This window comes from Pseudorasbora parva, chromosome 19, assembly GCF_024679245.1.
Source record: "Pseudorasbora parva isolate DD20220531a chromosome 19, ASM2467924v1, whole genome shotgun sequence".
NCBI lineage: Eukaryota > Metazoa > Chordata > Actinopteri > Cypriniformes > Gobionidae > Pseudorasbora > Pseudorasbora parva.
In genome coordinates this window covers 20413130-20557308 of record NC_090190.1, presented here as the reverse complement: position 1 = coordinate 20557308, position 144179 = coordinate 20413130, and the positions used below count along the sequence as shown (strand labels likewise).

Here is a 144179-nt window from a genome sequence, read left to right as displayed (position 1 = left end):
ATAAAGTCAAAGGAGAAGAATGGGGAGAAGCCCATAGTGAGCCAAAAGCAACGGGTCAAAACATTTAAACAACGTCGTCAAGCTCAGTCTGAGTCTGCGCAGTTGGCTCAGCCATCAGGAAGTGAGCGCTTCTAATTGACCTCACTTTCTGTCGTTGAAGTCTATGGGAACGCTCTGTCCATTTCTTTTACTGTCTATGGTCTATATCTGTGGACTCAGATTAGCAGTAGTCAGTATATTACTATCTGCGACATGGGAAATCAATTAATAAAAAGATTTGAAAACAAAATATTCTAAGAGTTATTTCATTTATAACCTGACAGAAAGTATGTGTGTTCTTACAAGTTAAATAACAATGTTTTTGCAATTCCGTTTTTCACCTTTATGAGACATTTAAATAAATAAATAAACACATTCAACATCTAGATAGGTTTGTGATAATAGACCTGAAGGATGCATACTTTCATCTCTCATTTTCATTGGCATAGAATCAAAAGTTTGCCTTCAAGTGACAAGCATATCAGTACCAGTTGCCCTGCTGGTTAATTTTAGCACACTCTCAAGATCTATTGTGTGCACACAGGGAACTTGAGTGGAGGCTTCGGGTCAGCTGGTAAAAGAGCAAGATCTTCCCAGTACAGAGGATCTCTTTTTTCAGTATGAAATTGGGATTTTTTCACATTGAATGTCACAACAGAATGTACTGAGTCGGTGCTGAACAGCCTGCATTTATTCAAGCAGAAAACTGCAGTTCCACTGAAACAATTTTCCTGGGGTATATGGCATCCTTGGCTGCAGTTAAACCACTCGGATTGATGCATATGAGATAATTTCAGCACTGGCTTCAGACTCACGTCCCAAAATGGATGGGGCCCAGGCTGCATTGGCACATCAACTGCCTCGAGATGCTGGTTGTATTGCTGGCCTTGTGGAGATTTTGGCTGTTGATCCAGGGCAAGGACAGACGTATTAGTCAGACGGACAACACAGCTATGATGGCATACACCGCTGCCCCCAGAGACTGAACAAATATGCCTTTCCCCACAGTGAGCCGGATTGCAAAGACACTGTGCAAGATCAGGGAGGACAGAGAGCAATCTTGCTAGTGGCCCTTTACTGGCCCACCCAAACTTAGTTCTCTAAGCTCACTTTCCCCATTCTTAGAGGCAGGGCACATTCTGGAACCCGTGTCTAGACCTCTGGTACATACATTTCTGGCCCCTGGATGGGATGGAACTGAGTGGGCTATTACTAGCAGTGATAGGCATCATCACTATCAGAGACCCGTCCATGAGGTATCTGTATGCTTTGGAATGACATCTTTTCGCTAACTGGTGTTTTTTCCAAGGTGAAGACCCAGCTCAGTGTTTTCTTTTCTGCAGGAAAGACTGCAGAGACCTTGAAGATGTATATGGCCACTATAGCACACCATGATGCAGTAGATGCTAATTTCTTAGGGAAGCACAACATGGTCCGTTGTTCCTCAGGGGTAAAAGGAGTTAAATCCACACCATCTCTCCATGATGCTGAAAGCCCTTCAGAGTGCTCCAGTTGAGCCTTTAGAGTCAGTTGAGCTCAGCATCCTCTCTTTGAATATGACTCACCTAGATTAAGAGGATAAGTGATCTCTGTCAATGAAACGTGTCTTGAGTTTCCCCCGGCATACTCTCACGTTGTCCTGAGACCCCGGCCCGACTATGTGCCCAAAGATCCCACTACCTCTTTTAGGGATCAAGTGGTGAACTTAGGTACAATGCATGCTTTGGGCCTTTATTTGGACCAGACAGAGTGTTTTACACAGCTGTTTTAGACAGTATTTTTTATGTTTCAGTAGATGGCAGAAGTAGAAAATGCTCTCCAAACAGAGGTTCACCCACTGGATTGTGGATGCTATTTCTTTGGCATACCAAACCCAGGGTGTGCCGTGCCCCTGGGAGTGTGAGCACTTGTGAATGGCACCTCCCTGACAGAATTCTCTAGAGTGGCTGGCTGGGCTATGCCCTTTATTTTTGTGAGAATTTATAATCTCCAAATTGACTCGTTTTTGTTTCGGATGGAACAAGGCATTGTGAACCTCCTACCACAACACTGAACTGCTAGCTTAAATGGCTGGGACATTGTCTCAGTTCCTTAGCACAAACCTGAATGCCAGCTCCTTTTACACCTGTATGTGTGAGGAAGTGGCATACAAATTCAAGTACGACCCGATTCTTCTATCAAGTACTTAAAGGGATAGTTCACCCAAAAATGACATTTTTGTAATTAATGACTCACCCTAATGTTGTTCCACACCCGTAAGACCTCCGTTCATCTTCGGAACACAGTTTAAGATATACTGACATGGACATTATAGTGTGCATACACTTAGATTTGCTGTCAGACTAAGTATAAAATATCTTAAACTGTGTTCTGACGATGAATGGAGGTCTTACAGTGTGGAAAGACATTGGGGTGAGTCATTACTGACATAAATTTCATTTTTGGGTGAACTAACCCTTTAAGGTTACAATATTAACCAAGATCTTTTTGTGGGACCATAATCTGTATATTTGATTGATAAATAAAACTTGTCAGAAACATAGAACATTCGAAAATACAACCAGGCCCAATTCCAAAGTGTGATTATTCATGTGATAAATGACCCTTTTAAGGCTTGTCAATCATGTGCAAATCATGTACAATCATTTCCATCAAAGACAAGACTTTTTGCAGCAATGTTTAATATCACTATTGCTTTTTGCAAATGGTTTACTTTAAAATCAGTGCAGGAACAGAACTCATGTGCTGGATAGTGTTTGGGGTGACTGGGTGTAACTTTCCACGGAGACGCTCAGGCTCAAAGGAATTTAAGAAATGTTTAGTCAGTCTCAAACCTTGTTCACTCTGACAGGAATTTTGTTGCTGAGTGTAAATAGGTTGCTGCAATGTTGGTTCCTATTTCTTGATGTCTTAAATGGACAGTTCACCCAAAAATGAAAATTAGCCCATGATTTACTCACTCTCAAGTCATCCTAGCTGTACATGTACATAAAATCGGAGTTATATTAAAAAATCCTGGCTAATCTAAGCTTTATAATAGCAGTAGTTGTTGCTCTGATTTTGAAGTTCATAAAAAATGCATCTGTCTGTCAAATAACATGCTCCACACAGCTCTGGGGGGTTAATAAAGGCCTTCTGACGCAAATCGATGATTTGTGTAAGAAAAATATCCATATTTAAAATTGTATAAAGTAAAGTTTAGCCAATTGCCTTCTGTATTCACTTTATGGGAAAAGTGTTGAAAGTGCCTCTGCAGTTCAAAAGGCTTACTCTACCAGTTACAGTCAGTAACATAAGCATCTTGAATTGCGAGAAACCACTTTCAACACTTTTTCCACAGAAGGCAATCGGCTGGAACTTTACTTTATAAAGTTTTAAATATGGATATTTTTACACCGATTCGCTTCAGAAGCCCTGTAACACTTTGACCCAGATAACTCGTTGAATCATGAAAATAAAGAGTGTGAAGGCGAAAAAAGTCTGTATTTCACACGTTTAATGGCAGGTACACAGACACGCGCTGCCTCATACATGAGGGATTCACTCTTTCATAGCATCACAAATAAAAGTAATCAAATATTATCACAAGAAGAGCAAGATGTATCATCTACTGTGGCTCTCATCCATAGACTGTAAAAAAATATGGACGTAGTGTCTGTGAGGTCACCCATAGGATTCCGATAAGCCGTAAAGTAGCTTAAAGTAGGGGCGAGCTTGGCGTTGCCATCTTGTGAGCGAGTCATCACGTGTCACTCCCGGATAACAGAAAATTGACAAAAAGGCGGGATGTGTGCAGAGCTGAGGTGACGCAATAACTATAGACGGCAGATAAATGGCTATCCACTTGTAACCACGCCCTTAATTATACAGAACTTTAAGGCTTTATGTAATGTAAACGAATGAGTTTTTAAAAAATTCACCCCCCTCACAGTTGTCATGAAGGTCAAAATTAGCCCTATAGGCCAAAACCACAATTTGTACCAGGCTGTAAACATGTTTTTTTCTGCTGTAAAGTGGAGAATTTTAACATGGGGCTCAATGAGATTTTGCTCCCTTATAGAGCCAGTTGTGGAATTACAGTTTACATTACTTCTGTAATTGTTGTAATTCTCCTGTAATAGTACTGGGCAACGATTAAAATGTTTAATCGTGATTAATCGCAATATGCACAAAATTCAATAATGAATACAAAAGTGCTGCTAAATAAACAAAAGTGCAATAACATATGGTTTGCAAACCCTTTAAACAAATAAAGTGCTTTTTACAGCAATTAAAAGTAAGTAACAGTTACAATATTTCTTGTAAATATCAACTTAAACATTAATTTAATCAAAATAAATTAAATTGGTGGTATACATATATTGATTCTGTAGTAATATTCTCATCAGTGTTCTGTCAGCTTTTACATAGGTCTACTTAAATCTGCATATTTGTGATATTCACCCCAGGGCGTTATTTAATTTTATAAAGGCCATTTTTTAAAATCTTATTAAATGTATGCATCATCTTTCATGTTAAATTCTTGCATTTGATTAATAAATTCAGTTATAATAGTAAAAACACTATAGGCTGTTACCAATTAAATTAAATAATTGCAAAAAATACAGCTGCAATAAATAATGTTATAAGATTGATGTTCTAAATAAAACATGCAATCATAATTTTAAACATAACCGCCAATAGGGCGTTTATTCAAATGATTCATTCAAAATGCTGAATCATTTAGTTAAAACACCGTGCTGAGTGTTGCTTTCCTCTGGAACTATTTTCATCGGTGAAATCATGGGTGAAATGGAACAAAAAAGGTTGTTTGGATCTAAAATGTAAGTAACTTAATATTAATTAGGCTACTTGTTTATTGAACTAGGCTACACCATTCATGCTACACAATTCACGATTGCAAAGTCGACTTGTGTTATTAACCAATATAAGCTTATAAGCGTGCCAAGAAAACATCCCCCACTCCATTACACCACCACCACCAGCCTGCACAGTGGTAACAAGGCATGATGGATCCATGTTCTCATTCTGTTTACATCAAATTTTGACCATCTGAATGTCTCAACAGAAATTGAGACTCATCAGACCAGGCAACATTTTTCCAGTTTTCAACTGTCCAATTTTGGTGAGCTCTTGCAAATTGTAGCCTTTTTTATTTGTAGTGGAGTTGAGTGGTACCCGGTGGGGTCTTCTGCAGTTGTAGCTCATCCGCTTTAAGGTTGTGCATCTTGTAGCTTCACAAATGCTTTGCTGCATACCTCGGTTCTAACGAGTGGTTATTTCAGTCAAAGTTGCTCTTCTATTAGCTTGAATCAGTCGGCCCATTCTCCTCTGACCTCTAGCATCAACAAGGCATTTTCACCCACAGGACTGCCGCATACTGGATGTTTTTCCCTTTTCACACCATTCTTTGTAAACCCTAGAAATGGTTGTGCGTGAAAATCCCAGTAACTGAGGAGATTGTGAAATACTCAGACCAGCCCGTCTTGCACCAACAAACATGCCATGCTCAAAATTGCTTAAATCACCTTTCTGTCCCATTCTCACACTCAGTTTGGAGTTCAGGAGATTGTCTTGACCAGGACCACACCCCTAAATGCATTGAAGCAACTGCCATGTAATTGGCTGATTAGATCATTGCATTAAAGGGGTACTTCAGTGCTGGGAAGATGAATCTGTATTTAAACTGGTTCATCAATGTAGTAGAAATGTGAAATTATTTTTGAATTTGATGCCTTCTAGACTGAGAAAAGACAGAAAATGTATTTTTGTCTCATAGGGATGAAAGACTACAATTCCCAGAATGCTTCGCTTCCCTGTGAGGCCATTCCCAAAGCCACCAACTTGATTACTGTGACTGAGTTAGAGAAGACACGATAATTAAAAACTGAACATGTCTGTTCAATATAATGAGTGAGTCACCGCACGAGTATCACAGCACTCAGCACTAACTGTAGGAGTGAGATTATGATGAGATGAGAGCTGAGGTAATCGCGACTACACTCGCGGCATATTTTTTTATTTATTTATTTTTATTTTTTTTTACATCTGGCATGTTTCAGTTCATGACTTTGCAAGCTTAACTTTCATAGAAATTAATTAGAGAAGTTAAAAGACTTACATTGCTCACCATATCTCTGTTTAAATGAGTGCCTGTAGCTGCGACCTGAGCTCTCCTGAGTGTGATCTCCATCCCCCATGCGCGGGTTCAAAACATGCGGAAATGGCTCCCTCTGCTGGCTGTAGTCTTTAGCCTTTGGGCAAACATTCCACCTATGATGCAAATATCGTCAATTTGCATCATATGAGGAATTTTTTTCAGAAATAAAATGCATAAATCTCTTGTCTCAGGGGGATATGAGGGGGGGAAGCACAATCATTTGAATATACTCCAGGGTTTCTACTGATACAAAGCCATATGCTAATCGCTGAAGTAACCCTTAATGAGAATTGAACAGGTGTTCCTAATAATCTTTTAGGTGAGTATAAATCAAAGTACCACAGTATGGCAGTATGGCAGCTTAAAGAATCTACTTGTTTACTGGAGCAAATAATCAACATGATCAGAAAAACCCTTTTGGATACAATCTTTCACATGCCTTCTTTTGTCTGATTGATAGTATATATTTTTTTAGTAATTATAAGGCATTTTTGTATAATTGTAAAACTGACAATTATTGCATATGTCAGACTTTACAGAGTTAACTGGCTTTTCTGTGAAGTATTAGGTAGAATAGCACTGTACATTTTTTGAGAAGTTTGCAGACAACATAGACCCCCGTGCCCTGTTGTACCCCATGCCTTATGTCCTTGACAGGAATCTAAGCTGTTCAATATACCTCCAGACATCTTCCCTAGCTTTATATTGGTTTTCTTTCAGTGCATTTGGAAGCAGCACCATTAGTTTCAGGCATTTCTGGATCTTTACCTCCAGCAAAGAACTAATGGATGAGTAATACTGTCACTGTGGGATGTTTACAGTGAGCTGTGTGTGGAGTCTTATTGGAGATGAATCATGCCGTGTGTTAACGGACGACAAGCTAAATTCCCCAGCACTGAATCAGGCCTCTCTGCTGCACTAAATGAGGTTAGAGAGAGTGTGTTTATATGACGGTAGACTCTACACCAGGCTACATGTGTGAAGATGAAGTAAATTCCAAAAGCTGTTATTATCTCTATTTCATCACTGACTCTGTTTATGACTGCAGGCGTCAGGCTTCGGACTGGTCTCTATGAGCTCTGCTGAAATGCTGATCTATTACCAGTGGTCCACATTCGTTTTTTTTTTATTATCAACCATAAAGAAATTAAATAAGTCCACTAGGATCAATTTAAAAGACCAAATCCAACTCCCATACTTTCTTATCTACATTAAACCTTTTTTGCTGTTATATGAATAAGAACAAAACGATAGATCTTCTTGTCGATCAAATGAAATCACCACATGTGGGTGTATGAAGAATTGTGCAAGGAGCGAAATGTCTTTAAAAGAGAAATGAGGCCTAGGAGGGGATTTCTCCAATTATATTACATGTTCCTGGCTCAACATCTTTGTTGATCCTAGGACAACATTCCAATAAATCTGATTTTGGGGAAAAGTTTACAGTTTATATCAGGTGCTTCTACATCAGTGTCATTCACCTATCATCATTTCCCTCTGAATTTGTGGATAAGTTATGGGTAGGGTTAGGTTTAGGGGTAGGGATAGCAATAGGGTTAGAACTAGCCTTACATTGCTAAACCTTCAGACTAACGGCAGAAGGTCTGGGATCTATAACAGCTTTCATCATCCAAGGACCATCCAAAGGCTGTCTGACTGACATGTAAAACAACCCATCACAGTAAACACGAACCGCATCTGAAAGGTAAAGGGGGAGGTGTTGCTGTAATTTATATAATATCCTCAGTATTACTCAGAAGTCTAGTTTCAAATATAATGCCTTTGAAGTTGTGGTGCATTATGTAACGTTATGTAGTGTAAATTATAAATCCCGTGTAATATTTGTGTTTGCTACTGTATACAGGTCACCAGGGCGCAATACAGACTTTATCAAAGAATTTGCTGATTTTCTATCAGAGTTGGTACTGGCTGCAGTTAAAGTACTAATTGTTGGTAATTTTAAAAATCCATGCAGACAATGAAAAAGGTCCCTTAAAACAGCAGCCAGAAAAATGTAGCACAGCTGGAAGAAAACAAAACTGGAGGTTTTTCGCTGTTCGTGGAAAGAGAGCATGATTGCATACAGAAATGCCATAAAAACTGCTTGATCTGCTTATTTCTCGACTCTCTTAGAAGAAAACACAACCCTAGTATTTATGCAATACAGTGGCTAAATTAACCAAAAAGAAAGTTTCATCTTCTCATGTTTGTAAACAGCACAGCAGCAATGACTTTATGAACTTATTTACTAGTAAGATTTATATATTAGGAATAAAATCACCATGCAGTTGTCTACTACAGTATCGCATTAGACAGAGCCTTGTAGTGTCACTGTGGAAAAATTACACTCATTCACTGCTATAGGAGAGGAAGAATTGGCTAAACTTGTTAAATCATCAAAATCAACAACATGTATGCTTGACCCTATACCGACTAGGCTACTAAAAGAGATGCTTCCAGAGGTCATAGATCCTCTTCTAAATATCATTAATTCATCCTTGACATTAGAATATGTACCAAAAACTTTTAAGTTGGCTATAATTAAACCACTTATTAATAAAACACAACTTGATCCTAAATAATTGGTCAATTACAGGCCAATATTAAATCTACGGTTTCTGTCAAAAATACTAGAAAAGGCTGTGTCTTCACAATTATGTTCCTTTTTAGAAATAAATGGCATATGTGAGGATTTCCAGTCAGGATTTAGACCGCATCACTACTGTCATCAGTTACCAATGATTTACTCTTATCATCTGATCGTGGTTGTATCTCTCTATTAGTGTTACTCGATCTTAGCGCTGCATTCAATACTATTAATCACAAGATTCTTCTGAATAGAATCAAAAATTATGCTTGCATTAGTGGAACTGCACTGGCATGGTTTAAATCGTACACTGTAACAAATTGCTGTAATTTTACAGTAAATTTTTACAGTAAGACCACTGTAATTTGAATTATACAGCATTACTGTATTTTGCTACATGGGAGCATGCTTTGCTGTAAATTTACAGTACCTAATACTATACTAGCCTGTAAGTTTTTAAGATTGTAATGCTTTTTCTTATGAATTCTGGGAACATGATTAAGCTGTAAATTGTTTATATCATGTATACAATTATTAGGCTATTTATTAAAAAAGAAAAAGCCAATTAACTGTTGCAAAAAGTTTGAAATAAAAGTTTGTTTTTTTTCACAAGTCAATAACACTGAAGTAGTCACCTGTAATAAATACGGCATTTTTAACGAATTAGTTACTCAATGTAGACTGTGACATTATTATATAATCTACACATCCCGAAGTTTAAAATGGTTGGCTTTTTGAAAACACACACGACTAAACATCAGCATAGTGGAGTGCATGCATGTGATGTGATTTCATCATCAGCAGCGGACACCACGCGCTGCATTTCGCGCTCAACTCCTGCACGCGGCCACACGAGCGTTTACCCGTCACCGGAGGAGAGCGAGAGAGAGACAAGGTGTGTATGCTCCAGTTTAAACATTAAATCCAGTGACATCCTATAATTGTTTAAACAGTCATCAAGATCTTTCATTGTATCTATTAGTTTTATTTCGAGACGTTGCAAAGGGGATAGTATTTGTCAAATTTTATGATACTGAATTTGCGTGGTGAGTCCAGTCACAGCTTCGAATAGGTGTTTCATCTATCATAAAAGTGTAACCGGACTGCAATAATACTTCTACATTTTCATCTGTTCGATATAAAATTATTTTAGGTGATATAACTTAGTAGTCATGTAAACTTTTAAGCATTGCAATTAAATTGCGTAGGTTTATTCATTTTCATAAAGTTCTGAGGAAGTAACAGTTAGATTCGAAATAGTTGTGCACGTTTTTATTGCTGTGAATGTATTAGCTTGTGTTTTGCAAGTTTTAATTTTATTGCAGTTAAAAATGTATGTCTGTCATTTCTGTAATAATGAGATCAGTACAATCCTGAGTTTTGTGCGGCTTGTGAAATTGCATAGAAATGTGCCTAATTCACGGTTTAGATGTGGTGTGCCTGATTGCCCACATGTTTTCGCTAAGTTTTCATCATTGAAGTCCCACATATACAGACATCACAGGGGACGTCACAAGCCTGCTAAAGAGTATCAGGCACAGATGTGTGATAAAACATTTACATGTCATGTAGACTTTTGTGAAGTTCAATGTGGGACCCTAACACAGTTTTTGTCTCATTTGAAGAGCCACATTCAGTCAGGTCTGGAGATCCGGTGCCCATTTGGTTGCAACAGGACATTTAAGGTGAGATCTAAATTCGCATCACATGTATCACGGACACATAAAATGTGCTCTGTAAACCATCTGATGGAGCCTACTATGACCATGGAAACTACAGTTTCTGATGTAGTGTCTGAGAGTGAGAGATCACAGGCTGAGGCTGTAGAGCACAATTTTCCTGAAGTTGTGGATGAATCTCTCTTTCTAAGAAATTTAACCCTCTTCTATCTGAAGCTTCAAGCTAAATTGCTATTACCTGAGTCTACTATTCAAGGCATTGTTGAAGAATTTCAAAATATCCATGACATTGGACAGTCTTATTTTCTTAGCAAACTGAGAGAAAAGCTTGCTTTTTATGCTCAAAAATTTATGTTCAACACTTGCAGAAAGGCACCAGCTTCTCCAAGCCTATTTAAGTGCTGGAAACCTCTTTCAGCTGTCTGTGCAAGTCGAGAACGGCTCAGAATTTTATTCTGATGATTATAACGAAGCGATCAAGGAATCAGTTGATCATTTTGATTTTCAGCCAGACAATACATTAGTAGCTACTGAAATCACTGTGAAAGGAACAAAATACAGGAAAGGCATGGTTGTTCTTTTGGCCAGTAGTGATGAGGGTTTGGAGGTTGGCAGAATTAAACTAATTCTTGTTCACCAGAATTCAGTGGTCTACTTTGTGTCTGAGAAACGGCATGATGTGCAGTTAGTGGATTTGGGTGCATACTGCATAACAGATGAAGACCCAAGAAATGTCTGTGTACTTCAAGAGGAGCTATTAGATTATTACCCTCTCCAGGAGTACAAAACATGTGGCTTGTCTGTAATTGTGTTACACCACTCTTTTCCATCTTTTTAAGGGATGTCCAATTTAGAGGAGATACAACTTGCCATCTGTTCTTCGTTACCTGGTCTCCCTGATGAAATGCTTAAAAAATTGCTCCATGGGCTTACTGCTATTGGTGTTGAAACTAAAGCTGACCTCCACTTTGTGAATGAAGAAGACCTTGTGGAATACCTCAGGCCTATCCAATGTCGTAAACTTCTGAACGCATGGAAAAATAAAGGTAATTTATTTGCTCTTCAAGTAGACAGAAAAAAAATACCACTGTTTACTAATGTACATTTAAAAAAAGAAAAGTCAAATGTTCTGTGTTCAAACTTCACTTTTTTTGTTTGTTGGTTATTTGTATTAGAACAAGCTGGATGCTCGACTCCCCAACAGTCATCACATCAAGATCTTTCTGATATATCAAGCCCAGGATCAGAGAGTTCTTCAAATTCTACACCATCTTGTTCTTCTGCTTGCTCTTCAGCATCTTGTGTCTGGGCTGAAACATTTAAAGTGCCTTGGGAAGTCATGCCTTCTGGAATTAGATTGGCCATCGCAAATAAAAAAAGGCCATCACCAGCTGATCGAAGGCAGCTAGTAAGGATTTTAGTGGGTAATATGCAAAAACATGAAGTGAATCCATCAAAGGCACAGTGTCAGATTATAGTGCAGAATATTGTTAAACAATACCCTGAGAGCTTTGCTGATGTTCTGGCTGATGGAACTAAAATAGGTTGTGGGTATGCTTCTTTGCTCTTGCAAGTTAAAACACGTGTTGAACACGTAAACAAACAACACATTAGCTCGTCGGAGAAAAGAAAGACTACAATCATCATGTAGAACCATAAGTCAGAGCTCAAGAAGGCCAGCTGATCGATATGGTTGTGTTAGTTGGCAGCCAGAGGAGCTTCCTGCAGGGGAAAATGACGAAACTAGAAGAGAAACGCAAGCAAATGGTACTTCTGCATTCTACTGAAGGAATGTCTGGAGCTACTAGAGGAGAACTTCACAAGTTGATGGAGGTCACATATTACCGCCAGCGCCGCGATATAAATGCCAGTCCAGCTCCGCCCCTGTCAGAACTGAAGAACTCATGGCCATACCTGTTTTCTCTCAAAGGCATCTTTTTACATTTCAATTTGCTTACTGACATCTCACTGCTCCAAAAAATCATGGAGAGTATTGAGGGGAAAGGATTCTACGATTTTTTCAAGAAAAGCCAACAAACAACGAGGTGCGTGCTGTTCTTTCAAAGTATCAAGAGGGAAATTCTCTGGTCCTGTGCATCCTGCAACTCTTAATGGCCCACTTTAAAGAGAGAACAGAATCCCTTCTAATTGAAGCTGATGTAAGTAACATTTTGATATGTTTTATGTCTTAAGGTTTGAACTGTAATGCAAAATAATTTATTTACATGTTTGTTTGTTTGTTTGTCTGTTTGTCTTTGTTTTTTAGGTAGCAGCAACTGCAGCTGACATCGAAAAAGATGGATTACCAGATTCACCTGCACTGATCATCCAAGGTAATTCACTTTACTTTGTATGTCAGTGTCTCCATAATACACACTATTCTTTGCTTTCTAGCTATTTATATGGGTACCTCTTTGTCCTGTACTGTTTTTTCTCTCACTTTTATGATCCATTTAAAAAAAATCTTTGCCACCTCTGTTTCTGTATTCTATTTTACAGTTCTATTATCACTCTTATATTCCTTCCATAGTTAGCTTTCTTAGTGCGCTGTTTTTTTGTTATTGTCTCTGAATCATTCTCTTAACACTTATTAATCTATGCCCTTCTTTTTTTTTATATATAGGTGAATCCATGACCCCAAGCAGGTGGATGATGTCAGTCGAGAGGGAAGTTGTCCTGGGCCCATGTTCAGAGGCGTTTGTTGAGGGACTGGCAGCATTGTTCGCAATCTATTATAACTTGAACCTTGCCTATCAGGGGGAAGCTGCATGCACGCTGGAATTTATTCAGAGGTATGTCAGAGCATAAACTCTTACTCAATATTTGATCATAGACATTCCTTTTTTTTTTTTTAGGTTAGGACGCTTTATTAGGATTAGATTTTTTTATTGAACGTTTTCAAACAAAAAAAGAAACAATTGGTAAGCACTGAATAGAGTACAGACTAAGTAGCCAAAATATTTTATTCACTGCTTGGTACAAAAAAAGTGCAAGGCGCATGCGGATTAAACATAGACGGGCACAACCAGACATTTCAGCAAGTTGCAAACCCTGGCCGTTTCTCTAAACCAACTATGCAAAATTCTTACTTGCGTCCTTGGTAGCTCAGACTTGACAAGTTCAACTCAGGAGAACGAAGTCCCGAGGACGCAAGTCTGGTAATTCTGCAAACGGAACAGCAATGTTCTTGATAGCGTCACTGAGCTCTCTCTGGCTACTCCGGTTATTTCTGTTTGAAAATAATTTTTGAAAAATTAAAAATGTTAAACACCACTCTACCTCTTTTTGTTTAAAAAAATAAAATAAAAATTAAACATATTAATAGCCACACAAATGTGGTTCAGGCAATGCGTACATTGATTATCTCTGCATATATATTTAGCAAAACTAAATATAAAACACAACCCTGCCTCTTTTCATTTACATTAAAAAAAAAAAAAATTAAACATTAATATGTGATTCACACAATTAGTGTGTGTGCATTTAACTGCTCCATAATCACGGCGGGCTCCCTTTAGACCAGGAGTGTTCAAAGTCGGTACTGGAGGCATTTGTCGGTACTTGATCACAGTCGGTACTTGATCACAGTCGCTGATCAAGTTCACATCTAGCAAAGTACAGTTCAAATCCCCGGATGTGTCCTTGATCATCCCCTTTTATCGAGGATGCATCGAGAGGAGACTTGTGGACTTCAGACACAAGACACACTTCTATCCCAGAATGCATCTCGCACCGAACAGCAAGCCCATTCACATAAGCGTTATCAGCTGAAGGCTCGCTCGCTACGGACGTGAGCCGTGGACCACAGTCCCTCGGCAACTTTGTACTACTGATCACCGTTTTAGAAAAGGGTTAATAATTTGGAGTAAAGCATACGTACAATTGGTAAGTGACAAGGTTTTATTGAGTTATAGTATGCAACATATACGAAAGTTGATTGAGTTATAATATAATGTCACCGCTACAGCTACTGCGATGTCTTACTGATTCAACCAGATAACAAAATATGTCTGGAAACAATTTTGAATTAAATAGGGGCAATCATAATCTATTGCAGTTAATTTTGCAATGCAGGCGTCAATGACTCGCAATACAAAATTTGTCATTCAAATACACACGATTCTTGCTGTGTTTTCCCCCACGCCGACCACGCCCCCAACTATGACTAGATGCATTCAGTTAAGATAATACATTGCCTGCACTACATTTGTGTGGCTATAATATGTTTAAATTTTTTTGTGGTGTTTTCATATATTTTGTTTTATTGTAGCCTAAAATTTACATATATAGGCCTAGACTCTTTTAGTGACGATATTAAGAACGCTGCTGTTAGCAGATCAGCCTACTTGTGTCCTGCCAGCCTCAGGAGTACGTTCTCCAGTCGAACTTGGCAAGTCTGAATTACATGGACGCAAGTCAGAAGTTCGCATAGCCTATATTGAGAAACGTATATTCTATGCTACAATAAAACAAATATGTCATAAAATACGAGCTGCTGTCTGTAAACGTGTAATGTCCTGTCTTTATAAAGTATCTTCTTATTAAACTGTTTGTACACTTACAAAGTTCTCAATGCTTCGGTTTGCATGTAGGGACCCTCATCATGCTGCCGTGTTAGTGTGAGGCTATTTTGAGCCTTGTTAGTGGTATTAACTAGCGATTTAATTTTACTACCCTGTGCCCCATAGACAAGCGCTATAAGCTAATCTGTTTTTAGAGATAAAACTCTTTACATTTGATTTTCATGAAAACGCATCCCAGAGAACAATCTACTCTGTAACCATCTGTTAATTACCCCAAGATTCATTTCTCACTGGAGTTGTCCTTTAAGAAACGGCCATTATGTGCAGGGGTTAAACGGTCGTTTAAAAATGCTAAACACAAGGAAACCCAGGATAGTTCCGTCTGTACTCAATAGGCAATGCTAAGTTCTGCACGTAATCTGTAGAATAATGACAATCGGTAAATTTTATTTATTGTTAACATGGAAGGCATGGAATTCATATTTAAATAATAGTTAAATATGACACCAACTCAAAATTAAATTAAATGTGATTTTAAAATGTCTGAGTTTTGTCTGACAAATTGTTTGAGAATGTACTTTTTTTTTTTGATAATTCGATGTTGTGGGTGTTTTTCACAGAGGAATTGTGGGCATTAACCCAGAAACCGGATCAAAAGTTGCTGCTGGAAAGCGAGACAAGAAAATGCATGGAATGAACCCACATGTATGCACACTGCTACGAAAGCTAATGGACTTTGAATGGCTTGCTATTTAAAAAAAAAAAAAAATTCCAATGGAATTGAAGTAAGAGACTCTGACCTGATTTTCAAGGTCATGGTGAAGTTAATATACATGCAACGTCTTGCGTTTTCATGGATTTGGTGATTTAAAGGTAGGCTCTGTTCAGAACATTGTAACACTATTGGGATGTGTTCCCTTTATTGTTGATGATGAAATGCTGTTCTCAGTGGTTCTTGATAAAGAAGGAAGTAGTTTCTTTGTCTTTTTTTGTATTTCCAAGGCTAATGCCTTTCATTTATTGTGTCATTTCCATTTTTTTTGTTTCTCCAAATATATTTGGAAATTTGTGCTCATGTTAAATGGCCATCATTGTACAATAAATGTGTATACATTTATGAAAACCTGTTATTTTGAAAGTTTTATTTTTTCATTGACAAAAAGGGAAAGAATACTAAAATGTACAGGTAAACATAGGTTTACACAATCACAGCAGTGAAATCTCAACTGTAGTAGAATTGAGAGAAGATTTTAACAGCAAATTCTCAAATTTATAGTAAGATGTATAGCAGGACCTCAGTTCACAGTTGCTTATATACTGCAATGCATTGTATTATTACAGTGAAATTGTAGGTAAAGATTTACAGTACTCTTGTAAATTTACAGTCTTACTGGCAACCAAAATTGCCAGTAAGGTTCTGTAATTTTACAGTAAAGCTGTAAAAAAAGGGGGGATAATTTTACAGTGCATATTCAGTAGTGTGCTGTATTTTTACAGTACAATTGTAATTAATGATTTACAGTACTCTTGTAAATTTACAGTCTTACTGGCAACCAAAATTGCCAGTAAGTTGCTGTAATTTTTACAGTAAATTTTTTACAGTGTACTTATCTGACCGTTACCAGTTTGTTGCAGTAAATGAAGAGATGTCACACCAATCACAAGTTCAGTATAGAGTACCGCAAGGCTCAGTGTTAGGACCGTTGCTTTTCACCCTGTATATGCTACCACTGAGAGATATTAGGAATTATGGCATTAGTTTTCATCATTATGCTGATGATACTCAGCTCTACCTGCTCGCTTAATTAACAGACTCCAGCTGGTCAAAAACGCAGCTCTGGTTCTTACTAGAACCAGAAAGTATGATCATATTAGGCCAGTTCTTTCAACACTGCACTGGCTCCCTATTAAACATTGTATACATTTTAAAATCTTACTTATTACTTACAAAGCACTAAATATACTCCCCAGTACTTAAACAAACCTCTTAACACATTATACTCCATCACGTCTATTGCGGTCTTAAAACTCTGGCCAGTTGATAATACCTAGAATATCTAAATCAACTGCAGGCGTTCAATCCTTTTCCTATTTTGCACCTAAACTCTGGAACAGTCTTCCTAGCATTGTTCGGGAAGCAGACACACTGTCAGTTTAAATATAGGCTAAAAATGCATCTCTTTACTATGGCATACACATAGAGCATTTTTAACTTGCAGTATTCAAATCAATTGACTGATTGTAGGGCTGCATTAACTAGGTCAGCTAGAACCGGGAACGAAATTTTCATAATACATAATGTACTTGTTGCATCATAAAAAGAGTGGCATTTACGCTAGTGTTAGTCTCTTTTTTTATCCCGAGGTTTACTGCAGTCGGTTGGATCCAGGCCGTGTCTGGATCGGATTGTGGACCTGAGTCCATGTCAATTGGCGTCTTCTCTGAATTTGCCTCAACGGCACACCATCCTTAATAAACCCTTCTTCGGCGTGATGACTCCAATCTTTTAAATATTCATATTCTTGTGTAATCGACGCCTCATCCTCAATAAACCCGTCTCTTGCGAGATAACCAGAAATTTTGAAAATTCTGATCTAATATGATTTCTGACCTGTAATGTTGCCAGAATAATAATCATGCACTGTTGAAAAATGTGACACTGCAAATATATTTGATTACATGACATACAACTTTCAATAGAAATTTAGCATTAAGTTCTGCTAATTGCATTTAATATACATTTAAACTAAACTACATTTTCATTTCATTTCAATTAAGCTGTAATTAAGTGTCAAAAAATTTGGTTTGAACCATATTCTTTTGAAGTATATTATTTCCAAAGTACGCCAAATTATATACCGTAGTGCAGTGAATTCTTTTGTCAGATTTTATTCAGATTTTTTTTTTTTTTTTGTCACAATGCATAATGGGATAATTGGATAGAGCCTTAGAATGTGGCCAAAATCATCTTTCACATGAGGAGCATGCCTAGGATGACTTAAAATGCAGCCAGCGTAGGCAGCTCACTAGGTTTTGGAACAGAGCCATGGTGTCACTACATGTGGGTGTATAAAGAATGAATGAAGGAAAGAAAGTGTGTTTAAATGAGAAAAGAGGCAGTGAGGCAGAGGATAAAAGGTGTGTGAGATAGGGAGGAAAATGATGAGAGGAGTCGATAGCTCTTCCTCAAAACTTAAGGAGCTGTGTTGCTGTCTTCCAAGGCAGCATCATAACCTTGATGGGACAACATAAGTTACTCATTTGGAATGCAGTTAATAGGCACACCACACAAGTAGTGATATTCACATGAAGCACACAAGAGACTCGACTCAAAATTGATTGTAGATTTTGGTGTCAGTTTTTAGAGAGTGAGAGGATGCCTGAGGAAAGGAGGAGAAGTGTTTTGGTGCCGATTTTTAAGAACAAGGGAAATGTGCAGAGTTGTAAAACTCTTTTTTCAAAAGTGTGTTTAACTGTTTAGATCTCCTAGAAGTGGTGAACTGCTCACTTCTCTATGGGAGATTCCAAACGCCCTTAAAAGAACACGTCTGTTTAGCTGTGCATTTACTGAATGAACTCTGAGCCACTGTATGTCCGACTGATTGCACCCTTATCTCTTTATTCTTTTTATAATTGTTTTAGTTAACCTTTTTTCTTATCTTTGCTTATTGTTATTTTATATGTTCATTTGAGTTAAATATGATGAGTGAAAACTGGGTTTGATGGAAATAGCAAGTTTGACAATAAGGTTTGAGTATGTGTAAATCTGTGGAGAGTATGATGAGTGAGAATGGGTTTAACAAGAAGGTTCCTGAGTTAAAATCAGGGAATAGTGATTAAAATGGATGTTATAAACGTTTTTGAGAAAGAAATGAAGGAGGGGTGTTCTAATAAAGATGGTACATGTATGTAGGCTGCAAACTGAACAATGTTTTATTTTTATATCAGACCATTATTGTGGATCTGACCATTTTATTTTATTTCTTATTATTCTTATTATTTTTTATTTTATTATTAATATCTTTACAACTGTTTTAACTATGCTTGTTTTAAATTTTTCGTCCACATGGTATTCTTTTTTCTCATGCATTTGTTACCACTGTTTTAATTCATTTCTATGTAAAGCACTTTGAATTGCCATTGGGTATGAAATTTGCTATACAAATAAACTTGCCTTGCCTTGCCTTGCCTAAAAACTACAGAAGTATTAAGCTGATGAGCCATACAATGAAGTTGTGGGAAAGAGTAGTAGAAGCAAGGCTAAGGGGAGAAGTGGACATTTGTGAGCAGCATGAAGCATGGTTTCATGCCAAGAAAGAGCACTACAGATGCATTATTTGCTTTGAGAACATTAATGGAGAAGTACAGCGAGGGTCAGAAAGAGCTGCATTGTGTCTTTTTAGATTTAGAGAAAGCATATGACAGAGTGCCAAGAGAGGACCTGTGGTATTGTATGAGGAGGTCTGGAGTGGCAGAGAAGTATGTTAGATTGGTGCAGGATATGTATGAGAGCAGTAGGACAGTGGTAAGGTGTGCCCTAGGTGAGACAGGGGACTTCATGGTGAAGGTGGGACTGCATTAAGGATCGGCTCTGAGCCCCTTCTTGTTTGCGGTGGTGATGGACAGGCTGACACATGAGGTCAGACAGGAATCTCCATGGACTATGATGTTTGCGGATGACATTGTGATCTGTAGTAAGAGCAGGGAGCAGGTGGAGGAAAGTCTAGAGAGGTGGAGGTTTGCTCTGGAGATAAGAGGAATGAAGGTTAGTCGCAGCAAGACAGAATACATGTGTGCGAATGAGAGGGAAACAAGTGGAACAGTGAGGTTACAGGTAGAAGAAGTAAAGAAGGTGCAGGATTTTAAGTACTTAGGGTCAACAGTCCAGAGCAATGGGGAGTGTGGAAAAGAGGTGAAGAAGCCTGTGCAGGCAGGTTGGAATGGGTGGAGAAAAGTGTCAGGTCTGTTGTGTGATAAAAGTGTACCAGCAAGAATGAAAGGAAAGGTGTACTGGACAGTAGTGAGACCAGCGATGTTGTATGGTTTGGAGACAGTTGCACTGAGGAAAAGACAGGAGGAAGAGCTAGAGGTAGCAGAGCTAAAGATGTTGAGGTTATCTTTGGGAGTGACGAGGATGGATAGGATCAGGAATGAGTACATCAGAGGGACAGCACGTGTGAGATGTATTGGAGACAAAGTTAGAGAGGCCAGGTTGAGATGGTTTGCCCTAGTGAAAAAAAAGTATACTAAGTATACTTGCGGCCAGACTCATTTTCAGTATACTTGAAGTGTGTTAATGACTAGTTAACTTGAAGTGTGCTATTTTGACACAACTAATTTTGTACTAAGTATATTTAAGTTGTAATTAAATAGTGTTAAAGCACAACTTTAAGTGTATTTAGTATACTTTTGTGTGCTAAATTGGAACAACTTTAAGTATACTTAGTACACTTTAAGTATAATGACTAATTACATGCTTTAGTGATATTAAATGTGCTTTATTTGTATTATAAGTATATTTTATTAGTGTTAAGTATATTTTATTTGTATTATAAGTATACTTTATTCATGTTATAGTACACTTTATTTGTATTATAAGTACACTTTGTGTTATAGCATACTTTATTTGTGTTTTAATAAATTACAAATTAATTACCAGTATATTCAGAACACACAAGCAATATACTATGAATATAATATGTATTTTATTTACCTTGACTCATTCAAATGACAAAAAATATACACTTTAAAGGGGGGGTGAAATGCTGTTTCATGCATACTGAGCTTTTTACACCTTTAAAGACTTGGATTCCCATCCTAAACATAGACAAAGTTTCAAAAACTAATGTTGGACGTTTGATGGAGTATTTCTGTGTTAAAAATACTCCTTCTGGTTTCTCACAAGTTTCGGCGAGTTTTTTTCGAGTATGGGTCTACTTGACGTTAAATAGAGCGGAAGGTCCTTGTATGGGCTGTACGGGCTCTTCTCCCGGAAGGGTGCGCGCGCGCGTGACTAGAGGGAGAGAGAGGAAATGCACGCTGTAAACAGTCTCTCAGGTGCAGATCCAGTCGTCCGTGAACACTTATGTCGCGCCACGCTCCACTTTATTCCTATGGGTGACGTCGAGCGACTTCAACGCTTCAGCACAGCATTCCGGGAAGGCAGCGCTGCATTTGAACCGATTTGAACGCAGAAATGACGGGAAGCTTCAAGGCATCGCTTCAGTCGCGTCGCCAAGTGGATTTCCACGGTCACTGCTGTCACAGGACTTCACCAAATCATACCAAAGAAGTGCGTTTTTGACAGAGCGGTCCTGCTTTGGAAGATGCCGGTGAGTAAATCAACTTCAAATGTCTCTGCTATTGGCTACCGTCGCATGAGTAAACATCAGTAAACGATACGATCGCGTGCTTCGTCATTCAAATGCGCTAACGGTTACTCCATTGTTGTTCTGTATAACGTTACACTATTCTGACTCTGACGTGCAAAACCGTTTTGCTTGCTACCTCTAAGGTCTAGTCACATACAATAGTCCATAAACCGAATCATGTCCTCATAAACTGCACACAAAGGCCCCTAAATACAGTACATACCACAGAGACGGACATCCTGATGTTGCCGTTTCTCCTGTTCAATTTATTTCAGCCTCAGATTTGATTGTGGATCATTATCTGTATTAGCTGAGATAGATGGGTTTCTCCACGCTTGAGGACGTCACCGCTTTGCGCGCTTGTCATTCTTTAGCTCCGCCCACACGATACGCCTCCAGGCGCTCGTTTTTTTCCGGAAAGACTCGGTACAGCCCATATTTCTTTTATAAATATGATAAAACTAAAGACTTTTCGGAGATATGAAGGATGCAATACTACTCTATAGGCACTCAAGATTGACATGAGATTGACTGAAACTGAGTGTTTCACCCCCCCTTTAACAATACAATGTGTTATTACTTAACTATACATTGTACAATATACTTTGAATTACATAATGTCACACAATACAGTATTTTAAATGTGCTACATTTTAATGAATTACTTACTGACTTACTTTCCCAATGTTGAATGCATTTGTTTTCAAGGACATTACAATAAATGAATCAAATCTAACACACATAACTAATGAAGAGACATTTCATTAATCAAGCCCAACGATTTTTATAAATTGTTTCACATGGTTTCAGCAAAGCTAAACAAAATGAACTTACTACGTTTTTCATTAAATTAACACTGGAAGTTGTTGGAAAACATATAATTGAACTAATTCCACTGACCATCTCTATACATATAAATTACACATTATATTCAATTTTCTGGTGAGCTGCTCATTACACTTGCGTCTGATGACCGCTTACACAGGGACAGTTGACAGCAAACACTCGTGAAGAACGCAATCTGTTAACAGAATATACGAGATAAGGTCCATTTTATTCCAAAAAAATGTATCGTCATCATCAAGGTCAGGCAGTGATGTGACGTAATTGAACTGGTCCGAAGAATGAGCAATGTGCTTTCCGCTATTAGTGTTTTATTAAATAATTAATGTAACGCAACATTGTACTTCACCTGCAAGGCTGCAAACCTCCCGCGAGTGAGCGTCATAAGGACGAGTACCGTCAGAAGCTCTGCCTCTGATTGGCTGCAGGCAGTGAGCAACACAATCTGATTGGTCACAGATCAATGAAGAGACATTTGAATTCCGATAAGAAACAACTATTTAACTCATATTTTCTTGCGTTGTATTTTAAGTGTGCTGTTGGATTCTTCTTTGCCAGTGTAAACTTAATAAACATATTTACACTTAAATCACAACTAAAGTTGGGCTTATAGCATACACTGCATATATTTAAAAAAGGGTTTTTTAGTCCATATAATAATTTATTTATATAATAATAATTTATTATCACTTATTTATTCATGCTTAAGCTTGAACAGTTAAGCATGAATAAATAACCTTAAACAGTATTTATAACTTTTTATACAGCTTAATGATATTAATTATGTATTTTTAAAATATGCTTTTAGTCCATTGTTAACAATGACAATTTTGAGCATACGTTTAAAATATATAAAACATATATTTTAAAGTAATGTTCAAATAAGTACACTTTACAAAAGTACACTGAACTTTCATTTAAAGTATATTTTTCTAAAATAAATTTTTAGAAAATATACTAAAATACAATTATCTTAAAGTGTGTTAAAAGTTGTATTGTGAAATATGATGCTAATATATTTTTTATATATTTAGAAATGGTACATTTTTTGTAAGTATATTTCTAATATACTATCGGAAAAGAGAATATATTTGAAATACAATAAAGTATACTTTTTTTTCACTAGGGTGGACATGTTCAGAGGAGGGAGAGTAAAAGGATGATGATGTTAGAGCTGCCAGGCAGAAGGTCAAGGGGAAGACCAAAGAGGAGGTTTATGGATGTAGTGAAGGAGGACAAGAAAGTAGTCGGCCTGAGAGAAGAGTATACAGAGGATAGGACCAGATGGAGACAGATAATCGCTGTGACGACCCCTGAAGGGAACAGCCAAAAGAACAAGAAGAAGAGGTTTCAGCATGTTGCTATCACAGTAGTACTATTCCAATATCTGGTTAGCATGCTAAATCTTTGGTGTGATTGCCTTTTAATATTATACTGCCTTTAATATTCTTTTGTTAAAATCCAAATTATTATAGGCAGCAAAGCATATTCCTTACATAGGCAATCTAGAATGTATTCCATCTAACTTAAAATAGAACTCAAAACTGCATCATGGAGTTAGCGCTATGGTAATGCTCCTCGTGAGCCAATGTCTGAAGCTAAACAGCAATCATGATTGGCCACCGCAGTCAGGTCCCAGGTAGAGCTGAAGATCTTTGCCCGAACCCGAAGGAACCTGACGGGACCCTATGGGTTCGGTCGGGTTCGGTTTTAATTTTTATCATTTTACAAGGGCTCGGGCCGGGCTCGGGCTTGTGTGGTAAATGAGCAGTCAGGTGATGCATTTTTCTTTTACTGTGAAAATGGATGCTGAGGAGTTTAAATTGAGGCTGGCCTCTGGCGATTACGTTTTGGTTGCATCGGCAAAGAAAGCAAAGTCTGAGGTGTGGAAAACATTTGACCATGTGCATAATGAGAATAATGAGCCAGGGGCATTGGGAAGTGCAAAAGATGCGCCATTCTGTTAAAGTACAACAGCAAAATGACAGGGAATTATTTGCTGATAAGGCATGTTGAACGAAGCTGTACAACACCTGCCAGTGCCCGGGATCAACCTACAATCACATCGTTCATTACAGCATCGAAACCCATCCTTGCAAAGGTGAAACAAACGGTGACGGAGAAGTGTGTCAGCTTTTGCTGTAAAGACATTGGGCCTTTTAATATTGTAAAGGAAGTTTCCCGTAAACTCTGTTATTCCACACCATGTGACAATTGCGAAAAGGTGCACTGAGATGGCAGAAGAAAAGAGGGAAGTTTTAGTACAGAAACTTAAGACTGTGTTGAAGGATGGCACAGTGGCAATGACCACAGACATGTGGACAGAGGATTATAGGAAGATTAGTTATTTGACAATCACATGCCATTTCATAAGTGAGGATATGGAACTGGTGAATAAAACCCTGACAACTACAATGTTTCCTTTGGAAGAGGCAAAGACGGGAGAAAATATCAGACGGGAGATACTGAAACTACTGGTGACAAAGTTTGGCCTTGACGCTTCCTCTCTCAGCAAAATTGTATGGGTGACCATTGAGGGTGCAAATTAGCACTGCGGCCATACGAGAGATTGGACTGCATTGACCATGTCATTAATACGGTACTGCACCATGGACTCAACATTGTCGAGTTATCCAAAGCCAATCGTGCTCCGGACATAGGAGATAACATTTCTGCTGCTAAATCATTAGTGAGGTACGTTAAACAGTCGGGGTTGGCTGCACAACTGTCAACAACATTGCAAATGGGAGACAGTCGGTTCAGTACGGTGTACCTCACACTGTCTTCTATACAGGACATTTATCATGAGCGCCATGAAAAGCTGGAGGCATGAGGGGAGAGCGTGCGCATTTAAAAAATGGCACCGGGACACACTGGGCTTTTTGATAGACTTTCTGAGGCCATTCTATAAAGCACAGCGGGAACTTGAGGGAGACAAGTATCCAACAATTAATAGTGTGTCTCTGGTGTGAGAAACTGAAACGCCACTGTCAGCCCAATGCCTTGGATTAACCCCCACCAGGCTGTCGTACATAAACGGCACGAAGACTGGCTTGCACGTAAAGTGAAGCACGTAAAGCACGTAAAGTAAAGACCTCCACAAGATCGCAACATTCCTCTTGCCAAAATTTTACCAGCTGAGAATGTTGTCACACTCAGACAGGAATGCCGTACATAATCATGTCCGCACTCTTCTGCAAGCCATGGCTGCAGGTGCACCAGATGTGGAGATTCAAGACCCAGTCCCAGAGCTCTCTGGAGTCGAACCCACTCCTCCGGCAAAAAGGGCGAATTTTGCGGAGTGGGAAAATGACAAGGTCACTACATTGAAATAGCTGCCATGGAAAATGAAATGGATGTTCTTGGCTGGTGGAAGGCCAACAAACCAACCTTCCCAAAACTTGCAAAATTAGCCAGATCAGTATTATGCATTCCGGCCAGTAGCAGTAGCAGTGAAAGGGTGTTCAGTGCTGTTGGACGCACCATCAGTGAGCGCAGGACCGCACTGGGTTCAGGTTTGCGAACCTGTCAATCAAAATGTACTTTTTCGGGCTCGGGACGAATTCTGTCGGACTCGGTCCTTGTCGGGCCTAACTTTTAAGGCCCGATTACAGCTCTAATCACAGGATCACCGGCAGAGTATAGAAGTGTTACTAGAAAAACTTCATCAGCTTCTTTGTCTTCAGGAAGCTGTTTATTTGATGTGCATGCATGGATTTCTGAACTGCTAATCTGTCTGTATCTCAAAGAAGAAGATATGGATAGAGAAAGTGTGTTTAAGAGATGTTAGAGAGGTTTCTTTCCAATCTCCATGAGGACGTGTCAAGATCATGGAGAAAACCATTCTCAGTCCAATTGCTCACAATACCAAATTTGAGCTATGCGAATATTAAGGTTGGCTGAAAATAGGTATGTGCGATTGCAAGTTATCCCTTTTGTGGCATGGCATCCTCATTGAAGGCTCCAGTACATATAAATTGGGTAGCTGGATTTTTTGTTGTTAGCGCCCTTCCCCATCATCTGTCATACCCTTGAACACAACAGGTACTGCTGCATCCGTATGTCTCTTTAGCAGTAAAGCTACACTGTTTAGAGGTAGAGTGATTGATACAATCTACTCGGTTATTTATCTCTAGGTAATATGTATATGCTTCTGTGACAGAGAGCGCTGTCACAGGCCACGACAACATCTTGGGTGATCACTAGGCTCAGCGCCATCTGGCTTCTTACAAGAAGCACACACATATTCAATCACTTCATCCCCTCATTAACCACTGAATAGCCTCTCAAAGACATCAGATAAAAACAAGATAGCTTTATTTTACTTGTGCCTTCATGTGTTGTGTTGTGTTATGTCTTGTCGTTATTTGTGTGTGTTTTTCTGTCCTTCGTTTTCAGTCTGCTGAGATGGCGGAGCATTACACAAACAAGTTCTGCATTGTTCTTATGTGTCTGGGGGAAAATGGGGATGGGGAAAAGAAAACCAGGGGGGAAGCTTCTAAAACCATTTTCCTAGTAATTTCTCCATAGGGAAATTTATTTTGTATTTAAACATATAAACTGTTAAAGGGGGGGTGAAATGCTGTTTCATGCATACTGATCTTTTTACACTGTTAAAGACTTGGAATCCCATACTAAACATAGACAAAGTTTCAAAAGTTAAGGTGGACGTTTGATGGGAGTATTTCTTTGTCAAAAATACTACTTCCGGTTAGTCATAAGTTTCGGCAAGTTTTTTGCGATCATGCGTCCCCTTTGACGTTAATGGGGGCGGAATTTCCTTGTATGGGCCTTACGGACAATTCTACCGGAAGCGCGTGAGAGAGAGAGAGAGAGAGAGAGAGAGAGAGAGGGAGAGAGCGAAAGTAACAGGCTACGCCCATCAAAGCGCTGGCTTGTAGGATGCTGGACAGGTGATGTGCACATAACAATGTCACCAAAAAAGTGTGTTTTTGATTGCCAGACCAAGACAGTCCTGCACAGATTCCCCAAAAACCCCGCGTTAAGGCAACAGTGGATGTAATTTGCTTTTCCGGATCAGCAACTGAGTTGCGCGAATGTTTATATCTGTTCGCTGCATTTCGGTGCCGACTGTTTCATAAACAAGGCCCAGCTCGACGCCGGATTTTCCCGATCGCCTAATGCTGAATGATGGAGCAGTCCCAACGTTAGAACCGCAGGCGGTGAGTGAGACTGCTTCAAATATCTGTGTTTTTGCCTATGCTCATCAAGTAGCCCAAACATGATCACGTATAGTTAATTGATCAATGGAGCATGCGATGTGTAGTGCGTAGATTTGTTTAGCTGGCCACTATATGTGTAACTTTATGTTTGTGTATTGTAAAAGCACTCCAAACAACAATACACAAAGAGGGGGGAAATATGTTGAACTAAATAAGCACGCTTCTTCATTCAAATGCGCTACTATTCCGTGTCTTTCTATGTAAACACTAACTTAGCCTGCCGTGCAAAACCAGTCCGCTTACTGTCTACACAAACCACGCGTAAACACACAAACACACGTGCACAACTGCACTTCCCACATGTACACCTTCAAAGACAAAAATACGACGATATAATTCAAGTATAAATATGTAAATAACACAAGCCGCTAAGCATATTATATAGTTAGTGTATAACTTGTACCACATAGAGACGTCCTGCTCTAGTCGTTTTTGCTGCTGCTCCTGTTCAACTGCAGCCTCTGGGTCTGATTCCGGATCATAGATGTATGGCTGTATCTGATTAAAAGCCATATTTTTATTTTGAATAAAGTTTTCCCCCCTGTTAGGGATGACACAGCTTTACGACGCACTCGACTCAACACAATAGCAGCAGCGAGCACACGTCATTATTTAGCTCCGCTCACACAATACGCCCCCACCCGCTCGGCTTTTTTCAGAAAGACTCGGAACAGCGCATCTTTCTTATATAATTATAAAAAAAATAAAGACTTTTCGGAGATATACAGGATGCAATGCTACTCTATAGGTACTCAAGATTGACATGACACTGACTGAAACTGAGTGTTTCACCCCCCCTTTAAAGATAGACCTACTGTAAGCAGATCTACTGTAACTATCCAATGCTGTTAATCAATAGTCTGTGTGTTAAAGTCATAAATTAGCTTTATTTCAACTTATATATATAAAAAAGTTATTTTTATTCCACTAACATTTATCCTAGTTATATTTTACTTTTATAATTGATTTATAATAGGCTACTAATATTTATTTCATCACACTTACTTTTAAAGGTGCTGTATGTAAGTTTTTGACTGTTCCAAAGCATAAAACACCATCATATGTTAGCAGATATGTAGTTTACATGCTACAGCCAGTTATTTTTTTACTTTGATATGTGCATTCCGTGTTGGAATGTCAGTTTTTCTTTTGGTCTGTACGATAACACGTTGCCAATTTACCCAATAGTAATTCGAGATTACAGGTTGCCAGTTGGTCGAAAACACCACAGATTGGTGCCATGGAAGCCAGTAAACTGACTGGGTCAGTGATTGCAACCCAACTTAAAAAGCCTCAGCATCTATCTAAAATGCTATGATTCATCCATCTAAAATCTCTAGGAATGGAAGCTTACTAAAATGCAGATAAATCAACTTAAATACACCTTATTTAACTCATTATGTGTACGTCTCTTCGCCTTCCATTGTCAATTGCACTCATTCCTGCTGCGTGTCCTTAAACTGGCAAAAGGGGGCGGGGCAAACTATATATTTAATTTTGAATGCAGTACCCATTTCAACCACTAGCTGTCATTCCTGCATACAGCACCTTTTAATACATTTTTAAAACTTCTGCCATTCATTTAAGTTGACATCTGCCATTTGTTTCTTATGTGTCATGTCTGATTGATGCATGTCCTCAGCCGATGTTGCATACCATTTAAAGGTTAAGTATGTAGTTTCTGTGACATTAGTGCCAGCTAGCGGAAGTACAAAAATGCAGCATATATTGCAAACATCCCTTTCACGTGTTTTGCCTCAACACAACTTAACAGCTTTTATGGGTGCTTGTAAAGGCATGTCTCAACAGGTAACTGTAAGCTACTTTCAATAAAAGGTCAAATGTATTAGGAATACTTGTTGCTGTGTTCCCACGTGTCATAAAAGTTAGCGAATGAGTAGCTCTGACCAGAGTGAATGCAAGCATCTTGCTTATTATAAACCAATTAAAAGTATTTGCATCAGGTGCTTTTTTTAAAAAACATACCACCCAGCATATCTGGTTAAAGAAGTCACTGCTCACCACTAAAATAACAAAAATAATATAATAGTATATATTGTGTATGAATGTGTATATGTTGTGTATTATTTTTAAGTTTTTCCTCAATTGTTTACACACAAATACTGCTACTTGTGACACAATGACTACAACATGTAACTCATGCACCAACCCCCGGAAACAATTCTGCTAAACTACAAGCGCAATTCCTGCTTTACATTCAAGTTGCAGTTCTAAAACACACTTTTTCCAAAACACTACACACAATTCTCTGCATTTGGCACAAATTTTCATGAAGAATATCTCTTGTTTTCACAAGGAACATGCTGCCATTCAAATATGCACACTGACTCATCACATGGGTAACACCTGTCACACAGTTTTACAATTAGTAAACAGAGCTTTAGCATAACAGGGCAACAGGTGAGCTCTTCTGTTTTGGAGCAATCGATGCCAATATTGGAATTTTTTTTTTTTACTGTAACTGTAGCTATACAGTACATTTTCTGTTGTTTTGTATGTAGACCACTGTATGTCCAACTTTGTGTTGGCTGGGATGTACACGGTGTACATTGTTTTTGCAGGGGAAATAAAATATATTATATAATGTATTTGAAATTTGTGTGCTAGTATAAAAACAATATTCATTAATATTTTACAACACACTATGCATTATGCACTAACCAAAAAAAGACCTAAGTGTTTTCCATTCATCATAGTGTTTTACATTGAGAACATCAGTGTTCACCTGGTTCTTGTAAATGCCTATTAATATAATGGTTTGTGTGTGTCATTTGAAAACAAAATACCATTTTGAGGAGAAATAACATTTTTTAAATGTAAAGCTTCATTTTGCAGGAGAATTGAGGGGGTTTGCCCATTGTGTGTGTGTGAAATCCTTGTCCTTGCGAGGACATTTTTTGGTCCCCATGAGGAAAACATCTTATAAATCATACAGAAGGAGTTTTTTTTTTTTTTGAGAAAGTAAAAATGCAGAATGTTTCCTGTGATGGTTTAGGGGGAGGGGCAGTGTAGGGGGATAGAAAATACAGTTTGTACAGTACAAAAACCATTACGCCTATGGAAAGTCCCCATAAAACATGGAAACACTATATATATATATATATATATATATATATATATACACACACACTCACCTAAATGTTTATTAGGAACACCTATTCAATTTCTCATTCATGCAATTATCTAATCAACCAACCACATGGTAGTTGCTGGTAAAGGTCACTCCAAAATGAATGTCAGAATGGGAAAGAAAGGGAATTTAAGCAATTTTGAGCATTGCATATTTGTTGGTGCCAAACGGGCTGGTCTGAGTATTTTACAATCTGCAAAGAATGGTGTGAAAAGGGAAAAACATCCAGTATGCGGCAGTCCTGTGGGCGCAAATGCCTTGTTGATGCTAAAGGTCGGAGGAGAATGGGCCAATTGATTCAAACTGATAGAAGAGCAACTTTGACTGAAATAACCACTCGTTACAACTGAGGTATGTAGCAAAGCAATTGTGAAGCCACACAACAAGCACAAACTTGAGACGGATGGGCTACAACAGCAGAAGACCCTCCCAGATGCCACTCATCTTCACTACAAATAGGAAAAAGAGGCTACAATTTGCACAAGCTCCCCAAAATTGGACAGTTGAAGACTGGAAAAATATTGCCTGGTCTGATGAGTCTCGATTTCTGTTGAGACATTCAGATGGTAGAGTCAGAATTTGGTATAAACAGAATGAGAACATGGATCCATCATGCCTTGTTACCACTGTGCAGGCTGGGGGTGGTGGTGTAATGGTGTGGGGAATGTTTTCTTGGCACACTTTAGGCCCCTAAGTGCAAATTTGGCATTGTTTAAATGCCATGGCTTACCTGAGCATTGTTTCTGACCATGTCCATCCCTTTATGACCACCATGTACCCATCCAGGATAATGCACCATGTCACAAAGCTCGAATCATTTCAAATTGGTTTCTTGAAGATGACAATGAGTTCACTGTACTAAAATGGCCCCCACAGTCGCCAGATCTCAACCCAATAAAGCATCTTTGGGATGTGGTGGAACGGGAGCTTTGTGTCCTGGATGTGCATCCCACAAATCTCCATCAACAGCAAGATAATCCTTTAGGTGAGTATATATATATTTATACATATATATATATATATATAGAGAGAGAGAGAGAGAGAGAGAGAGAGAGAGAGAGAGAGAGAGAGAGAGAGAGAGAGAGAGAGCTTGAGTCCCTGCCCCTGTAGTCATGAAAGGAAAAGTACCCTTTTTGATCATAACGCAGTGCTCCCGGAACCCAAATTCTAATTTATACCTTGATGTTATACACTTGTGGTCATGGAAGTGATTGGAACACCTGAATTCTGTTATTTGGAGGGGTATCCCAACACTTTTGGCATATAGTGTATTTCATCATATTATAAATATTTTGTGCACAATTATGGAACTGCTGGATCACAAAGACTGTCAATAATCACCCTTACACTAAACTGCTATTGCGACTGATCCATCAAATATTGTTTGGGACTGCTATTATCATCAGGCCTCATTACATGTGGTGTCAGAAGTGCCTTGTGTGTTGTGTATCGCAGGTGTGGAGTTTTATTGCTCTCGGGTCCCATTTTTCTACCTGCCGTCCATCCTAGTGCAACAAGGACGATTCAATACTGAAGTGAATGTGACAAGTTGCACATCACTTTATTGTCTGTCGTTTGTCCAGTACTAGGATTATGGAGTCTATATTGATGTGCCTCCTTGGTGGCACATAGCGGACCTACATAAAGATAATTAATTTGCCACTTTCTAATGAACTGGGTACAAGGGCAGTTTTGGTATCCTTCGTTTTTCATAAGGACAAAAGAAGGAAAGAAGAAATACATCTTTCTGTCTATTATTTCCCGTGAGATCAAAGGTGGTAGCAATTTGCTCCTTCAATTTAGATGGTACCAGGACTGCAGAGGTGTTAGCTATATGCTCCCTCTGTGCTTTAATAGGCCAGACAGGACAGGAACATCTTGATGTCACCTTCTATGGCATGGAGCTTGGAGAAACACTAAAGGGTTAGTTCACCCAAAAATGAAAATTATTTAATTAATTACTAACCCTCATGTCGTTGGTCACCCCTAAGATCTTCGTTCTTCTTCAGAACACAAATAAAGATATTTTTGTTGAAAGCTGATGGCTGAGAAAGGCTTCAGATTGTCCTCCATTGGCATTCAGTACATTCCCACTCACAAGACCCATAAAAGGCATTAAAAACATTGATACAAAGTCCATCTCACTACAGTGGCTGTACAATAATTTTAAAATGCGACGAAAATAGTTATTGTGGACACAAAAATCAAAATAACGACTTTATCCACCAAGCTGTTGCAGGAAAAATCTTCAGAGCAGAACAGTGCCGACTCAATGATAAAACACTTGAGGAGCTATTGAGAATTAGATGCAACAGTGTTGCAGTGAGTTTTGCAATGAAATGAATGATAACTGCATTTACTTTGTGTTATTTGATTACTTTGACATTAAAATAACATTGGAATAAAACTTAAATAACGTTGAGAGGGTAATTTATTTCAATTGATCATTATTTATATTTTAGAACAAAATGTAGGCCTATGCAGGGTTGAGGAGTGACTCCACTGTAAAAATTTAATCATGGGTCTGTAATTTTCACAAAAAATAAGGTGATAATTAAAAATAATAATTAATAAAATTGTGGTTCAGTGTTGTATAGAAATAAAACCAAGATATACACTTTACTATTGTTTTAAGGAAATGTAAGCAATTTTGTGGCTTGAATTGAGGAACTGATTAAGCTGAAGAAATTAAGGAAAATAAGATTACTTGTTTATTTTAAGAGAATTATGAAGTATTATTTATAGACACCATTGTTAGTTCCCAGCATGCTTTGCATATAAATAGAGATTAATTTTGAAATTAAGTGTTGTTTAATGTGTTTTTGAGTGAAGGGAAACATCTGGTAATGTATAATATTCATTTATGTTTAACATTTGAAAGAATTTCTGTTATGTTGAAGTTTTGACTGTTACCACTGTGCAGAAAAGTAGAGCTTATGGTTAGGATGTGATGTGAATAACTTATAATTATTATGAAGAATGCTGCTTTGTTCAATAAACAAAAACTTTGCTAATGCTAGTGCAATAACAATAACATTATATCAAAATCATCTTTAATTAAAAAGCACATTTCACTAATATGATTTAATTCATCATAAAACTACTGAAATATTATGCAATATTGTTACCATCATTTATTGTGTAATATGTTTACAGTGTATGTGTGTGTAATGAAATTATTAAATTACAAAATTAATGTAATTGTTGTATTACTGAGGTAAAATGTGTAAATCAATTAGTTACCAATCATAGTAAATGGAAATTGCTTTGCATTGGTAAAGTAATCCAAACCACATTTATAATGAGTAACTTATAAGGCTGTGTGTCCACCAAAGTGTTTTTAGCCAACACAAAACGCTAGGCACTCTGCTGAAAACACCTCGCTGTGAGCGCTTGAGAGCGTTTTGGCAGGCAGCGTTTTTTTTTTTTTTTCAGTTGAGACTCTTTGCTTGTTATGATACGGGAAATTCGAGGAAGTCTTTCTAATTTCACAGGTAGTTTGTTTCTTTATTGATTCTATATAAAACTGCAGATCCAATGTAAAGTATTTGCTCTGGCTTTTGTTTTAAATCATTTTGTTGCGTTATTATTGCTTGTTTCCATCTGATGACGACATGCAGAATGTGGCAGTTGGTCTGTGTTGTATTTGTCCCGCCCCTCCTCCACTGTGATTGGACGGCTGAGTAGAGAGTGACAGTGATGAGCGCTGCGTTTTACTCAAAGTTGAACATTCTTCAACTCTCGGCGACCAGTGAAAAACGCTGAGCGCTCAGCACTTGAGCGTAAAATACTCGCTCAGCGCCTCGTTGCGCTCCAGGTGTTCTAAAAACGCGGCGCTCTCATTGAAAACAATTGAAAACGTCAGCCAGCAGCATGAAAAAAACGCTTTGGTGGACACACGGCCTAACAATACGCAATTACAATTTCAAAGCAACCTTCCTACACTGAATGTACGATTCAACACATTCTTTCTGACTGTGTGGATTTTTTTTTTAAATCTTCATAAATTTAATTCTACTTCCTGTCATTCAAATTCAACTTCCTGTGGGGTGGAGTCAATTCAATTCAAATTCCAACCCATGAATTTAATGGAGGCCAATTCTGACTTTCTGATTTTTTCTTCATTTGTGCTCCGAAGATTAACGGAGGTCTTACGGGTGTCGAATGACATTAGGGTAAGTAGTTATTGATAGAATTTACTGACTGAACTGACCCTTTAAAGACCAAATCGGCATATTAGAATGATTTCTGAAGGATCATGTGACACTGAATATACTAGAGTATTGATGCTGAAAATGCAGCTTTGCCATCACAGGAATAAATAGCATTTTAAAACATTTAAGAGATTCTCCCCCACCAACAAGATCTGTGTTTGGGTCCATCTAACTGTACAATAAAGACTGTATATCTTTAAAATACATCTGTTTAACAAAAGTGTTTTTTTTTTTATGTTGTCCTTTGTCAGGATTTGTTAGTGTGACGCTGTATATTTCCTCCACAGACATGGACTAAAGCTCACAAAAGTCCAGTTTTCAATTTCATGGTTTTGTAGCCTTAGCTAACAGGGTGAAATGTCATTTACATCTTGCGTGTGCGTGCTTGTATGTGTTATTGTCCTTGTTATGTCCTGTATACAAGCACATAACAGGCGCTGATGAAATGGTATTGCTGTCCCCAGGGGCACTGGATGCCTGAAGTGAGCTGTCACTGTCACGTTACATTAGTGCCCTGTTTGAGTCTGATCTCAGAGGCAGCACCTCATCATACGACTGCCTTTTCCCTCAGTGTCCTTCCAGTTATTCCTCACATACACATAACAGTCACCGGCTCGCACGAAACCATCATCTGTAATTCTAATGCATTTTTAGAAGCTAATGGAGATTGCAGCACGAGAGAGCGTCTTCATGGCAGCTCATGGGAGCTCTTATTTCCCTTTCCGACATTTTGACATTGCTATTTTAATAATGGCACATCAGATTTGCTGTCATCTTGCATATTAAAACGAATTATGAGGCAAAGGTACCGTTGCTAAAGGTAAAGATTTTACAAAGTGTCTGAGAGATACAAACATTCACATCTGCCTGTATCACCTTGAAATTCATGACAATTATGCCTGTTAGAGAGTTTCTCCATAATCCTGAGCTTTGAACTTAAATGTGACTCATAGCATAAAACATAATGAGATGAAGCTAGCATTCATGAAATCTTATTTACAAGCAGCATAAATATAATATTAATGCATGCAATAAAGTAATGTTTAATTATTACATACAATAAGGTAGGGCATTTTATTTCTCTGTATTTAATGCCTTGTCAGTGAAGTGAAGTTTTAACCCTACAGCACAGGATAGTTATCCAGCCCTATGTAAGTAGCTTACTGAGAGTCAGCTCTGTCTGTCTGATCCTCTCGCTGCATTAGTGAGTTGCTCTGGCCTCATCCTGACACTCAGCTGAGATCTCTATAACGTGCTTGGATTAGAAATGGGCTAAACTGTTTCTACCACTATATTCATCTCTTTTTATGCAGCAAATTTATGCCTAGATGTTTTTTAGGGCATTAGACAGGCATTTAGACATCATGCAACCCAAAAAAATAAAAATTAAAAAATGGTTGCATGCATTCTAATGCAAACACAAATTTGATATAACATTATTCCTAATATTGTGTTGGCTCCCCTTTTGCTGTCAAAACCGCCTTGACCCCTCAAGGCATTGACCCTGAAGGCGTGCTGTGGTACCTGGAACCAAGAAATCAGCAGCAGATCCTTTAAGTCCTGTAAGTTGCGATGTGCTACCTCAATGGATTGGATTTTATTTGTTCAGCACATCCCACAGATGCTCAATTGGATGGAGATCTGGTGAATTTAGAGGCCAAATCAACACCACAAACTCGTTCTTGTGCTCCTCAAAACATTCCTGAACCAAAACGTAATTCATCAGACCAGCCCACATTTTTCCATTACTCCAAAGTCAAGTTCTAATGCCCACATGTCCACTGTTGGCACTTTCAGGGGTGGACAGGGGTCAGCATAGGCATCCTGACTGGTCTGCATCTATGCAGCCCCATACACAACAAACTGTGATGCACTGTATTCTGACACCTTTCTAACAGAACCAACACTAACTTCTTGTGCAATTTGAGCTACAGTAGCTTGTCTGTTTGATGACACGGACCAGCTTTTGCTCCCTACGTGTATCAGTGAGACTTGGCCACCCATGACCCTGTTGCCGGTTCACCACTCTTCCTTCCTTGGACAACTTTTAATAGATACTGACCACTGCAGACCAGGAGCAAGAGCACAGAATGGGCACAAGAGCTGATGCTCTGAGATGCTCTGACCCAGTTGTCTAGCTATCACAATTTGGCCCTTGTCAAACTCGCTCAGATCCTTATAGTCCATATATAGCCCATTTTTCCTGCTTCTAACACATCAACTTTGAGGATGTTCACTTGCTGCCTAATATATTCCATCCACTTACAGATGCAGTGATTAAGAAATAATCAGTGTTATTAATTTCACTTGTCAGTGATCATAATGTTATGCCTGATCGGTGTATAGCTGTCTGTCAGTGTGCCAATGTTTGATTGCTTTTTCAGATGTAGAATTGTTCCTGAGCAACTGACCATAGACAATGACCTTGTGTTTGTTTATGCGCCCAATGGTAGTACATGCAGTCAGCCAATTTTATTGCTTCAGGCAAGTGCCTTAAGTGAAAGTTGATCAAAGTGGTCAACACTTATGACCTCTAGCAAAACCTGATTTCTGTAGACCACTTGCCAGGCACTTCCCTGAATCATTACTAATAATATTGCTGAAAACTGCTTCCATGGTTTCACATAAGGATTTTGTAAGTCACTATCTCAAGGGGTATCTCCAAACATGCATAGTCAGCTAAATGGTGAATATTTCAGAATCTGTCAGTCTGTCAGCACTGGCAAAATAACCCTCTGTTGAAGCCATCCTCTGCAATTTCATCCACTTGGGCTGTAACAATATACAGTATATTTACTCTTGTGTTTTTTTAAAGGCCTTTGTTGATTTTGATGAGGATGGTGTTGGACACGGAAAACGCAACATGTCCTCAATCCTCATCTCACATTCTCTCTCTATCTCCTGCAGTGTCTCACATTTCAGTGGAGCTTTTTTTGTGAGTGCAGCATGCTTTTGGAGATAACCGCCCAAGCATGGAGACGTTTGAGCCTTCAGGTAACAGTGTGTGCATGTGCCAGTGCCCCCGGGGAGTAGCGGAGCTTATCTGCTTCCATGTCACACTATCAGAGTGTTGCACTGACATTGCATCACTGCTGCCCTGATCCTTGGCACTATGTAAAAAAATATAAACTGAATGTGATTGATCCGATTGGCTAAAGTGTAATCGATAGTATATCTAACAATCACATATGTAAAAAGATGTGTTATATAAAAAGTAAGTCTTTAAAGTAAGTGGAATGAAAGTGCAAGCCATGCATCAGGATTTTTTTACATGTGTAATTACTTCATAAGAAGTGATCAACTATTTAACTTTTTTTATACTTTTCAATAAATTAACCTCACTATCTGAACCTTACTACCTGAAAATCGATACCCAAACCTTCTAATCAAAAGCTTGTTACCTCAACCTCAAAAACCTTATCTCAAATTTACTTGAAAATCAGTAGGTTTTCTAATTTCATTCTTATTACCTTAACCACACCATCTTACACGTATATCCTCAACCTCACTTCCTTAAAGGACAACTCCGGCAAATTTTTACGTTTATCTTGATCGTTATACCTTTGTGAGTACAGTCTATAGAAAAAAAATGAACCGGATTGGTGCTTGCAACATGGAGTTATTACAACAGTTAATGCCCAGAGCCCCCACTCAGCTAAAATGGTAGCTTTGGGGGCATAAATGTAAAGGGTGTCTTTTTGGATCTTAAAAGACACAATATGCAATTAAAATGTCTGTTCAACATGAACAGGGCCCTTACATGACAACGAGATGCGTTTAGCCACTGTTTAAATTCACCTGTTTTAGGCGGCTAGTTGTGTCTCGCGCTGAAGTCCCGTGGGAACTTTGTTGTAGCCGGAAAAATAGTCCAGTTGGGAAGAGCATCGTTTGTATGAAGAGGCTCTGCTCATTGGCTCGTCAGTTCTCAGTATCCAACTTGTCCAAAAGAAACGGTTTTTGATTCTGTACTGCTGATCTGAGGACCGCTGATCATTCAGTTACTCGCGCATTCTCAGTATCAGCTGCTTGTGAGTTCCAAGGTGATTATAGTTTTGCTTTTTGAAATTAGTTTTTATTTTATTATCGTTTTCAATTTTGCTACAAATTTCAGTTTAGTTTGAGTTAGTTTTACAAATGGTTTTGCTAGTTTTAGTTTAGTTTTTATTTTGCAAATACATTTCTATTTAGTTTTTATTTATTTAGTTTCAGTTTTAGTTTTAGTAATTATAGTTTAGCAGAGTTACCATAATGAAGTGTAGAGACCAAATCAGGTTTTTAATTTCAGCAAAGTTTAATGTTTGCACAGATTAGAGTTTAATCTTACTAAACATCCTTAAGTGAAATAACTTGATAAACGAGCATTATTGTTTAAACCCAGGACGGTCTTACAAAACATGCATAAAGTCGGGTCTTCACCTTTGAGCAAAAAAGCTTGAGTCAAACTATGACCTATACAAACAACGATCTGGAGATAAAAATGAAATAAATTATATTTTGATATTAAAAAATTATATTTGATATTTTTGACATAGGCTAATACTCAGAGGATCTATCTTAAAGAACAAAATAAATGCAACGTAAAATATAAAAGTAAAAATTATAAATTCCAGACAAACTCATTCATAACAAAGATGAAATATTGTTAAACAATTAAAAGCTTATTTTAATTTCTTCAGTAGTACAATGTAGGCTAGCTAAAGTCATCTGAATACAGCCAACACACACTGGTGTGTGTGTGTGTGTGTGTGTGTGTGTGTGTGTGTGTGTGTGTGTGTGTGTGTGTGTGTGTGTGTGTGTGTGTGTGTGTGTGTGTGTGTGTGTGTTTGTTGTGCTATAATTGTAAAGGGGACCAATGTCCTCACTTATCTAGTAAAATATTATGATAACTGACTAGTAAGGACATTTGACTGGTCCTCACTAGTTAAAAATCCATATAAATCGGCCAAAACATGTTTTTATTTAAATCTATTGTTTTGCACGTTCTTGGGATGGGTAGGTTTAGGGATAGGGATTGGGTTAGGGTTTACAATATATCATTAACCTGATATAAAATCAATGGAAGTCCACGCAATGTCCTCACTTATATAGTGAAACAGACGTGTGTGTATGTGTCCTGGTATTCCCTACGTTGTGGGGAAATGTCTCCACACAGATAATAATATTAGTAGTAGTAAATGATTATGATAACACCTTTGAGCCTGTCAATATTATGCAAACATGAAATCTCAAACGCACAGTAGGCTAGTACTTGCTACTATTTGCTGACTTTTGCGCCTGCGTCTCTCGTCGCGTAAGACACGGCATTCTAAAACAGTGAGCTTAAGTTAAAAGAAGTTCAACGTGCATCTCATTACCTTGTGTTATTTCCCATTTCACTGCCACGGACGCATTGATTCTTTGTGAACTGCCGTTTAGGACTGGCGATGTGTTGCCTGTCTGCACGCGTCCGTCACAGGACAGCGGTTAATCTCCTCCTCAGATCACTTCACGCGCAGTTGCGCAATATACAGACACTCCCTCAACCACCACAGTCAGATTTTCCACCACATTAAAGAGAGCTTATTAATAACTAAAACGAATATTTATTTTTGCTAATAATTATTTTATTTCAGTTAGTTTTTTAGTAAGAGTAGTTAGTTTCGTTTAGTTTTAGTTTTTTATTTATTCAGATTTTTTAATTTTATTTCAGTTTACGAAAATGTTTTTTGACCATTAGTTTTAGTCTTAGTTTCAGTTTTCGTTTACGAAAATAACCTTGGTGAGTTCATCAGTTCTCTCAGCGTTTCTGCCTTTCCAAATTGTGAAAATTTACAACTAGCACTTGACTAATTTACACAGACACAACACAGCCGGGCCGGTTGAAGAAAAATGCCATTCCGTGGTTAAAGACGGGTGTAACCACTGTGGAGGTAATGTAAACTTTATTTATTATTCCATTTGGGCACACACGGCTTGAGGAAAGATGTGCAGTAATAAAATAATCGTGCTTTACACACACGATACTTCTCCCAACTGGACTGCCTTTTTTCTGGCTACCGCTGAGTTCCCACGGGACTTCAGCGCGAGATACAGCTAGCCATCTAACACACTGTTTAGATGAATTTAAACAATGGCTAAGTAGCTAAATGCATCTTGTTGTCACGTAAGGGCCCTGTTCATGTTGAACAGACATTTTAAGTGAAGTTTTTATTAACAAAATTTGGGGAGAAACATGCGCAGATAATTAAACCTTATTAAACACAAGTGGAGCACGCTCAGATAATTAAACCTAATCAAGCTAATCAACGATAAGGGGTGTGTATATATACAGCAGATTTACCTTCTTTCATTAACCATTTTCATTTTAGCATGGATGGCTTTTCCGGCTGGTCGCCTGGCCCGCCCTCGCTGTATAGATCGCTCAAACAGCTCAAAGCAATTACCTCATCTTTTCATAACTGACTAAATGCACACAAGTAGCGTTTAAAGGTTTCAGCACATTGCATCAATACTGCCGTTCTCATACCTTTATAAAAGTGGGGATTTAGCACTTACTAAAATGAATTAGTCTATTCATCTACTATGAATTAGTAGAATTAGGTTTTAAATCATATTTAATTGGTTTACACTCATTACATCAAGAATTCACTATGAATATTCACAGATTTGGAATGCTATAACTCAGTAGCGGCTCCTGGCCATAAATTTGGACTTTTAATTTAGACTTAACCAGTAAAATGAAAACTTGAAACCATTACTTGTACCATATAGTTTCAAACTCATTACCTCAACCTCACTACTAATTTTAGTCTCAATGGCCCTCATTTATCAAAAGTGCGTACACCAAATTTCCAGCGTATACCTTGCGTACACCCAAACCCACAGTGACTTTGAGATTTATCAGTATGGACGTTGGCGTACGGGACGCTCAAATCCTACGCCAGCTCAGGAGGTGGTGTACGCACGTTTGAGTTAGTGGGAAAATGCGCAGAAAAACAATTCCTAACACCACAAAACGCACTGACAAGATATGCTATATGACCCACTGTAAAAAACCACAACAACAACATTCAGTGCTTATTTTTGTGCAACATGAACGTCAATGTTTAATTTGTGTGACTTTACCAAAGCGTTTGATTTGTAGGCATATGTATTCCTCCAGTTGCGAGCTTGTGCACTTTATCTGACGTTTGTGCACTTTATCCGTACGCAGCTGCGCACGGACTGGGACTAAAATATTTCAGACTGACAAAATAATAAAAATTACCTTCTTTTTTAAAATAATAATAAAATCAATACAAACCACATTCTTCTTCTAAATAACAAGCGTCATTAAGAATAATAATCATAATAATAAGAAGAAGAATCTTACAAATTGTCATGTAATTATTAATGTGAATGAATCTTACTCCACATCACATCAGCATCACTATTGTACACCCCAATACACCCCGTGATACGAAATTAAATGCTAATTGTTTCAAAACGTGCTGTAAAATAATGCATTGTGATGGTAATTTATCATCCAAACAGCTATTTAAACGTATTTCGTAATTTGGGTCCATATTTTGTTTTTGTAGGTGCCTTTAATCCCACTCTTTAAACTCCCAAATAAAACAATTTTTTTTTTTACTTCCCTGGTGATGGTCTCGATGGGCCATCAATTATCTCACTAGTTCAGTAGTCAGGGCACTGATCAGGGAGTCAGCCCATTGACTTATGTCCTAATCAGTGCCCTGAATAGTGGACTAGTGAGATGATTGAGCGCGCCCGATCTCCACGTCGGAGAAGTTTCGCTTCTTTGCCGTCTTCTGTTTGTCCATGGCGTAAAATGAGGGCGTGGGGGAGGTGGAGACTTGAATATATAGAGGGAATGCATCGACGTCACTTTCCCGCCGTAACACGCCCCCTCAGCCGGGGCTGAGTGGCAGAAGAGCTGCTGCGTGACTGGAGTTAATGGAAGAAAACACGAGTAGAGCAAACGATCCTTACAACTTACCAAAGATTCAGTGATCCATGGATAATGATATGCAGCCAGGATTCTTGTTTTCCTGACATTTTCAGGAGCCTCATTTCGACAAGAATGTTTATAACTGTCATTCATCACATTTTTCAAATGAATCCCGCATGTATATGTGGATGGGTCAGTGTTTTGAAGCGTGTAATGGTGGTAATATACTTTATATTCACTAAAAGCTGTCACTCATTCAATAAACGCAATCTCACAAAGTTCCGCAGTGACTTTGGTATACAAAGAATCTCTTATTTTCACAAAGTCTGCACCTAAAGAGGATTGCTGCGCGTGTTTAACTGAACTCTGCCTGGACAAACGCTCGAGCGGCGAGTGATTCCAAATTGAACACCTGTGATTGGCCAATTCCGTTGTAAGTCCACAAACATGTATGTGATTGGCTATATTATTTACCGAGGCGAAAACACGTTGGAAATGTAATCATTTGACGAGTGCAAATAGAGATACACATTGGATCGTTTACTATCTCTTACTATCTACTATAGTATCTTACATTATGATAATATGCAATTATTACAGAGGATTACATAGACAAGCAGTTATGTGCAGCGTTTCACTCTAAAAGCAGAAGGTGCAGCAGTTGGCAGTGGTTTGAGTGAGAAAATTACACGCTATTATCAAGTCCGTCTCAAGCTCGGAACAGCAATGACTATGCGGTCCGTGAACAAGCCTCCCCCTACCCCCCTTCTAGCGCCGGGCCTGGTTTTGTGAGTTTTCGCTGCATTCGCGCTGTAAACCAATGCTGCCTCTCAGTCTTTCTGCCACTCAGCGGGGCGTAATCACAGTCGCTCCAGCTTACGATGACGTCCCGTGCATTACCTCTATCGACAACTTTCCCGAAATCTGACCTTTTCCATGATCGCTATGGCAACGTAGAACACGCCGGTAACGAAGTTTCGGTTTGCGTTAGTCTGTACTGTTATCAGCTAAACGCTTGGTTGTATTACGAGGATTCAGGAGTAGACTTTTACAACACCGCTTCAGGCAAAATGATCACATGTCCCAGATGGTCGCATGGATCTGACTATCTTACAAGAACTTACTAATATCAGTAGCACTAAGCGATTCACCAGAGTTATGCGGTGCACACATTTTACCACTGTGTGGTAGGCTTGGCTATTCCACGCGAGAGTTACCTTCCGTCCATGCGCCTGTAAATCGATTTTATTTTATTATAAATAAAGGTTTATTTGTTTCTAGTTATTTATTTTGTTAGATATTTCCACTTTGCGGCGGTCCCGCAAAATAATTTTATTTTCCAGCGACACGCACACAATAATATCTTGCCATTCGCATCTGCATTCACCCATCAAATATGATCCCACGCCGCACTCGGTTGTGCTGGGTCCCGTGGGAGTGCAGGTCTCTATTTAACGTTAGGCTGTTAGAGCGGTCTTGCTACACAATAAATCTGTAAATTATTGAAAACAATAAACATACCCCTTGCAAAAAATTATACAGTTGTACTGCAGTATTTTAAACAGGTTAAACTAATATATAAACTCAATAATTAAATTTACAGCAATGAAATATACATTTTTATTACAATGCACTTAAATTAATTGAGTTCATGCATCTAATTTTATGTTGATTAAAAAAAGTCTACTGACAATGTCTGACATGATTTCAACAATTACAAATATTAAAATATAAATATTACTTCTACATCACAATTCTTGAGTTTATTTGAAGCTCGTTGGGCATTGAATGGGTGCGTATGGTGCTAGGCAACATGTCAAACGGGGTCCGTTTATGTTGCATGGTTTATGGAAGCAAGTAGGTTTCTGAGGTGAGGGACCCAGGCGCTCAGCACTCATCAACCCCAGCGAGAGCAGCCTTAACTCGGCTTGTCCTTCTGACGACTGCCGCTGCCTGGCAGAAGCCCCTCCCATGACGCAAATTCGCGTCTGTTGTGTAGTGAATGAAGCGAATGGAGTCAAAATGTTCACGCGTCCATGTTCGCGCGAATAGCGCTATTTATTCGCGTCACTCGCGTCTGGTGTGAACGCAGCATAACTGTTATGTGTGCTAAACCGGAACATAGATACCGTCAACCGGAAGTATCGAGTGTCATGGCGACGCCCACTAAGACTCGCAGGAAAGTTGTGGATAGGGGCGTGTTATTCTAATGACGATCGGTTTCAGCCGCCACATTTATCAAAGGCAAGTATTGCGTACACCTGGATTGCAAGCATAATCTTACGCCAACATATACACCAGTTTCTACGCAAGATTGATAAATGAGGGCCAATAAGACCACATTACTTTTATCTTGCTACCTCAATCTCACCATTTCAACCGTGGTTCCAATTTCAACCTCATTACCTCAACCTCACTACTAATCGCAGTATCATTACCTCATCCTTATGGAAATAATTTAGTTTACGAGGCTCAACTAATCCTTTGGGCTTTGGACATTCATTTTATCTTAATGTGGCTAAGCTGCTGAAAGGTGCTTTAAGCTAATGAAGCAGTGATAATATCATTCATGATCAGTGAAAAGCTTGACATCAGAGTATTTGTTATGTGAGTTAACACACTCTTTCTCATTCAGTCCAGCTATGGGTGTTTAGGAGCATAACTGGAGACAAACTATGTAACTCTGAGGTGTCCCCTGAGGGGTCTGACTCCACTTCACATTACATGCCCACTCAATTACCGTCAATGGGATCAAGGGTCTCCCTCACAAGCACACACACAAATACACTAAAGAGTCCAGTATTCAATTACAGCTGAAACAATATCTTCAGACTGTGTCTATTGTTCACTCATTGATTTAGTACAATCATCTCCTGTACAGATAGTTTGAGACCTGAAATCTCTCTAGTCCCTATACAAATGAGCTTTTATTCTGACCGACTACAGTAAGGCCTCCATTGTCTCTGGTCTCTAATGAAAAAAGGTTAATATTGCTGCAACTGAAAATGAAGCTTAATGCTTCTCACGTCACACTCTTTTTGTGCATGGCGCTCCTATGAGGCTTGTTAAGTTGCTAGTTGTGGTATTTCAGTGGGCATTGTTGGGTTGAAGGGTGCCAGGAATACAGGCTGGGAGTGGTTGGGTTTGAAATACCACTGTGCCACTCTGGACATTGTTAGTTGCTGCATAGCATCAAGATGTTAAACAAAAGACACAAACCAACGACATTCATACCACAATGGCGTTTCATAGGCTGGAGACTGTAGGACAAAGGAAATATAAATGATTTATTAAAACACTGAATTGCCATCACACAGGAATCTGCCTTTTTGCTAAGAATAGATGCTCATTGGTAGATTTAAGTTAGACGCCCTCATGGAGTGTGTCAGCTTATTATGGAATGAGTTATGAGCTCTTGTTACTAGTCACTAAATAATACAACAATTTGTGGCTTTCTGTTTCTGTGTGGTAGCGGTATAACAGGTCTCATTTTTATTGGTAAATTTGTTCAGCCAAATTCTCCACACTCTTAAATTAAATTCAACAGTTTTGTGACATGTCAACAAAACTGTTCCAAAAATGCTGTAATTGGAAATCATTAATATCTTTTGATTTGTTTAGCCTCTTTAGTATTTTGTTTAGGTTATGTAATGTAAATCATTGTAACTAAACATTTACAAACATTCTGCAAATGGCAGGTCTTAGTGCCATTATTGCAGAATAAACTATAATTACTGTTATTCTGATGTATTATTTCATTCATTGTTTTATTAATTAGCATTTTTATCAGGCTTCTATGTTTAGGTTCAGTAATTTCACTTACTTAATATTATTAGTCAGTTATTGAAATGCCTTATTTTCAAAAATGTCCCTTTAGTCAATTCATGGGTATTGAACAAATTTAACTGATTATTTAACTTAGTCTACCTTTTTGATAATAAGTGGATTTGAAATAAAAGATTTGATAAACGTATACTATGTGCAGCGGAGAGCATTCGCCCAATATTATTATCATTTTTTTTTATTGTTTACGGCTTTTGCATCTTGCAACTCTTCATATACATACATTTAAACCACTTAACTTAGTGTTTGCTATCAGGATGTGAAGAGACTTTCAGCTCAACATAAAACGATGTTTTTCGAACAAATCACTACCCTGGCTTTAAAACAATATTTTAAGATTCATAAATCTTTCTGCTAGAAGCATGAAACATGACCAGTTATATAGGACATGTAAAGTGATGTTAAATAGGAATTTAATGTCAGTTCCCTTTCGGGGAACTCGAGCTGCGTCGAAACGCTGTGAGAACGCCTCTGCGTTAATGCGTCGTGAAGCGCCTGTAGAACCATTCCATCGGAAAAAAGATTGATCGTCGGCGTGATGACGTCATCGACCGGAAGCTATAAAGCGTCCGTGAAAACAAACAGGAACTAGCTTCTGAGCCTTCAGCAAGCGATCTGTGTGAACTTGTCTGTCTATTTGGTGTTTTTGTCTGTCTATTGAAGAGTTTTTCCACCCTTTTTGTTAAATATTGCATATATATTAACAAAACAAAGCGAAAATAAAATAGATAGAATTCTATGGCGAGTGAAAGCAGTTTTAAGAGGTGTGTTCATCCCTGCCAAGGCCGGCGTTTGCTATAGGCGAGCTAGGCGGTTGCCTAGGGCGACAATTGTGTTAGGGGCGCGAGCACACTTTAGTGCCGCACATTACTTCCCATTAAGCATAGGAACAAGCGAAATACAACATAATGTTTATTAAACATGATCATCATAGGGCGCCCCCTCAGCCACACGTTTAATTACTTATCAACCTGATTATTAGATTGAATTGATGGTGATTATTGATTATTGGTTCAGGCGTTAGGTCAGGCAAGTGCTCATTTTGCGCGTTCATCAAAAATGAGGCGTCTAAACCCGCAGATGCACAGGGACGGAACAAGAGAAAGAAAGAAAGGAAGAAGATCAAAAGAAAGCCCAGTATAGAGGTTAGTCTTCTTATCTCAGCCAATAAGTTGTCAAACAAAATAAAATTACTTAGTATTATCAATCTTATCAACTAATATTTATTTTATAAGTATTATTAATATTGTAACTAAGCTATCACTTGCTAGTTTTCTACGTATTACTACATATTGCAAACATAACTTCACTGACAATAACAATAACTTTCCTGGATGTCATTTAAATATCAAAAGTCCAGTTCATTATAAATATGGATAACGTATGCATGTTAGTTATGAAAAGTACAAACGCTCTCTACGTGGGGGTCGGAAGCAAATAAAAAGTAGGGCCTCTCGTTTTTTTTTTTTTACTGGAGTAACGATAGATGCCATATTATTTACATTAAACACATTAAATATGCTATGTTTTAGGCTACTCAAAGATTGATTTGGCCAGACAAAATTACAGAAATCACCAAATTCTCAACAGTGGCTGTAGTGTAGGGGTAAGATGCATGTCTTTAAGTTTTGACGCAAATCGATCAGAGGTTCAAATCCGCCTTTTGCCACACTCGCTCTACTCCCTTTTCCCATCACATATCAGATCGGAAAGGCATTTGTTTTCAATAAAAAGAGAGAAAATATTAGAAAAGTGGAAACAAAGCTTCTAACGTGTTTAATAATAAGTGCTTCTTGGTTAGGGGTAGGCCTAGTTAAACAGACATGTGCTGAATTAGAGACGATAAAAGGGAGTGGGGTGGGGGGCGCAAAACTCCATCGCCTAGGGCAACCAAAGAGCTAGAGCCGGCCCTGATCCCTGCCCACGTTACATCACGAGCGGGGATACACACTCTCTTTGTGTAGCCTGCTTGGGAGCGCAGCATGCCCAGGCAGCCCTCGAGGGGGCTGCTTGCGAGCATTGTGAAAAGTTACCGCTGAGAACGCTGCGCTCCCGCCGGGCACTCTTTGAGGAGGGTGCCTCGGCTCGTGTTCTCCGCGGCTCTGGTCCCGCTGCCGCCGAGGTGGAGCGGAGGCTGCAGTCGTGGGGATCACAATTGGATGTTGCAGAGGGGTTAGAGACGGGCGCTGCCTTATCTCTGCCCTCACCTGCACCATCCAGCGGCTCTTCTCGGGGCATGGAAGCACGCATGGCGGTTTCTTCCCCCCCGAGAGAGTCGCCGGTGCTTCAATTGTCCAGCTCTGAGGAGGTGGACATTGAAAGCATCGAGACTGAAGACTCGCCACTTCAGTCCCCTGCATGCGAGGAGCTCGTTGAGGTTCTGACGCGAGCTGTGGCCAGGCTTAATATCGACTGGCCAGCTGAGATATTTGAGGCAGGAAGAAAGCGTGTAAGCAAGCTAGACGAAAGATTCCTGCCTTCTCGAGCTTCAGAACCTCAGCGACGGGGCCTGCCGTTCTTCCATGATCTGCACACTGAGGTGGCGAGATCATGGAGGAGACCGGCATCATATCGTGTTTTCAGCCCGCAGACTTCGGTCTACAGTAACATCGCCGGGCTGAAACAGTATGGTTATGGGGCGATGCCAAAGGTTGAAGAGACGCTCGCGAGCCATCTCTCGCCTTCCTCGGCATCGTCCCTTAAGGCCCCGACTTTGCCCACCAGACCTCTTATAACAACGTCGGCGCTGGTGGGTAAAGCGTACTCGGCAGCGGGTCAAGCTGCTGCATGCCTGCACACTATGGCTATCGTGCAGGCATATCAGGCTGACCTGCTGAGGGATTTGGACAGTAGTGATGTCGTGGGGGGAGATATAGTAGCTGAGTTGCGTACATCTGCGGATTTAGCTCTCCGGGCCACCAAAGAGACGGCCAGATGTGTTGGCCGCTCTATGGCAGCATTGGTGGCCACGGAGAGGCATCTATGGCTAAACCCACAGACATCAAGGAGAGGGAGAAAGCTTTCCTGCTTGATGCGCCGCTTTCTCCTGGAGGCCTCTTCGGTGACGCAGTTCACACTGTCACCGAGAGGTTCCAGGAGTCGAAAAAGCAAGCTGCGGCGCTCAAGCAGTTCCTCCCTCTCCGTGTCCAGGTCCCTGGGACTGCTGCTGACATCAAGCAGCCCAAACCGAGTACGAGCGCCTCGCACAGGGCAAAACAAAAGCAGAGCGTCGCTACCCGAACTTCCCTTTCAGCGCGGGGACGAGGGGCGGCGCTCTCAGACGAGGCCTTCGAGGGGCAGGGCTGATCTGAGGACAGTCCTGATCGCCAAGAAGGCCTCGTCGAAGCGTTCCTGACGCCAGAAGCGTCAGGACGCTAAGGGTGGTTCCCCCCGTAGGGAAACGGTGTTTACCCCTGCCAACGGTACCCGTTTCCCTGCGGCACCCTCTGGGGGCCGCGCTGCCAACCCCGCCGCAATGCCGGGGCGCAGTCGGTCTCCGCGGGCCACCCGAGGGGCCCCCGAGCAGTCAAGTCAGTCGTTCCCTGCCGGTCCGCCGCTTCAGGGCACTGTGCTTGTTGCTCAAAGTACACCAGAGGCCAGCCTCGAGAGGCTGGTTGCCTTAGTAGATTTTCTAGACGAGTGGAAACGTCTATCAAATATATCTCATTGGGTCCTGCAGATAATAGAAAGGGGGTACGCCATTCAATTCAAAAGGTTATGGCACAGGAAGTACAGACACTCCTGCAAAAAGGGGCTATAGAGAGGGTTCCCCCTCCCAGCAGGGAGTCTGGGTTTTACAGCTGTTACTTCATCGTGCCGAAGAAGGATGGGGGCTTACGCCCGATATTAGATCTGCGTCTACTAAATCGCTCGGTGGCCAAGCTCAAGTTCAAGATGCACTCAGACAGATTGTGTCGCAGATCAAACGAGAGGATTGGTTTGTCACCATAGACCTCAAAGATGCGTATTTTCATGTCTCCATCCTTCCACATCACAGGAAGTTTCTCAGGTTTGCCTTCGGGGGAGAGGCATACCAATATCGAGTACTTCCTTTCGGTCTAGCACTGTCACCCCGCACATTCACCAAGTGTGTGGATGCAGCTCTGGCGCCGTTGCGTCTGCAGGGCATCCGCATACTGAATTATATCGACGACTGGCTGATTCTAGCAAATACAGAGCAGATGGCGGTTCAGCATCGAGATGCTGTTCGCGCGCAAATGTCGAAGTTGGGGTTGAGGCTGAACGCCAAGAAGAGTGTGCTTTCTCCGGCTCAGAGAACCACTTTTCTAGGTGTGAACTGGGATTCGGTAATAATGTGGGCGCAATTATCGCCAACACGCATAGCATCGATCCTGGCAGCAGTCAAAGAACAGAAGCTAGGCCGGGCCGTCACTGTGAAACAGTTCCAGAAACTGTTAGGTCTCATGGCAGCAGCGTCCAATGTAATACCTCTTGGCCTACTGTACATGAGGCCACTGCAGTGGTGGCTCAAAACAAAGGGATTCTCCCCGAGGGGAAATCCGCTCCGCACGATCACAGTCACGCGGCGATGCCTACGTGCTCTGGTCATGTGGAAAAACCAGGGGTTTTTATCTCAGGGTCCCGTGTTAGGGGCTCATGTTCGTCGCGTAACGCTAATGACAGATGCCTCTCTCACGGGCTGGGGGGCGACCATGAGTGGTCGCTCATCCCAGGGTCTATGGCAGGAACATCAGCGGCACTGGCACATAAATTGGCTAGAGATGCTCGCAGTGTTTCTTGCATTGAAACAGTTCCTGCCCGACCTCAGGGGCCACCATGTGCTAGTCAGGTCAGACAACACATCGGTGGTCGCCTATATAAATCACCAGGGGGGTCTGAGGTCCCGTCCTTTGGACAAATTGGCACATCGGATCCTCCTGTTGGCCCAAGGGAAATTGCTGTCAATCAGAGCAGTATATATCCCGGGGGTCCTGAATCAGGAAGCAGACAGCCTGTCGAGGCAGGGGCCGAGGCCCGGGGAATGGAGACTCCACCCAGAGGTGGTGGAGCTCCTATGGAAGGTATATGGGAGAGCAGAAATAGACCTATTTGCTTCGGCGGAGAATTCTCACTGCCCGCAGTGGTTTTCTCTGACCCATCCAGCCCCGCTGGGGTTGGATGCCATGGTACAGGAGTGGCCGAGGCTACCTCTGTACGCCTTCCCCCCGATTGTCTTGCTTCCAGGAGTTCTGGAGAGGGTACGCCGGGACGGGGCCCAGGTACTTCTAATGGCTCCGTACTGGCCGACCCGAGTATGGTTTTCGGACCTGATATCTCGCCTGGAAGGCTCTCCGATGGAGATTCCGACCAGGAGGGATCTACTCTCTCAGGCGGGCGGGAGATTCCTGCACCCACGCCCGGAGATGTGGAAACTGTGGGCCTGGCCTCTGAGGGGGCTAGGCTCATAGAGGAAGGTCTCTCGGCCGAGGTCGTAGAGACCATCCTTCACTCCAGAGCTCCATCCACGAGGAAGCTGTACGCTCTGAAATGGAAACTTTTCTCAGCATGGTGCAGAGAACGCCAGTGGGACCCAGTTAACTGCCCGGTTGGTACAGTGCTGGAGTTCCTGCAGGCAAGGTTCTCGGCAGGGTTGACCCCCTCCACAATAAAGGTGTATGTGGCGGCCTTGGGTGCCTTCCACGTCCCTTTCGGTGGAGTGTCTTTGGGAAGACACCCTCTAATTACACGCTTCCTCCGTGGCACTTTGAGGTTGAGGCCGGCTATGCACTCGAGGGTCCCAGCATGGGACTTGGCCATTGTCTTGAGGGGCTTGTCTGGGCCACCGTTCGAACCTTTAGTGGAGGTTTCGGACAAGTTCCTCACCCTAAAAACCATCTTTCTTTTGGCTATTTCATCTCTCAAAAGAATAGGAGATATTCAGTCCTTGTCTGTAGCACTCTCATGTTTAGAGTTTGCGCCTGGGATGGTGAAAGCCTTTCTGCATCCCAGGCCGGGTTATGTCCCCAAGGTTCCTACGAGCCCACGGGGCCCCATCACTCTCCAAGCCTTCTGTCCTCCTCCTTTCTCGACGTCAGACCAGGAAAGATTAAATCTGCTGTGCCCTGTTAGGGCGTTGGATACATATGTCCACAGAGCTGCCATGTGGAGAAAGACTGATCAGTTATTTGTCTGTTTCGGGCCCCCTAAGAAGGGGGCCCCTGTATCTAAGCAGAGGATGAGCAAGTGGGTGGTCGAGGCCATTTCACTTGCTTACGAGGCGGCCGGGCAGCCGTCTCCACTGGCTGTCCGGGCGCATTCTACCAGGGGTATGGCTGCTTCGAAAGCACTTTTGTCGGGGGCTTCCCTCCATGATATTTGCAACGCGGCCGGATGGTCGTCTCCATTAACCTTCGTCAGGTTCTACGAACTAGACCTGGCATCTACTGTTGGGGCGCAGGTACTCTCGTAACCGTGTGCGCTTCGGCTTCACACATACGAGACACTTGGTCCTATGGCGATGTGGGTATAAGCGTTCTCACAGCGTTTCGACGCAGCTCGATTTCCCCGAAAGGGAACGTCTCAGGTTACGTATGTAACCCTAGTTCCCTGAGGGAACGAGACGCTGCGTCGCTTTGCCATACTCCCGGCGTGTCCGTGATCACTTACTTCAGGCTTTATCAGAAGTTAGTTCCTGTTTGTTTTCACGGACGCTTTATAGCTTCCGGTCGATGACGTCATCACGCCGACGATCAATCTTTTTTCCGATGGAATGGTTCTACAGGCGCTTCACGACGCATTAACGCAGAGGCGTTCTCACAGCGTTTCAACGCAGCGTCTCGTTCCCTAAGGGAACTAGGGTTACATACGTAACCTGAGACGTTATCGTACATTATTGCATGATAATGGTCAAATAACATTTAATTATCCATTTTATAAAATGAACTGTAGTCTGGCACCTTTTGGAATAGGACAACGGACAAAATCAACTTGGCATAGTTAGAAGGTTCTGCATTCACTGTATGTTTTGGGCCTAAAACTTCCTCCCCACCACAGTTTGCTGTATTTAGCTGCCTCGGATCCAGTGTAAGGTGAGTGAAGGAGGAAGAATGAACTGTCCTCCTCCTCTCTGAAATGTAGGTGGCTGTGATAAAGCCATGTCATAGTCAATGATTCCTGGGAAAAGGAAAAATAGATTTTAAAAAAGATTATGTTTGACAGGAGGTTAGACAAACAGAAAGGGATCCTATGATTCTGTTTTTACCACGAATGGGCAAGCTTTATTTTTCCCAATGCTAAAAATACCAGCCAAAAATGAAAAATAAAACACACAGCCTCCCTCTGTGTCTGTTTAATTTCACTGTCAGCTGCTGCATGGGCTGCAGGATTGTTAATGGTGATTCACTTCTGATGACCATTAGCGTGGTACCCACTGACTCCTAAAAGATAAATGACGGTTGCATGACTTCAAAGTCACCATCACTGAGCACTGAGCTCCACAACTCTTTCATTCTTTATTTAAATAACATTTTCCATGAAAGTTAGAATGGTCTGCAAAAGCGGTAATATAAAAACAATGAGGCTGCAAAGTTTATCTGTTTGGTGTGATGACGTTTAATATCCCCTTTTCAAGTCAAAGCTTTAAATATTATTTAGATTACAATGAAATGTGAGCTTGTTTTAATAATAATCCTTATTTCAGGCATTTGACCAAAAACCCACTCAAATTGAAAAATTTATTTTTTTAAATAATTTCTGGGATTTTTAACTTCCCTGCAGCACTCGAATGAACTAAAATATAAATATTAGATGAAAAACTTGCGCTTAAAACACTTGGCAAATGAATGAAGTAAAAAATACTAAAATTACTAAAACTAAAAAAGAAATAAAATTAAATTAAAGATAAATTAATTTTAATTTAAAAAAGATTAAAAATCATAAAATCAAAAAACAAAAGCTAAATAATTCTAAAACATTTCCTGCACTACAGTGTCACCAAACATAATTGCAAAAATATTGCTAGATTATTCTTTCTATTTTTGCAGTTTTGTGCACAGAATGTACATTTTTTGTATCGATGACTACATGTGCAGTATGAAGTAATATCAATAATTCTAATCTTTTTCTTGACTGATTATTTGCTCAGATTTTTTTTTTCCACTGACAACTGCTTGTCACCTAGTGATTTGAATTTGAATTGTACTGAGCTCCGACAACTTTTTCATTCTTTATTTAAAAAAAAAAAAAAAAAAAACTGCTTGAAATGTTAACTGGGTAACACTTTATTTTACAGTGTCCTTGTTACATATGTTACAGGACAAGCCAGGGTTTGGGAACTCACCATTGGCAGGGTTCAATCCGAGAGCCGGGATAAACAGTTGTCTTTCAAATTCCCTCTGCACGCAGCGCTACAACAAACCAGAGCAACGAAGAAGGTGAAGCGGAGCTAGTTCATAGATATAACTTTCGCTGTATCTTGTCGGCAAAACTTCGAACACATCTTCCTTTCTTAAGAATGACTTCAGTGCCGTTGTTTGTTCTTTTCTCAAAGTCTTCCAGAGTCGCGGCTAAAGACAATACGAAAGACCACTGTTCACCAGCTTCTTTATTTTTAAGTAAAACAGTAAGAAACCACAGCAACTCTGCCGTCATTATGTTAAGCCCGCCCACAACTCTATACACAAAGTGATTGGCCTGACCAGAGTTTGTTTTTTCCAGCTCGTAAACCAACGGAGAGTTGCTAGACGGCCTGGCTGCAAATTAGATTTGCTGCCGCTATAGGGTGTGTCTAGATTAGAAGATAACTTACCATAGTAATAACAGTAAATTATGCATAAATACATGCAACTAACCTTCAACCAAACCATAATACTACCACAACCCTAGAGTAATGTAGTTAATTATTATTACTTAAATATTTACTTAAATATAATAATTAAACTGTAACAGTGACACCTTAAAATAAAGTGTAACCACATACTGTTGCGGACATTTTACATACTGCAACAGTGGGCAGTACCATATTATTGCATTTTTATATTTCCACACCTGTCTCCCATACTCTCTTTCTGTCTTCCATTGCTTTAACAAACAAACACCACATATCAGGCTTTATGTCAGAAGTTTACATGTCAGGCTGACTTAAACAAACAGAGCAATGTTGTTTTTTTTCTAAATGCCACAGTGTGCTTACACTTTTCATAAGGTAACCTACAAATGGCTTACTTAGAGTTTTCTCTGCATGGAAACAAGAGCATGAAACAAATGACACACCACCTTTAAGCCCTCTATGAGCAATTCTGACTAAATTACAAACACTAAACACTAAATTTGTTGGCTCAGCCTCTCAGATCAAGTAAAGTGTTGATGTAAGCAGAGGAACGTAATCCTTTCGGCCTTTTAAGGAGCTGAGGTAAGTGAGTTCCTCTTTCTGAGCATTTAAATTCAAGTGTGACAAATTATGGTTTGGTTTGAAAAAACTCAGCAGTATCACTCCAACGTACACAATGACATAAGTTTGATATCACTGCTGCCTCTCTGCTTGCCAGTGCACTCACAGTCTTTCTTTAATCTTGTGTCCTGTTCAGTGTTTTTATCTCTATGTATTTTTAGTCCTACACTTTTGGCTTCGGCAAAGTGACTCAGCAGCCAGTACAAACACAAATACTGAATCAGACTCTAAGATAGCTTTGTGTATTGGGAACAATAACAGATGTTCCAACTATTTCTATCCATCTGCAGTGTGAGCAGATGAAGATATCCAGGATGAAAAGCCACGACCAACTCGGAGTGTTAAAGATCAGTGACCTTAGGGAGAATTCTGGATTGAGATCACGAGGTTTAACCATAAGCTTTGAAAGTTTTAAGCTGAAAAGTATTCAACTATCATATGCTGTTTAAAAATAGTCACTTTTTGTTTGACATATTCTATAATAATTCAACACTGTACACTCAAAAGGGATGAAAATGGCACAAAACCCCAACATTTTTATTTTGCCATTTCAAATCCTCGTGGAGGTGCTCTATTGAGGTCACATAACCAGTTGAATAACTTTTTCTCATTCAGAACTATTTAGAGTGGATCAGCAGTTATGTCCAAAGAACATACATTTGATAATGATAATGACATACAGACTCTTCCCAGACCGCCGCATCAATCTCCCCCTGCCCAGCGAGTGCTTTAGTTTGTCCGATAATGAACGCGTGATCAGTTTAACGTTGGGAATTTGTTGTCACGTTGCCTCTCGCACATCTAACAGACAGAATTTGCTTTCGTTTTTAATGTGCTTGTTCGCTCGCGCATCGCGCCAGACAGTAAAAGTTGCCTAATTATTTATGACGGCTGGCCAGTGTGTCAAAAAGACTGAAGCCCTCTGATACAGGAAAGATAAGGAATAAGGGGATAAAGACAGAGGTAAAATGATTAAATGAATGAAGAGTTTATCTAATTGCATTATCTGAATATGAATTTTTGCTAACCAATTCCAGTTATTTTTACCTTAAACTTTATGTAAGCAGCTGTTCTGGGTGATCAGAATCTTTAAAAAAAAAATGATGTCAATTGTTTATAAACATAAAAAATATATATTGTTAGCCTTATGTTTTTACTCAGTTGTGCAATTGTAAGGTGATATATGGTGTTTTTAAAATGTATTTTCTGAAATTGGTAATGATATTTATAAACAGGTTTATAATAGCTAAAAAATAAAATAAAATGCTAAAAAATAAAATACAATGCACACTAAATATAAACATTTCTTTAAAAGTTTAATTCATGGTAAAAACATGAGCATATATGATGCATAGTTTAGTGGAGGATATACATACATATCATACACGTGTGTGTGTGTGTGTGTGTGTGTGTGTGTGTGTGTGTGTGTGTGTGTGTGTGTGTGTGTGTGTGTGTGTGTGTGTGTGTGTGTGTGTGTGTGTGTGTGTGTGTGTGTGTGTGTGTGATGGGTAGGTTTAGGGGCAGGGGCAGTGTAGGGGGATAGGATGTACAGTTTGTTCAGTATAAGAACCATTACGTCTATGGAGAGTCACCACAAAGATAGTGAACCAGACGTGTGTGTGTGTGTGTGTGTGTGTGTGTGTGTGTGTGTGTGTGTGTGTGTGTGTGTGTGTGTGTGTGTGTGCGTGCGTGCGTGCGTGCGTGCGTGCGTGCGTGCGTGCGTGCGTGCGTGCGTGCGTGCGTGCGTGCGTGCGTGCGTGCGTGCGTGCGTGCGTGCGTGCATGTGTGTGAGTGCGTATTTTTAACAAAAAAATAAAAACACAACCAACATATAAAAACCTTGATACAAGGGGCACCAAGTAAAATCTTGCCTAGGGCAGCAAATAAGGGTAATTATTCATGACGCATTTTTTGACTGATGTGACTTATACTCCGGAGCGACTTATAGTCCGGAAAATACGGTAATTACTTAGAGTACCTTATGTTTCTGTTACTTGTGATGTCATATTCAGGTTATTTTATCTAAGTCTACTGTATCATATTTAAATATTACATTCCCTTTCAGTCGGTCACTACGACGTACGTCGGACCGACGAATTGGGATCACTTCTGGGAGCCCCTATCAACTTCAAGATATATAAAACAGACCAATGAACATTGGCGTGCATGCTTTGCATATCGCACCCCGCCCCGCTGTGCGGGTATAAAGCGGAAGCGATCGCCACGCACTGTTGTCATTCACTTCGGAGCCGAACAGGTTGATGAAGCATCTGATTGCCTTCCTAAACAGCGAGAGAGAGAGAGAGAGAGAGAGAGAGAGAGAGAGAGAGAGAGAGAGAGAGAGAGAGAGAGAGAGAGAAAGCTTGTGCCGAGGGAAATCGCTCTTGTGTGAGTCAAGACTCACCTACCTTCGGGAGGGTGCAGTCCCCCTACCCATAGCTTGAATTAGGTCTATTCCTGCCCAGCAAACCTGTCAAGTGATCCTCCGCGGGACCCTAATCCCTCACAAGCGACGCAACCGGTGGTGTTTCCGGAGGATTCCGTTGACCCCTCTCATGGGCATCCGATGGTGTCCTTTGGAGCACCCACGGACAAGCAGATGTCGATCGCTGCATCAAAGGGGGAGTTTCAGTCCTCAGGGGATGAAGATTCAGCTGTACTCCCTCCTTCTGGGAGAGTGGCAACGGTCGAGTCGGACCCGGAGTTGACGGCTATGCTTTCCCGGGCAGGCGAAACCACGTCCTGAACCTTCTAGGTTGGATGATTGGTCCTGGTGGCTCCTCCCTCCTCACTACCCTTGACAGCGGGCAGGCCAGGGGGTATGAGGGTCTCCCGCCAGTGGAGCGGGCCGTCACGATGCAACTGTGTCCGGCGACCGATTCCAGCTGGCGTGGGGACCCGAAGCTCCCGTCCAGGGCCTGTAGATTCTCTTCCGGTCTGACCTAGAAGGCCTACAGCCCGTGCTATTGGCCAGGCAATGTCCACCTTGATGGTCCAGGAGAAGGATGCGTACTTCCATGTCTCGATTCTCCCTCGACACAGACCGTTTCTACGCTTTGCGTTCGACGGACGACCATATCAGTACAAGGTCCTACCCTTCAGGCTGTCCCTGTCGCCCCGTGTCTTCACGAAAGTCGCGGAGGTGGCCATTGCTCCCATGAGAGAGCGTGGTGTTCGCATCCTCAACTACCTCAACTACGACTGGCTGATTCTTGCCCATTCACGAGGGCAGTTGTGCGAACACAGGGACATGGTGCTCAGGCACCTCAGCCAGTTGGGGCTTCGGGCCATATGAGACCGTTTCAATGCTGGCTACATGACCGAGTCCCGAGGTGGGCATGGCACAGCGGGTCCCTCCGTGTCTTAGTTACACCAAGGTGCCGACAAACCTTCAGCCCGTGGTCGGACCCTGTATTTCTATGGGCGGGGGTGCCCCTAGAACAGGTATCCAGGCATGCAATTGTCTCCACGGATGCCTCATCCACCGGCTGGGGTACCACCTACAATGGGCTTGCAGTTTCGGGTCTGTGGACAGGGCCTCAACTGCAATGGCACATCAACTGCCTGGAGTTATTAGCAGTTCTTCTTGCCCTGAGCCGCTTCAAGACACCACTCCAGGGCAAGCATGTTCTGGTCCGTACAGACAGCACTGCGGCCGTGGCGTACATCAACAAACAGGGTGGTCTACACTCCCGTCGCATGTCACAACTCGCCCGCCACCTCCTGTTATGGAGTCAGAAGTATCTGAGGTCACTTCGTGTCACTCACATTCCGGGCCTGCTCAATCCTGCGGCCGACGAGCTCTCATGACAGCCAGTGCTTCCGGGAGAGTGGAGACTCCATCCCGGGGTGGTCCAGCTGATTTGAGATCGCTTCTGGGCCGCACAGGTAAACCTGTTTGCCACCCCGGACACGGCCCATTGCCAGTTCTTTTATTCCCTGACCGAGGGGACCCCGGCCTGGATAAGTGCCCAAGGTTCCCACCACTCCCTTCCGGGACCAGGTGGTGTGCCTGCAAGCGCTGCCTTCGGATGAGGCAGACCCAGCCCTGGCTTTTCTCTGTCCCGTCTGAGCCCTTTGAACTTACGTGGACAGAACGCAAAGCTTTAGGACCTCAGAGCAGCTCTTCGACTGTTACGGAGGCCAGCAGAAGGGAAATGCTGTCTCCAAGCAGAGAATGGCCCACTGAATAGTGGATGCCATCGTCTTGGCGTATGAATCCCAAGACGTGCCCTGCCCACTCGGGATTAGAGCCCACTCCACCAGGCGTGTAGCCTCATCCTGGGCGCTGGCTCGTAGCGCCTCGCTGACAGATATTTGTAGAGCTGCGGGCTGGGCGACACCCAACACGTTCGCTAGATTCTATAGCCTACGTGTAGAGACGGTATCTTCCCATGTACTCACTTCCCATAGTCGGTAGCACCGGAGTGCCCATTCTAGTGTCGGCTTGCTGCGCCACTCCCTTCCTCATGGAACCAGAATGGTGAACCCTGTCGAGTCTTCCGCAACCTGCGGCAGTCAGATGTGGCGGAGTGTCTGACACCAGGTCTAACACTTGTATGCATTGGTGGAACTTGTGTTAGGCTGGGTTCCATATGTTGTGACCCCCACGGCGGTCCCATATGTGTATTTTCCATGGTACGGCTCCCTACGGCGAGCCTGTGTCTTTCCCACGACAGAGCCCGCTCTGCCGTCTCAGTGCGGTGATTGTCCCCCGCCCAAGAGTGTCGGGGCCACCCCTGGGACTTCTGTATGTTGTACTGCCCACGGCCAGTCCATACGTGTAATTTCCACATGGCATCCCCCTTTGGGGTAGTGTGGCTTCCGCAGCGGCCTCCTGTGCACGCTTTCCCAGCGTTATCCAATAGTCTGCTGAATGGGTCTTGTGGGACGGCAGTGTGACTCTCCCTGCAGGAATTTCCCCGCCCGTACAGACGGGGTCCGAGGGACTCCGGCAGGGCGCTGGAAGTGGTAGTAACTGTGGCGTTTTCCATAGGGATCCCAATTAGTCGGTCCGACGTACGTCGTAGTGACCGACTGAAAGGGAACGTCTCTGTTACGTATGGTAACCCTCGTTCCCTGAAGGAGGGAATGGAGACGTACGTGGTCACCACAGTTGCTGTACCATCACTGCAGGCCGAGCCACTAGTTCGGCTCCTCAGTGAAAAAAAACAGTATGTGGCAATCGCTTCCGCTTTATACCCGCACAGCGGGGCGTGGTGCTATATGCAAAGCACGCACGCCAATGTTCATTGGCCCGTTTTCTATATCTCAAAGCTGATAGGGCTCCCAGAAGTGATCCCAATTCGTCGGTCCGATGTACGTCTCCGTTCCCTCCTTTAGGGAACGAGGGTTACCATACGTAACCGAGACGTTTCTAGTAATGTGAAAGGCCTTTCCCCAACCCTTCAGGACCCTTGAATGATTTTTAAAAAAGTAAACATAAAAATAACTTTTATATTGTTAATTATAGATTATGATGGACACTAAAACTACTTTGGTTTACTTGATTGTCCACACAGCATTTTTATAGAAAGTCATGTTAGTGTGGATATCAAATATAATACATCAGGCTTTAGATATACACCCAACCCACACACACACACATACATTCGCTGTGTCAGTTATGCTTTTTCCGTAAGTTGAATACAGAAGGCGGAGAGCTAGATATTTTGCTGCACATTATTTTGCAGAAGGAAGGCATTTGTGGCCTCCTTAAAAGTAAAATAGCTATGTTTCTAAATAAGTCTTTTCTTTTAAGTCTAGTAAAAAATGAAATAAAAAATCTATACAATTTTATGTATATGTGTTATGTTCCCTTTTCGCTTAAAAGACAGGCTTACTGCCTTTCCTCATGCTTTTTCATTAACTTATTATGCAGTGTATCTGTATGCATCAGGGTCTTGTGTCAAAGTGAAGGTTTTTTTTTTTTTAACCATACATTATTCCATTTTATTCCATGGCTACTTGCCAGACAAATATACGGCCATGAAATATTAATTTGAGAAACATTGTATTATGTGAGAAAGAAAATATGGAGGAAATACAGGAGGAAGCAAAAATATGTGAGCAATGTGAAATAAGTCTTTAATTAACTTTTTTTACCCTGGCCATCCGGTCATTACCACAAAATAAACCCTGACAGGCTGATCAGGACTCCAACAAGAAGCAGGATTAAATGCCATATAGATTTCCTTGACTGACAATTCGCATGGGCATTCTTTGGTTTTTGTGGATTAAACAGTATTACAGCATTAAGCCTCGATGGTTGTTTTGCAATGGTTGGACTTGTTCCCAGGAATTAAAAGTCTTTTTAAAGGCTAATCACTTAAAGCTCATTATATTTTAAGGCTTTTCTTAAAGGTCTATGCTTGCACAAATGCATTCTCATATGTATTGATTTTCACATCATCAGATTTTGGCTTTATGTATCTATTCAATGGGACAACCAATGTGGAAATGTTATAAACTTGGGGAGTCATAAATACATTTTATCATCAAAAACACTTAGAAATGTGATTATTTACACAGCAGAAGTCAATGGATGGACACACCTGCAATGAATACAGTTATGGACATTCCCTGTGGCTTTGGTCTCAAAGGGGATATAAGAAATTTCCAAGATCTGAGTATCTATAAGATTTAACAGGAATACATTAGATATTAATTGTTAACCAACCACTACTTCTTGTGTTCCAAGAGTCCCAATACAACCTTTCACTGTTTGTATCACTTACATTTTCCAGTGGGGATTTGTCAGTTACTCTTTGCGTGTTATCATTATGGAAGTCGGGGCCAACAAGTGACTTTCAATTATGAGTATTGTAACAACCATTTCTTTCAAAAAGACTGATTGTTGTAGCTTAATTTAGAACAGTTTGAATTGGTATCTAAAATATGTTACATTTTATTACGGTCAGGTATACCTCAACAGAGAAATATACTTTGATTTAATATTTGCTGCATGTATGTTTATTTGATCCTCCATTTTCAACCCAGGCTCATTGCAAAATTGCATTTTATTTTTTTTACAGAATTTTCCAGTTTTTTCATTATACAGTTAAATGCCTGTTGTTTTACAGATATTTGCTGTAATTTAAATTTGAAATATTAAATGTACAGGATTTGCTTGTATTTTGGTATTATATCAAATTTCTGTTTTTAAGAGGAAATTTCTGTATTTTTACATAAGTTTGATTATATTTTACAGATTTTTTCTGTAAAAATAGAAAAAGGAAATTAATAGATACTCAGCAATATAATGTAATTTAATTAATTTTGCCTTTAAAATGTTCTCTGTATTTTTAGGGTTTATGGCACGTATTTTGTGAAATGTTTTTTACTGTAATTTTACGGAATCCGTCTGGAGAGATTTACCGTTTTTTTATGGTTTTTTTTGTTTGTTTTGTTTTTTCAGTGTATATATCATTCACTCAAAAAATGAACTTATGATGCTGTTCACTTTATTTAAGCAATTAATCTTGATTTCACACTATTATATGAGGTTTCTGGTTCAAATGTAATTGATTGACTCTTTGACATAACTTCATGTTTTTATTTTGAAATAACATGTTTCAATCAAGTAAACCAATCAAACAGGACTTTCACTTTCCATCATGCTTTGCAAATGGGCTGAATTTGGAGAGTAAATGTTTAAATAAATTGCTATTTTATTTCTAACGAGATGAGAAAATGGAGAGACATTTTAATGTTTAATGTTTTGTTTTGTTGGTATTTAAAAGTTTGTGTTATGTTAGTGATTTTTGGATGTTACCATTGTGGTGACGTGTAGAGCAGGTGCTTGGGGTAAGGATCTGCTAATAACAATTAAAAAAATTTTATTAATAAAAAAAACAACTTCTTTGGCCATGCCATGGATGTAACAAAACCATCTAGCTAACACAATCTTGTAATGTAAAAGGTTTTGTAAATGTTGTAAAAAAAAAAGAAAAAAAAAAAAAAAGCATTTCACTAAATAAAAATAATCAGTTAAACTGAATTACTTGTTTTGTTTTTATATTTTCATTTCAGAGTAATTAAACTTAATAGTTTGGACAAAATTAAGAATGTTAACCTGATTTTACTAAATGGCATTGAATTAACTTTGCGTAAAAAAAAAAAAAATGTTTACCGAAATAAACAATGTTAATTAAATTCAACAAAATCCAATTACATGGAACCTGTTGACATAAAAAAAAAAAAAAAAAAGTAAATCCAACGTATCATTTTTTTGAGTGCTGCTTGCATGTTTTGCGACATTTAAAAGTGAAATCTCAGTGAAATGTGCTAAACGTGTTTGGTGTGAAACTGATGAATGTGAATCTGGCAATGTTTTACTACTTTTGCTGCTAAAAAAAATAGCAAACCATCTACAATAAACCCGGACCTAACTGACAGTGAACAGTGCACTTTTACTGCCACCAGTGTTCATTACAGGAAGGAAACTACAGTGAGTATATGTTTTGTTATAGAGCCATGTTTTTCCCAATTCGCCTACGTGTCAGTTTTGTGTCGTTGTTGTTGTAAAGACTACACAAATCCTTCATATCCTTATTTGTTTAGTTTTTTTAATTAACATGAAGTGTGGTTTGGAATAGAGTAAGCAGTCCACTGATTTACTCTTTCAGCTAAGGAGGGGATGAACACACGCTGTCAGAAAGCATTTCTGCCTTGCCTACGGCTCTCTGATATGACAAGTCAGCATTTCATGGTCCTATTTCAGTGTAGCCCAGATAACATGCACCAAAGACTCTTTTTAGCCAATCAGCATCTCACAGACAACCTCAGCATTTAACTGCGATTGTCTTGAAACCCAGTATGTAAACTTATTGTGAATTGTTGTGGTTGGACAAGAAACAGTACTTGCAAAATAGTTTGGCTTACATCTACATTTCCCCATTCTGTCATTGTCCTGCTGAGATTTGTTTGATGCTTGATTTCAGATGGAGCGTGAAGTTCTTTGCCGGAATTTGTTGGAGTTGTGTAATAGTTTCTGGAATGGTTGGGGGTGGCCTGTTTTGGTTGGGTTGAAATGTCACACTGGTGGAGAGTTAAATGGGGTAAACCACTGCATGTAATGATGTGGGCTTATTCACTCTAACTTAACTCATCAGAGTGAAGACCACAAAGGCTTACTTCCCGTCTAAACTCAATGTGAATGGACAGATCACAGGGATTGCAGATGAAAGCGCTAGCAGAGAATCGTGAGAACGGGATGTTGGGAAGAAGGGTGAGAGAGAGGGTTGAAGTAAGGAGGGAAGATATCAAAGAAGGAGAAAGGAAGCCTGAACAAAAATCTTTGAAAATGTACGTTTTGCTTTATAGAATGATAAACACAGAGACATATGGTGCATCTCAATTCGCATACATCCGTCCTAAATCGAAAATAGAATGTTTTCTAGGATGTTCCAAGTCGTAGTATGTTGAAAAGAGCATTCCAAAGATACCCGGATGGTCTACTATTTTCCTTCTAAATCTACTATTTTATAGTTACAAAAATATATTTATTCAATGTTATCCACATCATATTTCATCTGCAGCAGAACTGTGAACGGCCATTAACTTTTAAATGCATCATTATATTTAAATTGCAAACAGATGAGGAGAGTCTCTGCATTAAACACCCACAAATGGCGGATCAACGGGCTACTATTACTATTTCTCTCCGATACAGTAGGAAATAAAAATAAATGTGGAGGATTTGAATTGTGACGATACATTTAAATGGTTACAGTCTGCATGTAGCATAAGCAACAGCGCTGTCCGTTAAAAATGACGAAGTAGAAGGTTCCAAAGCTTGCATAGTCTTTTGCTTCACACTCAAAAGTATTTACTTTTTCTTTACAAAAAGAGTATACTTTTAGGTCATAGTATTGGATGCAGCAATAGTCTATGTTCCAAAACCTAGGGAATTGTGTACGTATAGCCATAGAGCATGCTCACATGCACATTCTTTACCCAATTATACTTAATGCATGTGTCATACAGACACATTAACCCATTGTCCTTTTTCAGAGTAGGGTCATAATGGCTATACCCTGATTTCGCCTGGCATGTAAAAAACCTAACCTGCTTTCTCGCTGCGTACTGAAGTGCACATGAGTGATATGTAATAGTAAAGCATCATTACTGTGGATATAAGCACATTCAGAGAAATGCCCATAATTATTTAATTAAATATAAAATTCAACCCTCCAAAGTGGATAGAGGGAATTAATGTGTTACTGCTGGAATCCACCAGCATTTGGATGGTTGGAGGGTTTTAATGTCAAGCCCTGATTATTTATTTCTGTCAGGACCACTATCATCAAAGATGATTGATTGACTATTAGCATATAGTTTGTACTGGCAGTATGGTTCCGTTCTGGGTAAGAACTCCCTGTCCATCCATTCAGCCTCATGGATAAGAGCAGGGAGAGCAGCAATAACCCCCTTAGGGTAAACAGAACAGAACCAACATGCACTCAGAGAAATAACTTCATATCTTCAGTCATTTATCTTAAGGATGTTGAGATAAAAACACATAATTTATCACAGATATAATTAAAGTTGATATTAAATGTAAAAAATAATTTAGGAATATAGTCTGATTCAAGGAGAATTAGAATACTAAATCCTGACTGACGAGAGGAGGAGATGGGGATGGAGAAACACGATAGCTTCTGATAGTACTGAGGAGCTATTTATATATGAATGCTGCTAAACGTCGCATTCCTATAGGTGACAGTCAGCTGATGCGAGCTTGACTGTGCCCTGCCAGAACTGACTATACGCTTGATTTCAGTTATTTACATTTACATTTAATTATTTAGATAACCATAATAACCCAAAACAAAATACCATGATATACGATTAAAATAAATTAAATTAAATAATTTAAAAAAATAAATAAAAATGAACTGCAGTAGTAGGCTATATCATAGGAAAAAGTCACCTTGAACATTTTGTCATGCACTGCAAAAAATTGATTCACTCTTATTTTGTTGTTTTTTCTTGTTTCCAGTCCAAATATCTAAATATTCTTAAATCAAGAATAATTGACTATATTAGTAAAATGACAATGGTTTTTTTTTTTCGTTTTGTTGAAAATTAAATCAAAATTGAGTGAGTTTTTGCTTAAAAAAGGCAAAATTGTCTGCCAATGGGGTGAGAAAAATAATCTTGTTTCTGAGTGAAATCTCGTTTCTTGTTTCTATCTCAAACAGAAATAAAATTATTTTCCTCAGCCCATTGGCAGTATCCAGTAAATTAATCTCGATTAAATAATATTTAGATATTTGGACTGGAGACAAGAAAAAAATACAAAATAAAAAGAGCATTTTTTTGCAGTGTGTTCCTGCTTGGTGCATTATCCTGCTGAAAGAGGCCACTGCCATTGCCATTAGGGGGGTGTGCATGTTTCTGCAACAATCTTTAGGTGGTACATGTCAAGGTAGCATCCTTATGAATGTCAGGACCAAGGTTTCCCAGCAGAACATTGCCCAGAGCATAACACATTTCCAAGGGTAAACACACACAAGTGCAACCTTTACTAAAAACATGTATACTTCAAGTTAATTTTATGAAGTATATTTAAGTAATGTTCAAGTATATTTTAAAGTATTTATGTAGTAAGTATACTAATATCAATGTACTAGTAAGTGTATGTGTACTATTTTAAAACTGCTTGGGACCCACTTTTAGTGTATAAAAGTATATGTTTAAGTGTACTATTAGTGTAACAAAAGTAAACTTTAAGTGCACAACTATAGTTCACAACTACACTGTAAAAAATTATTTAGAAAAAAAGTTACCTGGCTGCCTTAAAATGTTGAGTTCATTGAAATAAAAAATTTGAGATAATACAATAATAATCATTTAAACTGAATTACTACATTTGTTTTTATATATTCATTTCAAAGTAATTAAACTTAATAGTTTTGGCCAAAATTAAACCTGCTTAAATAGTGCTATTTTCATGATTTATAAAAAAATGTATGTGGTTCAGATACAATAATATTTTGAGTTTCTATTTATTAAACAAATTTCCTTTCATTGTATCAACTCAAATTTTCAATTTCAATACACTCAAAATTTTAAGGCAACCAGGTTACTTACTTTTTTAAGTTAAACAAACATTTACAGTGTATGTTTCCCATTAGTACTGCATCTGTACTAAGTGAAATTATAAGCAGTAGTTTACTATTTTAATACTTGTAAAAAAAAAAATTGTTTGTTTATGAAAGTACACCTTGAAATATACTCTAGTTTTAAACTGCAAGTTACTTTTTTATACTCAACATACTGTCCACACTGTATTCTAGCTGCATCCTTTTTTATCAACACTTGAATACGAGTATGTTTCATAAAAAAAATTAAAGAAAAAATTAAAGAAAAAGCTGAGAAACCACATTTTTATCAAAGACTACGTCCAGAAGGGATTTAGACCGATGATTAAAACACATATGGAGTATTTTAAGTTCATCCGCACCCTCAAAGCTTCACAGTCATTTCCCCTTCCTGGGTTGACATTTCATTCTGTAGCATTAGGCAGTTTGGATTTATATGCTGTTTGATTAACTATTAAGTTTGATGATCTCATTGTTTTACATTTACATAAGCAGTCTTCTTTCACTTGTTTCTGTTTCTTCTTCACCTTTGAAGTGCAATTTTAAGTTTACAATAAAAAGTAGACATAAATTTAAGTACATAAAAAGTAGACTGAAAGTGTACTTATTTTTAAAGTGTATCTTATTTTTAATTTTAAGAAGTATACTGATAGCACACTTAAATAAACGTAATTTTTGTAAGGGAAGTACAGTTTTTTAAAAATATACTTATATAAATTACACTACAAGTGTACATTCAATATACATAAGTGCACTAAGGTCTATTTGAAAGATATTGATCCACTTGAAAAGATTCCAGTGGTCTGCTGAGTGATCAGCAGCATGAACAAGGGTTGGTGGAGAAAATGGAGAATAACAAATGAACAACAAAAAAAAAAGATTCTCTTTTAAGTTCCTTCATATTTTCATTTAAAATTGATAGTCTTATATAAGAGCATGTGGAAATGAGACTGCACAGTTTGACGTGTCTAAGGAGAGAGTTAAAGAAATCAAGGATAGACTTACAGAGGCATAAAGTAACTTAGTAGGGAAGTAAAACAAGCTGCAGAGGGTTTGATTATTCTGTTTGAATAACTGAGCAACTTCTCCCTTCAGCTTTGTGAACTGAAAGATGATAAACAAACCCTTGAGCCAGAGGAAACCCCACAGCATGTTGGGTTTTCATGTTTTATGGGGACTTTCCATAGACATAAGGATTTTTATACCGTACAAACTGTATGTTCTATCCCCTACTCCTTCTCCCACCCTAACACTACACATCACAGAACACTTTCTGCATTTTTACATTTTCAGAAAACATTATTTAGTATAATTTATAAGCTGTTTATAAGCCAAATGTGGACCAAAAAAAATGTCCTCTTGATTGTAGTATTGTCATTTTGCTAGGGCTAGAGTGTGAACAATGCATGAGAACAGAATAACACAATCACTTCTCAATCACACAAACACACTCACAAGTTTACGTAAACAGAAGTGTGTAATTTCTGCATCGTTAGTGTAAATTTGAGGACAATTTTGGAACAAAGAACAGCTAAATAAAATCCACACACAAACAAACATCAAACATAACAGTGACAACACACACTAACTGCAGCATACAAACACACTCTAACTGATTATAAACACAAACACCCTAGACCTGTTTTGCTATACTCATAAACATAAAAACACACAGAACCTATTCACATAAAACCTGTGAATATACTCCATATTCCTAATCTATGCTTCTACACTATTAACGTGAATTTGCACGACACAAGAAACACCGTGCAAGCTGAAACACACTCAGTAAACACACTTCAGCATGCCATGTTACATAAGCATTGGACAAATCCGTATAATCCCAACACAACAGATTTCTAGAGCATAATCATTCTAAGCAAAACTGAAAATGTGAGATTATAAGCCTCCATGCTAAATGAACACATTGACCTCAGATAGAAAATAAAAATCACAATCTGTTTTTATTATCTTAAATGTATACAGCAAACCTGAAATCAAGACCAAATGAAGACATTGTGACCTGTTTCTCAGATTGTTGTCCTGTGAAAAGATCCTCGTAATCTTACATTTCTTCTAGAATTTCAGAAGAGATCTGATAGTTTTATACTGTATTTAGCTTAGCTAAGAAACTGTAGTCTGCAGTCAAAAACTCTCTAAATATGAACTCATAAATGAATCGGATTTATGTAATTTATGAACATTTCTCATCAAATTGTTCCAAAGATGAACTGACCTGAGCCACTATCCACAATCATTTTGAGTCTTACTCTGGCATAATTTGTCCGATTTATTTCTATTTTCATAACAACTAAAAAAAAATGATGAGAATTTCAGTCATAATTGTTATTTTCTTCAGCTCTCAAATTGTTTTTTACACATTCAAGAACCAATGCCTGGTTGATTGATAAGAGACTTGTTGGTCTCATAAGATCCACAATGAGTGTGAAAATCATGTTAACTGTGACTAATGAAAGTTTCCATGTCTCCATTTGAAGCTTTTAGCTGAAGCATTTTTTTTTTTTTTTGTGGACTGCAAATCAAAACCACTACTCCAACAACAGACCTACACTATACAAGCAAAAGACCATGAGTATATCTTTGAAGAAATCTTGTCTGTGTGTGTATGTGGGTTAAGTTTGTCCAGACTATGGAGAGTGCACAACAGCTTGTAGTAAATCCAGTCCAGAGAGGTAGGGTCACACACTGGTTATATGAGATTACAGGCATCCTAATCGTGCTCTCTATGAGTCAGTCGCATTGCTGTTGGCCAACTTTATAAGCCTGAGAAGCCAGACCCACATCAAGATGTTAGGTCTGGGAACTCTCCATTGGTGGGAAAGGTGGTCTTTTAAATTCCCTCTGCACGCGATAGGATAGCGCTACAACCAACCAGAGCAATGAAGAAGGTGAAGCGGAGCTCGTTGATAGATCAAACGTTCAATGTATCCGGTCAGCAAAACTCAGAACACATCTTCCTTTCTTAAGAATGACTTCAGTTCTGTTCTTTGTTCTTTTCTCAAAGAAAATCTTAACAACAAGTGTTCCCGAGTTGCGGCCAAAGCCGATTCGAAAGACAGCCGTTCACAAGCTTCTTTGTTTTTAGGTAGCACGCGGAACCGTCCCAAGTCTGCCGTCATTATGTTATGCCCGCCCACCGACTCTATACACGATGTGATTGGCCTGACCAGAGTTTGGATTTTCTAGCTCACAATCCAATGGAGAGTTGCTAGACTATCCTGGCTGCAAATTAGATTTGCTTCCGCTAGGGTGCATCTAGATTTCTAGGCTACAACTTTATACCACTCCAGTATGGAGACAGAAAAGACTCATTAATAATTCATGCAATAAACACGATGCACACATGTGTACACAATTTCACATGCATGAAACCAAATTCATGTGCACAAAAAACAATTCATGTGTGCGAAATAAAGTGATATATTCATAAAATATATTTCACAGATGCAAAACACAATTTGTAGATTTACAACTGTGCATAAAAACTTTCGAATGTTTAAAATTTACAAGTTTGTCCTTGAATGTGAATGTGCAAATCGTCATTCATGTGTGAATTGCCTTGGATTTGTGTGTGTGTTTGTATTTTTGAGACTTTCCTGGCAGCGCTCTCCTCCCAGATAAGTCGTATTCTTTTAGCCAATCAGATTTAGGCTTATCAATTGGATAATCATAATCGTGTGCAGGTACAGAGCCCCTCAGACAGCTCTCAGCTCATCTGGATGGTTAATAGCTCCCACTTAGCACTGGCCTCATCAATATGTAAGGGATAATGTACACCCAGCCGGTTGTTACCACAGAATAAACCCTGACAGAGTGATCAGGACCCCGACATGAAGCGGAGGGGTCTTGCATCACTCTGAAGGGTTTTATTCTGCGATAAAAACCGTCTGGGTGTACATTATCCCGCTTATTACACGGCTACTAGTCTCAAATAAATAATTATTAGACACAAAATATTGTCTCGAGATTAAATATTTTATTAGCTCTTACGGGCAAAGCTTCCGCGAAGGAAAACAGTTCCAACCTGCTTTAAGCCTTTATCTATTGCTGAAGATTTGCCATATGCCCTTGCTAAATGTTGAAAATGAATGCTGAAAGGGTTAGTTCAACCATAAATGAAACCAAGCCTATGATTTACTCACCCTCAAGTTATGGTAGGTGTATATGACATTCTTCTTTCAGACAAATACAATCAGAGTTAAATTTAAAAAGTCCAGGCTAACGTTAATCCAAGCAGTTGTTGTAGTTGTGTTTGAAGTCCATAAAAAATGCAGCTGTCCGTCAAATAACGTGCTCTACACGACTCCGATGGGTTAATAGAGCCTTCAGATTCGAATCGATGCGTTTGTGTAAGAAAAAGATCTATATTAAAAACGTTATAAAGGAAACCTGCCTTGAAGTCATTTCATTGTAACCCACGGCTGTTTAAGCCACAAGATGGCGCCAGCGTTAAGCATAGAAGTAGCACCGGTCAAGATAACTCGTAGTAGGCCTACCCGTATGAGCGGGTGTTATCTGGAAATAACGTACCGCTGGAATGCGCGATTGACCAATCAGAATCAAGTATTTCACAGAGCCGTGTAATAATGTTTTTTAAATAGTGGAAAAATATTTTTATGAGCACTCATTGTTTAGAAATTTTGCCATTTGTGCAACAGTATACAGTGTTAACTTATTACACACTTATTGTTCCCCTGTGGTTTTTAGGATTACACACCCTTGCTGTGACATCTGGATAGCAGTCACAAACATCTAAATTCATGTTTCTGTATTTTCTTTTATACTCTGTGTGTGTGTGTGTGTGTGTGTGTGTGTGTGTGTGTGTGTGTGTGTGTGTGTGTGTGTGTGTGTGTGTGTGTGTGTGTGTGTGTGTGTGTGTGTGTGTGTATTACTATGTTGTGCTCCTTCATACTTGAGATTGTCAGTTTATCATTTACTCATCTTCAGGATGTTCCATACCTGTAATTATGCATTTCTTTGTTCTGCTAAACACAATAGAAGATATTTGGAAGAATTTGTAACCAAGCAGATCTTGTAAGCCAATGACTACAATCATTAATAAAAATCTAATTAATAAAATGTATACATCAACTGTAGCAAATATCTTTGAATCTTTTAATTCGGACATTAAACAAGAACATTTAATAATGCATAACAGAGCTTTATTCATTGAATGTGTACATTAATTTAGTAACAATGGATGACTTTCAACCTCTTATTGAAACAATGGATGGCTTGCAACATGAAAGTTTTGAAAGAATTACAGTAGTAATGGTAAGGCCAAGGTACTGATTGTCTCTGCAACTTCATCCATCATCTGTCTTGGAAATATGAAAAAATAAAATTGCATATATGCAGCTTAAAACAAAGCATAGATGAAACGTAAATGGTCTTTAATGACACTGCTTTTTCCTACAAGACCATGTGGAAAACATCCAAAAACTTTATATTTTTCATAATCGTCTATTTATATACACCATCTATCATCATTTAATCCATTGTTGTGCTTCCTGTAGAGTTTATGAATCTAAAGTCCTAACATTGTATGGTATGCACATGAATAAACCTTTATGAAGTAAAAAATAATCCATCAATATTTAAAATAAATGTTGATTCCCTTTCGAGGGAACTCGAGCTGCGTCGAAATGCTAGGGGAACGCCTCTGCGTGATTGCGTCATGAAGCACTAGTGAAATCTGTCCAATAGCGTGGAGATACGTCATAAGCGGTTGACGTCATCGACCAGGAAGCTATAAAGCACACCCGGACCAAATAGTCGTCAGCTTCTGTGTCTTCACAAGCGCTCTATGTGAATATTGTTTGTCCATTTCATGTGTGTATTGTCTATTGAGAAAAGAAAGACTAATGGCGAGCAAAAAGTTCAAGCAGTGTGTCACTCCCTGCCCACACTACATCACGGGTGGGGATACACACGAGCTGTGTGTAATGTGTATGGGATTAGAGCATGCCCAGTCAGCTCTCGAGGGGGCTGGCTGTGAGCATTGCGAAAAGCTCCAGATGAGAACGCTTCGATCCCGCCGAGCACTCTTCAAGGAGGGTGCTTCAACTCGCGGTCCTCAGGGCTCGGGTCCCGCTGTTGCCGAGGCGCAGCAAAGGCTCGCGTCCTGGGGATCGCAAATGGATCTAGCGGCGGGGCTAGAGACGGGTGATCCCCTATCTCTGCCCTTACCCGCTGGATCTCACGTCTCAGTTCACGAGTTAGAAGCACGCTCTGCGGTTTCTTCTGCTCGTGCTGAGACGCAGGCTCATCAGCATTCCAGTTCCGAGGAACTGGATGTTTTGAGCCTGGTTGATGAAGAAACACATCTCACCTATGCACACACGCTCAAGAGGAGCTTTTGGAGATTGTGACTCGCGCTGTAGCCAGATTAAGTCTTGACTGGCCAGCCGAGAAACAGGAAGCCCATCAGTTCAGTAAATTAGACGAGCACATTCTACCATCCAGATCACAACCTCCAAAGCAGGGCTTACCGTTTTTCCCGGAACTCCACACTGAGGTGTCGAGGTCCTGGCCGAAACCAGCATCATTCAGAGTCTTCAGCCCCGCCACATGTGAATATTCTAAAATTATGGGGTTGAAGAGCCACGGTTATGCGGCGATGCCTCGAGTGGAAGAGACGCTCGCGAGCTATCTCTCCCCCGAGTGTGCATCGTCGCTGAGAGCCCCGCAGCTGCCCACTAAGCCTGTTAGAACAACGTCAGCATTAGTGTGCATGGCGTATTCGGCAGCGGGTCAGGCAGCCGCATGTTTGCATACTGTGGCTGTTTTACAAGCTTATCAGACTGACCTGCTGAGGGATATAGATGATGAATGTGAGGAAGTGGGGAGAGAAACAATAACAGAGATTAGGAGGGCTGCAGATTTGTCTCTCCGGGCCACCAAGGAGACCGCCAAATCCATCGGCCGCTCTATGGCAGCCCTGGTGGCCACGGAGAGACATCTGTGGCTAAATCTATCTGACATCAAAGAGAGAGATAAGAAATTTCTAATGGATGCTCCTATCTCCCCGGCCGGCCTCTTCGGCGACTCAGTCAACACAATTGTCAAGAGGTTCCAAGAGGCGAAGAAACAAGCGGCCGCATTCCAACGGTCGGGAGCAGCCCCAGCCGAGTGCGTCCTCCTCGCACAGAGCGCAGCAAAAAGAGAGCGTGGCTGCACGGGCTCCCCCACAGAGAGACAGCTGGGGGTCCGGGTAGCGTGCTCAGCCGAGGTCTTCCCGAGGTAGGGCAGACTTAAGGTCTGTCATTATCTCTAGGAAGGCCTCGGCGAAGAAGTACTGACGCCAGAAGCGCAGGGCTTCCGATGGTAGTCCCCTTCGGGAGAGTGCGGCTCGCCGAGGTGCCCATTCTCTCTTGATGCCATCGGGGGGCCGTTCTACCAACCCTGCCACGTATGGTGCATCAGGGTACAGCGGTCCCTGGCGAACGTATATCTCCATGTCCGTCCGGAAACGTAGCGGTGTGGGGATGTTCGCGCCCTCCAAGGAGGGCCCTCAGGGGGTCAGTTCGGTTGCTTCCTGCCGGTACGCCGTTACAGGACACCGGGCTGACTGCCCAGAGGAACCCAGAGGCCAGCCTCGAGAGGCTGGTTCCCTTAGTAGATTTTTTGGCAGCGTGGAAACTTCTGCCAAATATCTCAGTATGGGTCCTGCTCACAATAGAAAAAAGATACAGAATTCAATTCAGGTTACACCCACCCATATTCAGCGGGGTTACTCCTAGAGTAGTAAGCTCCGAGCAGGCTCTGGTCATGGAGCAAGAGGTACAGACTCTTCTGCGAAAAGAGGCTATAGAAATGGTCCCTACCCACTGCAGAGAGTCTGGGTTTTACAGCCGGTACTTCATAGTTCCAAAGAAGGATGGGGGGCTTAGGCCTATTATAGATCTGCGTCAGTTAAACAGGGCAGTAAAAAGACTAAAGTTCAAAATGCTCATGCTGAAACAGATCGTGTGTCAGATCAGGTCCGAGGACTGGTGTGTCACAATAGACCTAAAAGATGCATACTTCCACATCTCCATCCTTCTGCAACACAGAAAATTCCTCAGGTTTGCTTTCAGGGGCGAAGCTTACCAGTATCGGGTGCTGCCATTCGGCCTAGCTTTATCGCCCCGCACTTTCACGAAGTGCATGAATGCAGCTCTGGCTCTGTTGCGACTCCAGGGCATTCGCGTACTCAATTACATAGACGATTGGCTCATATTGGCGCAGTCGGAACAACTTGGCAGTTCAGCATCAAGATGCTATCCTCGCCCATATTAAAGTGTTGGGACTAAGGTTAAATGCGAAGAAAAGTGTATTGGCACCTCAGCAGAGCACTACTTTTCTGGGGGTAATCTGGGACACAAGACGAATGTCGGCTCAGCTATCTCCTCCCAGGATCAAAGCAATCCTGGATAGAGTAAACCGAATAAAGCTAGGTCAGTCAGTCACTGTGAAACAATTTCAAAGAGTGTTGGGGCTAATGGCAGCAGCATCCAACGTGATACCTTTTGGCCTGCTGTACATGAGGCCCTTACAGTGGTGGCTCAGGACCAAGGGCTTCTCCCCGAGGGGAAAACCGTTTCGCTTGATCAAGGTCATGCGGCGATGCCTACGTTCTTTGGTGAAGTGGAAGGATCCTTGGTTCCTATCCCAAGGTCCGATTCTTGGGGTTCCTTGTCATCGCTTAACACTAACGACGGATGCCTCCCTAACTGGCTGGTGGGCGGTCATGAGTGGCCGCTCAGCTCAGGGTCTGTGGAGCGGCCATCAGCTTTCGTGGCATATAAACCAGCTGGAGCTGATGGCTGTGTTACTGTCACTCAGGCACTTTCTCCCAGACATCAGGGGCCACCATGTGTTAGTACGTTCGGACAACAAAGCGGTGGTCTCCTATATAAATTGCCAGGGGGGTGTAAGATCGCGCCGTTTGTGGAAGGTGGCGCATCGAATGTTGACTTGGGCCCGGGGCAAATTGTTATCAGTCAGAGCAATAAATATTCCGGGTTACCTGAATGTGATGGCAGACTCCCTGTTGAGGCAAGGAGTTGTGGCGGGGGAATGGAGACTCCACCCCGAGGTGGTGGAGCACCTTTGGAATCGCTCCGGGCGAGCTCAGGTGGATCTGTTTGCGTCTTGCAAGACAACGCACTGTCCCCTATTTTACTCCCTCACGTATCCAGCCACATTGGGGTTGGATGCGATGGTACAGACGTGGCTGAGGCTACGTCTGTACGCCTTTTCCCCTCTGGCTCTGATTCCAGGAGTGCTGGAGAGAGTCCGCCGGGACAGGGCCCAGCTGTTATTGATAGCCCCATTCTGGCCGTGCCGAGTATGGCTGTCGGACATTGTGTCTCTCCTCAAAGGTCCCCTGTGGGATATCCCGGTCAGGAGGGACCTTCTCTCCCAGGCGAGGGAAACTGTGGGCTTGGCCTCTGAGGGGGCCCAGCTCGTAGAATCAGGTCTATCTACTAAGGTGATAGAAACCATGTTGCACTCCAGAGCACCTTCTACGAGGAGATTGTATGCCCTTAAGTGAAGAGTTTTCATCGCCTGGTGCACTGGCCGTTCTTTAAACCCAGTTCACTGCCCGGTTGGTCCAGTACTAGAGTTTATGCAAGAAAAATTCTCCACAGGGTTATCCCCTTCAACATTAAAGGTTTATGTGGCGGCTATATCTGCCTACCACAGTCCTTTAGAAATGCTTCGGTGGGGAGACACCCATGGGTAACTCGTTTCCTCATTGGAACAATGAGGCTGAGGCCTGCGGCACGCTCGAGGGTGCCTACCTGGGACTTGGCCATAGTATTAGAAGGCCTAATGTTAGCCCTGTTTGAGCCTATTGAAGAGGTACCAGAGAAGTTCCTCACGTTAAAAAATGTTTCTTCTGGATATTTCGTCCCTGAAGAGAATAGGGGACTTACAGGCTCTGTGGAATGTGAAAGCATTCTTATTCCAGAGGGAAGGTTATGTTCCTAAGGTTCTAAATAATGTAGCGGACCCTGTAATGCTGCAGGCATTCTCTCCGCCTCCCTTCCTTGACCAAGACCAGGAGAGGTTAAATCTGCTTTGCCCTGTGAAGGCTTTAGATGCCTATGTCCACAGAGCTGCCCTGTGGTGAAAATCGGATCAGTTGTTCGTGTGTTTTGGGTCCCCGAGTAAGGGAAAACCAGCATCTAAGCAGACGTTGAGCAAATGGATAGTTGAGGCTATTTCATTAGCATATGAGTTGGCTGGACAACCTTCATGGGACAGCATATGAGTCAGCTGGACAGCCTTCAGGGAACCATGTAACCATGGTTCCCTGAGAGGGAACGAGACGCTGCGTCGCAATGCCATATTCCCAGCATGCCTGTGACCGACTTGTTTGACTTTTTCAGAAGCTGACGATTGTTTGGTCCGGGTGTGCTTTATAGCTTCCTGGTCGATGACGTCAACCGACTATGACGTATCTCCACGCTATTGGACAGATTTCACTAGTGCTTCATGACGCAATCACGCAGAGGCGTTCCCGTAGCGTTTCGACACAGCGTTTCATTCCCTCTCAGGGAACCATGGTTACATACGTAACCTGAGACGTTTTCACACTTGGCCCAAACAGCAGTTAATAAGCTATCACTACAACTGATCTCGAACTTCATAGTTCATAGTAAACAGAAATTTACAGATCAAATTGTGCATACCTCTACGTAGCTATAAAAATGAACTGTGGTCGAAAGCTGATGACGTAACACCAGCGCCCTCACACGATTATGATTGGCCGATTGATAAGAGTAAATCTGATTGGCTAAAGAATACGACTGATCTGGGTGGGAGGAGAGCGCTGCCAGGAAAGTCTCAAAAATACACACGCACACAAATCCAAGGCAATTCACACATGAATGACGATTTGCACATTCACATTCAAGGACAAAATTTTAAACATTTGAAAGTTTTTGTGCACAGTTGTAAATCTACGAATTGTGTTTTGCATTTGTGAAATGTATTTTATGAATATATCACTTTATTTTGCGCACATGAATAGTTTTTTTTGCACGTGAATTTGGTTTCATGCATGTGAAGTTGTGTGCATCGTGTTTTTTTGCGTGAATTATTAATGAGTCTTTACTGTCTCCATACTCCTGCAGCTCAGCTTTATTCAATGGCTGGTGACCCTCTTGCTTACATTCTAGAGGTTTTCAGTGGAGTTCAGGTCTGGAGTTTGTGATGGCATTGACAGGGTCTTGCGAAGGATACATGAATCAAGCCACGTACCAGATTATCCTGAAAGAACAATTGCTTCCTTCTGCTCTGATAATGTTCCCCAACTCAAAGGATTGTTTTTTTCTTGCAGGACAATGCTCCAATCAACACAGCCAGGCCAATCATGTTGAGAATGGAGGACCACCAGATCAAGACCCTGTCATGGCCATCGTCTCCAGACCTGAATCCCTATGAAAACCACTGGAATGTAAGCAAGAGGGTCACCAGCTGTTAAATAAAGCCAAGGCGCTTGAATGTTTTCACCAGGAGTTGCATAAAGTCGCCCAACAGCAGATTAAATCAGGGTTATTCCACCAACTGATTTTTTTTTTCTTCTTCATTAGTATTGTGTTGTTTAAAATTGTATATAAAAGTATTTTCTTTGTATTATTCAAGGTCTGAAAACATGAAATTGTTTTCTTTATTTAAACCAACTGTCATTTTTTTGAAAATAAATGATTTACACTCACCTAAAGGATTATTAGAAACACCATACTAATACTGTGTTTGACCCCCTTTCGACCTTCAGAACTGCCTTATTTCTAGGTGGCATTGATTCAACAAGGTGCTGAAAGCATTCTTTAGAAATGTTGGCCCATATTGATAGGATAGCATTTTGCAGTTGATGGAGATTTGTGGGATGCACATCCAGGGCACGAAGCTTCCGTTACACCACATCCCAAAGATGCTCTACTGGGTTGAGATCTGGTGAGTGTGGGGGCCATTTTAATACAGTGAACTCATTGTCATGTTCAAGAAACCAATTTGAAATGATTCTAGCCTTGTGACATGGTGCATTATCCTGCTGGATGTAGCCATCAGAGGATGGGTACATGCTGGTCATAAAGGGATGGACATGGTCAGAAACAATGCTCATGTAGGCACTAAGTGGCCTAAAGTGTGCCAAGAAAACATCCCTCACACCATTACACCCCCACCACCAGCATGCACAGTGGTAACAAGGCATGATGGATCGATGTTCTCATTCTGTTTACGCCAAATTCTGACTTTACCATCTGAATGATCAGACCATGCAACATTTTTCCAGTCTTCAACTGTCCAATTTTGGTGAGCTCGTGCAAATTGTAGCCTCTTTTTCCTCATCCTCAAAATTTGAATCAAAACATGATCAGACATTCAGCTTTATATTTAGGTTATTTTCAGGACCACAACATTGACCTCAACATTAAAATCTCATAATTTTTGTCCTAAGACCACACAACCAAAACACTTAAAAAGTGTCACATGGCAAATGTTGGAGCACCACCACAAGAGATCCTTCACCCATGGGACCCCAGCTCCTGAAAGGAAAATCAAAAATGAATTAAACATCTTTAAAAACAGTTAATTTTTGACCACAACTTGATGGTGTCACAGAACAAAAATCACAGGACAAACAATAATAACAAATAAACAAAAATCACAAACCATATACCAATTTTCAAGCAATAAAAATAAAGAAGAAAACACAGGGGAGACAAGCTCGGACGGAGCAAACATGTAGGTTTATGCTCCGGTTCCAGAGCCCAGTGAGCGTCAACCCCAAAATAAAAACAAACTATAACAAAACAATGAAACCAGGCAGCGAAAATCCACTAGATTAGTTAAAAGATAACAACGTTCACTCAGTATGGACGTAGAGAGACGACAGGGCTGTAACTATAGCGACAGCAGAGCAAATGATCATCACAGACGAGAGGGAGAATCCTGAAACTAAATACAAATAGAGGAAAACAAAACAATTACTAAAAATGTATGCATCACTTGCTGGACTTTCCAGCATGACACTTACCGGAAAAGACTATGTGTTCTATTATCCCTTCACAGGCGTGGGTACACAGCATTCGTATAAACCGCCATTTAGCTGGGATACAGAGAACTGTGCACACACTCAAAACGTCATCCAAACCCCTAAGCCTCAGCCAAGATAAACAATCTGCTTTCCACAAAACAGTTAACAGACATACCTGAGAGGTGAGCAGTCTTATAATCCACTAAGGAAGCAGCAGAAGAAAACAAGGAGATGAAAAGACAGGCTAGACATTTAGTCACTAATACCACCGCACAGCAACTAATAATAACAGTAATATTAATTAAAATATGGACAAATGTTGTATTTTGTGGAGGTTGAAGCTTACAATATAAATAGTTATCTCTAATGGCCAAGAATCCCGACTAAATCATTCATCATTAATTGACGCCGATTTGAAGTGACGCTAAAGGGAGCGAGGATATATCATTTCACTTGATTCAATTCCTCCGTCTCAGGTCTTTTCCTCGCGTCCTTCCCTCATATCCTGAAGGGGTGGAGTTAAGGCGCGAGGAAAGGGAGGTAGGAAAGGAAACGAGGATGCACAAATAAGAATTGGGAAGGCCAACCAGCTCTTAAAAAGGAGGCACTCCTCACTGATAGGCGCTCACAGCTGTCAATCACCACTACCCATCCAATTAATTCTGCTACAAAAGAAAGGATTTTTAGAAATCTTGGCCAACTGAAAAGTATGAACATGAAAAGTATGAGCATGTAAAACACTCAGTACTTAGTTGGGGCTCCTGTTGCCTGAATTACTGCAGCAATGCGTCATGGCGTCGGTTAGTCTGTGGCACTGCTCAGGTGTTATAAGAACCCAGGTTGCTCTGATAGTGGCCTTTAGCTCTTCTGCATTGTTGGGTCTGGCATATCGCATCTTTCTCTTCACAATACCCCACAGCTTTTCTACACTGTAAAAAGTAATACGTTGACTTTACTTGGAAAAGCTGTGGAAACTGATTGCCTCAAAATTTTCAAGCAAATTAGGTCATCATTTTTGACTTGATAATACTTACTACTACTTTGTAGAGTTATCTTGTGTATTTGTAGAGGTTACCATAAAACCTGAGTACAAGTAACTCAATTTCACGAGTTCAGCCAACTTACATTATATAAGTTGGGGTTTGTAAGCAGAACTCAAACAAAATAGTTATTTTAACTAGTTATTTTAATGTCTACTTGTTCATTTTACTAGAAGAATGTGTGGAAACTGATTGCCTTAAAATTCTCAAGTAAGCTGAACTTAACACTCAGTTAAGTAAGCTTAATTGCATCAAGTTGATCTTACTTAAACCCTTCAAGTCAACATAATTCTATCTGTGAGCTGAGGAAGTGTACTCCCAGAATGCATTGCAGCATGAATAAATTAATCACAGGGCAATCATAACTCCGTTTTGTTATTTTTGGCTTTATTTTACCATTTTATTTGCTGTCTTTTGTCAGTATAACCCCAATAATGACAGCAAATGAACTTGTAATGGTCTTATTAAGTGTAAAAAAAAAAAATGTTACCATTGTTGTGTTTTGCACGCTGAATGTTGAAGTCTGTGTGTGACTCAAGCATGGTAAATTGTCAGATATTGTCACAAATATAGAGTCATTATATCAACACAATTAAAAAAAAAAAAATTAAACAGAAGTGTTAGCAATTAAAATTTTAAAATATCATTAATTGGTATTACATTTATATATATATGTGTAGATTTGTGTATATATATATAGATGTGTATATATATATATATATATATATATATATATATATATATATATATATATATATGTATATATAGATGTGTGTGTGTGTATATATATATATATATATATATATATATATATATATATATATATATATATATATATATATATATATGCTTATTACTTCCCTTCCTTTGAAATCTGTGATTTCGTGTTGCATTGCTGCATCAATAGGAAGAGATTTATAGTAATATAAATTAAGTTCCAAGTGCCCAACCAAAGGGAACACTGATCACCGTAATGGTGAGAAATTTTAGGAAATCAACATAAATTTATGAAGTCAGCTTATGTGATGCTTTCCCAAAGTATTCAGTTGTATTTTCAATAACATTCAAGATGACTGTAAAATGAGTGAATGCAACTAAGAAGAACGATGACTGCAGAAGTGGAGTGAAAAGTCTATTAAGAATTGCCCCGCCTCAACCTTTTGCCCGCCCACCTGTTTTTTTCCTTTGGCAAAATGGTACTCAAACCAGTCAAGTAATGTTTACTTGGGTTTTCTAAGTAACAAAGGCATAGCATGTAAACAGTTCAGATTACTAAATTGTTTTAAGTAAATTCTAATTATTGGACATTAAGTAAGTTTACTAAAAAGTCTTAGTAAGAACAGCTGTTGGATTTAACAGTGTCAACATTTAGTACAACACACTCAACATTCTTAAGTACAATGTACTAAACTTGCATAGTTTAGCTATTGCATCCGCCTAAAAGTTCACAATACTCAGTATATTCAAGTTAAATCAACAAATTTTCCAAAATCAGTTAATTTTACAAGTTTTTCTTTAGTAGATTCAACAATTACTTTTTACAGTGTATAGGGTTAAGGTCAGGCAAGTTTGCTGGCCAATTAAGTACAAAATAAATTGAATAAAAAAAAGCTATATATAAAATTGACTATTTACAGTATATGCAGTCTAAAGAAACATCATTTCATATAGCAATTGCAGAAAATTATTTTTTTCTGAAATGTATACATGGGAAAAGATCAGAATTAATGCTAAAATTAAAATAAAGCTCCACTTCATGGTTATGTCAACGTTTCCCTCTGGGAAAAGTGAAAAGGATGTTCAAAGGTCTTTTTATGTTTATTTAATAGCATCCTGATGCCTGAGGCTCAACATGTAATGATGCACAACAGTACATTATGCAGATAAAAAGGTCTAACCTCCCATGCAGCCTATGATTTAGACAGATTTACAGCTTTTATGTTGCAACCCAGCCCTTATGTAAAATATATATTTAAATGTATTTTTAAAATAAGTGCTTAACCTCTTGAACTCCAGGACTATTTTTGGGATTTCCTCCTGGATTTGGCCTACCCAAATTGAAAAGCTTCCCATACACACATACATTGGTCTGAGTTCAAAATGTTGGCGTTATTTTACAGGAAATCCTTCAAAGTTACATAAAACACTTTTAAAAGTGATGTATATGTTGTCTTAGCTGTAATAACCCCCCAAAAAAGTTTTTAAATTAATTTTTGAAAGTATGTAACTCAGGCCCTGTGTGTTATAGGTTTCTGCAGACCGTTTGGGCTGTTTCCATTAAATTCCAGAAAATAGTGGACAAAAGAAGTTTGTCTGTGTCATGTTGTATGACAGATTTATTCAAATGGTTCTGAAGGGATGACCCCCCCCCCCCAACCTTGCTGCAAGATCCCCCCCACCCCCACCCCTCCCCCCACCATATACAGTAATATAAATGCAATATCCCAGTTTAATAAAATTAATTATACATGCTGGAAACAACCCAAACTGTCTGCAGGGTCCTAGAGCACACAAGGGCCTGAGTTACACACTTTCAACGATTAATTTATTTAAAAAATAAATAAATAAATAAGTGCCTAATTTTTTAGGGGGGTTATAACAACATACTTACACGTTTATCACTTTTGGCAGTGTTTTATGTAAAGGGTTTCCGATAAAATGACACCAAAATTTTGACCTTAGACCACTGTATGTGTGTATGGGAGGCTTTTCAATTTGGGTAGGCCAAATCCAGGCGGAAATGTTACCAAAGCAATTTAGTAAAAATACATTACTTTGTGTAAAACAAATGCCAAAATGATGCATATCTCCAGAAAGTAGAGACTCTAAGCTTCCAAATGGTACCACATATGACATCATAGCTCCTCCACAGACATTTAAAATGTAAAGTATATACATGACGATGTCATTATAGGGTCCACAGAGTTAAAGTGGTTAAATGCAATGCACAAACTCGATTGTCATGCCTACTTCAGTTAATCATTTTTTTTTTAAACATGTTTGTGTGGAACACAAAAGAACATAAAATAGAATAAAAACTTGGGTTTTTGTCCATACACTGTTGGTTTGGACCCCATGTCCTCTTTGGAGTTCTGCAGAAGAAAGGAACGACATGAGGGTGAGTAAATGACAGGATTTTCATTTTTTTTTTTTTTTTTTTTTGGTGAACTATACCTTTAAGGAATCAAGTTTAAATACAATTAAGTTATATTAAGTAAACATTGAATTATGTAGTATGCTATTTGAAAATATGTTATTTTCACATTTAAAGTCCAAATAAGCTCATCATATGAACAAGGATTCATGAGCGTCAACAGACCTGTGGGACTCTCTGTAAGGAACATAAAGCCTTGTTCTCCTGAGGTTCCATCAAATGCTTTCTCCTTTATCTATTTTTTTATTATTTTTTTATTTTTGTTCTTTCTTCTGTCAGATTTGCCTATATTTGGTTATGTGTGCTCAGAACGTCTTTCTAGAAGTAACCTCATGAAAGTAAAAGTAAAAAAATCATTCATTTTCTCTACAGAGATTTACGCCTTTTAAGGCAGATATAAGAGAGACCTGAGCTCACAGATTTAAAGAGATGATGTATGCTTCTGCAAAAGTCAGTGAGATTTGACCTTCATTTAAAATAATAATACCCATGTTTGATAGCACAGTTCCCAAGACAAAAAAAAAAACTTCTGGTTCAGACTGGTTTATGCTGGTTAGTGCACAGTATAGTGCCGGATAGTGTTAGTATTAGCACTGGACTAGCTGGTGAACCCGCATACTCATGTTCTCAAGTAAAACGCTGGAGGTGGTTAACCATGCATGGTCTTGAAGAGTTTGATTGTGAGTAGGCCAACTGTCTCTATGCAAGTAGTGCTTTGGGGCCAAGCATTGTTTTTTGCTTTCACATTAATGATGCAAAGGAAAAACAATTAAAACATATGATCCCATTTTAATTGTTTTAGTTAAGATTATATTATTAATCAATGCCATCTGAACATCATAAAAAATATTCAAACTGGTAAAAAATTTCAAAGGATTTGTGTCCTGTTTCAAAGGATCTGCACACACATCAATTAAAAATGCACATTGCAAAACAAAAACATTTAGAGATATGAAACGTGTTTATAACGTGATTATGAATGTTCAAAATTAAAAGTTGTTTAGAGACTTTTATGCTCCTTTGGAAACTGACATTTTAAAATTCACCAGCCATTTATTGATACCAAAAAGTACACACAGTAAAAGTTGTCATTGCAGTCAGGAGCATGAAATATTGTAGAAAACAGTCATATCATGCACTTTCAACAATTTCTGAAAGAATTAATTGAACAAAAGTCAAGGGCCAAGTACACAACTAAAGGGAACACTAACCATTATAATCGTGACTTCAAACAGACTTCAACAACTTTTGAGCATGTACCATGAAATAAATAGAGCCTAATTGGTTTGTAAGTGAACGTGGTAATTCAGTTTCTGGAGTTGTTTAAAGGTAGCCTAGAAATCTAGACGCACCCTAGCGGCAGCAAATCTAAACCTTTTCTTTGACTAACAAGGAAGTTTTCAGGTGCACTTAGGGCGTGACCTAATCCCCTTTAGCTAGTTTAACGTTGAACAAAACAGTCGGCACGTCGGGCACATGGACCAAAAGGGTTATGGCTACAGTGCCTTTATGAGTCATGGGTGTGTTTTGGGCATAACTTGCAATAGACCAATCAGAGTCTAATCTCCCATTCCCTTTAAAAGCCAGTTGCACTTGCACCTTGGTGGATTCGCTATTTACATGGTGGAACCTGATGAGTATTGGCATGATTGGTTAAAAGTAGCCAATTTCATTTGTCATCACTGCAAATAGGTAATTCTGATAACCATCCAGTATGACATATAGAAATGTCTTCTTTATCTACACAATAATAACCTTTTATATTGTAATTCTTTTATTTGTAATATTTGACATGCCTGTGTGATAATGCCCTGTGTGTGTAATAAGCAGAGTGTATTGTGCATTGTGAAAAATACTGCGCTATTTACTTTAGACCAAGTTTTTGTTGGTCAATGGCGCTTTCGTTTTCAGCTGCTTTAAAATAGCAACGAGCCAACAATGCACCTGGACACACCTTGTTTTCAGACCAGAACGTCCATGGGTGAACAGATGGCCACTGAGTGTATTTGCTATTTAAACAATGTGACGCTGACTGCGTCAGGTCTAAACTAACGTTAAACACTCGCCTGGCATCACATTGCGCTGGTCGTATGATAAGGCCCATTGATTTTATATGCAGTTTATTTAATCTAAGGCTGTGTCAGATGTTGTTTCTGCTTGTCTCTTTTTTCTGTTTTTGTTCCTCTTATCTTCAGCGATTCTGCGCCTCATCATTAATGGTCAATCATCAATTGTATTCTGAATCTACTTTATTTCACTAACTGCAACACTGCTTCAGTTTTATTTTTTATCTCATTAGATTGGGGGCAAATACAAACTGAGCAGTGTTCGTTTAACACTTAGGATTTTGCTGTGTACAAGTAAACATGTAACCTGCAACATGGGTTATCTATATTAAAGAAAGACGTGATATGTAAAACATATGCCTTTTTTTGTGGTCTTGCTGGGATGATACCAGCACTCAAAAAATAGCATACGGTCCACCAGCACATCAGAATCTATATCGGGGACCAGCAAACCAGCAGCAGCTAGTATCTCATGTTGGTCCCAGGGAGCAAAACATAAATTATGCTGGTGACCAGCAATGCTGCAAGTCAAAAATGTTATATTGTACTGTCATTTGTGATTGGTCATATGCTTCATTGGATTAGTAGTTTGTTCGCAACTTCATTAACTTTTTTTAATTGAATGTTATGAGGTTGTGATTCATCTGAGAGCTAGTTTGTTTGGTAGAATGTGTTCACATGTAACTGGAGAAAATTATTTTGAAAAAAAAAAACTCCAGAATGATCACTCTTGCTCTGTTGGCGAGGAATAAAATGTGTCAGCCATGTCTTCTTAGGATTTCGGTAACGTTTTAGATTACGGCCCGGAAATTACCACGCAAGTAAAGCTAATGTCTTTAATTATAGTGTAACTATAAAGTAGTAAGGTATGGAACAATATGTAATATTGGAGGAATAAAGGGGTAACTATCAGAAAAATTAACAAATTATTTATACTGTAAGTATGTTTTAATTAAGGGGTAATTATCCATGTATGAATCTACGGGCTGTAAATTAAAGTGTTTTGTTCCCCTCTTGTTTCATGTAGTTACAGGGTAAGTACGAATCTACAGGCTTTTTTCTAGTCAACATATGATTTTAAGATTCATGAAGGTGAGAGGCAAGAAGGTCCACATCTAAAACTAACCGTCACGTAAGCAGAAAAATTTAATCATACGAATTAGCCACCAATTCACCATAATGTAAAATAGTTATGAATTGCCAGTGTTGTCACACCTGGATCCCATTGACTGCCCGCACACAAGCCAACGAGACTGCGCCTCGGGGACACGCAGCAGTAAAAAACAATTACATCCAGGCCGTTTATACAACCCTCCCGCTAACATCCTGAACACACACATATAAACAAACTCAAACAGCATGCTCTGACCCAAAGTTCTGAGTTACATGGTGTATTGTTCAAAACTATAATCCACTTTAATAATACTGTGACCAGCAGTTCCCTGCATAAGGTAAACAGGCTGTAATATGGCTCACAATGTTTTCCCAAACTCTGCATCTGGCTGTGTTTAGCACAAAGAGGTGATGTTTTTAACAGACTTCTGTCATGTTAAAAGTGCAGAGAGGACCTTTGAATTTGTGCAAACTTTTACAGGACTTTTTAATGCACTGCAGATGCTGATGGCGGCTAATAACCGTGTGCCAGAGGATAATGTATCTGGTGCCAACGCCTTGCCAATTTGTTTAAGATGAAGACCATGGTCCAAGTTTGCCATAAATCTCATCAACTCTGCAAAACTTAATGGCTACATAGTTGCTGACAACAAGTAAAAGCAAGATGACTTGCCAAAATTCTATATCCCAGTTTACAACGCATATATAATGAAGTTTAAAAGGGTTTATAATATATAATAATTATGTGGAAATCCCCATTTTTAAGGGATAGTTCGCAAACTGTCAAATTTACTCACCCTCATACAGTTCCAAACCTGTATGAGTTTCTTTCGTCTGTTAAACACAAAAGTTATTTTAAAGAATGTTGGTAACCAGACAGTTTAATCAATCAATCAATCAACTTTATTTATATAGCGCTTTTACAATAACGATTGTGTCAAAGCAGCTTCACAGTGTCAAACAGGATAATATTGCAACAAAATTAGATTTGGCTGTACAGTCGTTCTGGAGAAAACAGTGATGTTATCAGCTTATTTGTATCATTAGTTGACGGTAGTTATTGAGTATTTTTTCCCTTTAGAAGTCAATGGCTGTCAATTGTTTGATTACCAACATTCTTTAAAATATCTTCTTATGTGTTCAACAGAAGAAAGAAAATCATATACGTTTAGAAAGACTTGTGGGTAAGTAGCCTAAGAAATGATAAAATGTTCATTTTTGGGTCATCCATCCCATTAAAATTAAATAAAATAATTAAAAAATGTATTTGATTTTTTTTTGTGGAACTTGCTGGAAGCAAGCCTAAACTATTCAAATGAATGATACAGCTGTCATCAGTGCATATACAATATTTTAAATACATGATATTGTAAAAAAAAATATATATATATATTGTAAAACAGATAGTTATTTTAAAATAGCCAACATAAACACACCTGTGACTGCATATCCGAATGAGGCAAATTGTGAAGTTATTCAGCAGTACAAACAACCACATTTTGGATTTGATCATGGTCTTAACTTATTTGGATTATGCTGGGGGGGTTTTTCACATTGCTCCATGTTTCTGTTTTGTTTGTTACTGTTCTGTCCTGTTTCTTTTGCCCTCACATTTAAATATAATAAAGCTGTCCTTTCTTCTGATGTGTCCATTACAGCATTTCAATCAGCTGACACATTTGTACTGTACCTGTATATAGAACAATACTAGGCAGCACTGCTATTGTTCAAAAGATAATATTCAAATTCACACAAAAAAAGTGCGTGAATCTCCTTAGTGCTCTGCTCTGCCCCCTCTCCGCCTGCATACAACTCTTCCTCATTGAATTTTTGGCACAAAAAAAAGCCTGGGTCTTGCCTGCAAGCTTTACAAGCTGTTAGAATCGCAGAAGCCATCTTGTAAATGACCAATTAAATGAGAAGAGATCACGAGAGACTGCATACCTGCCCGGAAGGAGCCATAAAACCTAATAAGGGGGGGAAAAGTTGGCCCCTGACAAAAACACTGCTGAAGATAATTACAGCAGGGGAATTTCTCTCCCCTCCATCTTCTCGTTCCATTGGAGAAACTTGCTGAACCACATTCATCAGGTTTTTATTTTTTTCATATAAATGATAATTCTATAATAATTATATTAAAAGGACTCATATTTGCATCTTGATTCAGGTCATTGTAGTGTTGATTATGACAAAAGAGCACAAAGTGAATGTGTTAGGACCAGTTAATTTAGACTGAAGTTATGATCATTATCAAATGAGGCTTTTCTCTCAACTGAGAAAAGTTTTTCTGATTTCCGTTTTCAACCATGTTACTGCTTAATTTAGAAATTTCTTCAAGGAAAGAAAAGATAAAAATGTAATCCCGCAGTTCATTGAAGCCTATGTAAAAAAAATAAACAACACATCTTCCTAAAAGATCATATGAAATTTGTGCTGTTCACGGAAATTGCCAGTTCTGTAAAATGTGTCTGCTGGTGGAGCTAAGCAAAGTGTCATTTATACAACAACAACAATAAAACATTTACAATAGTTTTAGATAAGGTTTTGTATGTCACATTGCTTGAAATGGCATGTTTGTGTGTTCCCTCAGAAAGAACTAAAGACCCGAACGTGGCAAGTTGATATCATTATTGCCGGCATGGGAACTAAAATAGAGTGGGACTCAGCATTTTAAGACAAGTTAAATGTGGGAAAATCTTATTTCAAAACCGTTTTAGAAAAAGGACACGGGCCGAGTGGAATAACAAACTTGTAGCCAATCAGCAGGTAAGGGGCGTGTCTACAATTGATGGTGAGAAGAGCGCTCGCTCTCGCTCTGTGCACGTCATTATTCAAAACACACGAGTCACACATGACGGACATTAGCAGAGAACTAGCCTAATATATGCTGCTTGACTATGCTCGTGTGTCATGTTCGCTTGTTAGTCCATTTGCGATCGTATTGTGTCTCACTTCAGCGATGATAAAGACCCGTTCATTTCCACACCATATGGAGCATCTAAATCTCCTCACTGTGTGCTTCAAGCATCAGGAGGACCACAGCACTGCACATTTTGGATGGCTTCCTTACATGACACACTGAATGCAGGTCTCAGACACTTAGCAAAATAACTTATCAATGTCCCCAACCTCACAACTGTGCAGTTCTGCAGGACCAGAATGCTCTGATAAAGACTTGAGTTTGACTCTTGTTATTACCTCTTCCATTGTCCTTAAACAATACAAGTGGCAAGAAGAAATAAACCTAGATTTGCATTTCCTGATGAAAAAGGCAGCTTAATAAAAAGGCACATGACAGTTAGAAAGAATGCTCACAATTTAACAGATTTTGAACATGTTTGCAAAGAAAAGTAGGAAATTATTCCCAAATCAAGATGTGCCAAGCTGATAGTGATGGAATACATTTAAAGGGTGCAACTAAGTATTAGTTCAGGGGCATGTGTACACATTTTATATCCACTGTAAAATAAATAGGGAGAGAGATTGATAGTAATATGACATTTTTGTAAAGCAACAAAAAGACCAATCGTAATCTGAGTAGTTCAAACTGAATTGATTCCTTAATCTTGGGTAGAAGAAAAATAGATTGTCAGAGTAATATAAGAACAAGCACCTGGAAATATATATTCACACTTTAGACAACCTCTTTTACAACATCATCACTGAAACACTTTTAAGTCTGGTTGAGCGGTTAGAGTTGAAACATCAAAAAGGCATCGCTGACTTCTGCTTCTTTGCGATAGTATGCCTCTCTGCACATTTAAACATCCAGAATTGCTGTTCAAAATCAGGTCTAGTCCGATGTTTCGCTTTTTTTTCTGAGAAAGAAATGCCACCTTTCCTTTATTTATGAATTCATATAGAACTATAGAATTAGTTTTATTAGGTTTGTCAGTTAGAGTTTAATTAAAATAGTCAAGTTTAAGCGAATACTTTTGTGTGTTGTTTTGTTGTTTTGTTCTCTGTGAAAACAACACAACTCCTACTCCTTTATTGACTCATTGATCAGTATGCAAGAAAAATCACCAAGTATGCAAACAGATGCAAGAAAGAAGACCACAATGCAGTAAGCAAATATTACAACAACATTGTTCATTAGATTTTAAATGGCATTTTTTTTTTTTTTTAAGTCTAATCTCTACTGGTACCTTCATGAGCTCTCAGTTCTTTTTTGTTCTTTCTTTTCTTTTTTTGTGAGACAATATCTAAGGTAATAAAAAAAAGCCATAAGAATGATAATTTTATACTAAAAAAAAAATAAAAAAAAATCATGTTGTCCGTTGATGGAGAAAAACATTTTGGCCTGCATAATTGTAGTAATACCAAAAGCAAAGGCACAACAAACCACAACTTGATCCCCTGATGCTACATTGAAAAATCACAGACAGCAAACAAACACTTGCATTCAAAGTGGTTTTGTTTTGCCTTTTATTTGCAACACAGGCATGGAATTCATTTCAAAGGTGGTGTAAAGTATCTGATCATTAATTGGTCAGTCAGACTGTGGATATTGCTCAGTCTACATTGAGAACACACAGCAATTAACACAGCGTACCAAAACAGACTACACAGACAAAACAGAGACAGGTGGCAGCCTTGTTTTTTGTAAACAAGTTACACATTCTCACTGCAAAGAGGAGGGGCTCTGTCTAGCTCCACCTATTAAAGGGAAAGCAATTATGTACCCGCATGAGTGCATGCAAAAATACTGATCACCTTGGTTAATGAAGCCAAGAGGGCGCTGCACCCTCATTATGAATGCTTCTGTTGCCGCCAGGCAGAGATGAAAGAAAAGTGAGATACGAGGAGAATAGACAATCTGGGAAACCATAGACAAAGATTTACAGACATTACAATTGAGGTTACGTTAACATGTAACCATTTAAAATAATTCTAATGGACAATTCAATATAATCACGCTGTTTGGATGAATCAATTTTTTGGTCAAAGAACCAGCATTCTCCATTGTTGTCTCTGATCTCTATCAAATCTGCAGCCATTTCTTTTGGCTGACCTGAATTCGGAAGTCAGAAATGTGTTTACTTTGAATATAGTCACTGCTGAGGTCTTAGTTTATTCTAGCTTGTAGATTAAGAAACACTGCTTACTGTGTCCTAGTAACAAGTAGCTTTAGCAATAATAACAAACTGATCCCACCAATTGGCCTTTTACACATAAGGTGTGGGATCCATCCACTCATCTGACATCACAAACGATTTAGCACATTCTCTTGACTGCAAAATACCTCCTTCCCTAGTTTCCTTTAGGACGTATGCTGTATTTCCATACTGTCAAGGGCAGCAGGGACCATGTTGCAGGTGTTAATGTTCTTTCAAGTGACATTTCCGTACTCTGCAAATCTCCAAACAAACTAGTTACAAAAATTAGTCAAGTGAGATAAAAGGCCAGGTCTTGGAAATTAGCAAATCAGTTGGCCTCAAGGGATTCCAGAAACTGTGCAAACAATATCCACTGGAAACTGCCAATTTGAGTTATTCCAAGTGTAAGTGAGACTCCTCCTAACGACCATGGGAACTGCCAATCCATTAATGTAATGATTAAACCTCAGCTCACTGGAAGGGACCTGAGCCATAGCTTTTGTTAATCTGTAAGCATTGCTGCTCAAGCTTGTCCAGTAACTTGTCCACAGAGTCCTCTTTATTCTCCAGTTTGAGATACCTCCTGGCGCTTCCGAGGTCTAGCCGAGGCCAGCTGCGGTGCCTCTGCTCTTCCACAGGTATGAGGTCATGGGTTGTAACGCCAACTCCAACCATGTTCACACACACCTCTGAGCTGGACTGTCTTGGAAGTAGTCTATTGTGACCCATAGAAGACACAGACTTGTCCTCTGGGTGAACCAAATCCCTGGGCATTATATGTGGTTTAGTCCTGTGACTCATGCTGTAAGAGCGTCTGGGTGGGATGGAGAAGATCTCAAAGTCCTCCCCACCTAGTGTGGACATAGAGGACGCAGCCATACAGTTGCTTAGTCCAAAATTACTTTCTTGCCGCAGATCCGGTGCAGAGTTGGACCCCTGTTCCTCCGTGCAAAACACCTCGTTACTGTTGTTGCAAGAGTTGGAGGAGTGAATAGAGGAGGAAGATGAAGAGTCCTGATGATGAAGCACCTCAGTGTGCACTGTGTCTTGCTGCTGAGTGCTGTCCTCCTCATCCATGCTCTTCACTTGGAGTAGAGGCTCTGAACTGGACATCTCATGCAGGCACAGGATGTTCAGGTGGGTTGCAGGTAAACTGCTGACCCATTGGTAGTGCCTGGCAAGAGAGTTCACCTGCAAGAGGTCAGCTGATGGCATTGCTGCAGAAACAGAGCAAATGACGCTACGCATCTGAGCCAGAAGCATTTGAGTTTCCCTGTCCCGATTCTCATAGAGTACCGCATTGGCACAAATAAGTATAAAAAGTCCCACTCCCATTATGACAGGTCCTAGAAGTTTCATCCTTTCATTATGAACTAGACTTGCTGCAGAGAACCCTCCTCTGGAACCTAATCCCTTTCCTGATGCGCTTCCAGAGGATCCTTCCTCTACAGTGTCCAATGATGATCGATGAGCCCTGTATGGCCAGTAGCCCGCCACGGCGAGGGCAGTGCCAACGACAACCACCACCACCCCAAGCACAAGAAAGGCACCAGGCATGGAACGGATACGCAGCTTTCCCTGGATTACACATTCTTTCTTTCTTCTGGAGTGAAGACTGAAACGTGGCAGGCGTTGACGGGAAGGTGTGCCTGATGTCTGGGACTTCTGACTCCTCATGGCATAAACTGGTCTATAATGATCCCTTATGGGAATCTGGAAAGGTGAGGAGGAAATGGGATATCAAGGTTGAGGTCAAGTGATGACATGCATTCAGTAATTTATTCAAATCAATATTTTGTTTTCATTCAGACCCCTAAACCAATATACAGCTTGGATCATCTATATGCTAGAGCTATTATAATCCCTTGTTTAAACTCTATGATTGAAACATTAATGCTAATGCTCCTGGGATCTTTTTTTTTTTCTCTTTTAGTCCTACTCAGATTGTTCGTTATAACGGCTTCTATTAATATTTAATCCATTGGCGATTGTCTTGTTTTAAATAATTTAAGAAAATGTGCAGGGATTTCTGCACATTCCTTCACAACCTTCAAAAAGCACTTAATACATAATAATGAATTGCAGGAATGTTCCAGGTTAAATACAAGTCAAGCCATTGACTCACTGGACTGTGTAAACAAATGAATTAATTGTTAATTTACCCCATGGACTTTAATTGTAATTTTATAACTGTTGCATTTTTTTACAGGATGAATCCAAACTGATTTAAAAAGAAAAAAGACTGTCCATGTCTGAAATAGTGCGTCTTGTCCTTTGATGAGAAATTCAAAGAAAAATGGCACAAACAAAGAATGGAATGGAATTCTTCTCGGTCAGTAGATGATCAAATGATTTTGAAGGAGGTGGATTTATACAACCCATCTTCTTGTGTTATATAATGAATTGGAATTTATATTTTACTTAAACCAGTGTATTTATTCTGGTATTTATGCTACAGGCAATGTCTTTATTTGGTATTTGAGGGTCTGACCAATGTCAGGAATGCAGCAGTATTTACTATTTAGCCAGGCTTCTAAATATATGCTTTTTTGTAATTAATTAATTTGCTCATACAACCTGATTAATCATAAGTCATATTTTGTAGAAAGAGAGCTGTCAGTTTGAACTTTATTCTTATTCATTTTAGTCTGCTCTTCTGATGATAGCTGTGTGAGAAATGTAAAGACAACTGTGTCTAAACTCACTAAAGTAAATAACACACTACATTTGTCCTCAGGGGTGTCCAATCCTGCTCCTGGTGGGGCACTGTCCTGCAGATTTTAGCTCCAGCTCCAATAAAACACAGCTGAACCAGCTAATCAAAGTCTTATAAGGCATAATAGAAATTTCCAGCAGGTGTGTTGAGGCAAGCTGAAGCTAAACTCTGCAGGAGAGCTGCCCTCCAGGACCAAGTCTGGACCCCCCTGCTCTTACACATATGCATACTTAGCTTGTGTAACTCTTTCTAGAATTTATAGCACCACTGGTGCATATATGTTAAACAACGACAGTGAATCCTTTGTTCGTATCTGTGCCCTGTATGGATATAGTTTTTTATATTCTGTTCCATTGAAGTCCTGACAAAACTCAGCATTGAAGGGGAAATATATCACCTATCTATCTAATGGTGCTTGCAAGGGTTTTTTATTATTATGATATGCATGTGATCATGCCACAGGAATAGTCTCCAGGAGAGTTCCACATTTTCCCAGATAAGAGTCTTTGCGGAATTTATGACTCACTTACCAAAATGTGTTATATATATTGAAAAAAAGTGTGTCAAATATAATGTCTTTACATCAGTTAATATGCTTAAAGAACAGAATACCATGTTAGGATGCTGCTAGAATTATCTGTTAACTTATCTGAACCTGTAAATAGTAGTTTTTCCTATATTTCCTTTGAGGATGTATCCTCTCACTCATTTCTACGTCCTTTGGAAGTGTGGATAAATTTGTCTTCAATAAACTGTCAAATGACAACATCTTTGACTCCTGGTCTTCACTGAGCATATTGGTCTCATTATAGGGTCTAACTGTAATTCCCCTACAATAAAATGAAACATAATGAAACATGGCAGCATGAGATCTTCAGAGCTGTGTACAGTACAGTAAAACAAATCTGATTCCTCTGGATGGGGCACCACAAACAAACCATATCTATTTAAATCTATTTAAATAAATGTTATATACTCTAAATACAACCATACTTACAAGTAAAGTGTCTGATGCTGTGATTTATTGCAGCAAGAGTATTCTCTATCCCTCAAACTTTTTGTAAACTGTTGCAATAGTTTTGAGGCATGACATATTTCTACACTGACAGATAAACTACCCAGCTGGACTCCCAAAGGGAGCTCCAGATGATTTCCAACCCGGTTAGCTGTTTTTAGGTCATATAAGACAGCATTTATTTATGTTGTTGATTTTAACTTGAAGAAGAAACAGGTGTTTGGAGAAGCTTTCTGTTGGTTGTACAGGCACTGACCAAGGCAAAAATAAATTGAACTAAATCTCCAAAGTCCATGCTTCTTTTGGTCTATCAAAAATCCATAAATGAGAAATTATATGTGGCAAATTTACTCTGGAATAACAAATGCTCCATTGGCAGAGGTTTCTTAACAATTCTGGAAATGTAATTTACAATTCTATCCTCTCCCTTGGTTTGTTTAAACTCATGGGAAATGCTTTGGATGTTCTGCTAGAGTACTCATCAAATAGAACTTGTAAGCAAGATATTGTTAATATTTAAAGATATAATGTAATATGGTTAAATGTAAACAATGAGGATAGGGTCAAAATTGTTTATAACAACAACAACAACAACAACAACAACAATAATAATAATAATAATAATAGTCATTTAGTTTTGGCACTCACTTCCTTTTGAAATCAATGCTAATCAATTATAAACGATAAACATATACCTTTACAACTATGCAAATGTCACACGTTGTAAGTTAAATGAGATCCATATAGAAAAACAATGTATAGTGCCATGCATCTTGGGGCATGTTTGGATTGATTCATCAAAAGACTGAACTGATGAATTCCAGACCTCTTTTTCCATTACAAATTTCAGCTTTACTTTTAATGGCTGTTCACTCTGGTTTCCAAATGGGTGAAATTAATTATACAAGAGTATAACATATAAACAGCAGATGTAGATCAATCGTTGAATCCGAATTGTGTTGAATGTTTCAAATTATCGTTTGATTATTTGTACAGTCAATTATTTATGCACCCAAGACATCCCTTTGTAGTTGAACTTGACTGTCGCTTACATTTATGTCAGAACACATCATAGCATAGCTGGATGTACAGTCTCTAAATGGACTCGTAAAGCCTCTGCTGTATTTACCACTTTACACATCACATAATACGGCCAATTCACGATCATTTCTGACAGCAGTAAGCCTCATTAAAACTTTTTTCTTAATATAGCCTAGGAGTCATTCGCCATTTATGTGTGCATGTTAAATATAATGCACCACATACATTTTTTCAATAAACGCACCAGAAATGCTACATTATTTAGTTGTAATTCATTAGCATTTCACACACATTTCAATAAGCTTCTCAAAGATTGTACAGCTTGTGCTAATATAACCTTTTTTTTTCTTCTTAATATTTGGCTCAATTTCAGATTCATTCATTCTAATAAATATATGCTTTTTCTCTGTATATCACATGAAATTAAACAGCCCTACGTGTTGAAGGCACCATTTCTCGATTTAACATTAGACTTCATTAATAACATTTGAAATCTATCGACCTCTAATAAGGTCAAGGCAGTTGCTGTATTAATATTGGCGCTTTGAACAATGTATCAAACGCGCCTCAGGAGATAATGCGTTTACTTGCCTTTGTTACAGTGTATCGCGTCCGCGTTCCATCGTTCTACCGCGCTGGACACGCGTGTTCGTGATGTTTTTCATCCACTGCGAAGTTTCGCGGTTCTCCATCAATAATCCAGACGCGTGCGAAGTGCCGCGCGTCTCCCATGACAGCTCTTCCTCTCCAGAAGAGGACAGTGAATGGTTAAAAAAAATGACTTTCTAAAGACAGATAAGGTAAATATCGCTCCATCATCAGTAGCCACCGTCTGTTCCTTCTCCAATGTCCACATTCCGTGTTTTCCCCTCAGTAAAGTGTAGAGGAGAGCGCCTCCTTCGTCGTTTTTTTTTTTAAAGACTCAATAGAGTGAGTGACCAGACTTCAGTTCGCTGTCCATATAATCAGACAGGGGACAAAATACACATTCAACAGGCTATATTGCTCCCCTTAGGGTTTTGAGAAATAAAGCCCCAATATATGTTGGTGGGTGTTTATAAATATGTTTGTTGTGTAATATTAAAGCAAAATAATACGAAATGCCTGTAAACGCATGTACACAGTTGGAAGTATAGTAAAGAAATTCCATTCCAGACACCGGACATACGCTTTTTCTGTTATCTGAATGTTGGCGACATCTTGTGGAATTATTTTTACATGAAGAGGCGAGAAAATAATTGTCCGCGAATGACCTTCATAATAATAATAATAATAATAATAATAATAATAATAATAATAATAATAATAATAATAATAATAAATCTTATTTATAAAGCCCTTTTCGTTCACAAACAAAGGAAAGGGGGAAAATAACACACATGAATAAAAAAGTAAAAACAATCAACACAAAAAGGTTTCTTCAGTTCTGCTTTTAACTAGTCCAGGCTATGTACTGTTCTCAGCTCACTGGGGAGGTGGTTCCAAAGCCGCAGTGCAGCCGAGCAAAAAAGCTCCCCCATGGTACGAAGCCTGGTGGTGGGGAAGTAGGTGGCCTTATGATCTGAGGGTGTAGGTGGAGGATTACCAAGTGATGAGTTCTTGAAGATATGGTGGTGCATGTCCGGTGATGCAGGAGGAATTTGCAGTTGATCTAGGATGAAACAGGGAGCCAGTGCAGTGCAAGTGCAGGTAAAATTAACCACATAATGGGAGTTATGTGATCATATATTATGGACTGTAAGGACTCTGGCAGCGCTGTTGTGGGTTGTTCTGTATTGATGCTTTTGGATATTCCTGCCAAAAATCCCACTTAAGAGTCCGTTGCAGTAGACCAGCCTGGTGGACATAAAGGCATGAACAAGTTTCTATGCATCTGGAAGGGTTAGAAGGGGACGAAGTTTGGAGATGTTTCGAAGTTGGTGGAAGGAGGTTTTACAAATGTGTATAATGTGGTCATTGAAAGTCAGCTGTGGGTCAAACCGAACCATAGGTTTGTGACTGAGGAGGAGAAAGTGAAGACCTGGCAGTCAAAGATGAGCTGGGATAAGGGAGGGGAATGGATCTGATGAGCGGTGCCAACAAATAGTGCCTCAGTTTTACTGGAGTTCAACTGGAGAAAGTTACTTCCCATCCATGCAGTTATCTTGTCAAGACAAGTGGTGAGTCGTGAGAGCTGTGGAGGGGCTTGGGGCAGTTTTGATATAAAGTTGTGTGTCATCAGCATAATGAAAAGATACTCCATGTCTGCTGATGACAGGACCGAGGGGAAGCATGTAGAGAATGAATATGATTGGGCTGAGAAGACCGCTGCATAACACCACATGTAACGGAGCAGCCTGGACTCACATTCTCCCAATATAACACCCATACATAATAGATTAGGATATATTCAATATAGATAAACTGTTTAGATTCTAATGTAGTTACTAATGGAATTAGTACACTCAGCAAAGAAAATGTTTCATCATTTACTCACCTTCCTGTCATTGCAAACCTGTTTAGCCTAGATTTCTTTCTTCACTATACAAATTGACCTTATTTATTTTCATTCGCACTTGCGCATTCACTTCAACAGTTTTGCTTTTTCATCGAATGAAAGTTCCACAAAGTTAAAAAGGTTTGAATTGATTTCCTTTAAACACTATTTATACTTTTGACCCAGTATTTGTTAAGCCTGCCAATAGCACTTGTAAATGAACCAAATGGACACAAAATATTGTGAGGCAGTTTTTTTTTATTATTTTGTATGGAGAAATTTGTTGTAAAAAGACCATAAACTCTGCCCCATCTTAACAACATTTATGGAACATGTCTAAAGTATACAATGCAAAGGTTTAGGACATCTTTTGTGGGCTCAATTTTATTCAGTCTTCGTGAATAAAATATATGCAAGCAGTTTTGAAATAAAAACACTACTAAAAATAAAGAATAAGGTTAACAATACCAGAAAATACTGAACTGTGAATAAGCAAGCATTTTCCCTAATACCTATCTTATCTATTTGTCAAAAAAAAAGAAGAAAAAAAAGAAAAGTGGTTTGCTTCAAATAATAGAAATGAAGGGCAGAACAACATTTAGACATCGACTGCAAAACATAATTTTCAGTCTATTTGTCATCTTATTTTCAAGAAATAACATCTAAAAACAAGATACAGTTTGCTTCTCAAAAAATGTAATGTATTCAGGCTTGTTTTCAGACAGTATACCTTGAATTAAGTTAATTTTCTAACCCCAACAGCAAATCATTTTCCCTCATTTAAAGCAAAAAAAATCTAACAATTTAGTGACAAAAAAAGTCAGTGGGGTATTTAAAAAAACATTAATTTAAGATATATTCTTGTTTTAAAGATTTTAAGTTAGACTAGAAAACAAGATGAAAAATACTGATTTGAGAATTTTTTTTTGAAGTGGACTTAGGAACGAGACCTTGAGTGGGATCGAGACCGAGAATACGATTTTGAGCGTGAATGTGAGCGAGATTTGGATCTGGATCTAGATTCTCTGCGCAGATCAGCATCTGGTGGCGTTTGTGATCTGGATCGAGAATGAGCTCTAGAACGCTGCACCCTTTCAGCCACTCTGCCATCATCACTGCCCTTGGTTGCCTCCTGAGATTTGGACCCAGACTCCCTGGAGAGCTCCCTGTTGTTGCCCGATTTAGACCGAGATTTAGACCGAGATCTGGACCGAGATCTGGACCGAGAATAGGAGCGATCTCTCTTGTTCTCCCGTTTGCTCTTTTTGCTCTGTGGGCTGCAGCTCATGCTATTATCCCTGGCACTTTCACCTCCCCTGCGAGCTCCATTACTGCTCTCCTCCATTCTACTGCTCCTGCCCTTCGCCTTTTTGCTGGTTGACCTGCTGCGTGATCGTGAGCCAGAGGGTCTGGAAAGAAGGGGGAACGGTTATAAAAAATAAAAATCCATTAACAAGACTAATAGGCACACAGAACTTTTGTTTTAGCAATTACTACCCTCTGGTGGACTCGAACTTTGATCATTCTATTACAACCACAATTCACTTTTATTTGCCTACCTTGAGCGGCTACTGGTTCGACTGTGGCTTCGGCTCCTGCGAGACCTCCTGCTCCTTGAGCGAGACCTGAAGAATGAGTACAAGAAGCAAGAAACGTTACACATGTTCTCTGTGAAACTCTAAAGTAGATTTTATTACAAGCAGTTTGTTTAGCTTATCTTTTTGACACCAAGTAACATGACATTTGTGCAAATTAGGGATGCTCATATTGACCATTTAACCATTAACCGATAGTAAGAATTTTGACCGATTAACACTATCAGTTAAACAGTTTAAAGGTGTTTTTTTTGTTTTTTTTTACTCACGGGGCACTTCGACACTTGAAACGAACCACACATGCCGACACAGACTTTACAGAATGAAGCAATGGGAAAGAAGCATACTGTGTGGGACCATTTCGACAGAAAGGATAACGAAGTTACATGCAAAATAAGCTATACGGTTATACAATACAGAACAGTAGTACAAACTCCTGACTGGTGGAGGAAAGCAAATGAACGTCGCTTTCCGATGCTAGCCGCTCTAGCGAGGCGTCTCTATTCCCCGGGCATCAGTGCCATCTGAAGCCTTGTTTAATGCTTTTCCTAGTGTGGTTTTGTCCGACAGCTTAACACAAATTTCGGCCCGAGTCCGACTGGAACTATTAAAATAGTTCAGTTTTGTTTTTAATGTCAAACTAGTTATATTTTGTTTCGTTTATTTGTTAAGTTAATTTAGAAAATTGTTTAGAGCAACTTTTTGTGTGTTAAATTAAAGTTTACATTTTATTAAGTGACGACCAAGCGACCAGCCGCCGAACAGTTGACCACGTTTAATCAACTTAGCCTCTCAAATCAGCCTCTCGACTTGTCTTGCCTATAATATAATCCATAGATATAACACTTTAAGCATCACAATGTTAGTTAATTTAGCCTAGGCTACTAATCTAGGCCTACTATAATATTCCTCCACAGTAAAAGGCATTTTTGACGAGCTGAGGAAGGCTGATGGCCTGCAGCTCGCAACGCCACTCCCAAAAGAAACGAGCTAAACAATCTAAATAAATAATAAAAAAGAACATGCAGTTTGTCTTATCTACCTTACACCTCTGCAAAATGAATAGCCTATAAATCAGATCTTCAATTCCCGCATATAGCCTGTATTTAACAGAGTTCACAGCAACAAAAGCAAAAGATTCAAGATGCATTTTATTCAGCAGCTCATTTCAAATTCAAAGACCGCAATATGAAGAAGAGCGACATAAGCACTGGTAAGATCATTTTAAAAAAATTATCGAAGATCATTGTGTTTTTGAGCATCTGAGACTTATTTTAAGTTTCATTTACGGCCATTTGCGTTGGCTTGCTTTACTCATTTGTGGCGATGCGGGTGTTGCAGTAGAACCATCATATCTATCTGACTACAACATAACGCTCTCTCACGCGTTTATTTTTTAACCATTTGCCAGGAGTTAAATTTTTCACTATCAGATAGATACCTGGTCAGAGAAAACGAATGAAGGAACCAGTTGTAAAAAGGCCATAACTAGCAGCTGCTGAAGAAACGCACGCTGCTGCTGGACTCTGCGAGTCATGTCTTGACAGTCACGTAAGCTATTATGGTCTCATGCACCAGTGCAGCACATTGTTTCTTTTAATTAATAAAATAAATATAAAACGAAGGAGAAGCCTAAAAAAGGTCCGAAGCCTGGCCCATGTTTAGGTATGATGTGAAAATTGGCCTGAAGCCCGGCCTATAGTGAAAAAGTCAGCCGGGGCATAAATGCAGGGCTCTAGTGTGAATCTAGGTTCTGTTGTTGAGCTGTTCTGTATTATGCTGTTTGCACAATAAAATAAACACGTGAAAAGAGTATTTTTAACGGGTCACAGACACTCATCAATTGTATTTTTATGTAATGCCAATTCAATATTATAATCTTACCAGTTAACGGTTAATAATCGATTAATGATAATCGGTCGGGAAAATTAACCGAAATGAGCATCCCTAGTGGAAATGCAAAACTTTATTATCAGTTATACGTCCCCCACATTTACAATAATTCAATTATTAAAAAAGATTTGTTTGCACCTGGAGGCACTGCGAGAATATGAGCGTCTGCGTCTGGCACCAGGTCGGTCCTCGATGAGACGAATTTTCCTTCCATTGACCTCAGTGCCGTCAAGTTTCTCAAGGGCTCTTTTCATGTCTGAGTACTGCCTGAACTCTATGACCCCCTCGTTCTTGCGGCCCTTATTAGTGTCTGCATAAGTTACCTCACCAGCCTGACGCATGTAATCCTGAAATGAATAAATGACACATTAGTGACTCAAGACAAAATAGTTGATCACGTTTACAGAACATTCTAAATTTCCAAAAGGCATAAAGTCAGAATGAAATGGAAGCTACGATTGTTCTTTCTTCCTTATTACATTTATAATTCAGCAAATGCGTTTATCCAAATCAACTTACAAAAGAGGAACAAAGCATTCAATCAATGTAGTACACAATGCCAAGATTATTACACAATTAGATTTCGTTAAAAGCAGCTAGAGAAAAGAATAAATGTGAGCGTGTGTGTTTGTGTAAGTTCCTTGGTTTAAGTGTGTGTGTGTGTGTGTGTCTTGTGGAAGAGGTGTGTCTCCAACTGCTTCTTGAAAAATGTAATGTTCTCAGCAGTTATGGTGGAAGTTGGCAGATTGAAAAGAGAGGGTAAAAGTTTTGAAGAGTGACTTTTTGTTGTTGTGAGGGAACCACAAGGCCTGAGCTGTCTTTCCCTATTGCGAGGCGGCTTCTCAAACAAGATTAGTTAGTAGGACAGGACTTCAATCTAGAACTGATTGGAACGTTGCGGTATGATATTGCTGTGATCTCATGTGAGTGACAGGCTGCTGCTACTTTTACCAAACAAGAGATGTCTTTGCAGGAGTGAGGGGGAAGTTATTTTGACTTATAATAAATACTGTATTGTGATTTTGATTTCATAGTGATTTTTCAAAAACAAAAGTTTGATTCGGAGGGACAAAAAAGTCACTTGGCTACTGGCAGGATTATTGGATTTAAAATTGCTAAGATGTTTAAACTGTTTTAGCATTTTGCTATGTAGTTGCTAGGGTGCTAGAAAGTTACTTATTGTCCAAAGATGATAATGTAACAAAATAAATCACATTCTTATATCTCTGTGATATTGTTTAGGTCACTCTAATCATTTTTATTTTACATTATAATATTTTATTATAAAATCATAAGTCTGATCACTTTGAAAAGTAACAGCACACCTCTCCTCAACAAGTGGTCATCCATTTCTTTGAGTAAGGGGTTTGTTCAAATACCCAAACATTTCGGAATCGAACAGCCCTATACAACTAGTGTTTAATTACCTTCAGGTCCTGCCAGCTGCAGCGACTAGACAGATTTTCCACAATCAGCCTGTAATCAGTTCGCGTAGGTGGGCCGTACCTGTCCCCTCCTCCACGCCCATACCGATTATTACCTTCAAAATGACGAGAATAAGATGGATATAGTTCAGGATTGGTAAAAGCCTTTAAGGCTTTGTGGATTTCACACACAGAAACACAAAAAGATTACATTTATAATGTCTACAAAAATCTGTAAATTTCAAGAAAATAAGTTTAAGAAACTGGATTTACTTCTACTAGAATGTTATATATTACAAACTGAATTTTACCCTCTAACTTAAAGGGACATTTCACCAAAAAATGAATTTATCATTTATTCACCCATATGTCTGTGTAACACAAAAGATGATTTGTCTGTATAGATTTTTTTTTTTTTTTTAGATAGTGGGGTCTAAAACTGGACAATAAATAAACAAATAAATAAATAAATAAATAAGTGAATCATATTTCAAAATATCTTGTGTTCTGCAGAAAAAAAAAGCAAGTCATACAGCTTTGGAATGGCACATGGGTAAATAAATGACAATCATTATTAGGTGAACTATCACTTTAATAGATGGATTTATTCTTTAAGAACTGAAAAATATTCCACCAAATAACATACTTACGCTGTGCTTAAATTTAAAAGATTATTTAACAGGGGAAAAGGAAAATGTGAAAAGAAATAAAACCAAAAACATATTACAGGCACCTAAAAGAGCTCAACCCACATCTCCTAAACCCATTGGTATCCTCACCACCCGGCTTAATGGGAAAAGCGGTCCTCATTCACATTGGCTCGCTTTAATGGTCTGCCCAGGGGCCCAGTTTGGTCAAAGAGCCACACGCATGGGAAGGGGGACACCATGGCCAGCAAAAGGGGCAGGCGGTCAGACTCTTTTAATAAAACATTGAGGGTTAAATTTCTAGCTTTGACATTATTTTGAAATAAATAGTTTTCATTTTTAAAAATGAAAAGAAAAAAAAATCAATCAATTATATTGCAACAAAAGATATCTGCATACAGTGAAGCAGAAATTACAATATTTACATTTACTAAAAGTTTATCTGGATGATTCTTCATTTAGGGACACTTGAGAAACTTACTTGGCAGACCCTTCCCCCTCCTAAAAAGTACACTCTGTTATAATGCTTCAAGGACACCAACTGAAGAATCACCCTTCAATAGCATTATAAAGATTACCATCCAAAAATTTTGCTCCCTAGAAAGTTAAACAGTAACTGCATATGATGTTACAAAGGCAATTACCAAACATACTATTTTCAGGCTTCTCAAACTGAGACTGCGCACTCTCAAACATGCCATTCCATTCTGTTTTTAGATCAGAAGCGAGTCAATGAGAAGATGAAGAAAAAAACAAAAACAAATCAATGATGACATTAACATGCCTAGGGACAAGTGATTCACTGTTTTTAAACCATCAGTGTCTTACTCAACAGAATTGTGGAAACCATGTCAGAGCCGATCTCCTTTACCTGAAGACCTGCGGTGACATCACTGGAAATATAAATTTGGGAAACAACTAATTCTGGTATAATGTTTAATAATCATAACAGGCATGTTGAGTACCAAACTCTCCAGCTGAGAAGCCTGAAACAAATCAGTGTTTGCACAATACAAACTTCAAACAAGTAGAAGATCATATGAAACAGAAATAGTTTAAGGTACATATTCTAGAAGAACAGGAAAATTAATAACTTACTTCTTCCAGATCTGTTGCCTCCATCACGGCGCTGTCCTATGGTGTGCTCCACTATCACTCTCTTTCCACAAAGATCTTTTCCGTTCAAATCGTACACAGCGTCATCTGCATCACGGGGGTCATCAAACTCTACAAATCCATATCTAAAAGAGAAACATGGGATTAATGAGCTTTGAGGAAAAGTATGCATGTGAAATTTACTTAACACAACAAAATCTAGTCGTTTAATCAAGACTTTTCAGCTATTCCCATGGTTACTTTTGTTAGCCTATATAATATAATAAAGATTATAATAGACTATAATAGTCTTATTTAATGGATACCGTCATTAGATAGATTGATAAGCACAGTTTTATGTTATAATATTCTCTCTTGAAAAACTAAGTTTGGTCAGATATATAAAAAGCACCTATATATGCTTTTTTTTTCTTTAACAGTCAATTTAGTTAAATACATGAATTGTGATTTCCTACCATTTAAGTATTCATATATTTAAAGAAATCAAGCACATAAACCCAAAATATTACATATAGTCGCCATAAGAAACATAGCAGGTTTAAGGTTACAAAAAGTGAGAGCCCACTGAAAATGTAACGACGTAAGTTATATTCTCGTTTTTAATTAACATTTTAACATACCGCGGTAAAATAATGTTTTTTAAAAAAGTAAAATATACGCATTTTAATGGGAGCACCAGACCCCACTGTATCGATATCATAAAAATAAATATAAGTTACAGTTATTTTTTTAATGAATGGGACAAAAAATATAAAAATGAAGAACGAGGCTAGCCTGGAAACAATGGGGGTTAGCATTAGCATGCTATGCTAAAAGAGCGAAAATATTTAAAAACACTGATTAAAAGCCGATAATGTTTCCATATATATTTCTATGCGTAATTAATTAGTAATGCTTCTACTGAATTCCTAACATAATGCTCTTTTAGATCGTGTGGAGCAGAAGAACAAACAGTTTATCCTTCTTAATGACTCAATCGATGTTCCGGTTGCACATTTTATTTGACCGTATAAAGAGGATATTACTTACCCATTTTTCAGGTCCACTTCCAGTATCTTCCCATAACCTTTAAAAAACCGTTCTACATCTTTCTCTCTGGCGCGATAGCTCAATTTTCCTACGTAAACTCGAGACATTTTCCCCGGTGCAGTAGCTCGGCGTGCAAAACCAGCAACAGTATAAATGTGAGATTCAAAATAAGGGACACTCACTGGAATTTTCCAAAATAAAAGTCAAAAAGCCTGTAGTCAAAATAAGGGACCCTCATTGACGTTTTCCAAAATAAAAGCCCAAAAGTCAATTTTGTTGCATTTGTGCTAATTCCAACCATCAACAACTTTCCGCCATGTAAATGATCAAACACACTGTTACAACGCAGTAATACACTTTCTGGTTCTTTGAATGAATTGAACCAATTTGCTTTGTCAATTTGCAAAACTCAGCTAGGTCAAAACACTGCACACTGAGGACGTCTGCTGTTTATTTTAAATAAGTTGTGTGTTGATACTAAAAAAAAAAAAAAAAAAAGTTATGTTTACTTTTAGGCTAATAGGTATGGCAAGCCGTTTTAACATGTATTAATTCGCAGGATATATAGCCTATCCTTAATATCAACAAAGTTAATTCTTGATATCAGAAATTATATTTCGACTAGTAACAATGGCCATTTTTGATATCAGAAATGACATTTCCACTACTAAAAATGTTCATTCTTGATATCAACAATGACATCATCACTCGGACAAATCTAATTGTTGATATAATAATAATAATAATAATAATAATAATAATAATAATAGATTTTATTTATAATGCACTTTTCATTCCGAAGAATCTCAAAGTGCAACAGGGGGAATAACAACAAAAAATGAATAAAAAGTAAAAATATAGAATACTACAAACAATCAACCAACACAGAAAACAGAACAGAAACAGAGCTGATGGTGAACAGAAACAGAGCTGATGGTGAACAGAAAACAGCTGATGGTGAACAGAAAACAGCTGATGGTGGAAGTCTCTGTTAGCTCCGCAGCACACTGTGGTCCACTCCATGTTTCAGATTTCTCCCAGCGGCAGTGTCCCGATGACATCGCCGAGGCACGACAGCTGAAGACCAGATGATGGGTCTTCATGACGTTTCAAACGATGGGGATCGCCACAGCACCATGCAGGAGGCAGAACATTTTTCCGGGCACTTCTGTGGACACACCGGGGTCGGCGCAGAAGTCCAAGCCGCTCCACGGCCGCAATGCACGACGGAACAGCGGCGCAGCCGAGAAGCGGAACATCCCAACATCATGCCGGACGCCGATGACAATGGCCCGGATGACGCTAGCCCGGTCTAAACTTCAGCCACCATACAGCTTAAGCCCAAGGGAGACCACCAGTGAGCAGTCGCGGCGAGAAACAACAAATGTCCTCCAAACCAGAACCAACCGCAGCAATTCAAACATAAACATTAGAGAAGCGGTGGAAAACGGCGAAACGACGAACAATGTCCTCTCAGTGGCTTCCAGCAATCAACAACTGTCCCAATTGTAGCTCTGACTGTTAGACTAGTCACAAACATAAGGAAATAAAATAAAATCTAAATCTAATAGTACATTAAAATAGTACATCTAATAGTACATCTATATCAAGAATTAAATGGATGGATGGATGGACTAGTAAAAAATGTTATTCTTGATATCAACAATTAATACTATGGAAATGGCAATAGGCAAGCTGTTTTGACTTTTATTCAATCTCAGGATATGTATTTGTGATATCAACAATTCAATTTTCACTAGTTAAAATGTTAATTCTTGATATCAGGAATTAGATTTCCACTAGTAACAATAAAACATTTTGATATCAGAAATTACATTTCCACTAGTAACAATGTTAAATCTTGATATCAACAATTTATTTTTTACTAGTTAAAATGCAAATATTTGATATCAACAATTTAATTTCCACTAGTAACAACTCTAATTCTTGATATCAGTAAATTGTATTTTCACTGTGAAATGTCACCATAGGTGGCCATTCAAATTAAATTGTTGATATCAATAATTGATTTCTTACTAGTTTCTTACCAGAAATTCCAATTTCAGATATCAGAAATACAATCCTTACCAGTAAAAATGCGAATTTCTGTTATCAATAATTACATTGTTACTAGTGCAATTATTTATTCTTGATATCAACAATTGAATTACTAGTAACAATGTTTATTTTTGATATCAATAATTTGATTGTCACTAGTAACCATTTTAATTTCTGATATGATGAATGTGATTGTTACTAGTAAGAAAGCCATTTTAGATATATGAAATGATATTGATATCACAAATACATTTATTAATTATTGATATCAGAATTTGAATGGCCGCCTATGGTGACATTTCACTAGTGAAAATACAATTACTGATATCAAGAATTAAAGTTGTTACTAGTAGAAATTTAATTCTTGATTTCAAAAATTAGCATTTTAAATAGTAAAAAATAAATTGTTGATATCAAGAATTAACGTTGTTACTAGTGGAAATGTAATTTCTGATATCAAAAATTGCCATAGTTACTAGTGGATATACAATTTCGGATATCAAGAATTAACATTTTAACTAGTGAAAATCGAATTGTTGATTTCACAAATACATATCTGAGAATGAATAGAAGTCAAAACGGCTTAAACGGGTGGTTTATTGTGCAGGTGAAAAGATGGGACTTCATTTCTGCATCTGCTTTGAAAAACACAGTGGTGTGTAGCGTTCACTTTAGACCAGAAGATTATCATCCTGGTGATATTATGGAGTTCAACATTGTAATATTCATGTAAAGCATGATATTAAATGAATAAACACACACACACACAATCAGGGCCGTGCACAGACATTTTGAGGGGCAGTGGCCCAAACTAAAATAAAAGGGGCACTATAAGGGGGTTGAGAATCATCTTAATATAGAGAATGAATTATAAACCTTTTACAATACTGTAAATACAACTCGCTTTAATGCTAATTCAATGTATGTTGCTGTAATTATGCTTCCAAAAAGTTGATTCTGCGCTAATTTGATTTCTTTCTTTTTTTCTATTGGAGATTTAAGTAGCAAATGAGAATCATTAAAATTATTGAATATATTTTGAGACAAAGATATTTATGATTTTTGTAAATCATACACAACAGTTTTTTAATAACAGAATATGTAAAAGTTTGTTGACATGACATGGTTATGATTCAAATGGTAAATATCATATATTAAGTTGGGTGTCCACCTTAGAGATAATCATCATATTTATAATAAAAATATGATAATAATCATAGGCTATCATAATGCAAATATCTTTAGTTGTTACTACTGTAAAACTTTATTAAATTATTATGGGATCTCATCCATTCAGTGTTTTCAGATCATTTACTTAAAAATAGTTTCTGTATTTGAAAAATATTTTTATATTAACATTATTTTACTGAACAATAATACACTATTCTTTTCATCAAATCAAACAGAAAACTGTGCAAACTTTGCTAAAGAGATTTTTTTGTTGTTTGTTTTTTGCACAATTTTGACCTTAGACATGATTAAAAACACATTTTTCTTAGGGTGTGCATTTAGCTCTATTGTAGCCTGTTTTATATTTATATCCTTTATTACCTTTTTTTGAAAATTGTGTATCAATATGGTCTTTTTAAAACATTGCATGTTAAAGATACTAGTATTAACTCGCTGGCATGCTGGAGCTTTGAATCGCTGGCATGCTGGAGCTTTGAATCCATGTTTGCAATGTTGAATTAAAACAAACTACCAAACTACTAATTCCGCAGATCAACCACTGTCTGTAATGTGGATTGTAGTTTGTAACATACCTGTTAATGGGACAACATTTTTGAACTGCCGTCTCCACAGAGAGCGGACACAGCAACAGACTTTGAACGATGCTGCGGAGCGAGCGGGAAAACACGGAACGGATTAGCGAAATGAGTGGGTTTCTAGCGGAACAGGGCGCTTTTATGGGAATCTTCTGGGGGTGAGGGAGGGAAGAGGGCAAGAGGGGCACCTTAGCCGATGAGGGCAAAGGGGCAGTGGCTCTAGCCACCGGGCCACCCCCCTGTGCACGGCCCTGCACACAATGCTTCTACACCAGCAGTACATATCACTCTGTAGCCCAAGACTGGTTTCCCACTGAAGCTAAGCAGGGTTGAGCCTGGTCAGTACCTGGATGGGAGACTAAATGGGAAAACGCTTTGTTTACTGCTACAAGTGAAATGACCTGTGCTCTGAATGGAGTTGAGAGCACTTTTGGTACATATCCATGTCTTGGTTTGAGGACGACTTTAGAGTCGTTTGGCCCAAATTCCAGACAAGAGGCGCTCACTGAGAGCGCGTGCAGGTCACCCACTCACTTAACTGATGCGATCGCTAGCAGAAAGGCGGTCTTGAGTGGTAGGAGCTTTAAGCTCACCGAATGCAGAGGCTCGAATGTTGAGCACTAAATAGCATCCAGGGCCATGGACAGGTCCCATATAGGGACTGAAGGGGGGCGAGGTAGGTGCAGCCTTCTAGCCCCTTTAAGGAAGCGCACAATAAGATCGTTCCCCAGTGACAGTCCATTCACTTACATGTGGTGCGCTGCTATAGCAGCCACATAGACTTTGAGTGTGGAGGGGGAAAGACCCTCGTCCAGTAGCTCTTGTAAAAAAGTGAGCACTTCTGACACTTCACAATTATGTGGGGGTCAGGCTTCATGCTTTACACCAGTCCGAAAAGACCATTTGCCTGAATAGAGCCGCCTGGTCACGGGGGCTCTAGCTTCAGAAATAGTATTTAATACACTTTCAGAGAGGTTCTTATGTACCCGTTGATGGGCCGAATGTGAAGCGCCCATAGATCTGGACGGGGATGCCAGATCTGCCGTTTTGACTGCATGATGAGGTCTCTCCTCAGCAGGATTGGCCACGGGGCTGTGTCTAACATCTGGCAGTGAGAACCATGGTTGATTTCTTCAGAGCGGGGCTATTAAAAGCACAGCGCTTTATGTCTCCATGATCCTCTCTATGACCTGAGGTAACATTGAGATTGGGGGAAAAGCATAAAGGGGAAGGTTGGGCCATTTGTGGGCCAACGCATCGCTGTGTTTGGAGAAATATGTTAGGCATTGAGCATTGTCTTTTGACTTGCCAAACATGGCCCAAATTGTCTGAATCATTTGCGGGTGAAGAGACCACTCTGCTGGGGACACTTTGCCCCTGGACAGCATGTCCGGACCCAGATTCAGAATGCCTGGCACATGAGTCACTCTCAGCGAGCTCAGGTTGTGCTCTGCCCATATTAGGACTTTTTCCGCCATCGCATGCAGCCCGACGGATCTTAAGCGATTTATATAGGCTACCAATGACCTGCTGTCCGTTTGGATCAGGACGTGGTGGTGCTTTATGTACGGAAGGAAAGCTCTTACCGATAGCGTGACCGCTTTCATCTCTAGACAGTTTATGTAAAGCCTCTTTTCCGAGTCTGACCAGAGACCGGAGACTGGCCTGCTCTAGTGAAGGTCTCCCCAATCTGGGTTGGACGCATCTGTCGAGATAGCTTTACGCTTCGTAACAATACCCAAACTCATGCCCGTCTGATACCAGGCAGGGTTTTTCCAAGGGGCCAGAGCCAAAACACAGCTGTGGTCTAACTTGATTTGTAATCGGCCCGAGAGCCATGCGTTGGAACGCGGCAATTTAGCCAGCGTTGGAGAGGGCGCATGTGTAACAGACCTAGTCTGAGGACTGGCGCCGCCGAGGCCATGAGTCCCAACATCCTCTGAAAGTGTTTGAGAGGGGCGTATCCACCGGACCTGAGGGAAACCGCTCAGTTCTGAACAGAGTGCGTGCTGTGACGTCAGCCACGCGTTCATCTGTAGTAAGTCTAACACTGTTCCCAGAAACGACACGTTCTGTATGGAAGACAATGAGCTTTTTTCTACATTGATTTTGAGGCCCAAACATTTCAAATGGTTGAGAAGCCAAGATCTGTGGTTCAATAACTTTATATCTGACTGAGCTATTACAAGTCAGTCGTCTAGATAGTTGAAAATTCTCATTCCCCGAAGCCTCAGTGGGGTTAGTGCCGCTTCCGTGCACTTCGTAAACGTGCGGGGAGCCAGAGATAGACCAAAGAGTAGCACCCTGTATTGGTAAACTTTCCCCTGGAAGACGAATCTCAAAAATGGCCTGTGGTGGGGGGCTATTTGTATGTGGAAATAGGCATCCTCTAGATCTACAGTGAAGAACCAATCTCCCGGGCAAATGTGTGCGAGGATTTGTTTCATTTTCAACATTTTGAACGGGTGCTTGAACGCTACATTGCTGGGACCTCGACGTTGCGGCGGTCTGCTGCGGCTGGTAGAGCGGGAACGTCGTCCGGGCTTCTTGTGAGGCCGGGGAGCTGCCTTGGTGTGTTGGGCTGGTCCAGCTTTAACGTGACAGCTAGCAGTGGAGCTGGAACGCTTAGGCAGGAAAAGTCGCATTGGCTGTGAGGCCTTCTGAGCCTCGGTGAAGCGTTCTGCGAACCCTACCACAGAGGGGCCAAATAATCCTGAAGGCGACATGGGCACGTCTAGGAAAGCGGTTTTGTCCGAGTCTTTCATTTCGTTTAGGTTGAGCCACAGATGGAACTACAGTACCGTCAAGTTGGCCATGCATCTGCCAATCGCCTGACCATTGGGCTTGGTCGTGCGCAGGGCCAGGTCGGTGGCGCCGCGCAGGTCCTTCAGGGCCTCGGTGTCAGGGACAGACTCATCCAGGGAATGGAGGAGTTTGGCCTGGAAGGCCTGAAGCACCGCCATAGAGTGTAGCGCTGAGGCAGCCTGGCCGGCGGAGGCGTATGCTCGACCGGCGAGGCTGGAAGTAGTGTGGCATGCCTTAGATGGGTGTACAGCTTTTGACTGCCATCCCCTGGTGGAGGGCGGGCAAAGGTGTGCAGCGACAGCTTCCTAGAGGGAGGAAGAGCGTGATATCCTTTTTCCTGAGCACCATAGACCACCGAGAGTGCGGGAGAAAAAGAGGATTTGGCGCGGGATGAAAATGGAGCCTACCGCGATTTGGGTAGTTCCTCGTGGACTTCCGGGAAGAAGGGAGCGCGTTTTTGAGTGGTTGGTTGGCTGTGGTTCTCGAAAAAACCACTCGTCCAGCCTGCTTCTCTTTGGCTCCTGGTGTTGAGACCAGTCAATACCGAGGTCGTCCAAGGCCTTAGCAAGCAGGCGTATAAATGGTAAATGGTAAATGGACTGCATTTATATAGCGCTTTTAATAGACCCTATGGCCATACAAAGCCCTTTACATTTTGCCTCACATTCACCCATTCATACACCAACGGCGATGTCAGCCATGTAAGGTGCCATCCAGCTTTTTGGGAGCAGCTGGGGGTTAGGTGTCTTGCTCATGGACACCTCGACACTTGGTCAGGTGGAACTGGGGATTGAACCACCAACCTTTGTAGACAACCTACATGAACCACTGAGCCACTGCCGCCCCGGCTGAGCCCGGTATAAGCTCAGCATCAACTGAGGTTTTGCTGTCAGTCCGCGTCAAAGTACCGTGCTCCGAGACGTTGTCCGACCAACCGGTTTCAGATGCAGCAAGTGAAAGGCTGTCATCCTTGAAACAACGTCTAGGCTCTTTTGTGAGTGTTTAGCAACGGCAAACACACGGATTGTTATAAAAGGATATATTTTATATATGTGTGGGTCCTAACACCCCAGTATAGTGATTGGGACAATCTATTCTAACAAGCACTGTTCTTGCATTGTGGGCTGGTATCAGAGATAACAACTTCAAGGATACCATGTCTTGTGAAATGAGCTTTCAGCTTATGGATGACAATGGTGGATTTTGTGTTAGGTAAGTTGTCTAGCTCCCAGAAATTAGAGAGGTAATCAACGGTGATCAGGTAGTTTCTGTTGTTTAAAGTGAATATATCTGTCCCCATCTTAAACCATGGGTTTCTGGTTAGTTTGTGAGACCACAGATTCTCCTTCTGCTGTTTCACATCTATAGACCTGCAGATGTCACATTTTTCAATGAATGTCCTTATCTGATCATTCATCCCCAGCCAATATCTTACCCTTCTTAGGCATGCCCAAATGTGAGGAATGAATGCGCTGAACAATGTCACCTCTGTGTGCATTGGGGCATTGGGGATTACACCTTACCCCCCCCCCCCCCCCCCCCCCCCCCCCCCCCCAAAAGACCAATTCCACTCTGGACACAGAGTAGTAGTGCAAAATGTCATTCGGGAAGTCTTTTTTGTTCATTACAATTTCCTGTCTTTACTTGTTTCATCTCTGATGGCCTGGAGTCTGTTTTCGGCTATTTGTATGTGCTGGACCATGTTTATGCTCTCAAACTCCATTTCTACGGAACCCTCTGATGCATGTTCAGGTAAGTATGAGCGGTTCAGTGTGTCAGCTAACAACATGTCCTTCCCTGGGATGTCCTTGACTTTGATGTCATATATTTTAAGTCTAAATATCTTTGCAGGCGTTTGGGGGTGTTGAGCAGGTTTTTTCTTACTATATTTTCCAGTGGCTCATGGTTGGAATGTACAGTTACTTTGTGCCCGTACGCATACTAATGGAATTGTTTAATATCAAAGACAATGGCCAAACATTCCTTCTCTATTTTGACATAGCCCCTTTCTGTCGATGTCCAGCCTCCATAAGGAACTGGCATCTCCTCTTGAAGTAAAGCGTCTGCCCAAGCCCAGTCTCTGATGTAGTGTCACTGGTACATCTCGGTTGTAATATTTGAGAATTGGTGCTTTGGTGATTGCATCTTTGAGCCCTTGCTCATGAACATCCAAACATTCCTACATACTGTCTTTATGGGTTAACTGCTTCAGTACTTCAGCCATCTGAAAAGTGATCACAGAATTTTGAGAGCTAGTTTACCAAGCCCAGGAACCTTTGAACACCCGTAACATCTATCGGGGCATGTCTCTGACTACTCGTACCTTTTCAGGGTCAAATTTGAGCCAGTCAGTGGTAATTAAATGTCCAATGTAGGGACCCTTGCGTTTTCTCATTTGAAACTTTTATGCGATCAGTTTGCTGTTCTTTTCTGTATATCTGTTCAGCGGTGCTCTCAGTCTGTCATTATGGACCTGGTTTGCTCGTTCTAATGTCTCACCCTCTCCTGTGATGAGGATGGCGTCAGTGATGATACCTTGCAATCCTTCCAGAGCTTGACTAAGCTTCCTCTAAAAAAAACCTCTGGTGTGTGGCTGATGCCCATTGGCATCCTCAGCCATCTGTATATCTGCCATGTGGCGTGGCAAATGTGGTCATGCTTGATTCCTCAGCCAGGTTCACATGCCAAAATCCATTCTTGACATCACACACAGTTAAGACTTTTGCCCTTGACAAGTCTGGCAATATGTTATCTATTGTCAGCAATGGAAAGGGACATATTTTTCTTGTGACAAGTTTTCCTGATGACTTCTTGACAGTGACAAGACTGCTAATCCACTCTGTGCTACATTCTATTGGTGTGATGATCCCTCGTCGTTGAAGATCACTCAGCTCTGCTTTAAGTGTCGCCATCATCGCAACATGGACACTTCTTGTTGGCAATTTCACTGGAATTACTCTGGGATCTGCTTCTATCTTATACGCACCCTCCAAACATTCATATCCCTGGAACAAATCAGCATAGTTTTTTTTTATTTCGTTTTTTTATATTATCCATGCTCCACATTTCATCTTTCCTAGTTTCCTTAGTGATACAGCTATTCACAGCATGATTTTATACTGGATTTTCACAAGAATCATGTCTTGTACTGGCACTCTGCCCAGTAGCTGCACTAACAGGCCCTTCATTTACAACAATTAATTCTAATCGGTACAGTTTCTTGTTTCGAGGATTTCTCAGTTTAACTTAATATTCCACCAGTGGTTGCAGTGCTTTTATTGTACATCTTTTTTTTATTTGGGTAGCTGGATTTAACAGGTATTATCATACAGCTGGCTCCACAATATAACTGAAACAAAAATATGGGGGGGGGGGTGATGCTGCTCCACTGTTACACCCAAGAAGTCTTCATAACTTTCATCATCTGACTCCATAATAGTATGCACTTTCTTTTCATTCTGCATTTAAGTTCCACACAACATTGGGGCAAAATGATAATCTTTTCAACAGATTTTGTACTTTTTACCATATGCGGACATTTCTGTTTTTTTCTCTCATGCATTTTGTCATGCATATAATGAAAGGATCCAAGAGCAGAGGGTTACAGGATACAATAGTCTTTAAGTCTTTAAAGGTTAAGGTAAACCAAGAAGGAGGCAGTTCTCTTGTGGGTGACTCAGACAGAGAAGGACCACGAAAGCCCACTTGCAGCAGCGGCGAGACACAGACGAAACTTAGGCGTAAGTAGTGATGTTACGTCTGACACCAACGCTCCGAAGCTGGCTTTAAACTCGAACGGTCCTTGCAATGAACCACTGCTTCGGAGCTTTTATCAGGCCATCCTTAAAAATATTCTTGTTTGCCGTAACCCGACCGACCCTGTCAATTTAGGGCCGACTCAATTTTTTATTTTTTTTCCCTTTTAGTCCGACCGACTTGCCGGTTGTAAATTGGCTTTAAGACCGACCAATTTCTTTTTTTACTTTTCAAACAACTAATACAACAGTAATACAATAATATGAATTATATTTTAGTAAGTATTATAAATGTATAAATTGCCTGGGCCATGCAAACGAAGGCTACGTTCTTTCGTTTATAGAAAAACCCGTGACGTCATCTATGTTTACACTATGGTTAACGCGGATGTCACACTATGGCCTGCACGTGCGTTCGTTTCGGCTCGGCTCATACTCTCATTCACTGTAACGTTAGACTGTTAAAGCCCTGTCGGAGATTTCGCCGCATTGTGTGACAGGAGTCAGGACCATGGACAGGTTACACACACCAGGCAAGTGCACTGCAGAGGGGAGGGCTTAGTTTGAGCCCCTGCCCTTTTTGAAAATGAATCAAAAGTGCCCCTCTCAACATTTATCATTACTATATTGTGGCGAATAAAACATATTTTGAATTATAATTAATATAACAACGTGTACAAAACAGTAACAAATGGCGGAAAAGTCGATTATCTTGTCTCTGTCAGTCTGAAATGTCGTTGTCATAACGCGTTGCTATGGGTAGCGTGTGTTCTGCTCGACCCCAGCGTGTGGTGGGAGCGGCGGCACTGGTTGTAACTTGAAAAATAATGCTTTATGTATGGTTCTGTCGATGGATACACGTGCACTACAACAGCGATAATAAAAGAAAACATGGGCAAAACGGTCTATATTTGTAAACTGTGTTCAATGCATGCGAGTGCTGCCGTATGACCAGTCATTTTCGCCATCATCACTCAGTATATTCGCCAGAAGACGCGAATGAGAACCCTCTGCAGTGAGAGAAGATCTGTCTCTGTGCGCAGCGCGCGCACGTCTCACAGCGCGCAAATATTGAGTTCTTTCAAGTCTTGCGTTTGAACGGATAAACTCACACAAAAAGTATGTCAACATGTCGATCTTGATGAGTATCCATCAGACAGTCTATATCCCTTAAGAGAACTTTATACAGTTGAGAAAGACGAGCATATCTCTGTATTAGGTCTTAAAGGGGCAGTAGCCTTTACTGCTCTCTGTCAAACAAAAGATAAGGACTCACTCACTGCTCTTGATTGAATAGCTGGTTATAGCTACTTAATTAATTGAATTCATAAAAACAACTTTTTGCTTTTTAATATTCAAATGCACTAGTCTATATCACCAGATGCGTTGGTCTGGCAAGAAGTGCAAGCCACTTCAGAGACAGATAGTTGCGTGTCCACAATCGAGCGTAAAACGACCCCTTTTTACACAATCGAGCGTAAAAGTAAGAAACATATCACGGGAAAATACTAAAACGGGAAGACAGCGGGAAAAGAGCTAAAATACGTGAGAAACCTGGAAAAAAAGGGAGGGTTGACAGCTTTGAGTCAATGACAGCTAGCTGGTGGCCTTTTCTTAAAGAATTCACCTGAAATTTATGCAATAAACATGTTTTTGACAAATATTTCAATTTGTTTGTGGTCTATATAGCCTGCAATAAGCCTACACGCCCGAAGGCACGGCTTGAAGACCCAGTCAGTGATGTCACGATATGCCAATTTGTTTAAATTCATACCTACGTAATCACCATCACCAAAAATGTACTTTTTTTTTTGTATTAAAATTTGAAAAAAAAAATATAGACCTACCTACCGACCCTTTTTTTAAAATTTTTTACTGTTACTGCAAACCAAAATATTTTTAAGGATGGCCTCATTATGTCACTAGTCATGTGAAAATGACTTCTGAAGCAAACACACTGCTTCACTCCGGTAGTGCTGACCTGACTGCTTTGACACCCCAGTCCAGTGTTGACAGGTTTGAAACCTGGCGGCTATATTTCTTATGTGCTTTCACACGATATTGCCCTGCTAAAATAATAATAATAATAATAATAAAAACTATAGAAACATTACAGAAATTATATTGGATTTAATGGTTTTCATGGGAATTTTATTGGTTGTAATGGGAATTATATTGTTATAGTCTCTGTTGGTCTCTAATGATATGTGTTGGGTTCTATTGGTGGGGGCATTACATCCTAATGGAATATATCCCAAACACACTACAAAAAAGAATTCTGTAGTGGTTTAAAAGGTAAAAGCCAATGGTTCCTGTTGATATTTTAATTAGGGCCGGGACTTGATTAAAAAATTTATCTAATTAATTAGAGGCTTTGTAATTAATTAATCGAAATTAATCGCATTTTAATTGCATATAAATATTTGACCTGGAACAATGAGAAGTAATTTTTCACATGGATTTTTAGTATACCATTGAATAATTACTCAATACATAAGCTTAATCAACAAAATATTATTTATTTATTTCAGTCCAGCAGACCAGTGCAATGTTTGCCATTAAGTTTAGCAAAAGAATATTTGTGATATTTGAGGCTCGATGTGCTGCGGTGATACGCAAATTCCTTGTTATATAGCTTGCACACACCCATGCTCTTGTCGACGCGTCCATCCTTTCGTTTTTTTAAACAAAATTTCCCATCCACGGGGCCGAGCAGAGCAGTCTCATCAGCTTCGTTCATGTGTTGTTGTCGTGACTCGTGAGGTGAGCGCTAGTTGGTGTTCCAGTATAATCGGTCCGTCGAAACTCATTCATTGAAAAACGTTCCGCGGTGCAAAAATAAGTGTGGTTAAAATTATGTTAGTTATTTTTTTGAGTAATTAATTAACGCGTTAAAGTCCCGTAGTTAATTAATCTTAATTAACGCGTTAAAGTCCCGGCCCTAATTTTAATAGAAATCATTAGAATTTCTGTGATGGTTTTGAACTTGTTTAAGCTGGCCTGAGTCCTTAAACAATCACACACACATACACACACACACACGTTTGTTTTTGTGACATATGCACTGTAAAAAATTATTTGTTGACTTAACTTAATATATTTTGTTATCTTTTTGCATTGGTTTTTTTAAGTTTCTCTTACTTATTTGGATAAGTTATCTGAACTAATTCCATTTAGTAATAAAAACTTCCCCTTCAGTTTTCTGAACTTAAATGTTCTAGTCATCATAACTTCACTTTAGTTTTCTGAACTTAAATGTTCTAGTCATCTTAACTTCACTTTAGTTTTCTGAACTTAAATGTTCTAGTCATCATAACTTCACTTCAGTTTTCTGAACTTAAATGTTCTAGTCATCATAACTTCACTTCAGTTTTCTGAACTTAAATGTTCTAGTCATCATAACTTCACTTCAGTTTTCTGAACTTAAATGTTCTAGTCATCATAACTTCACTTTAGTTGGTTGCAAAGCTGCTTTAATAAGTATTAATTGCATTACTATATTGATTTGTAAATTACATTTGATTTAGAATAAAACCTATAGCAAATTAAAATCACAGCAACACATATCAGTACACATTTATATTTATTGCAAAAACAAACACCAAAAACAACCACACAAAAGGTCTGAAATGTCCTTTCTTCAGAAAATTGCAAAAAGAAACGGCACAGACTGTTAAACACTTCTGATTTGGCTTTATACCATTTTAATTTAAACTTAATTTAAGTTCATTTTAATTAACAATGTGTAAGCTCTCAAGCTTCAGTACATTTATCAATGAGCATAAACAGCACATATGCACCAGTGTTACCTCACTGCATTTTTTTCAGCTTTGCAGCTCTCCCCAACCATTAAACCTAGATTAAAAATAAAAATAAAATAAAAAGTTGGATAACCTCATAGCTCGAGCCCAAACAGTGTGGCAAAGGCATTTAGGGCATCTTCTAGATCCATGACCACAATCTCCGTCTAGTATGACATCCACATCCACAACATCATCTGGGAAGGCACTATCATGTCTGATGTCCTCACTCATGGTCAAGATGCCCTACATTAACCCCATGAACAATGTCTCTCTCATCATCATCTGGCTGGAAAAAAATGAGACAGATACAAATTTTAAGTGGTGCTGTCATAAAATATTTATTCAAACATACATTAAATACTAAAGAACAGCAATACAATAACTATGCAATATAGTAAATATACTTTTTCTAGCTGACAGAATATTTTTTCTGAGGTAAATGTGACATGACATTGCTTAAAAGCTATTTATTGACGTTTATTAACGTTTGCGCAGTTGAAACACTGCGATTACATGAGACAATCCAGATTTCATACATTGTACTGTATCTTTAAACATATTCTCTGATGTTCATACATGTTTATTTCATGCTGTATCTACTAGTAAAGTGCAATATTCAAATGCAAAAAAGCAACAAAAACAACATTTAAAACCACTGTCATATTAAAGGGTTAGTTCACCCAAAAGTGAGAATTAGCCCATGATTTACTCACCCTCAAGCCATCCTAGGTGTATTACATTCTTGTTTCAAATCGTTCATTCACTTGGCCAAATAAAAAATGTGCTTGTCCGGAAAAAAGTTCGCTATTTTTTTGTTTTTCCGTGTGTGTGTGCGTTGTAAATATAATTTATTCTGAAGCAATATTCTCCCCAGTGTTCAATCAGCTTTGACATATTTAAATATGCATATTTGTGATTTAAAAAAAAATATTGAATCATTTGAAATGTAGGATATTTTTACCTTTTATAAAGGGGATTTTCCCCCTAATCTTATTAAATAAAGGCACTGCTTCAGGTTTCATTCTATATTGTTAAATTTGATCAATACATTAAATTAAAATAAGACAATATAAGGGCTGTTACCAATCAAATAAAATAATTTACACTGAAAAATCACAACTACATTAAATAATGTTTTGAGATTTGTAGTTTTGAATAGACAAATACAAATGTTAGAAAGTATGTTTAAACATGAAACTAAACCTCCAGTAGGTGGCAGCAGGTGGTCGTCTTAATGAGTGAGCCATTGAGTCGTTCATTCAAACGATTCATTCAAACACTGAATCGTTCAGTTGCTGTGAGACGCGTTACGGTTCTGCTGTGAACGATTTTCGCTGCTGAAATAGAACAAACACACTCAATATTGCATCTAAAATGTAAGTGACTAAGTGAATGTTAATGTAATGTTTATGGAACCGTCATATGAAATCAGAGTCACTTTCTGTCGTGATTGTATTCAGGAAACAGCTTAAATGGCTCTAGTGTTGTAATTTCTCCTCGAGGCTGCACGAGTGTCAACAGCGCAAACTTGTTATCGTCATTTCATCATATATTATTATCCACTATCAACCGCCACTTACACTAAATTAATGCACAACCATTCTTGCATTTTGGTGATTCGCTAACGTTAGTTTATCTTTTGTTTTAATCAGGCCCTTGTCCATCGGGCAAGTAAAATTCTCTTTCACTTGTCCCAGACAAGCGTTAATGTCGAGCCCTGAATCAGTTATATTAAAAAAAGTTCTGGCTAATCCAAAAATTATAAATGGCAGTGAATGGCTGCCCAAATTTTGAAGCCCAGAAAAAAAGTGCATCTATCCCGGGGCTCGACATTAACGCTTGTGGATTTTTCGAAGGGACAAGTGAAAGAGAATTTTACTTGCCCGATGGACCTGATTAAAACAAATAATAGCTAGCGAATCACCAAAATGCAAGAATGATTGCATTAATTTAGTGTAAGTGGCGATTGATAGTGGATAATAATATATGATGAACTGACGATAACAAGGTCGCGCTGTTGACACTTGTGCAGCCTCTAGAGAAGACATTACAACACTTGACCCGTTTTCCTGAATACCACCACGACTGAAAATGACACTGACTTCATATGACAGTTCATAGCAAAACAATTAATTAACATTCACTTAAATTAACATTCCCTTAAAGTCACTTACATTTAAGAAGCAATATTTAATGTTTTGTTCTATTTCAGCAGTGAAAATCATTCACAGCAGAACCGCAACACGTCACAGCAACATGAGTGTTACTGAACGATTCAGCGTTTGAATGAATCGTTTGAATGAACGACTCAATGACTCACTCATTAAAACGGCCACCTGCTACCACCTACTGGAGGTTTGGTTTGATGTTTAAACATTATTGGTCTATCCAAAAATACAAATTTCAAAACATTATTTAATGCAAATTAAATTTTTCAGTGTAAATTATTTAATGTGATTGGTAACAGCCCTTATAGTGTCTTATTTTAAATTAATGTATAGATCAAATTTTACAATATAAAATGAAACCTGAAGCATAGCCTATATTTAATAAGATTAGAGGGGAAATGCCCTTTATATAAGGTAAAAAATAATCATTAAAAAATTCACAAATATGCAGATTTAAATATGTCAAAGCTGATTGAATACTGGTCAGCATATTGCTTCAGAATAAATTATATTTAAAACAAACACACACACACACACACACACACACACACACACACACACACACACACACAAAATATCAAACTTTTTTCCGGACAAGCACATGAACATGCTTAATGTCAAGCCCTGTATCCATTATAAAAATAATCCAGAAGGCTCCGGGGGGTTAATAAAGGCTTCTGGCGGACTTCCTTCAACTTACGAAATAAGTGTAATGCCTCTCGAAGTTCAAAAGGTTTACGCCACGTCCGACGTCATTGTCGCGGCAATTACGTTTTTTTACACCATGTCCGATGCCGTCGCTGCGCCAGTTGCGTTTTTCTTCCCCTCTACATCCGACGACATCGCCGTGCCAGTTACACTTTTTCCGTAACTTTAATACGGAAGGCCGTCGCGCCAGAAGCTACATATTTTACATTATAACTTTTTACATTACAAACCCATCGATTCACATCAGAATGTCTTTATTAACCCCCCTGGAGCCATGTGGATTACTTTTACAATGGATGGATGCACTTTTTTCTGGGCTTAAAAATTTGGACTGCCATTCACTGCCATTTATAATGCTTTAGATTTTTTTTAAATATAACTCCGATTGTATTCGTCTGGAATACACCTAGTATGGCTTGAGGGTGAGTAAATCATGAGGTAATTTTCCTTTTTGAGTGAACTTACCCTTTAATAGTTATTTATTTTACCTGTATCGATTCAAACTCACATTTAATAATTTTCAAGGAGTTTCATGAAACTTATCTGTATCTGATGGCGATCTGAGAGAGAGACCATGCAGTGAAGCGAGATGTAGTTTCATCCGATCCGTAAACCAGTTCAGTTTCTTGTCAAGGAGCAATAGATAAAAACATTAAAAAAAAAAAAAAAAAACATTGTATAGGCTTATTGACAACATGTTGCAATGTTTACACTGTACAATGACTCAATGTGATTTAATTACACTGTTAAATGTTTCTGTTAATTTACACCCAAATTTCAACATGATTAACCTGTTATTTTTAATAACTGCGCCTTACTGTTAATTTTAGGAAATATGTGTTAAATAACATCTCATTTTTGTTATTTAACACCTCATTGTTAAATAACACCTAATTTTTGTTATTTAACCGCAAAATCGAAAATTCAAGCAAAGATGTTGGTTTGGAGATGCCGATATGCAATTTTATGCTTATGCTATAGTTAAATAAAAGTTATTTATCTAGGTTATTTATCAGTGGAGAAGTAGCCATTTATGTCGTTTTTTAGGTTGCTAAACAACGACTGATTCAGTCAATAGTCAACGGTAGGCTACAATCCATTACTAACGTAGGTGTAAGCCTTTTATTACAGGATTTTACGCGAGACGCCCTGTACATTTATAGTTGATTAACTGCGCTTCGTGTGTGTGTGTGTGTGTGTGTGTGTGTGTGTGTGTGTGTGTGTGTGTGTGTGTGTGTGACTTGTTCTTTCTGAACATGGTGTAAATATTCGCATGACGCGCGCAGCACGCTGGCAGGCGCCTGTTTTGGCGCCGCTATATGAAATAACATGTTCATACAGTATTTTTTCATTCTGAGCATAGAAGGCGCAATTTGAACCTGCAGCGAACACGGAGATCCATGTCGAAAGATCGCGGTGGTTACATCGACCAGAATCACAATAATACGGTGAGATTAAAGAGTTTCTTAAAAGTCATGCATAGTTTTAATATATATATTGGTGATGTTGATGTATACTAAAAACGCCACGGACTTAAACCACATGAAATTATAAATGTAACGTTAGCTGTTGAGCCAATGTGATTCAAGCTAGCAACGTTTCGATAGTTTGTCAATTAATGTTTAGAAACATACATCAATGGACGTTCAAATAAGTAAGATCCAAATCTATAAACATATGGCCTGGACTTTTAAATAGCATTCCCGTGGTCAAGTTTGTTTGAAATTCGTTGCCATGTGCACGTTTGGTTAAAGCAGATTCATCCTGAAAATCAAACTGCTGACACAAATCTATTTACTGATAGCTGTTTACGATGCTAGATAGTTAGTCTAAGAATGTATTTGATGAATTCATGTCAGCGGCTCATCTTTTGATGGATTATAGCTGTTTGGGCTACAGACATGCTGGTGTGACTATTTTATGTGTAACGTAGGTTTTAGCTTATCAATGAGGTAAATCTAGCAAAAACAGCTAGTGCATTGTCTAGCTATGTGAACAGCTATTATCTTTTAATTCTATTGACATATTGTACCATATTTTGTGTTGTTGTTTTTGCTGTTTTGATTATCATTGAGTTGTAGATCAGTGTTTACATTTGTTTGTTTTTTAGTTACAGATGTAAATGTAGAGTAACCATCCCTCATCCGTCCATCCCTGATCTTTTTTGATTTGAAAATGGTGAGTAACACTTTGTGTCTAAAATTAGCTTTTGTTAGGTCAAGCCATGTGATATAATTTTGGATAAAACATGTGAAATTATGGAACTCATATCTCTCTCTCTCTCTCTCTCTCTCTCTCTCTCTCTCTCTCTCTCTCTCTCTCTCTCTCTCTCTCTCTCTCTCTCTCACAGACCCGAGACTTTGCAAAAGGATCCTCATTGTCTGGTTTGAGAAAATGGTTCTTGTCTAAGCAGTGACAGTGTTTTTATTTTTTATTGCTCTTTATTAAATGAACACTCCACCGTTTTTAGAAATAGGGCTTATTCAACTTCTTTCCTACATTTAGATATGTGGGCAAATGCATTTTTGTCTCACTGCATGCATTGTTCTTGTTTCTTGTTGCCTGCGTATTCACAACGAGTACAAATAGCGATGCAGATTAAAACTAGGCGATTTCCTAGGCAGATATATCACTGCTCTCATCCTCACGTCCTTTGGCTGTTGAGTGATCGCAGTGTGTTGTGTGATATAGGGATGGCGAAAACGGGAAAAAAAATTTGACCAACCACCGAGCCTCATTAGCCGGTTGAAACCGGTTAACAGATTAGTTTAAAATATAACAGCCGAAATATTTGAAATAACAGCCGCGAGCCGCGCCTGCAATTTCGCAACTCTGTCGCCTTTCTCTATGATCTCTCTGCCGCTTTGCCTCCCGCTCTCACACACACTGTCCCGGCACCACCACCGCCTCCCTTCCACTCACGTCACTTTTTTTTAAATCCTCTACAGCGCGAAACATGAGTCCCACAAACCTGGCACCGAGGAGCTTGTTTGTAATTGAAACAAATGGCTCCTCAGTTTTCGGAATGGTTTGGGTACAAGGCGATTGCGTTGAAAATAAAGGCATTTGTCTAGTGTTAGAAGTTCATTTGAAACATTGCCCGGCTCACTTAAGAAAATGACAGCTCCGAAGAGACGCCGCTTTAGTTTGAGGTAGTGCTAACATGATCAACACCTTATGTATTACCACTGAAATGTAGATGTAATATATTTCCAAATGTAAGCCCATCTTATGCGGAATGACGCTTCATACTGTCATCTGCCCTGGCTCTAACCTCGAGTGTTAGCCTGTTTACTTTTGGCAAACCTTGAGAGCACGCAAACCCAAACGCTGTGACCTCGTGCCAAATGTTTTTTATTGGTTTATAAAGTACAAACAGACGAGTTATGAAAAATTGAGTGTGAGGGATTTGTTCACTTCACAGAAACAGATTTTGAAATGAGATGGCTAACTGTAGTAGCATTTAGTCCACTGTCTTAGCCTAATTTAGAGATCACTTTTTTTTTAACCGACAACTTTGATCTGTTAACGTTGATACAGTCAACCATCGATCAAACGGTCATCGGTTAACATCCCTAGTGTGATATCTCTGCTTCGCCTGTGCTTCCCCATAAAATAGTCCAATAAAATAAATAAAAAAGTCAATATCTGCCTATAAATCGGCTAGTCTTAATCTGCATCGCTATTTGTATTTGTTGTGAATATCAAGTAACTTTTACTCGAGACGTTAGAGAAGCTAGTGGCGACCCTGCCAAACTGAAACAATGCATGCACTGAGACAAAAATGCATTTGTCCACATATCTAAATGTAGGAAAGAAGTTGAATAAGCCCTATTTCTAAAAATGGTGGCTTTTTCCTTTAATTGTTGAATGTATTCATACATGATGAATTTTAGTGGTTTAGGTAACACTAAGTGTTGAGGTTCAGTATTTCGTTATAATGAACAATGTTGTAGCGGCCCTTTGACGTCGAAGAATGAGGCAGAGAGTTTCTGACGGGTGCTCTTGGTTTATTTTTACTCAGATGCAATAAAACACATTGCTGAAGTGTTCATGGTCTCACTTCTTTGTTGAACAGTTCTCTCTGTGCACCATAACAATAGCATTGTAGCACATGGCACCGTAAAACTACAAAGAAAAACAAATAACAAAGAAACAAAACATAAATTTCAAGGAAAACACACTCCACCAAACATTCACAATATAGACAAACATTCACTACATTAACTACACATTTAACACCGTCCAAATTAATCCACAAATATTACCAAAGAAATACACGAAACCAAAGTAAACATACCTCGCTCTGCTTGCCAAAGGGATACTTAAGTTTGAACCCGTTTCCCAAGTTGATGTTAGCTTGAGAACAAACGTGAACAATTGTGAACTGCCATTACTCTGTTTCCTGTTTACTTATATACGTTTATTGCCCCCTAGTGGTGGTGCAGAGCGAAGCAATTTAAAGGGGAAGGTCATTACACTCCCACCAAATCATGTTAAAATTAAAATTTCATGTTATAACACCAAATCATACATGATTTTAAATTCCAATGACCCTTTTCAACACAAAAATACATAAATAAATAACTACCCTTGTGCTAACCCTAATTGCGTAATGCAAGAGTGTCGTCTGCATTAATAAATCATTCACTCTCAAGTAGAACCACTAATTTTTGAATCGGTCGCTCAATGACTGAAGGTTTAGTGTGGTGCCCTAACTTGCTTTTCAGTTTTCGTTCTCCTGTTAGAACTTTAACTCGTCGGACCAAGCCATCGCTCCCTTGAATGACCTCGACAACTCGACCTAACTGCCATTGGTTCCTGGGCAACATGTCATCTTTGATGATGACTATGTCATTCACCTTGAGATTACGTCGAGGTACATGCCACTTCTGTCGTGTGGAAATATTCAGAAGATACTCTCTTTTCCAGCGACTCCAGAACTGTTCAATTAAGTACTGGACTCTGCGCCACCTTTTTGTAGCATACATGTCTTCCTTCAAGAATTTCCCAGGAGGAGGAAGAGCAATCTTAGATTTCATTAAAATAAGATGGTTTGGAGTTAAGGGTTCCAGTGACTTGGGGTCATTTATTCCATCTATAGTTAATGGTCGACTGTTAACGATAGCCATTGCTTCGTAAAACAATGTTCGAAGGGACGAGTCATCAAGTCTACCTGGGCACTGAGAAAGTGTAGCATTTAATACATTTCGCACGGTCCTAATTTGGCGTTCCCAGACACCACCAGAGTGACTGGCTGACGCAGCATTGAAGATGAACTCACACTGATTCTCACCAAGAAATGCTTCCAGTGTTTTAATGTCACATTCTTTAAGAGCTTCACGAAGTTCATTTCTAGCTCCCACAAAATTTGTGCCACAATCACAATAAAGTTGACGTACAGCTCCCCGGAGGCTGATGAAACACCTTAGAGCATTGATGAACATATCCGTTGACAGATCCTCTAACATTTCGATATGGACGGCTCTTGAAGAAAGGCAAGTAAAAAGAAGACCATACCTTTTATACTCCTTTCGACTTTTCTTTATGATAAATGGGCCGAAGCAGTCCATACCAGTGTAGCAGAAAGGGGCAGAGGCTTCAGTCCGTTCTTTAGGAAGCTCCGCCATTTGCTGCTCCTCTACTGGACGCCTGAGCTTTCTACATTGCACACATTTGTAGATCAACTTAGCTACAGATTTACTGCCGCCGATAACCCAAAATCCATTTGCTCTGAGTTCCATGAGTGTTTGATACCTTCCTTGATGACAAATTTTGGCATGGTAGTGTGTCAAAATGAGTTTAGTGATGTGGCTATCTTTTGGCAAAATCACTGGATGCTTGACCTCTTCACTGAGAGAAGACTGCTTCAACCTTCCTCCAACACGAAGAAGACCTCCTTTCAAGACTGGATTGAGATGGAAAAGCGAACTTGATTTCTGAAGAACGTTTCCTCCCTGAATTGCTCTGATCTCTTGGGAAAAAGCCTGTTGTTGAATGAGCTTAATAATAACCTCAGATGCCCTTTCATGTTCTTCTACAGTCACAATATCCTTAAGACCTTTCTGTCTTATGGCTAGCCTTTTTATTCTAGCAATGACATTGATGAGGGTTCTCCAGGATGGAAATTTACCAAATCGTTCAAGAAAGTCCGACCTAACACCCCCTTTGGTCACAAATGCTTGAACTAGTCTAACTTCAGGGTCTCCCACAAGTAGATTATTTGAAAGGTTGGGAGTTGGACACACATCTTGTTTCCATAGAAATTTGGGTGCTGACATCCAGTTTGTTGAGGATATGTCTGAGACCAGAAGACCTCTAGAAACATGGTCTGCAGGATTTTCAGATGTATTAACATAATACCACTGGCTTGGACTTGTGATTTCTCTAATTAACTGGACACGATTTGCAACAAACACATGAAATCTTCTGGCTTCATTGTTAACATATGCTAATACAACCTGCGAATCAGTCCAAAAGAACTCTTGATCGATCTTCATTTCCAGTTCGGCCTTTAACATAACACTCATTCTGGCAGAAACTACGGCAGCAGACAATTCCAATCTCGGAATACTTTTGATCTTGGTGGGTGCAACTCGAGCTTTTGACATTACAAGACTACAGTGTACTTCCTCTTTGTCGTTCTTAAATCTAAGATAAGAACATGCACCATACCCTAGGTTGCTTGCATCAGAGAAATGGTGCAGTTCTGTCCAGATTATGTTACTGAAAGATGGTGGATGATAGCATCTTGGAATGCTAAAATCTTTCAAGTCCTGAAAACTACTTTTCCACTCTTCCCACTGTAAGAACAAATCATCAGGAAGAGGATCATCCCATCCAATATTTCTACGGCACAGCTCCTGTAAAATACATTTTCCTTTCAAAAGGAAGGGAGCGACAAACCCAATAGGGTCAAACAAAGAAGCAACAATGGACAAAACACCCCGACGTGTGGAAGGCTGATCTTTCAGTTTGATATCAAAACCAAATGTGTCATCTTTCATAGACCACTGAGTTCCAAGAACAAGTGTTCCAAGAGTTACTTCAGGATTCAGGTTAAGCAATTTGGTAGTTATTGCCCACTCTGAAGAATCCACACAGTGAAGAACTTCTTTCACATTTGAATTAAACTTATGAAGGCGTAACCCTCCATGCTTGCACAAGGTTTGCGTTTTGACAATCAACTCTTTCGCTTCCTGTATCAGTGGGACTGAAATCAAGCCGTCATCAACGTAAAAGTTCTTCTTCACGAATGACGAAGCCGCAGGACACTCAGATTTATACTGCTCTGCTAGATATTTGAGACCAAAGTTGGCACATCCAGGAGATGAAGCAGCGCCGAAAAGGTGTACAGTCATTCTATATTCTTGGGGTTCTCCTTCCAAATCTCCTTTCTCCCACCATAAGAATCTCAAGTAGTTTCTTTCATTAGGAGGAACATGGAATTGATGGAACATCTTTTCGATATCGCATGTCACGGCAACAGCTTCCTTCCGGAACCGGCAAAGTACTCCCACCAACGAATTGATCAAGTCTGGACCAGTGAGGAGAGTGTCGTTCAGAGAAATGCCACAAAACTTTGCAGAGCAGTCGAATACCACCCTCAACTTGTCTAACTTATGAGGGTGGAAAACACCATGATGTGGTATATACCACACTGTTTCTCCATCACATATTCTAGGAGCCACCTCTGCATCCCCCCTGCTGAACATTTCTTCCATGAAGGCCTTATACTTATCATAATACTGTTGGTTTGACTTCAGCTTCTTCCTTAAGTGCTGCAACCGTATCATAGCAAGCTTTTTGTTATTAGGTAATGAAGGAGGACTGCTGCTCTTGAAAGGAAGGGGCAGTTGAAAATGTCCATCTTTTTTTTGTTTGATGTTATTACTAAGAAGACGTATAAAACGAACATCTTCCTGGGACACATATTTGTCCTCATAACTCTTTTCATTGAAGTCTGACTCTAATACCTTTAAGACCTCATTAGCTGATGGAACTGATATTTCTTTTGCTGAGACTCGATGAACGAAACTTTGACTTCCTTGTCTATCCAGGTGGGGATTACAAAGACCTATAATACTCCAACCCAGCTCTGTTTTCTGTGCAAAAGGCTCATTTTCATTGCCGATGATGACCTCTAAGGGTGCCAAAGCTGAAGGACAATCATATCCAATCAACAATCCTATATCACAGCTCTGAAGTGGTGACAACTCATTGGCTATATGCTTAAGGTGAGGCCACTGCAACGCAGTCTTTCTGGTTGGAATATAAGCTTTATCCACAGGAATAAAATCACATGTATAGGCTTGCTGAATTTTAATACATTTCCCACCTTGGAGTCCTCGCACTTGCAGACGACCAACCCTTCTACTTGTAGTGACTGTATCTGTGGTCGTCATAGTACTAAGTCTCAACTTCACTGCTTCACTGCTTACTTGGAACTCATCAAGAAAATCTTTCAAAATAAAAGTTGTGTCGCTCTGTGTATCAAGTAAAGCATAAGTAAGGATCTCATTATGTGGCTCCTCCACTGTTGAAATAAAGACAGGAACAATACTAGAGGTAGCAGACTCACGTTGTGTTACTGCATGAGACATAACCCTTTGAACTTCTTGACTCGCGTTCACTCCTGTAGGGGTAAAATCTATTCTTGATACCTTCAGAGGCCCTTTGTCTTTATCTTCGTGCAAACAGGTGGGATGGCGCAGGCTACATGTGCCACAAATATGCCGTCTTTTGCAGTCTTTAGAAATGTGCCCCCTTTTCAGACATCCAAAACAGAGATGATTCTCACGAATAAAAGACCTCTTGTCATCCATGGGCCTTTCTGCAAAGATAGGACATTTTACAATACTATGTGCTTCACTCTTACAAACAGAACATAATGTCATCTTAATTTCTTGTCTTGTTGAATCTTTAACTTGAGCCTTTGTGTTAAAGGCTTTGGCTCGTTTGGGAAATCTCTCATCTGGAATCTTAGAACTCATGAGAAGTGGAGAAGTAAAAGGACAGCAAGCCATCTTAGACTCCTTCTGCAAGAACTCTACAAATCTCTTAAAGCTTGGAAACTCACCAGTCATATCCATTTCTTCAACCACAATTTTGTTCCATTTACGCACAATCCACTCTGGTAATTTCTTGAGTAGTTTATAATTTTCCTCACAGTCGTTCAGAATAGCCAAACCTTTAACATGTGGAATAGCTTCAACACAACCTTGTAGAAAGTCAGTGAACTCTCGCAAAGAAAGAGAATCATTTGCTCCCACCTTAGGCCATCTCATAATTTTTTCTCGAAAAGCTCTCTGAACAATGAACGGATTTCCATACCTCTCCTCCAGAACCTTCCAGGCGCCCTGGTATGCATCTTCGGAATTTCTATAAAAGAAACCTTCCACAGCTTTACGAGCATCTCCAGCCAGATAGGTTTTCAAGTAGAACATCTTCTCGCTTGCTGGAATTAATTTATGGTCAATAAGTGCCGTGAAGGACATTTTCCAATCAATGAACCTCAAAGGATCACCAATAAAAGTCATTGGCTCTGGAGCAGGTAATCGACTTATGCTTAGAGAGTTTGCTAACACTTTAGCTAAGTCCTCAGTCTCTTGAGTTGTCTTTACCTTATGAAGTGGCTGTTGGGAAAGACATTCGTAATCAACCTCTCTGCATCCCGACTGAGTTGCATTACCTCTCACCTCCTCATCTTCAAGGTTGCCCTCACAATTGTTGTAGGCCTTGACTCGAGCTGCGGCTACCTTAACTTCCTTTTCTGCTTGTAGCAGCTGCAGCTTTGACCTTTCTGCCTCGAGTCTTAGGTGCATGTCCTTTTCTTTCTGTTTCATCTCTGCTTGCATTCGTGCTTCGTTCAGCTTCCAGTCCTTCTCCATCTTAACTAATCGGGCTTGCTGATTGTGAATTTCTTGCATAGCCTTCACTTGCTCTACATTGGCTGCAAGGTCTGCTTCTGCATCGGCTCGCTTACTAGAAGCTTTGGAGGAGGTCTCTAATGCTGCTAATAAGCATTCTGAAGTCTGTGATAATTCTGAGATGATAGTATCTGTATTGGTGTAACCAAAGATAGATTCATACTCATCTTTATTTAATATCTGCCTTATTCTTTCTTTCACAACTTCCTTTTTATGGCTCTCATCTACAGTTTCAATTCGTTTGCTCACCAAATCACTGATTTCTTCAGTCAGAGTAGCACAAACATCTACTCTTTTAACGATTGCTGGCGTTGTAGTTTGATTGCGCAACAAAGGAGCATAATGCTGGGTAACTATATCGTGCCTAGTTTGAATGTCCCTTAAAATTTGTTCAAGCTCTTCACCTGTGCATAAAGTTTTCAATTTAGACCGAGTTTCTTTAGCTGTCTGCTTCCACAAGTCATAAGCTTTATTAAAGGCTTTCTCATGCTTTATTGCCTCCTGTTTATGCATCTCTAGGCCTTTCTCTGTACGATTTCTTTTTCGAGAGCTCGATCTTGATCTAACCTGTTGCCCTCCTGTAGAACTGTTTAAATCCTTATCAGGAACTGGGTTTTGACTTGCGTGTGCTACCGTTTGCTCAACTGTGTCTTCCATTTTGTCTGTCTACAACTTAGAGCATAAATTACTCATATCAGACATCTATATTGACACACATATTTCGCAAACAGAAATTAGTCAAACCGTATATATGCAACACAATTATAAATTGACATTCAAACCTTTACACTCATTTGTTAAGCATACCACAAACATAAACCCAGCATTAAACTATGACAGTCGATACTTTGTAAGACGAATACTCAAATCCATAACTTCACTTCAACAATAATCACCCTTTCGTTTATAAACTTAATATAAAATTCAGAAATGTTTACAAGCCACAAATCTCTTAAATTGTAAAAGTTTCACTTAATCAAGTCATTTTTTTTTTCTTTTTTTTTTTTTTTTTTTTTCTTTCGTGAGTCCGTAACAACAACGTTAATTTGCAGTTACCTTAAGTCTTTCGTGAATAAAAGTGTTCCAAGTTGACTGTATAATATCGCAGTCCTTACGTGGAACCAGTCTCTTGCTGATGCGATGCACACAACAGTGACTCGAAGAAAGCTTTAGCTGCAGCGTCAGATCCCAGTCATGCAAAGAGACAACAGCCACGCGATGCAAAAACGCCAGATGAAGCAGCGAGTTTTACTGTAGCGGCCCTTTGACGTCGAAGAATGAGGCAGAGAGTTTCTGACGGGTGCTCTTGGTTTATTTTTACTCAGATGCAATAAAACACATTGCTGAAGTGTTCATGGTCTCACTTCTTTGTTGAACAGTTCTCTCTGTGCACCATAACAATAGCATTGTAGCACATGGCACCGTAAAACTACAAAGAAAAACAAATAACAAAGAAACAAAACATAAATTTCAAGGAAAACACACTCCACCAAACATTCACAATATAGACAAACATTCACTACATTAACTACACATTTAACACCGTCCAAATTAATCCACAAATATTACCAAAGAAATACACGAAACCAAAGTAAACATACCTCGCTCTGCTTGCCAAAGGGATACTTAAGTTTGAACCCGTTTCCCAAGTTGATGTTAGCTTGAGAACAAACGTGAACAATTGTGAACTGCCATTACTCTGTTTCCTGTTTACTTATATACGTTTATTGCCCCCTAGTGGTGGTGCAGAGCGAAGCAATTTAAAGGGGAAGGTCATTACAAATGTATTTGGTTTAAAAATATATGTGCTACTTTTTAAGCCACGAACATGAGAAAATGAGATTTGTTTGTGATTAATCTGAGCCTATGTGTAACATTTGATGTGACCAGGAGTCAGCGTATATCCTTGGTTTGAGCCTTTTTAGCTGAATTTTAGCAGTTCAGGGAACATTAAAGGTGCACTATTCAACTTTCCGTCCACTGGAGGGCGCCTATTCTAAACAAAGGCGGTGTTTGATGACGCCATGTGTGAGCGCAGTATCTTGGGACATGTGGTCTTCACCTCACAGCCGGTGGAAAATAGGACTCGGGCAGAAATCATGTTCATGGATGCGGCTATTAACGTTACTGTAGTGTAAAGCAGATCAGGACCGAGTGTTGTGGAGCTGAGCACGGCCGCTGTAGCGACTGTTATACAAACACACAGCTCGCGAGTACGGGGACTTTTATTATGACGGGACGGGACACAGTCGGGCGCGCGCAATTCTGCTTTTTCTGGTCCTGATTATAAGGTAAAGCAGATCTGTTTATCATATTAGATACATTTAAGTGTGTTTAAAATGATATGACGTTAGTCTTTGTGTTCGCTCGGCGCTGCTGTGACATGTTCACACTGCTAAGAGAAAAGCGCTTCTGCAGAATAAAACCGAGGGTAACGCAGATATGACGCGATTTACAGGCGCCTCGCTCAAACGCAATGCTGAAACATCCCGGGTCCTTAGTTAAAATAGCAAATTTCTCACAATTTACAAATAGTAGGAAACATTTGGGATATTGTAAGTACTCAACTGAATAAAATATATAACACTGGCCTAGTGGATTTTGGATTTTTTACTACTAAAATACTACATAGTGCACCTTTAAATGTTGAAGTTTAGGGCCTTATCTTGCACTGACTTAGCGCAAAATTCAAGTGTCTTTGCTAGACACAGTTGCTATTTTCCATCAGCAATGAATATGAAATGTATATTTCTGTGATTGGTCTGATCCATGTGTGCTTACATTTGTAAGGATTTACCTTTCAGTGTTTGTTTGTATTACAATAAAAAAAAAGTTAATTTCAACACAGAATTATTCGGGGTTTTTTTTCACTTTTTTTCCACTAAGTGTTATCTGATGGATTATGCCTATTCTTGTATTAACTCAAGTTAGAATATGTCTATAACAATCAGTACACATTATATACTAACCCTAATTAACAATATTTAATGGAAACAAAATTTTATATTGTGATTAAATATTTTAAATATTTTTTAAAATTAAATATTTCTGTTATTTAACAGGAAAATAATGGTAACACTGCTGCCAGTTGTTTCCTGTTTTTTCTGTGATTCACAGTAAATTCCTGTTGAAAAACATTACGGGGAGTGCGCTGTAAAAAAACATTAACATGAATTAACTGTTTAAATAACAGGAAAATAATGGTAACCCTGCTGCCAGTAATTTCCTGTTATTTAACAGGGAAATAATTAACAGTGTAGGGCTGAATTCATACTATTGTATTTATATTATATTATGTATTAATACTTCAAATTTCACAATTTGATATTATTTAAATTCATAAAGTTAATATTTACCAGAAATTGCAGCAAATATAGTGAAACTGCTGTCCACCTCCAACCATTCGAACAAATAGACGGCGCGAGTTGTTGAGAGCTCCATGAACCCCGCGAGGTAAAAGCGTGTAACGTTAGGAACTCTGTATTTCAACGGCTCTGGGAGCACAACACACACACACACACACACACACACACACACAAATATAATTATAAAACAATATAATGTCATAAATACACTTTGTAGATGAGGTTAAACACATAACTTACTTTGTGTTATCTTGGTTGAAAGTAAACTCCATGTCTGCACTGCACGGTGAGTCATGTCCCCTGAGAGAAAAATTTTGGCTCGTTTAAACGCGCACAGCATATAAGTTACATATTGGTATAAATAAATAAATTATGAAAAACAAATGGTCAATGAGATAAAACACTTACTTTATAATATTTCCCTGTGAAAAAGTTCTCTCGCCTCAGTCGCCTGTTTCTATCCTCCGCTCTGCACCGCGAGTCAAAGAAGATATCTCTAAGTTTAGGTGCGCACGGACACACACACACACACACACACATACCATCCTACCACAATATAATGTTATAAACTTCATACTGTTAATGAGATAAAACCATAGGCCGTAAAAGGATAAAACACTTTGCCGGTGTAAACACTACTCATTTGCTCAGCATTGCGATTGAATGGAAATGGCGTCTGGTCTGTCAGTCGGTGGGGGAGGGGATACGGGGGCGCGCGCACACAGCACGTGCATTTCCTGGATGTACATAATTATCCTCTCCGCCAGATGGCGCTGTTTTCACTAGCCGTGTTAATACAAAAACTCTTTACTCATTAGCTGTGTCCCAAAGTGAAGGGTGCGCACTTCCAAGGCCATGCACTTCGAAGGCCAGACCAGGCCACGCCTTCAAAGTGCACGAAGTGCACGAAGGGCGAACCGAGGGACAGGGTTGCCAGGTCTGAATAATAAAACCCCTACAATTGTTATTCAAAAGTATCGGAATCACAGCCAGAATGGGCCAAAATATCCCAAAATGCGGGGCGCGGGCAGTAGAAATATTGCTTAAGTAAAGACAACTTAACCTGTGGACTATAGGCTACAAACACCCCAAAGCAACAGTAGCCTAAATGCAACCTCATTCAACCTCATTCAGACTTGGCAACAATGAACCAAAGCGCCGTTAATGGACTAGCAGGTTCTGACAACTGACAGCGGACGTTCGTGAGGAGATTTTAAAAAGAGAAATGGAGCATATACTACTACTTATATATATATATATATATATATATATATATATATATATATATATATATATATATATATATATATATATATATATATATTTTTTTTTTTTTTTGAGCTTTCTATTGGGTTTTGACATGCTTCAAAGCCTGCGACGATGGGCTGGACCATAAGCATGTAAATATGTAGCCGGTTAAATATTGTCAAATTGCAAATATTAGTTAACAGTTTATTTATTATGTTAAATGTAACTGTTACAATATATTTTAAACATTTAGCCTATATACGTCCAAGTTTTTTTTTTTTTTTTTTTTTTTTTTTTTTTTTTTTTTTTAAGTAGGCCTACTTATTTTTATTCAACTCATCTCAGATGCATTTTTTATGGCATGCCATGCAGCCGTCGACCGATTCGGCCCCGCAGAGCTGCGGACAGTGGAAATATGTACTCATCCCAGAGTCTCTATTGAGCATTATTCCCCATCCCGGTCCAGCTCCAGCTTCTCCCGCTCAGCGCAATGAAAGTGTAGAAAAGTGTTTTCTTCTGGTTTGGCTGATAATAAAAATTTGTTGTTTCTAATGTTAAACTTAAGTTATTTTATTCGTCTATAAATAGGCTATATTGTAAAAAGCCTACGTAGGCTAATAGACCAATTTATTTTCATTTACACATTTTAAATTACATGACAAGAAAATATATGTATAAACATAAATGTGTTTAATGTAGCTACAAATTATAACGTGCATTACAAAAATAAACAATAGCTAGGCTATAGAAAAACCACTTCTCTTTAATTTAGCCTACGTTTGAAGTTAACGAAAATGAACAATAGACAGCAGTTCATTTAATTTACAAATAACTTAATTTAGCATAAAAAAATAATAAGCTAGCCATTTAAATTGTTCTGTGTCGGCCACGCATTCAGCCTTTGGAGGATCGATGTTGACCGTCGTCAGTGAACATTCATTCATATAGCTATATATATAAACTTTATTTTAGCATCTAAGTCAGCAGTTTTCGTTTGTTTGTATTTTTTCTTATAATTCTGAGTGACAGATGTCACATTTGATTTAGCCTATTTTTCTGTGATATTTGTTTTAGTTACGGTGTTGACATAGGCTACAGCTTTAGGCTGTAAGAAAAATAAATGATTGCACGGACAATTCCTATCCAGTGTCTCTCTTTCTGTAAGGGAAATTTAAAAGATAGATTCTGGAAACAAAATCTAAATTTAGCTGGATCAGTCGGGTCGGGAATAAAATAATTTATAGCGGGTGAGCACGGAGTGAATTTTGCGCGAGCGGAATGGTGCGGTGCGGAATAGCGGGAGCAGGACGAAAATACAGCGCCGCGCAGATTATATTTTGAAGGCTATTTAAAGAAAGTGTATGGGGAAAAAAGAAAGAAACAGCGAAAAGGGTGATAATGGACTGATTCATCTTCTTGAGATAATGGTTGAGAAATAAATAGCATTTAAAAATTGGGGAAATTTAAGTTCATCTTGCTCAGGGCAGGGAACTGGGAACTGTGTGAATGCACTAACGTTGGACGTTTTATTTACTTCTAGCGCTTGCGCTGTTGTGTTCAATAGTAACGTTACCCAGGCTACACTTGAGTTACCGACCGCTACTTTAACTGGAATCTGATCGAGTGCTGCGGGAATGCGGACTAGTCAAATCCTGTAGTCACCAGTGTGCTATGAATTCTGGGATAGGGAAGGCTGCGAAGTTATGAGAAGGTCCCATCTGCTGTACCCTTCCTTTGCCTGAGACCGAAGGGCGCATTTTGAAGTCGCTCATGAATTGCGGCAGCCTTCGTCGCACCGCTGTGACGCAATCGCACTTCAAATGCAGCCTTCAGAGGTGCAGCTCTCCCTTTGGGACAGCCTACGTAGTGCCGCTGTGACGTAATCGCACTTCAAATGCGGCCTTCAGAGGGTGCAGCCTTCATTTTGGGACAGTCTTCGTAGTGCAGGTATGACGTAATCGCACTTCAAATGCGGCCTTCGAAGTGCACGCACTTCACTTTGGGACACAGCTATTGACTCCTTGAATTAAGACTTGGTTTATATGGTGTGGAATGGTACGTATTAAATACGGTAAGTTAAATAAATGTGCTCATATCTATATAATTAGAGTGTTGTATATAAATCAGCTGCACATAGTAGATTAAGTTTAGTTTACTGTAGTTAAATAAATAGACTAAAGTATAATTGGAGTAAAATCCAGAACAGTTTAACTTATGTTTTTAAGTTAAAACAACAATTATACTTGTTCATTCAACAGAAAATCTAGTGTAGTTATTTCAACATATGTTTTTGAGTTAAAACAACAATTATACTTGTTCACTTAACTTTCAGTCTAGTTGAGGACAAGAAAACTTAAAATGCCTTGTTGTCTGGACAATCTAGTTATCTCTACTGAAAAAAATTTGTTGAAATAACAAAATCGCAAAAAAAAATTTTACAGTGTGGGGACATTCCATAGGCGTAATGGTTAACACTGCCCCTGCCCCTAAACCTACCCATCACAGGAAACATTCTGCATTTTTACTTTCTAAAAAAACTCATCCTGTATGATTCATAAGCATTTTGAAAAGTAAGGACATGGCCAATGTCCTCATAAGTCACCCTCTCCTTGTAATACCTGTGTCATACCTATGTCATTATACACATTTGTGTCCTCATATGTCACAAAAATATATATTTAATACATATTTATTGAGCTTGAGCTCCGCTGTCATATCTATGGCCCTTTCAGTTCACATGAGGGATTATTAAAGTAGCAACTGCTATGATTCTCTCGACCACAGTGCTTGTAAAGGTCTTCATCAAACAAATACAATGATTTATTTCTCATCCACCTGCGATTGATTGGAATATTATTTTTTATATTACATGGTCTGCACGATCGGTCAATATAAGCACAAACACACACACTGCACACACACACACATACGCGCCCTGATCAAGAAAGAATTTTTGCCGACAGGCGTATACGTTTTAGAAACCACACAGCCTCGGGACTACTATTAAGCCTACATATACGACAATTCACCATGATGTCACAACAGTAATAAACGTTCGTCCGGGTGGCAAAAGCCGAAGCATTCCTATGGCAACGCTAGTTAATTGCTTGGGTTTCAGACATAGTTAACATGATTATTGAGGGACTGATTAACTAATTTAGGAGATAGCAATACATGACATGCCTAACCTTGCTCCAGTAGATGTAGCGCTAGTCTAATACCATCATTTTTAAATGAGCCTCAGCCTACCAATAAGTAGTTATTTGAGTGACTGTTGCTTATTAACTTACAATACGTTAGGCTATCATAGATGGTTTAACAGTTATTCCCCTGTTATCTAACTAAAAAGGCTATGATCGTTTTCTGTTGCTCGGAGTCGGATCAGATTGCACAGACGTGAGCTTCTGACGGTCAAAAGGACAGCGTGCTGTAGACTATAGCGCTACTCCGCTAACGTTAGACATTCACACAAACTAAACTCGCGATGATGATGAAACCAATGTGGTACACGCATCAATCATCCATCAGCCTACAACATGTTTTGTGTTTCCTATTTCTTCCATTGACATTCGATCAGTAGCCTACATGACACTAGAAGTTCAGTCTCTTCCTACTTTTACTTCAGGAAGTGACTGGCAATGAGTTCGATCTTTAAAAGAGATCTAAAGTTTACTAATATTCGTCTCGAATTTCCCCAGCTGAAGATAATTATGCTCTGCTATGATTTTGTAGATGGACCGTTTAAGAATAATTCTCTGTAGCGCCACTTTTGACGACGTCCACTCGCTTTAGCCTCCTCACCCACAGGTTTTGCTGGATATATTTACTTCTTTCTGAATGAAATCGATAAAATCCTACACCTTTTGCTGTATATCTGTCGGCGCAACCCCAAACACAACACGTTTTCATCATAGTTTCAACTTTAATCAACTACAATGTTCTTAACTATGTAACCGTTTACAGTAGCCGGCTGATCTCTTCAGTTTGTCAGTAGAAG

At 39.4% G+C, this 144179-nt stretch overlaps 2 protein-coding genes, 2 long non-coding RNA genes and 1 pseudogene across 4 annotated transcripts; 2 read left to right on the top strand and 3 right to left on the bottom strand.

Annotated features, from left to right (window-relative positions):
• The first annotated feature begins 9691 nt into the window (after positions 1 to 9691).
• On the top strand, positions 9692 to 16113 carry LOC137047884 (uncharacterized; annotated as a pseudogene).
• A 76824-nt stretch (positions 16114 to 92937) lies between these two features.
• Positions 92938 to 99416, bottom strand: tmem200b (transmembrane protein 200B). Its single transcript, XM_067425396.1, has 2 exons — positions 98989 to 99416; positions 92938 to 95338 (listed from the first exon to the last, which is right to left on the bottom strand). The coding sequence occupies exon 2, from the start codon at positions 95300 to 95302 to the stop codon at positions 94097 to 94099; it is 1206 nt and encodes a 401-aa protein (XP_067281497.1). The 5' UTR covers positions 95303 to 95338; positions 98989 to 99416; the 3' UTR covers positions 92938 to 94096.
• A 1695-nt stretch (positions 99417 to 101111) lies between these two features.
• Positions 101112 to 108744, bottom strand: srsf4 (serine and arginine rich splicing factor 4). Its single transcript, XM_067425543.1, has 6 exons — positions 108578 to 108744; positions 107531 to 107673; positions 105789 to 105901; positions 104500 to 104708; positions 102433 to 102498; positions 101112 to 102282 (listed from the first exon to the last, which is right to left on the bottom strand). Exons 1-6 carry the CDS (start codon positions 108682 to 108684, stop codon positions 101811 to 101813), a joined length of 1110 nt encoding a protein of 369 aa, XP_067281644.1. The 5' UTR covers positions 108685 to 108744; the 3' UTR covers positions 101112 to 101810.
• A 13783-nt stretch (positions 108745 to 122527) lies between these two features.
• LOC137047946 (uncharacterized) lies at positions 122528 to 139522 on the bottom strand. Its single transcript, XR_010899291.1, has 5 exons — positions 139343 to 139522; positions 139175 to 139234; positions 138926 to 139063; positions 126149 to 126265; positions 122528 to 123050 (listed from the first exon to the last, which is right to left on the bottom strand). It is a non-coding gene; the product is annotated as an uncharacterized lncRNA (long non-coding RNA).
• LOC137048063 (uncharacterized) lies at positions 126887 to 129414 on the top strand. Its single transcript, XR_010899308.1, has 3 exons — positions 126887 to 127088; positions 127751 to 127818; positions 127991 to 129414. It is a non-coding gene; the product is annotated as an uncharacterized lncRNA (long non-coding RNA).
• Positions 139523 to 144179: the final 4657 nt, after the last annotated feature.

What these genes read in the sequence shown, in the direction of transcription:
- tmem200b (XM_067425396.1), bottom strand. Translation starts at nt 95,302, where the DNA reads ATGAGGAGTCAGAAGTCCCAGACATCAGGCACACCTTCCCGTCAACGC.
- srsf4 (XM_067425543.1), bottom strand. Translation starts at nt 108,684, where the DNA reads ATGTCTCGAGTTTACGTAGGAAAATTGAGCTATCGCGCCAGAGAGAAA. An exon ending in GCAGCTGGCAGGACCTGAAG is followed by an intron (nt 104,709 to 105,788) that starts GTAATTAAACAC and finishes TATTCATTTCAG; the next exon opens with GATTACATGCGTCAGGCTGG. An exon ending in TATTCTCGCAGTGCCTCCAG is followed by an intron (nt 102,499 to 104,499) that starts GTGCAAACAAAT and finishes CTCATTCTTCAG; the next exon opens with GTCTCGCTCAAGGAGCAGGA.